This window comes from Chlamydotis macqueenii, chromosome 27 (genome assembly GCF_036417535.1).
Source record: "Chlamydotis macqueenii isolate bChlMac1 chromosome 27, bChlMac1.mat, whole genome shotgun sequence".
Classification (NCBI taxonomy): Eukaryota; Metazoa; Chordata; class Aves; order Otidiformes; family Otididae; genus Chlamydotis; species Chlamydotis macqueenii.
Window position 1 is genome coordinate 1,060,359 of NC_141582.1, and position 144,179 is coordinate 1,204,537.

The 144,179-nt window shown below is 44.7% G+C and overlaps 3 protein-coding genes across 6 annotated transcripts in view; 1 reads left to right on the forward strand and 2 right to left on the reverse strand.

Annotated features, from left to right (window-relative positions):
* Window positions 1–8,234: 8,234 nt before the first annotated feature.
* On the forward strand, window positions 8,235–24,230 carry ADRA1A (adrenoceptor alpha 1A). Its single transcript, XM_010124922.2, has 2 exons — window positions 8,235–9,117; window positions 23,276–24,230. The coding sequence occupies exons 1-2, from the start codon at window positions 8,235–8,237 to the stop codon at window positions 23,785–23,787; spliced, it is 1,395 nt and encodes a 464-aa protein (XP_010123224.1). The 3' UTR covers window positions 23,788–24,230.
* A 24,770-nt stretch (window positions 24,231–49,000) lies between these two features.
* On the reverse strand, window positions 49,001–118,525 carry DPYSL2 (dihydropyrimidinase like 2). 3 transcript variants are annotated; one of them, XM_086767745.1, is made up of 17 exons: window positions 118,463–118,525; window positions 117,620–117,822; window positions 103,401–103,560; window positions 102,411–102,780; window positions 88,860–88,948; window positions 87,344–87,528; window positions 69,525–69,689; window positions 68,409–68,470; window positions 67,167–67,247; window positions 66,205–66,273; window positions 61,524–61,644; window positions 57,967–58,123; window positions 57,658–57,799; window positions 57,266–57,436; window positions 54,228–54,407; window positions 52,502–52,667; window positions 49,001–51,831 (listed from the first exon to the last, which is right to left on the reverse strand). In XM_086767745.1, exons 4-17 carry the CDS (start codon window positions 102,759–102,761, stop codon window positions 51,740–51,742), a joined length of 2,031 nt encoding a protein of 676 aa, XP_086623871.1. In that variant the 5' UTR covers window positions 102,762–102,780; window positions 103,401–103,560; window positions 117,620–117,822; window positions 118,463–118,525; the 3' UTR covers window positions 49,001–51,739. The 3 variants fall into 3 exon arrangements, with proteins under 3 accessions (XP_086623871.1, XP_086623872.1, XP_086623873.1); XM_086767746.1 differs by lacking the exons at window positions 117,620–117,822; window positions 118,463–118,525 and adding an exon at window positions 103,649–103,725; XM_086767747.1 differs by lacking the exons at window positions 102,411–102,780; window positions 103,401–103,560; window positions 117,620–117,822; window positions 118,463–118,525 and adding an exon at window positions 91,972–92,328.
* Window positions 118,526–134,548: 16,023 nt separating this feature from the next.
* The window catches only part of BNIP3L (BCL2 interacting protein 3 like), a 13,186-nt gene continuing 3,555 nt past the window's right edge, over window positions 134,549–144,179 (reverse strand). Inside the window, exons 2-7 of one of the 2 annotated variants that reach the window (XM_086767826.1) lie at window positions 142,797–142,983; window positions 141,026–141,098; window positions 139,539–139,642; window positions 138,603–138,752; window positions 137,239–137,329; window positions 134,549–135,526 (exon numbers count right to left, since the gene is read on the reverse strand). In XM_086767826.1, coding sequence (XP_086623952.1) covers window positions 137,281–137,329; window positions 138,603–138,752; window positions 139,539–139,642; window positions 141,026–141,098; window positions 142,797–142,983 — 563 coding nt within the window. In that variant the 3' untranslated portion in view covers window positions 134,549–135,526; window positions 137,239–137,280. Of the gene's footprint in view, window positions 137,330–138,602; window positions 138,753–139,538; window positions 139,643–141,025; window positions 141,099–142,796; window positions 142,984–144,179 lie in introns of both variants that reach the window. The other variant, XM_086767825.1, reaches the window with a different exon arrangement.

Here is a 144,179-nt window from a genome sequence, read left to right on the forward strand (position 1 = left end):
CAAGCCTTCCAGGGATGCAAACTGAGTGTAAATAAATGTACAGTACTGTTGAATTTAAGTCCTTAACACATAAAAACATTTTGCTTTGCAAATTTAGTTACCATTTTTGCTGTTACTGCTTTAAGTAGAGTTTTAAATGCCAGGCAGTTGGGAGGGTTTGTTTGGGTTTTTTGGCTTTGTGTCACTTCTTTGTTTTTCATGAGATGTTAATTTGCAGTAATTGCATGATGCAGTTGTAAGAGCCTGGCTTGGAGGAAGGGAATTATTCGAGTGTGTATTTTAGTAACAACAATTAGAGAGACAGGGGGAAAAAAATGAGACAGGAGAAAACATATTACTAAAATGCTCACGTATTTCGGAAGAAGGCTACAGCTTGTTGCTTTAAGGGAGTAAAAATCTGTCTCATCTCTTGAGTACCTGTGTCTACTGGCACGTCATCAAGATATAAACTGTATACATTTCTACAGACAGTGTTAATTTGAGGCAATTAATGGAAATAAAAGAAGAAACAGGCAGTGATTTTTGTTGTAGTACTGCACATATGGAAGCTGTTAACTCCTTTTGTGATTTGGGGTTCTTAAGAAAAAGACCCATCAGGAGAGAGAAAATAAAGCCCAGCTTTTTGTTCTTGGTGTTACAGCAATATCTTGATATCTTAATTAGGAACAGAACATGCTCTATTCTGTTCTGGCTGGATTAAAAGGCAGCTCCAAGCCCATGTTGCTTAAGACATATGACAGCAGATGGGCAGAGGAGCACACAGGTGCCTTAGGAGAAGGGAGTGAGTTGAGTCCAGGGAAAAGGCAACAGGGCTTACATCTGTCTGGCCAAAACCTTCAGCCAAGGAGGTGGGCTGGCAGGGCAACAGGTTGACTTGGGAAAGGTTAAAGTCATGGCTGCAGTGATCTTGCATAGGTATGACGTCAATTGTCTGATCCTCTGTCAATCTGGGGACTGACGATACAAACATCTCTTCCTCTGGAACACCCTGGGCTGACCACTCTATGACAGGCTCCTAAATTAGATGGAGCCCTAATTTATTTCGGCATGGCGGTTCCTGTCCCTAAGAGCAAGGGCCCAGTAACCTTAGCAGAGAAGTTTCTGGAGCTCCAGACTTTGACTTCAGGGGACTTTGGATCTCACCTCTGCCTGTACCAGTGCTGCCATCCCAAAACTGCTCCCAGAAGTTCTTGCTTTTGCCACATTTTTTTTAAAGCTGCAGACTTCTGCTGTCGTCAGCTCGAGCCCCTTCATTTTCAAGGATATCTCGGACAAGATGCAGCGATAGCAAATACATGCCTACGGAAAGACTGATACATCACGACCACAGCACATCCTCTCCCTAGGCAATTTCCTCTAATGGTGCTAGCACGCAGCCGCTGCCTGGAGATGGCAGCGGATGACACAAGCTTGGCATTTACAGTCCCAAAGTACCACAGGCTCCTTCTAGATGAGAGGCTCCATACATCAAACATAACTTATCGTTACGCTTCAAGCTGCTTGGAAGATTGCTTGGACAAAAGCTACTGTTTGAGCACAGCGGGGAGGCGGAGGCTTGGCAGAGATGACAGAACTGTATACAAAGTAAACATCAAGAGAAATCGAGCATGGCCAAACAAGAGATGGACAATCAGCCACCACTTGCATCAAGACCAGGGGACACAAAGCTCACCGTGACTTCCACCCCCCCTGGAATAAGAGAACGTTTCTGAATAAAGACAGAATTTCTTCCCCAGGATTTTTCAGAGCCACGCTTCTCTAAAGTAGTCAAAGAATTTGCCACACTGTGTGCTTCGGATGGAAGAGAAAGCTCGCAAGCCTGCAGCGAATGCTAAGGCATAAGGCCAGACCTAAATTCAGCTCAGATCTGGGAAAGATAAAGCAGCGCGTTGGTTTTATTTCTGTCGCAGTGATGTTAGACGGATTGCAGTTGTACCAAGAGCTGTCTGTGTCACACCGGAACCACAGTCAGAGCCCTGGGCCTAAGGAGAGTCCTGCCTTGCAAGACAAAATTTGGAAGGAGAAAAGGAGATGCTTTGGGGAGAAAAATCAAGACAGCAGCATGAAGCTGGGTGTTCCATCGCGTTGGATCTCGTTGCTTATCACATGCAGGCAAGCAGCAGATAAAAACCTGAATGAAGTATTTAAACAAGACTCCAAGATAGGTACGACTTAAACACACCTTCAATTCCCCCAAACTATTTTACATATTAAATATTAACGTCAAGCTAAAGCAGAGAAAGGTGGCATAAACTCTCACAAGAGAAAAATACCAATCATGGGAAATATCAATATCATGGGAAAGGACCAGCTAGACACAGGAGGTAAACAAGAAAGAGGCAGGAGGGATGAAAACTGAAGCAGGCACTCATCTCTGGATAGATTTGTTTCTGCAGTAGGTAAAAATCAATCTTCCTGGGGCTACAAAAGAACATTGTCCTCTGTATGTGGTTAGACTTTATCAGATCATCCAGGTAATAAATCAAACTGGGAAATCCTTCGTGAGTTACATGGAAATAAATGTTTAGCAGCATCTCTGTGTGATGAGGCAGCCTTCAGACCTGCAGCTGTACACAAAATCCAACCCAAATCTTCCTCTGTTGTGAATTAAGAAAGTACCCTTAGCTTTAACAAAGCTGTCTTCATCTATGGAAAGGCACAAATCTTGGTTACCCAGCTTTCGCCTATGCTTTAGTGATTTAGGAACATGGTGAAAAAGTCCCTATGAATCCCAAGATGGAAAATTTTAGGCACCTTATACTTGGATGTCTCACAATTAAAGGGAGTATGAAATCAACGGGCAAGTCTATCTTGTTGGAAAATTTCAGCCCCTTTTGCCCAAGACTTTTTCTTAACCCATGGTTTAAATGCTTACTTTGAGTGCTCCAAATGACTCGGATAATTTTAGTCTTTACTTCATCTATCTCATACAAGTAGATATTTCTATGCCACCCCTAGATCTAAATGTCATTTTACTCGCAAATCAGGCTGTTGAGGAACAGTAAATCACCAGTACACACTGCTGCCTTCGAAATAGCAGTGGCCTCCATGGTTCCTCTTCTCAATGCAAACTGATTTTCTTTAGTGTACGAGCAGCTGCAGCCCAAGAGCAACGATGCTGGGTTGATTTTGTTTTTCTTTTTTTTTATTTTTAAATACTCAGAAGTTTGCAATTTGTCTTCAACTCAGCTGTGCTATAAGCTTTGGGCTGTCCAAATCTTAAAAGACAGAGGAATGAGTCTACTTCCATCTTCAAGTTTAATGGACAACGTTTAATATCACTTCCCTTTGGGTGAGTTTTCTTTCTTATCCAAGCAGAAGCCAAGCCCTTACTAAGCTCTGAGGGATGATTTCTTAAAGCAATATGTTTCACTGCTTTCTGAAGAGGTGAATAACTCATCGTATCAAAGCCTACAGCACCTCAGAGAAGGTATTCCACTCCTTGTCCCAGACACAGGTTGCCTACGTGGTCTGGCTCTGAGCTTAGCAGATTAATAACAGTGCTTAATTAAATGACATCGGACACACAAGCATGGGGTTGCTGGGCCCTTGTGTGACATACTCGTAATGAAAAGACAACACTGGCCAAAAGCTGAGATTTAAGGCTCTGATTTTAACAAAACCAGCAGATAGGAAAGGGCCAGAGGCTCAGAAAGGGCTGAGGAGCTGCACATTGCCTGGAACCTACCCTTGGGAACTCTCTGGTGCTAATGAGTATGATTTACAAGTGGAAAGCATGAGATCTTATTTGGGTTGAGCACTATGTAGACAGAGTAGATACAACCTCTACTCCAGAAGGATTACAGTCCAAGTGAATAAAAGAAGGAAGGAAAAAAAAGCATTATTTCCTCTACTTCACAGATAGGGAAGATACAGTTAGAAATGGACTTGTCAAAGATCACCAAAGAAGGTTGCAGTAGAAATGCGACTAGATCCAGGACTCTCATTCCTTCCACTTCCTGAACTCAGAGACCTGCCTTCTGCTGCAGATCTTAACTGTAAAAAACCATGTTGGGTGGGACCCTACAGGACATTTAATCCTCTCTCAGTAGAGAATGAAAGCCAAGTTAAACACTGTGACAGATCTTTGCCTAATTTGTTCTGAAAAACTTCCAGTTATAGACATTCATAACCTCTACAGGCAGTCTTTCACCTGTCTTCAGATATTCAAAGTTTGAGATTAAACAGCTCCCAGCTCCAGCTTTCCCAGCTTCACAGGTCATGTTTTTCAGACTTGGATCATTCTCATTGCTTTCTTCTGAACTTTCTGATTAGCGCAAGACTTTTAAATTAGACACATACAACCCCAGCATATGTATTGCCAGAGCTAAGTGCAAAGATTGCTTCATAAAACATAGATGTGACAGTCATCCTGCCCTGTCCATCTTTACCTGATATCATACAGTACTTTGTTTGGTGACCCTGCTGACCTTGGGCTGCTAGTGATCTCCGGGTGTAGGAGCTCTTCACAGCGATGCATTACCCTTTCTCTGAGGATTTTAGGAAAAAAAACCTACTGTCCGGCACTTCCTTCTGTTCCCTCCACTCCAGAAAGATGTCCTCTAGCAAGGGTGTTACTCATAAGTGAGCTGATACTTTAAGTACAGTGTTAACAACTGAATATAAATTTATTTCCATTTTGCATTTAAGAGCTTGGAACAAACCACCAGTACGGAAAGGTCATACCTATCAGTAGAAACAAAACCCTGGGTGAGGTTCATCTCCCTTCCCTCCCCTGAGTCATTTAGACTCATTTTCCAATTGATCCAGTGAAATAGAGTTGCCTCCTCCTAAGAAAGGCATCTAAAATATGTCTGCTGAATCATGGTCTTTAGGGTCTTTAGTAACCCAAGCTTTCCTTTATTCATTTAGGCTTTGCTCTCTCCCAACATCCTCTGTTACTCAGGAAAGGACCAGTTACAGCCTGACAGTCCAGTCCATGCAGGGACTCAGTGTTGGCCCAAGACCTCTCAGCAGCCTTCAAAAACAAGCAGTGCATCTACAGAGCAAGTAGCACAGGTCTCCAGAAAACTGTAGAGAAATAGAAGCTAAGGATTCTAAAATCACCTCTCATTTTTGCAGTTTGCAAGGTTCTCAGAATTAGCATGATTTTTTTTTTCCCCTTGTAAAGTTGATGGAACAGTGACCAGGGCTGCTGGTAAGCCCAGCTCTGCATTCAGTGCTCTCCTGGGGCAATCTGAGCATCACTTAAATTTGCCTCGGTTCAGGAAACAAGTTAATCCAACAAATTTTCCCTCTCAACGCTACTGCCTGGGAGGGGGTGGAGAGTCTGTCCTACACGGACAGGCACATGGTTCCCTCTGGCTATAAAATCCCAACTTGTGTTCTGCTCCCCACCTTCCACTTCAGGACACCATTTTTATATCCATCTGTTCATCATCAGTGCTTTGGGGCACTTTAAAAAAAAAAAAAGCATTTAAGAGCCATGTGAAAAAGCCATCTCACCTTGAGCACATACTGCCCATTTCATACCTCAACCCCATCTCCAGTTAGCTGTGCTGCCTACCCCAGCACTTTGTCCCAGCATGCAGGTTACGTGGTCAGAGCATCTTTTTCCTCCTTGTTATTTTCTTCATGCTCAGTTTGCCTGGCAGGCAATTCTCTTTTTACATCATGAGAATTACTTGTTAGCTTATAAACAGGAGCTTGTTAGCTGGCTTCCACTTTCTGATCTCTGCAGGAGCTGGTAGTTTATGTGGAGAAATGGAAAATATTTCAAACATCGGTTGTCACGAGATGAGGTGCTCTTCATTTCTGAGCAATACGGGAACGGCAGGGAATTACGGTAATGGCAAAGCTATTGTCTGCTACATCAGCAGAGCAGCAAAGTTCCTGCTGCTCCTTGATAGCGTGGAGCTGAGCCCTGCAGCTGGGCTGGGAGCCTTGAGGGATGCTGGGGGCAAGCCCCTCACAAGCGCTGGGATACAGGCAACCACTGCAACCGGGAGCCACCGACATACTAATGGGGAAATAAAGGGAGAAAAGCAATGGATTTTTAGGCAGAGTCCCATCTCTGCATGAAGAGAGGAGCTTGCGCTGCTGCCCTGTGCCAGCTCCTTTCCAGATGCTCAGAGGAGCTGCGCTGCCTTCCCGGGACTGAGGTGAGTGTGGGTTGGGGCAGGCGCCGGGTTCTGCGGGGCACACTTCCCCAAACCACCTCTCTCCACAGGCTGAGCATCCTCCGGTTGGTCTGGAGCATGAATATCTGTCAGTCCTTTCTGTGGCACCTCCTTCACTCACTGGGAAGTTTTGCTTCATGTGCTTAAAAATCAAGTTGGATCATTTCTTAATATTCTGCTCCACCATCAACCCCATCATGCCCGCAGTTACAATGCTCAGAGATGCTACAAGCTACAGCCACTTTTCATTGAAGTGCTTACTAAAATCTGTCCTTTTCTTCCTTGGGAGTATTCTTCAACTTGTTCCCTCTTGCAGGAAAGAAAATAAAGATCCGGTTTGGTTTCAGTACACAGAAGGCAGATTCCCACAGTGCAATACCTTTTCATCTCCCCTCCTCCATCCTCCCTGCTTGTAAACTGGGAATTTTGGGGGGGTTCAGAGTTTCAGATGCCTTTGCCTGCAGCAGAACTCGGTTTTGAGATTCAGCTATGTGACAGTTGTTGCTGCTCTGCATTCACGTAAAGGACGATCTGAGGGACTTATCCAAGACACCTAGTATTGGCACACAGATAATCTTAGCCCCCCCCAAATCAGATCAGATTTAGCAGTAGTTTAGTGGTGGTTTTTCATGTCTGATCAATATTTTGGACAGGAACGTATTTCTACATGTAGGTGTTGTGCAAGCCTTACAGCCCACACTTGTAGCTTTCCCCTTCGCATCTCCCATGTCCCAGTTCCCAGGCTTCTCCTCACTTTTCCAGCTGATGTACCTTTTCTCCATATTTAGTCAGCTAAGGCTGAGCTTGGCTTCCAGATGCTCTGAAACGTTGTGTCACTCAGTAGGAAACTTGTTCCTTGCAACATCTCCTGCTTGGCAGGAATTGCTTTTCCCTATAGATTTCTAAAATGAACAGTTTAGCTGGACTAATGAGAAGTTCAGTGGGTGAAGGAGTCACTTAATAAGGAGATCTTAGACTAAATTCTGAGCTTATAAATCTGCTTCACAGTTTGTAGTCCTGAATGGTGTCCCGCAGGTTTCTGTCTCCCCTAGAAATGGTCTCTGCAGGTGAACGGGTAATTGGGATTGATTGCTGTCCCTAAAGGGGAACCAACTGCTGCTGGGAACATGGTGAGAAAATTCAGGCAACAAAATCCACATTTGTCTCTCAGTTGTTGCTAAACAATACTGGGCTGAAAAAGGTTGGTTTGACTGGCTGAGGCCAGCCTGAGAAAGGCTCCCTAAAATAGCCTGGTGCTCTATTCTTATATGGGAACCATCGCAGTGAGCGAACGTTGCTTCTGGGAATCACATTGTTTGTGTCTCTGTCTCCTTCAGGGAGGTGGTGAGCTGCAGAGAGCACAACAGGGCACATCGTTGAGACGGCAAGCTTCACTCTCCTGTTCAGAGCAAGCCAAAAGCTGTATAAACCAGAGTTCACAGTCCAGGAGCTCAGGTGACAACCGCTCCACAGCATGGAGAAGCTTTGACTGACCCTTCAAACCCTGAAGTTGGTACCAGCCGGTATCGCAAATGACATTGCTGAGCAGACACAGCAGCTTCCACCTCATCAGGTTTCTAAGCTGACTGGATGGCAGAACCAGGACTAACACGAGGAAATTAAAAACATCAGTGATTTCCTCTCGGGAGAAACTTAAATTTGAGATGCTTTGGAATATTTATGTTACTTAAATATCAAATCTTCCCCAAAAGACAGAAATTATTTCAACCTGCAATTCCAATGTTTCTCATCACATAATTCCCAAAAGTAGGATAATTAGCCTCTGTTTTGTGTAGCCTCACTTCTGCACCCCAAGAAAAATGCAAAAGGAATTAATTTTGACTTGGAAATGGTGGCTATTAACTGTGCTATAATGGTAAAAACAGTCAGAAAGGTAGATTTTTCTAATATGCTTCTGGATCCTTCTCATTGTTCCTGGTGCTGCACTTCCAAGACATTCTTAAAAAAAATATTCCCAGCAAAGCCAAGCAAATGATGCCTGTAGGACCTTCCGAGAACTGATCTCATCATTCTTTCTAGCTGAAAACGGAGTGAAGCGCAACAGCCTCGCATGAACATTATCAGCCACCCGCCATGGCTTTCCTCCCCAGCAACTCCTCTGACTGCTCCAACTGCACCCACTCCATGGGGCCTGTGAACATTTCAAAGGCCATCTTACTAGGTGTTATTCTAGGGGGGCTGATAGTTTTTGGGGTTTTAGGTAATATTTTGGTTATCCTCTCTGTAGCCTGCCACAGGCATCTCCAGAGCGTTACCCACTACTATATAATTAACCTGGCTGTAGCTGACCTCCTCTTGACTTCCACTGTCCTGCCCTTCTCAGCTACTATGGAGATTTTGGGCTACTGGGCCTTTGGGAGAATCTTCTGCAACATCTGGGCAGCTGTTGACGTCCTCTGCTGCACTGCTTCCATTATGAGCCTCTGTATCATCTCGATAGACAGATACATTGGGGTGAGTTACCCGCTGAGATACCCAAGCATAATGACGGAGAAGAGAGGCCTCCTGGCACTACTGTGCGTTTGGGCCTTGTCTCTGGTGATATCGATTGGACCTCTTTTTGGCTGGAAGGAACCGGCACCAGAAGATGAGACCATCTGTCAAATCACCGAGGAGCCTGGCTACGTGTTGTTCTCTGCTCTAGGCTCCTTCTACCTCCCCCTGACTATTATCCTGGTGATGTATTGCCGAGTGTACATAGTGGCCAAAAGGGAAAACAAAGGTCTGACTTCTGGGCTGAAGACTGAGAGATCCCGCTCCGAAGAAGTGACTCTGCGCATCCATCGGAAAAATGCTCCTGAGGCAAGCGGATCAGCATCCAACCCCAAGAGCAAGCATCATTTCTCAGTGCGTCTTCTCAAGTTCTCCAGGGAAAAGAAAGCTGCCAAGACCCTGGGAATAGTTGTGGGATGCTTCGTTCTCTGCTGGCTTCCATTTTTTGTAGTAATGCCTCTTGGTAAGTAAAGAAAAACCGTCTGCCTTTTACTGCACCTTCCATGGAGGGCGGGATGTGTTTGCGCCTGCGCGCAGTAACGCTGATCAGAAAGTGCTCTGGGGGAACAATTTTCTATTGGAAAGCTGTCAGAACCAAAACATTCACCGTCACAAAGCAGTGAATGTAAAAAATCAAAGTCTCAAATGGAACAAAACATCTCTGATTCTAAGAGAAGCATAGCATTCTGAAAATAGAAAGGATTGTGGGTTTTTTTTTCCAAGCAGAAAATATTCTTTCAGAACTAGAAATTTTATTTCTGACCAGCTCTGCTATAGGAACAGTATCTTTAGGGGGCTGTGCCTTTATTTCTGAGTTTCCAGCCAGTTCTTCAGGTGATATAAATAAGTAAAAGGACAAGATATAAATGTATTCGAGGTCAAAGTAGCTGTTTAGAGACCTGGTGCCAGATCCTCTGGAATCCTAAGCACCTAATAATTCCTACTAGAAGGGGAAAAAAAAAGTCAGCTTCCTGTCAGGAAGTTCACGCTATGAGATACCATACTCCAAACAAAATGAATGTATTTTTTAATTTATCATACTATCAGTCAGAAGGCAGCAGTGAGGATCCTTCAAGCTAGTTTTATCCTTCTGTGGCTTGAATCTCTTGTGGAACTCACCGAGCCCGCTGGCCAAACACTGGCTTCCACCATCCTGCTGAATGTGAATATTTATTCAGCAGGTTTAATTCTAAAGGGGAGGAAAGTCATGGATTTGTTCTGCTTTGCTATCACCGAAATCTAAAGTAGTAACTAGAATTTTAATTAAACCTTTCTCAGTCACCTTTGACACGATTTCAGGATTTAAAAGCAGAACGTTAATTCCATACCAATATTCCAGTGCGATCTCTGTGGCACATCACACTGAGGTTTGCTCCGCAACAGCTGTACTAAATATTCATTTTTTGAAACATGGAAACTTAAATCTGACTTGCTCAATTTCAGTAGCTTTTCTTATGGAAACGGCTTATGCTGTACAGGAAAAATAAAGTAATATTGTGTGGAAGGGTTAGCTAGTAACAGAACAACGTGTACAGTTAAGAAAAAGAAACATCAGCCTTACTTAAGCGGGAAAAGAAAGATTTGGGATTTTTTAAGAAAAAAACTTTATAAAAAGCTGTTATTTTTCAGTTAACCTCTACTGGATTTACCAAGATTACCAGATTGTTTCATGAAAACCTGTTGCTAACGTTGCCACGCAAAAAAAAAAAAAACAACCAGAACCTTTTCTCCTGGTCGATACTGGGAAGTGCTGGAATAAGAGATGTAGATGGTTTGTAAGGAGGAGTCCTGGAAGGCCTGGCTCGTGCTGTCCAGGATGTCAGCATGTTGGAATGCTGGTTGCCAAGATGCCTGAAACATACCCAAAAAGGGCTGGCGAGAACGCGCTAAATGCTTTTCTTTTTTATCTGCAAATGCAGTTGCCGACACAGAGCTGTTGTTAATTAACTTGCTTTGCATTTAAGAAATTTTCTGGATTATAGACTGGCTTTGCATCTTTCTTTGGTCCCTTATAAGGAAACTTTGGTGAGGTTAGTTTCTCTATCTTCATGGGGTTACTCTGTTTTTAAAGCATATAAGTCTTTCAAAACCTATTTGCCACTTGTGTATAAAGACAAAAAAAAAACTATTAAACAGACAAGTGGCACAAAAAATAGGTCTTCAAAAAAAAAAACCAAGGAAAAACTCTTGAGGCAGAGAGTTACCCAGAAACTATTGCAAATGGCACTCTACACCTGTACCACCCAGAACACTTTCCAAAAGACAACAACCACTTTCAGATCTATTCTACAGACAGGTGAAGGCAGCACAGGCAGGAGAAATGATCTGACCAGGATAACGCAGGAGGTTAGTGGCACAGGTCAGACTTTTCACCTCTACAGAGCGCCACTGCTGAAACCCACAGCAGATGTGGAGCTCACAACACAGCTGGCTGGACAACAAGAACTTTGCTGTGCAGGAGAGCAGCTCCACAGCTTTGTGGCCGTGGGACAGACCTATAAACAGTCCCGTCAGCCACTGGTTGCTGCAGATCATGACAGTAATTCATGGGAGTTGTAGCCTTTTAGAAGCAGACCCTCGATGAGTGTTGCCCATGACACACAAGCTACTTCAGACAACTGGCAGGTGCTTGCCACTCTATGCAGCAGAAGTTCCCAAATATCAGTTTATTTTGCTGTGGTCTACAGCATCATCAAGACCCCCACATCATTTAACATCAACACTACCAGCCAAGAACCAACATAAAACAAAGAACACCAGGCTTGTTAAAGTGTATAACAAACAGGGGTAGAAAGTTTTGGGGTGTAGGTATGGGAAGGGCAAGAGTGACAGAAGGATATCAAGAAGGGGTTAAAGGCATGGTTTCCATATCAGCAGACATTGCTGCAAATAACTGGAGAAACAGTTTGAGAATCCCTGTCATAAGACAATCTCTTAATTGAAACCAATCTGTCAAGTTGCCAGTTGCAATTTGTGTAAGTAATGTCTGTCTTACCTTCTCAGATTCATTAGTTTCATTCCAGGCAAAAGGTCTGTGCAAAGGCTTTCAAGTCCAGTAGTCCAAGACACCTTCTTCTCACTTGGCTTTGATGTTTGTGGAGTAAGCCAGAGAACGATAATCCTGTTGCATAAGAAGAACTGAGGTTAAGATTTGGGGTTTTTTTTCTCTGCATGCAGAAGTGCAAACCCACACTTCACAAAACTTCTGTGAATTGTGTCAAAACAGCTCATTTCTCCTAGAAGTCAGGTTTTCATTTCTGCGTGCACTTCCTCTCCCTCTTTATCGGTGACCAGTGGATCCACTCCTAGTCTGAGAGCTTTCCTGTAAAAATTTCTTTAAACTCAACATATGTCTTCACAACTTATGTAACAAAATTTCCAAGTCAAATCATCTCATGTGTCCCAGCTAGACCTGGGGTCTCTGTGTTCCTCTGATTAAATCTCAGTTCCTTTCTAGACACATGGCTTTCCTACGGCAATGAGGGGTCCTTTTCTACAACAGTTTAGGAAAGGTTTAGACTGACCAAAATGCAGAATAAGAAGTGGCAATTGGCACCTAAACAGGAACTTAATCCAAGAGCCAGCAAGAACTGAGAGGTTCTTTGTCCATCAGCCTCTGTACAAGACACCTATTCCTCACGTGCTCAAGTTCTGTCTGTGCTCTGCAGCAGTGCAAGTCTGACAGCATGAAGTGCTTTGCACTCTGCAAACCTTCCTTTGAGTCATTACCCAAAAAAGCTGTAAACCCATTGCTGAATTAACTTTATTGGGGGAATTCTGCACAGACTCTTTCTATAAACATGATTGCCTAGGCACAATCATGCCCAACACTTCAGCCCTAGGATTGGGCTGTAAGGGAAGACTGATGCCTGTGTACACCTACAGCTCTCTGCAATTGCTTCCCAAGCCAAAGATTTTCAGATATGTCCACCAAGCTCTCCTCATTCTACACTAGGCATCCATTTTTCCGTAAGGATAAGTATACAAGGGATGTATTCAACAGCAGGAGATGTTAAATTCTCAATAGACTACTGGCCTGTTTAGGATCTCTGTATCTTTTCACTGGCTGCCACATGTTTACTCCAGGCAGACCAGTTAGTACCAAGCGGACTGCCCCATCCAGGCGGTCTGTTATTCAGCTTCACAGAGAAGGCAGCTGGAAAGGATGTTTCCCTATCCACTTTAGGGCTACTGCTCTCACAGATTATCTTCTACACCTGGTGCATCATTTCCTTACTCTCTTATTTCCCTTCTGCAACACTTCATCACCATATTGCCAACAGCTAGCCACTTACCAGCGACCTGAGCTTCCCCATTTCACATCCCCTTAGGTTAATTTGCATGGCAAAAATAGCTTTAAAAGCTTTTTAGTGCTGACCTTCACACTTTGATTACCCTGTGCTTGGCTTTTTTCTCAAAACACAACTGCACTAAAGCACACCATTAAAATAGCTAGTAGGAGGTCAAGCCAGGTGTCAGAGACAGGGGATTATAGAATGTTTTGAGTTGGAAGGGACCTTGGGAGGCCACCTAGTCCAACTCCTCTGCAAGGTACAGAGACATCTGCAACCAGATCAGGTTGCTCAGAGCCCAGTCCAACCTGGTCCTGAATGTTTCCAGGGATGGGGCCTCCACCACCTCACTGGGCAACCTGGGCCAGGGTCCCAGCATCCTCAGCGTAAAAAATTATGCCCCAGGCACTCCTTTACATGAATAATAACACACTGCTTTAGTGATGGGAATGAAGATCTATGATCTAGCTAGGAGGACTAGCAGCTGATAGAGTTGTGTTTTTGTTTTCTACATTAACCAAAGCCTTCTTATCACCAAGTAAGCTATAAAAAGAAACCTCACTTCCCTTCCAAAAGTTCTCCAAGACCTTCTTTGACACACTGCCGACATTCTTTAAGATCTTGGGGGGAAAAAAAGTTCATTAGGATCTTCTATGACACGTTGCTGAAGTTCTTTAAGACCTTGGGGCAAAGCAAATGCCCCAAAGTAAGCAATATTGCTTTTCAAATTGAAGAAACCACATTCTCCTAGGCCCCAGCAAACAGGGGCTGCTTGAAGCTGAACTACAAACCTGAGGACAGGCTTCTAGAGAAACTGGAATGTCAAGGAGCAGCAAGAACAGGGCCACTCCGTGAGGCAGGACAACCCAGAAACAGAGGATGACAACAGCACAGGCAGGAGCCATGCCCTCCCAAAGGAATGCACTCACCGTACCTGAGCAGAAGCAGGCAGAGGTGGCATCCATGAGTGATTTGCCAGGCAGTCCAGCAACTATCAAACACAAAACAAAAACAAACAAGTAAAGAATAAGCCTGAGCTTGCCTCCACCACTCAAAGAGGCTCAGGGAGAAGAGCCTGAGCTTATATACAGGTCCTGGACCAACGGGCAGAGGGTCTGTGAGTAGGGGCCACAGATGAGGCTCATCTGGGCAATCAAGGCTTGTTGGGCCTTACCTCTGCAGTAAAGCATGCTGCTTCCATTTCTGTTCTTTGTTTTCCTCTTGCAATTGCGAGAAAGTGATACAGACAGGTATAGGAAGAAATACTGAGAGCTAGAAGAGTTTGGGAATTCAGTGCATGCATCCCTAACATCACCTTGGAAACTGGTGCCAACTGGCAGAGCAGACCTTTTCCTGTAGCTGGGAGACACTTATGGGTTGCTCTGGGAATTTTTCGGAAGGCTTCTTTTCAACAACATAGGTGACAGTGCTTTGAGGTTGTTTTGAGGTGAAACATGCACAGAACCGATGGAAAAAAAAAGAAGGATTGGAGTATTATAAAAAAAAAAATGGCCCTAAGTTGGGATTGATGGTTTATCTTAACCATGAACCCTCTGAAGGAAACAAACTGACAGAGCTTTGTTTGCTGTCCACTTCATGTGGTGAGCTAGCTTAGATCTATCTGGTTGTAGATGTGTTCAGAAGTAGAAAGAAGAAAAAAGAGGAAGTCTGAGCCAGGATGTCACAGAGGGAAAAATAACCCAGACTACTAAACTGGGCAAGGGAGAGGAAGACTTCTAGCATTTGTCAGTCATTCTCGTGATGAAGACAGCAGAAAATAGGAAGCGCTGGAGGGTGTTTATATTTGTGGTAGAGTAGTAAATTAGTCTTGTGAACTGACACAAACACTGCCAGGGGAACCCTCTAATCCCGTCTATATGCCCATCTGCAGCTGGTTTCTAATTACTATTCTGTGTTAGTTTTTTAACTGGAGTCAGAAAGAATTACTCTACTTTCACTAGAGGTAAACCAGAAAAAGCAAATGCATTTTTCTATCTCTGCCATTGGTGCGATATCTCAGGAGGTCACCAGGTGAGGAGCAGGAACGTGCACCAGCATCTGGGTTTATCCCTGTGTTTTCCTGTAAGGTGTGCATTTGCTGAACGTGCTATCACTTGTCATACATTTTAATGAGGTGGCTGATTCAACTACAGCACCTTGCTTGGGCTCCAGAGGCGTGCGTTCCTACCCAGCCCACTCTTCTCTAAATGGGAAACTTACTTTTGAAAGTCAAAGGCGGCCAGACAAGACAGAAATGCTGCCACTGTCTGTATGCTGTCAGATACAGAAATTAATTTACCTTAATCACGCTGCTAAGGCAAGATCGACCTGCTGGGACAACACAAAGCTTCCAGTTTGTCTGTCAGGGTCTAGTGTTTCCCACAGGCTGTGCATCAAGGACCCATCTAATTTTTGGTCCCAGTGAAAAACACACCAGGTACAGCTCTGTGGCCTCTTGCTCTTTTGAAGATCATCTGAGTCTCGATTCGATGCGTCCGCCTGCCAGAATGTGTTCAGATCGACTCCCACGGTTTCTGGATAAGTCATCCTGCGTCCTGCCCACCTACTGTCAAAGGAACTGGGCTTCGAACCGCGTTCCTTTGTCATCGTCAACCAGAATATGAGAGAGTCGGGCTGGGGAAGTAGAGGCAGAGTCTCCGCTTCACCCATATCTTATCACAGCAGGAGCTCAAATCCTGCTGCTGTTTTGAAGTTTAGACTCTGCCATTCACGCTGCTCCCTACCTGCCAGCTCTGGCAGGCAGCAGTGTTTTAGCGAGCAAGATCTGGGAACACGGTTTCGGAGAAACACACAGGATCCCCTGGCGTGAGACGCTGCAAGGGGTTTTTCGGGGCACACAAACGTGGTGTTTGTGACCCATCCCTCCCCCCATAGTTTAAGCAGGATGATGGGAACTGGCACGGCCTGAGATCCAGCAGCCAGCTGGGACCCCCAGCAACAAGGTAACTGTAGGTGCTGAGCAGAAAATCACCAACTTCCTGCAGAATCAAGACAATTTTGATTGATGACACTGAAACAATGGGCAGTATTGTCTTACCCTGCGAAGGCGGTGTTCAGGAAAAGGTGTTTCCATGGTGGGAGGGTAAATAAGTTTGCTGATGAGGAAAATAAGGAAGAGAAAGCAAAATTTTCCTGAGAAAAACTGTGTAGGATTGCACCAGCCTTCCAGGGAACCACTGACCTGGCATTTCCCCATGCAGAAGGTATTCTTTTAATGAATCACCTCTTTTCTTCTTTAGAACTGGATAGATGGTCTCATCGTGGTAAATACAAGCACGGGAGCCTCCTGTCCCTCCAACCGCTTTACTTGGAGGGCAGGGAGTAAGGCAAGCAGCCCGTGCGCTCCCACAACATCTTCGTGGCTATTCAGAGATGCAAAGATCAGAATCCCCTTTCGTTTTGTTGTTAAAATGATAATACATATAATAATATAATAAAATAAAATAATAAAATTGAAGTAATAAAAGCTGTGACAACCTAGCCCTAGTAGTTTTCACATTAGAAAATGCTGAACTCCAGCCATGGAGGAAATATTCAGCACTAGATTCCCTGCAGTAGCATTTCAGTGACAAAAAGGGAAAAAAAAGAAATAAAGGGAAAAAACACAGAGCCCCAGCTCATTCTCTGGAGTGGTTGTAGGCACAGGTCAGGGAGAAAAGGAGTGTTTACATCACTTGAGTCATGGAGCACAAGTGTGTGTGTTAAGCCATTGAATGGGGAGAAAATAAGACACAAAAATAAACAGCCAAGCTATTTTCTTGCCAAGGTGGTTTTTTTTCTTACTAATCACAAGGGGCATTTTTCACTGGAAAGGCCGTCTTGGTCTAGGTTGATAACTCAGCTACGCTGAAGCCAATGGCAAAGATCCCACTGACATCCCCATGGCCAACATTTCTCCGCCGTTACCGCGTCCTAAAACGTTGTGTCTCACTGACTCATAAGACAGCAGAGGAATTGGCGATATTAATAGCCGTTTAAACCAAAAACAAGAGAGAGAAAGCGAAGTCACTGCACTGTGTTTCATGATTCACATCGATGGCTCTCCTGCATGCAGTACCTGTCAGAGAAGCCTTGTCCCTGTCTTCAAAATGTCCCTGCTATGTGTAGTCACCACTTTCGAGTTCCTGCAGTAAATGAACCAAGAATGTAATTTTTCACTCACTTTCAAATGTCATGGCGCAATTTAGGGTTTGTTAGTGAGTGAAAGGCGATGAGTGATTCTCCCACCCCACCCAGCAAATGTCAGGATTTGTCTTCCTTTTGGATACACAAGGGATAGACACTCATCTTTTGCTGGAGAAGATAATTCCTGCATTGCTAACCCCAAGGCTTCCAAAATCACTACCGACAACTGCGTGGTGACAAACTCGTGAGACAGGCTGAGGCACACTCATCTTTTCAAACTGTTCTCTGAACCACCCGTTTTTGTTTTTTTTAAATTTTTAAAGGGAAACTAAGATTGTGTTGTAAGTGCATGACTTTGAGAGCAAGGACTTTGGGACGAATTTCAAATACCTTAAAAATGCGAGCAACGAGATCCAGAATCATTCCACTGTAGTAACAGCATGGGAGCTGGAATTTCGGCGACAATGAAATTGGTTTGCAAAATATTGTGATTATTTGAGTTTACTTGGGTAACAAAACCTCAGTTTACCTTCCCATGGGTTTTTTTCGGCTTTCTAAATCTGCAGCTGCCCACAGTCAATCTGGAAATAGTTGCTTGCTGAGACGTTTGCTCTTTGCCAGAAATACCATCTATCATAAGTGGGTATAATATGAAACAGAGCATAAATTAGGTCTGAAAAAAATACAAATAACCAGAGCACTGTTCCCAGACTGACCCACTCCCGTTGCCTGTCCTTTGCATCTCTCGCCTGTGCCCAAACGCCTGCACCCTCCTGATGCCCCAGAGATCTGGATTCAGGCCCTTGTGAAGAGAAACGAACTCTTGATCCTCCTTCAACATCTGTTTGTTCGGAGTTAGGGATATCGAGGCACAAAGTCACTCCTGAATCAGCCACAACGTTCCAGGCCCTGGGACAGGCCCAGCTGTAAATACGCAAGATGCAGGCTTTACCCTTCTTCGCATCTTCGCTCTGCGGCATTTGTTGCATTGATGTGATCGCGTAAGACCCAGGAGCCTCTCCTACTGTTCGAGGGTTCTTTGGCCCCATTTTTTGGTTCCCACAGAAAATACTTCCCGTAAGGGTGAGTCGTGCTGGGAGAGCACATATGTACAGCGCAGCTGTCACATGTCCGCAGCAATGCACATATATAAAAATATACTTTCCAGGGGCTGGTCTGTGTTTGACCCGAGATGTGGTATAGAATGCCAGCCGTATGGAACAAAGTTCAGTGCTAGCACGGAGCTTGGGAACCCAAGATGTAACATGTTTCTCAACGTCCGTACTCGCGAGAGACCGAGGCTCCCCTGGGTACGGGGTTAATCTGCGTGGGGGCATCCCTGCCCCTCTGTGCTGCATCCTCGGGGTCTTCAGGGCAATGGCTCTGGGATAGCTGACCCCTCTAGGGCAGATCCCAGGACCTGAGTATCAAGCTTGGCCTCGCTGTAAACCAGACCAGCACTCCTGTTTCCAGTTTAATGCGATTCTGGAGGCGTATTGCCTATAAGTCAGAGGCAAGAGATGCTGGGATTTCTGTTTGACTTCTGTGCAAGGTCTAAAATGGGTATTTCTGATTCCCTAGGACACTTTAATCCCTGATAACCTAACACAAACAAAAACTGTTTGGGTCTCTGCTCAGCAGCTACGCAGGCACTGCTGTCATCTCCTGAGCGGAGTCTGTAACATACAACAAAAAAGGGGGAAAAAGGTAGAGAACCTGAACAGAGCTGCAAGGCTTAGTCACAGAGATGGATTTTAACACCATTATGGGTCCATGGGTCACAAAAATGTATGGGATCTTATTCCATCTGCTGACAGAGACGGCACAGATGAAACTAATACCACAAGTTTCCGTAGTCTGGCAGCTCCTAAATCCCTCTCTGCTGCCCGTCAGTGAAAGGACGCACATCTGTTCCGGTTTTTAAACACCCTATAATCAAGCAGCTCTGCAGCTTCTGACAAATGACAAAGTCAAATTACATCTTTGCGACTGAATTGGCACTTACTCACCAGGAGGTGCATGGCATCCGAGGTCCCTCGGATCTGAAGAAACTTTGAGATGACAAACAGGAAAATAAGTGCGGAGGAAAGGGAGTGCAATCCTGACGTTTTCAGGGGTGAGCGATGAAATACTTAATCGCAAAGGATCTCAGGAGGCTAATAGTACATTTTATTTTATTTTATTTTCATATAACAAGCGATTGAATTGTGCAACTGCCACTTGAGAGTCCTCAGCCTTTTGAAAACAAAGGAGTAATTCAAGCATCCTTTAGTCAATCGACAATTCAGCAACATTAAAAGATGAGTTTAAGTGCTCTTTATGGTTCTTCCAGCACAGACTGCAGGGAGATAGTGGAAGACAAAGCCTCTAAACTGTAATCAGTTTTCCCTATGTTTTATTTCTACTGTGACCTCACTTGGTTTGAGTTGCCAGCCACTGCCTGGTTCGAAGTCTCAGCTCACGGAACAGAACCCTTTGTCACCAGGCTTAGCAGCACCAGTTGAAAACGGCTCCCGCTTGCTACCAGATACATCAACCCCTGATATGAATCATGGCAGCAACATCATTGACTATTAAAGGCCTGGAAGAAGAGAACGCGTTCTTAGTATTCTGTGAGGAGGGACAGTCCTTGGTTCCCCAAGGACTTGGACAGTATCATATTTTTCCCTTTTTGCCAGACGCTCAGGCAGCCTACAGAAAATATTAGGGGAAGTTTCTGAGCTACAGAGGTAACCTGGTGTCTGCAATAGAAGGGCACTGCTTGCTGTGGGCCTTTACATGGGACATCGCACTTCTACTAAGTAAAGTAGGCGCTAAGCAAATGCTAACACATCAATAGTTCTTCAGAGCAGTCCTTCATACAGAAGGATTTTGCTCATCAGACAGAAAAGATGCAGGAGGTGAAATATTTGTTTGCACCCTGCACAATAAGTCTGTGGCTCAAGGTTTAGACAGGCTGATGATAGAATCACAGAATGGTTTGGGTGGGAAGGGACCTTAGAGGTCATCTTGTTCCAAACCCCCTGCCCCGGGCAGGGACACCTTCCACCAGACCAGGATTCTCAAAGCCCCGTCCAACCTGGCCTTGATGTCTATTGCTCTGGGAGTTCAATAAGTCGGTACAAGTAACAAGAGGGTCCAAATTATTTCTACCTTGATTTTACATCTAGCTCTGTTACCTGTTGAGACCATTGACTATCGACGGCTGCCTCAGTCCTTTCAAGACACAGCTGACCATATTTCATCCTAATAATTTCATCCTAAGCAGAGTCGTAACGAAGCCTGCAGCCAGGGCTTTAGCTGGTCTCGGCTTAGGAAACGTCGCTGGCTAGCACAGCCCAGTGCAGAGCAGAGCAAAGCCCAAGTCATGTCCCCCACTGGAAACAAAGGGTTAAAGACAACGTGTGATGGACAGCACAGTTCGTATGCTGCTAAAGCCACTTTTCTTTTCACTGTGTGTTGCTCCAAGGCAACAAGTCCCTATGCTGATGAACCAAAAAAGGCTACGTGAATAAATTAGCATGCAGATCCCCACCCCAAAAAAGAGCAGGAGACAGACTCTGACACGGGCTATTTTCTATTTTTAACAGACATTGGCAAGGACTAGCATTCCATGTAGAACGAGCCAGAAGTTGCAGCAAACAGGAATTGTTATTGTTTACCTGTTTCTACACTCAGCCTCACACAGCTGATTCCCTCAACCGAGATTTGTTTCACCTTTTGTCTTACCACAAAAATGGGAAAGTGGTAGATACGCTGCAATTAAATGAGGAGATAAAGAAAAATTGAGCGTGATTTGGGCATTTATAAACCCTTTGTTATTTTTCATCTGCCAATGACTTCAGGCAGAAAGTTCTTTGAGAACATTATTTAGTGGTTTCTCACTAAAGGAAGGCAGCATTAATTTGCTGAGAATTCTAAGTGGAGGATATGCCTGCTCACTCGCGCTGAACTGCAGAACAGCACTTGCTTTCTTTAGCACATTTTTGATCTTAAAAACCGGTAAATATTGAAACTGGTGGTGGAACTGCTCTACCTAGCCAGCCCGGAGCAAGGCAGGAGCGGTCACAGAGGCAACGGGGCCGGTGCTTGACGGATGGGTTGTAACTGGGGTTGAACTCCAAGGTTCGGCCGCTCCGACAGGAAGAGCAAGCTCCCGTGAAGAACAAGTCATTAATCACTCCGCACTGCTTGTGTCTCTGGTTCAGGCAATATTTTGATGCATTCTCACACAGGCGAAAAACACCCTGAGCATTCCTCTTCGGCTTCTGCCTCTTGAAAGCATTTGCTGTGCTTGCTGTGTCTTTGTTCAACAAAGATGGGAAGAAAAAAGATTCCAAGCGAAGTTTGGCAGCTCTCGGGATTGGATTAGAGCACCCTCTGATTGCGTTACTGGTTTTTCCTACGGCAGGGGAGGTCCAACGAGATCGATCCCCGTAAAGCGTGGGAGCTGCTTGCAAACGCAGTTGAACTGCAGAGGATGACAAACGTAATGATGCCCCAATCGTCCACAGGGTTTCTTTCAACATGCACGTGGTTATGATTTTTCTGAGGGGAAGCAGGAAGACAAACATTTGTCAGTGCTAAAAGTTCTGTTTGTTATAATCTGGTCCATAAAGTCCAAAACAAGCCAATTATGTTTTCTGGGAAATTATTTTTCTTCCTGTCCCCAAACTAATTACTGATACGATAGAACCACTTTTTTTCTTTTTTTTTTTCCCTTTCTTTCAAAGCAGGCAAGAAGCAGCCTTTCCCCTTGACAACATATGACAAATATTTTTCTCTTTCTCTAATTCTAGATTAGTTTTGCAAAATTAGTCATGGAAGTGCTGTTATCACTTTTTCCCAACCCAGCATCACCCTGAGTTTAGTTTTCTGGTTCATTCACACTCAGAAAACGTTGGTTTTATTTCTAAGCAAAAAGAAGTACCAAGTAAGAGAGTTGCAGGATCTTGTTACAATGGCCACTTTCCAGCGTCGTTCAAGAAAAGCAACAAATTTCTAAACAATTCTCCCTAAGCAGCAGTGTTGACTCTTTGAGATCTTAAATATGTTTCTGTGGCTTTATAATAACATCTTCCCATGAGCAAATCTCTTATGCACTTACTGACATCTTGTTCAAATCATTTAAAGTTAAAAACTTGCTTATACAAGCAGTAAGGAGCTCGAGTAGTTAAACAAAAAACCAAAGGTTTGGCATTGGGAAAAATGTTCTCAAGATTTCAAATCAGCAGATAACGCATAATTAAATCCTACATTATCATCTATCACAATCTATTTTTTTAATGGATATTAGTAATGCTATTTAATTTTCAATTCGCATAGTCACTTGCAGTTGGCTGGTTTTGTGCCAAGACAGTGAGGACTACTGAATGCATAATTGGTGGCTCTGTCAGTGATATGCTGAATAAGCTTCATCAGAAGATTTCAATTATTTTTAACATTATCCTGCCTTCTATAAAATAAAAATTCCCATAGTACTTTCCTTACTAAGGAGTCATCTATGTTCTTGCTCTTCGAAGCATCTCTGGGAGGCACCCTTGCGAGTATTTATCAGTAGAGATGTTGGCTGCCCATGAGACCCTCTCCAGTGTTCATTGACATAAGAAGGAACCTTTCCTTCAACTTCTCTGAATTTTAGATGCACTCTATGAGACAGAAAAATGTGGATAGTAAGATTTTCTAAAGGTTTCAAAGGAAAATGAGTACCAAATAGTTTTTAATTTTTAAGACTTTTAGCTGGAATGCAGTCAACTCAGTAATCCTACTTTTCTCTTGCTCTGTCTTTTGAAATGCTGTGATTTTCTTGCCATTTGAAACCCCTTTTGATGATCACCTAGATATGACTGTTACTTGGCTAACTAATCTTGAATTAGAAGACCTGGAGGAAGCAGTTTTCCTCTGTCACTTGATATCTGTCCTCTTGCTTGCCTGTCTGGCTGTAAATAGGAATACAATTTATAATAAAGTAGGTGTCTTGAATTGATTACTGATAGAACATCCATGTAATTGTATGGCACCATATATTCTGAAAGACTTGTTCCTGCAGGAATCGGGCTCTGAGTCACAAATTTTCCAAGATAGAATAGAATCTTATTCATATTTTCCAGTGTTTAAGTTTCTTTGGTTACCTGCAATTTCTCACTGCCTCTGCCTTAACACTCTGTGTATTTTCCATTTTAGGTTCTTTCTTTCCTGCAATCAAACCCCCGGACACACTTTTTAAAATAACATTTTGGCTTGGATATTTAAACAGCTGCATCAACCCCATAATCTATCCCTGCTCAAGTCAAGAGTTTAAGAAAGCGTTCCAAAATGTCCTGAGAGCTCAGTGCCTCCCAAGGAAGCAAGTAGCGAAGAAGCAATCTCCAAGTTTCAACCTCAACCATCCCACCAGCCAAAGCATGGAGAGCAGCAAAGGCGTGGTCCGTATCCCCGTCGGCTCAGGAGAAACCTTCTATAAGATTTCCAAGTCGGATGGGGTCTGCGAATGGAAACTATTCTCTGCTGTGCAAAGCGTGCCTACAAAAACCACCGTTTCTAAAGACTGTACTGCTGCCAAAGTGAAAAGTAAGGGTTTCCTCCAGGAATGCTGTTGCGCAGGCACTTCAGGGAACCTCCTCCATGAAAATTGTCGAGTGCCGACCATTAAAATACACACCATCTCCCTCAGTGAAAGCGGGGAGGACGTCTAAAGGACTGAACGTGCCTAGCAGCACAGGCTGGCAGACTCGCGGCTCAGCTAATGGGATGTTGCTCTTGTATTGGGAAGTAGAAGTAGATGCTACAACAGGTGAAAGGATCCAGGTAACAAACGGCGTACTGTAAACCAGGGCCAAAGCTTATGTGGTGTGACATCTGAGCACTGGCAGCCTAACGAAGCCCCTTAGAAGGACAGTTAATGCCTTCAGTGGATGGTGAGCACCCTACGGTCTTCTGAGAGACTGGCCTCTGCAAGTCGTTTGCCTGATGTTTAAAAGCTTTGATTTTTCACTGTATTCCCCTGTTTCAAAGTTCCTACTGCTCTGATTTAGGTGCAACAAGGGAGAAAGAGCAAACTACAAAGACCCCATGCTGATTTCAGCATTTAGAGCCATTTTGTGATTCCATCCCAAAAAAAAAAAGCTAAAACTTGATTTGACAGCCAGGAGAGCTGAGGTTGGGAGGCTCAGGTCTTGGGACAGTGTTTACAGATCTCTGCTTACTTTTCATTACAGGATTGTGGACAAGAATATTCTCCTACCACGCCTTGCCTCTTTTGTTCATATCCAGGTCCTGGCTTGGCAAGGTCCTGCTGAAGAGACCAGGCAGCTCTTTGGATTCTATCTGGAGCTGGGCAGCCTCATCGATTCTCATTTCTGGGCTGCACCAGGTGGGGGTTTGGTCTTCTGTGATGCCTGCAAGGCTCCTTGTCATCAACCCGTCTGGACAGAGTCACTTCAGCTCACAGGGCACAGCAAAACCACTCTCTTGGCTCATGCCCTGCTTGGAGTCGCTCTGAGTTTCCCTTTGTGCTCTGGATGTCAGTGAACTCCATTGCCAAGGGAAACTGGATGCAAGTGGCTTGCGCTCCATCTCGCCTCAAAGACCAGCCAGAGCTTGTCTTTTTTGTACAGCCAACCACCCAAATCTCTAAACCAAACCAAATGAAAATGTGCATGCATCCTAGGTTTGTTTGGAAGGTCTCTGTGCTTTGATGCGGGTCTCATAAAATTCAAAACTAGGTAAGTTGTCATCAAACAAGGCTCAACGAGGTCACTTTCACTCATCCTTTTTTTTTTTTTTTTTAAATGTTCCAAGTCTGGCAGGAACCTCCTTAAATACTCCATAACTCATTGCTCAGGTGCTTGCCAGTCAGACCAGTGCCAGCCACTGGAAAAGCTGCAGACATTTTGCTGTCTCCCTGCCCAGTGTTATGCTGCATTCCTCTCCTGACTCCTTCAATACCAAGCGCTCTCAGCTCTCTGCGAGAGCCTGGGTACCCCAGAGTCAGGAACTTTACCCTCGTTCCGAGCAGTGGGAGTTTAGCATGTTAGACAACTTAAGGAAATACGTCCCCATGAGAAAGGGCCATCCTTTGGGAATTTGGGAGAGAAGCATTTGGAAGCATGTTATATTTTAATACAGCTAATCCAAATAAATAAATAAATGAGCTGTTCGGCATCTGGAAGAAATAGTGGGAGGAATTCTCTGTACAATATTAGAAATAAGCAGCTCTCAACATAACTCCTCCTGAGCCTGCCAAGTAAGAACGCGGCTTCTTGAAACAACACATAAGCCCTTACTCATGTCTCAGTGTCAGCTCCTGTGCTGAACATCCACTGGCTTGGAAAGGGTAATGGCTGAAGATAAGGTTAGGTTTTACAGGATAGGGCCTTGATTTTTTGATGAGGAATCATTGATCATTCATCTCTCATTCAGTATCAAGTCCCCAAAGCCAAGAGAATTTCAGTCTTCTGTGTGTTTTATTTATGCATAAATGAGATTTCTTTCCTCCTGCAAACATACGTTTGCAGATAGAACGTTATCAGACAGTTTGCAAAAGTAAAATCTGGTCCTTGGGGTTTTTTTTTCAGACCTGTTGCTTTGCACAGTCCTGGAAGCAGAAAGCAAACTCAGGGTGTGAATGTGCTTCGCGTCCGTGCGCAGCCAGGATGCGAATCAGCACTGCCGCTCTAAATAAGTGTGGAGCTTAGAGTGAAAGAAGAGAGTAGATGGACTAAGCCTGCGTTTTTTTGTAGACAACTCACAGTGGTAGAACAAGGCAGCAAATTTCCCCCTGCATTTGGCCCTGTTCTCAGTGCATTTAATTATGGCATAACATCAGCACAGCCAGGAAACCCATGACAAAGTGCCAATTCTTGCTAGTCTCGCGAGATCAAAAACAAAATCTGTAAAAGAATCATATCTTTGGGCAGATTCACTAGTAGTGACTCAGACAACACCAACCTGATGGAGCTAATGGCACTGTCTGCCTCCTGTACTTGGAAAATCAGCTCAGCTGGTTAGCTGAGGCAAACAGTTATTTGTTCTCCCACATGGATGCTGCTTAAGAAAGAAACAGAATGTCCCAAGCAGGTTAAAATTAGAGGAAAATTCAAATCAAATCCCTGGACCCAAACCCTTATTTCTTTCCAAAAATATGCATTCATGGACAGCAAATCTGCAGCATTATCTCATTTTTAATTTAAATAAGAAACCCACCCCACTCCTTAAAGCTTTTCTTAGGGTTTTTTAATAAAGTCTAGAATTTGAAAGCAGAAGTGTTGAAATGCCATGAAAAAAATATTCTCATGGTACTTAAGCCAAGACCAGAAGCAGAAAACCTGGAAATCTCATAAGAAAGTCACATGAGACTCATGGCCGAGGTTTGCAGTCTCACGGGGTTCAAACACATGGGACATTTATTTGAGCAAAACCTGAACTCTGCAACATTTTGAAAAACACTTGTTAAATCGAGCAAGACTAGCAAGATTTAAAATCTTCACTGTGCACGCTTTCCCCCCAAACCCTATCTGTACACTTATTTTCTAACTTGAACCAGTAAGTTCATTTGTGCCATCTCTCTTTTGGACCTGGGAGATTACACCGGTAATTTTACATTTGTTGATATTTCATGGTGTCAGGCAAGGGGTTGTTGCGGAACACATAGCCTGGTGTGAAGGGATTAAATATTAAATTCCAGAGCAATTCTGACGTAGCAATATAATCTCAATCTGTAAGGTGAAGATAAGTCAGCGTGCTGGTGGGAATGTCTGGACGGACACGGATGTTCAGCTTTGTAGCACGGTACTCCGGCCTCTGACAGACACAGGTTAGAACAATGACGTCTTGGTGTCATTTTCACCCTTTTTTTTCTGTCATCAAACAGATAATAAAGGACCTCTCTCAGTGCAGTGACTCTGAAAAGCACTCAGACCTCAGCATCAGGCATGCTTGGTCCCAGCCACACCTCTGCTGCTGTTGCATTTGCCAGCAAAAACAAGCACACTGTTTGTTTGGCTCACTCAGAGAATTTCTGCATGAAAACCGCCCCGTTCCCTTGCTGTGAGCAGGGTCATAGGCACTTGTCATCTTGACGGACATTTGGACTGACAAGTCTCAAAAACCATAGAAGGAGCTCTAGGAAGAAAAAAAAAAAATTAAAAGAAGAGTGCAGATTTAGGCAGCCCGTATTTTTCTGTTATTTAAAGGGAACTTGGCGCTGGTGAAAGAGCTGCAGCCACAGAGACTGAAAGTATCCTTCTGTCTGAAAAGCACCAGCAGTACAGGAGATTTCCCAGTGGCTTGCCGTCATCATGTGTAAAATCCTTCTACTGTCGTGTGAAATACTGTAGGAGCAGAGAGCAGAAGGTGGTCGGATGGGAAGTGGGAACACAGGGGAGTGCCAAGATTTCCCCCTCAAAGCCACAGCTGCTGGACCACACTGACCCACCAGTGATGGGAATCTGTGGGATGCGTACGGCGTCCCACCATTCAGTATTGTCTGTTGAAAGCAACAGCCCAGATTTCCATCTTGAGCGGAGCAGATAGTCTGTGCTGCAAAGAGCTGAGAGCTGCCAGCATTGTAGAGATTACTTTTAATGTACACAGGCTGAGGCTAAGCAGATCACCGATGCCTTCCTCCTAGGGCAGGGAAAGTTCAGTATCCCAGTTTCCACAGTTAATGTTCATTCAGGTTTACTGTCTTATGTTTTTGAGGCTTTGTATACTCCATAAGATTATTCAAATCCCAGATACTTAAGATCTGCCCACTATCCAAATAAATGTCTCGTCTTTTTTTTTTTTTTTTTTAATTTTACCCTGCCAAGTCCAAGGATAAATTACACATTGTGTAAAAAACTATTTTCCTTTGCCAGGCTTTAATGTCTTGAAAATACATGGCGTTGAAAAGAGGAAAGATTAAACTAGGAATATTTCTTCCTTTTCTACTCATCAGACTCAGCAAGTGGATTTCACAAAGCTGCTTCAGTCTTACTTGCAGAATTTCCCTGCCTGACTTTTTCAGTTTTCTGAAAGGTAACAACGACAGATGGGAGCAATTGAAGTCAGTTTAAAAAGATCTTATTGCTTTACTGAAGTGGAAGTTGCTTAGTCCTAGGTATGCTTATTGGCCTCATGTTAACTAGGGAATGAGATTTAATTAGGAACTCTGTTTTAAGATAAAGATACTGAGGCACAGAGCTACTCGGTGATTTACCCAAGGAAGATTCCAGCTATCCCATGTTGAATCCACGCTCGGTGATTAACCTTGTACCTTACTCAGAGATACCTTGCTCCTCTTTCCTCTCTTAATATTGTTTGGATAAGGAAGGCAATGCTGAAAACCCACTCAGCAGGACAGGCTGTTAACACCAATGGTTTCTGGATGATTCCTTCTGACAACAAAGTCAAAGAGAAAAGATAGTTGGTCTTTAAGATGCTGCGCTCCGCTCATGGCGTATCTGGGACCCGCACCATGCAGCTCGTCCTTTGCCAGGAGGAAAAGGTCTCTCATAGCTCTTGAGAGAACCGTTGCAGTGAGGCAGCTTTGTGTATCTGCTCTCCATCTGCTTGCGGCAGTCCTTGTACCTGCTTCCAGCCACCTGTTTGCCCAGACTTTTTCCCGAAAGTCCACTAGCACTTTCTAAGAATTAAGCCATCCAAAATTCATTGTTTCTTGCCTGATTGTAATGAGACTCGGAAGGTGAGACTGTCTGGCCAGACTGATCCCACCTTTTCCTATCAGCACTCATTAGTGGACTGAACCTTCTCCATCTGTACGAGGGAGCATAACCAACTACCTTTTGAAGGTGCTCCCAAGCAGATTGTTTAATATATTATGAAAATCCAAGGCACTGTGGAGATAGTTTGTGGTGCATTAAAATAAAGATCTTCCACCCAGCTTGATGGATGTCATTGAATCACTTGTTTCCCAGGAGGAGATGAAGTAAAACGTCACACCTTCTACGCAGAGCATGCGGCGTATTTCTCATACAGAGAGAGAAGGAGAAAAATAGCAAGCGTGAGTTAAGGGGAAATGAATTGCTAGAGAGGAGAGCTCTATATTACTGCAAGCAACTCTCACGTAAGAAATAACGCATCTTTTTGTCCTACAACACTTGCAAAGATCTGGTCGATGCAGGTTGCTGTCTATTCTACTGAGCTCAAACCCAGAGTGAGAAATAGCCTCTCCGTTATCATCACAATAACACAAGATCTTTTTCAGAGTCAAAAATGCCTAAGTGTTAATACTGAAAAGCAAAAATTATTTTTGCAGTACTCATTTTCTCGGAGAGAATTACAAAACCTTCTTGCATTGATCCAGATTTCTTATGATGTGCAAAAACTCAGTCCTTGTAAACCATTTTCTGAAGTAAGAAGACACAAATCTAGCCAGCATTCTGGAAGTTTTCCACTTAAAAAGCAATTCCACTCAGCTAATGATCGCAGCATCATTGTTTTGAGATACAAAACCTTTGCTGAGCATCGCTGCATACTCAGTCCCACTTTCTGACGTTCTGACTGCAGGAATTGAATGCCTGGTTTGGGCCTTTTTTGCTTTGCCATTCTTTGGTTGCAAAAATGTTTTCTTTTTCTTCTCTCTGCTGCGGCATTTTGTCTGCGTGTTGTACAAGTTTGGCTGCCAGTGGTTTTTAAAGACGTTTGTTGAAATGAGCACTGCATTTTCTGAACGTGGTATTCCGATGTCATTGACTTTTCTCCATGCTGGTTTTAAAGGCCCGTTGTTTCTCATGCGCCATGTTTGAACGGTCATGCTGGTCATTTTCTTGAACAAAACTGAATGTGTATGAAATATTGCTAGGTGAACAAATAAATTATTGGGGGAAATGTGCACTTTGTGACATGTGAGCTACAAGTCTCCTTCCTTGGTGTTTTTTTTCCCAAAAAATATTTATACAAATGTGAATTCTCCCTTTCACAAACATTTCAGGCAGAGGATCAGGTAGGGATTCCTACCAACAGTGCTGATATCACTGGGTTTTAGTGGGAGTAAGGCATAAGGAGAATAGAGGAATCAAACTTGTACTTCTACTGTAAAAAGTTAAAGTCCTAAAAAAAAATTTGAAAGGAGATTGAAAAGTTCATTTGGGACACAGATCCTTGCCATGCTTGTCCAGTTTGCTTACAGTAAAACATCACGTCCCAGATGAAATCCAGCCCATTTCACTGTATTCCTTATAAACAAACACCACGAGAACAATCCCTGTCAACCCAAGAATGTAAATCCTCCTTGGGAAAGATGGTGCTGAATTACTATTTTCCGTGATTTATAAAGGGAGCACTGAGACACGGGGAAGGAAAGATGGATTTCCAAAGCAGCTGACACAGGAGGAACCTAGAAAGCCCCGGCTGCAGCTCTCAGTGGTGAAACCCTTGAAAATTTCATCCTAGGTCTCAGGGAAAATCTGGAGAAATACTGTAATTAGGAGGGGGAAAAAAAAGTTGCCCTCCTGCTGCTTTCGTTTGTTCTTCTTCTGGCTTACAGTGTGCATTTACCCTCTATTACCGTGTACTGCAGCAGAGCCTGGGAGCTTCAGTGATGGGCGGAGATTTGATCCTTAGCTGATGCAGACCTCTCTCCAAACACACCTTTCTGAACTTACAGTTGGAGATGAAAGGTGTTGCACTTACATGTAATAACTTAAAGCGTCAGAATGCCTTTCTGATCACTAGATTTACTGGCAGATGAAAGAAACAGAGTTATTTTTAATCAATGGTAGGAAATGTGCATTTTTCCTTGGCTCTATAGTATAAACCCAGTTCAGCTACGATTACGAGGGACTACGTCAATCTCGGTACTGCAGCTGTCGGCCCCCCTCTGTCACAGGACACACTCCTGGCTGTGAACCTGCCAGATGAGGTGAGGAAGGAGTTATGTTTTCTGACAGATTGGATGAGGATTTTTATTTTCCTAACCAGGTCACGATTTTCTGACCTCGGGCGAGTCAATGCATTTCCACCGTGTCTAAACTCCCCTCCGCGTGATGCGTGTGATATATCCCAACTGGCCCAGGAATGCTGAGCCAGGTTTTCTTTTTGGGATGAACTTCCTACCGCTTTCCGGTTTCCCAGATGTCATTGCGAGTTTCTCAGCAGCTTCTGTTCACCCAGTCCCATCAATAAACTCTCACATGCTTTTTTTTGTAACGGCTGAAGTAGGACCAAGTTCCTCCCACTCTGCAGATGGCACAGTGAGGAAGAGCCACCGGGCCGCTGCCTCTGCTACTGTGGAGTATTTCTCTGTTTTGAGCCATCAAGGTGATCTGACACATGCCAGAGGCTTCAGGATGTCCTTGATTTCCTCCTAAAATTGCATTATCAAGAGAAAAAGGAATATTTCCACTTTCCCCAGTTCTGTTCTACACATTAATTCCTATGCAGGAATAATGTCTGTGATCTGTATTACAAATAGGGTTTAAACAAATAACGTAAAACAATTCTCAGTTTTATATGTGATTCACCAAAAAAAAACCCCAGACTTGCTCTGGATTTTTCTTACCACTAAAAGATGCAGCGTTACAGATACTACAGTACTTAAAATACCCTAAATACAGTTCATGCAGTGCACGTCAGTCAATTATCTCCAAGTGCTTTTAGAAAAATTTCTCAATCAAGGCTTTCTATTACAGAAACTGCATTATACATATGCCCTTAAAGGTTCCCAAGCTGTTTAACTTTGCTAAGGTAACTTTAAATAACTATATGAAAAGGTAAAGTCATCCTCCACTCTGGTGTGAAAGGAGGCATCTGGTTTGGTATCTACATTAACATCACACTACAGCATCGATGAGGAAACAGCGATTTCCTTCACCCGTGAGACCTTCAAGAGGCAGATTATTACTGCCCAGATATGACTTTGGCCACAGTAACCCAGTCAACACAACCGCATTTTCCCATCCGAATGCGGTATTTCATAGCCCACGGATGAGTGATGCTAACAGGACTTCATCTCTCAGAGAAATTCTGCTAATGCTCTCAAGAACTGTTGAGGGTTTTTTTTTCATAAAGATTCAGGCTCTGTGAGAAATCTTATGACAGTTTTAATCATGGTTCCCTGCAGGATAAATATCTTCACACCGCGGCTTTTGTTTTGTTAATCTAACTGTAGGCAAAGGTCAAAGCAGTCCAGACCTTTATTGAGGTTCAAACACTTTTACAGCGATAACAACGCTGCGCCGGCAATTACAGGAGAAGCACAAGCCAGAAAACATCCCTTTTTTTCTTTCAGCTTTTTATTGGCCTAATGCTTCAAAGTTCTTACAGTAAGCCTCTGCTGCTCGTTGAAGTGCTGAGTGAGCCAAACAGGTCTGTGTTTAAATCCAGCAGCTCACATAATGCAATTACCAGCCACCAATCTTTATCAGAAAGCTGCAGAATTGCCTGAAAGACTTTGGGGAAATAGCTGTTTTCTCCCTGATACCAAGCCTAACCAGCGATATGTGCTGCTGGCTTGGTTTGTCGCTGTAACCATCAGGACCAAATTCCCAGAAATAATTAGGAGTGGTCCTGTCAATGTAATAGCCCGTATCCCAAAGCAAGGAGAACCTGCACAAAATGCATCGGAGAGCTGGGTAAGAAATGCTGCATAAACATTTCTGAGAGTTTAACTGAAATCACAGCTTTGGCTTGTAGACAACAGAAGAGATGTGACAAACAAGGAGTGGGATTGAATTACAGCTGAGGATCCTACCCAAACACACTTCCACCCCAGAGCACATCTTTTAGCTTTTACAGTTTGTTGTAATTGAAGTACTCTGTTTTGTTTTCAAGAAAAAACAGTGCATGATGGATAGAAGCTTTCTGGGTATGGTTTGGTTTTTTTTTGGTTTTTTTTTTTTTGCATTTTCTTCCTGACATAATTTGGCAGAAAAAAAAAAAAAAAAAAAAAAACCCACACACGGAAAAAAAGAAAAATGCCTTCTATATCCAAAAAAAAAATGAAGGGCTGATCCTGTTTCCCCTCAGCCCAATTAAAAATATATATTGGAGCAGCATTCCTTACTCATATTGAGCAGTCGGTCACCAAGGAGCTGAGCTCACTAGAGGGTCACCTTTGGCTCCTTCAGCTACCACAGAAATATGCCCACTTAATGCAAACCAAATCTCGCAAAAGCCATGACCAGTACATCAGTGTCGCAGGCTGAAAGTTCTTCATCCACCCTCACACACAGTCCCTGGGGGTAAAGCACTAGTGATAGCAGTTTTCAGAGGGATGAGCAAGAAATGCTTGCAGATCTGAGAGTACTGAGAGAGTCAAAACAAAGATCTTCACATGTTATACTGCTGTCCTGCCAACAACATGAGAGAAAAAGCCTGTTTATATATGATCACAGAATGGTTAGATTTGGAAGGGACCATTAAATCCCACCCGGTCCAACCCCCCTGCAAGGAGCAGGGACATCTCCAACCAGATCAGGTTGCTCAGAGCCCCGGCCAATCTGGCCTGGAATGTTTCCAGGGATGGGGCATCCACCGCCTCTCTGGGCAACCTGGGCCAGTGCCCCACCACCCTCAGCGTAAAAATTTTTTTCCTGATATCTAATCTGAGTCTACACTATCTAATCTGAATCTACATGTAATACTGGGAGGAGGATCTTCTGCTACTCATCAGCATAAACACACCCCTTTTTTCCTACGGGTTGTAACATCACCTTCTAGACAAAGCCCTGGGACCTTGGCAACAGTCAACTTCACCGGGACTCCACTGGATGTAAAGCTCAGCACAAGTTGGGCTAACAAGTAATGAGATGAGCCCAAGCAAATGATTGTCCAGACCTTGGTGTCTTATTCTCCTCTTGGCTTATGTGCAACACAGAAATAAGGCCTGTGATGCAAGACAGAGTGTAAGCTCCCTTTGCATGGCAATGTGTTGGGATACCAGTTAAGTTCCCATCTGTAGATCTGCCGGTTAATGGGAGCACACCTCCTTTTCAGCCAGGCTATCCAGACTATGGTGGCCACTTTCCACCTCCAGAGAGAGGAAAACTGGCTCATTTAATCGGTGTAGTGAACAGGCTGAAATCAACTCAGTATCACTTTATTATATGTGTGCATGCATTTATTTGTATGTATATGCATAGATGTGTACGTGTACACCTGCAGATCCTGCCCAACCTTAGCGCAGAGCACCCTGTTCAACATCTGAAAGTGTTTTCCCAGTAGAACCTGATTGGAAAAACTAGGGGAAGAAATATAGACTGCAAGGAATAGAAATCTATCAGTTCATCTGAAGATTTAGTTTAGAAACTTGAGTTCTATATGAGATTTCTTTTGAACTAGAAAGACCTGCCCTGAACCTGCTGACCAAGAATAAGAACACATACCTGATTTTGCAGCTTCCAAACTCGTTTCTTCACTGTACCTATTGCAAAGCAAAGGGAAGAAATGGTCAGACGGCTTCGTTAAAAAGCTCATTTGCTGCTTATGCCCTCACTGTGGGCAGCCATTCACACAGGGCTCTGCATTTTTCTCTCCTCCCGGGAGCACCCACCTGATTTTCATCCCAGCAGCTGATCCCGACTGATGGAGCTGGCCAAGGCTGTGGAAAATGGGCTCTTTGCAGCTACATACTGCTTCCTCGCTGCACGACAGGCCCTCTACTAATGCTGAGGAGACAGCAGTTACACATTTCATTTTTCTTCATCAGTTACACATATACAAGGCTCTGTTACGCTAGTTTTTTGCCAATAAATAGTCTTTTTTAATAAAATTCACAATTGCGTTGCTGGGTATTGACATAAAGCTGAAGAGCTCCTGCCTGTTCCTTCACTGGTCTTTTATTTCCCGTTACAGCTGCTGAGATGGAGGCAGCTGGCAGCACGTGAAGCCTTCATGACAAGTTTTTTGCTAACACTACTTGCCCTCCTCAGTTGTGATGCTTCTTCACCATCAAGTGGCTGCTGGAAATCACACTGTGCCCCTTTGAGAGGAAACATTTCCTATTTAATAGCAGATCAAGTAACAGCATTGATGTTTATTGGCCCTGTGCCTCTTAAACCAGATATCCCGTGTCGGCAGCTCCCATGATTTATGCCTGAGAGAGACCGTGCTATCCGAGCTCCAGCTCAGGGACTCCAAAATGCTACTTCAGCTTCAGGAATGTTCGGCGTTTCCCTTGAGGGTCATAAAAACCTCAAACTCACGGCGCTGTGTCTGGAGATGTAGTGGAGGAGGGTGCACGCAGGAAGGGGATTACCAGGGAGTCACAGGTTTTAAAAGCATTTCTTTCCTTGAGTGCTTGTAAAGGGAGGACAAACCAAATCTGTTGGTTACAGGCAGTATGGTTAAACTCAGGGGCACTAATTGCCCCCCCCAAAGTAAAAGGCACCAAACCCCCTCCTAACATTTTATTTATTTATTTTTAATCCTAAGAATTAGAGAAAATCAACTGTTTTGGAAAAGGGAAGAACCTCGTTCAGTGGCTTTTACAGTCAGAGGATGCCTGGAGCAAGAGTATCCCAGACCTGGACTCCGAAGGGATAACGTAGAGGTGATGGCACGGAGAGCTGCTTCCCCCTCTGAAAACTGGCATTTCTGAAAGAGATGTTCTGGCACACAGGGAAAAACAGCCAACACTATAAAAAGCAGCCTTTTTTCCTAAAACACACATAAAACCTGCAGCTTTTTGTATTCAAGTTTTTAAGTCCTCACACCCATTGTGGATTTTTAACACATTGTGCATTTTTTATAGAAAACAGACTTTTCATCACATATTATGTTAAACAGTGTGTCAACCAACCTCAAAAAAAAAAATAATACATTCTCAAAAATCCTGAAAGAGATCCATTTCAGAGATGGACAGGATTTAGGTTTGGTGATTGTTGTTACTATTTCTGTTCCATTGGCTGTACATTTATCTAGACCCTTACAAAACTGATTCTCTTTTCCAGTTTCAATATTCCTCATTCAGAATCCCATCACAGCATGATCACAGGGAAAAAGATCTCTTCAGTCTGAATTTTTTTAGTACTTAATCCAGGCACTTATGGTAGAGTGGCCTGTGCTGAGACGCTTGCATTTCATCACCAGGCTTGAGGTGTTTCCGCCATTCTGCCCATCTTTCCTCCGCTCCAGACCCGATGCCGTTACTTCCCTACTTCAAGAAAAGCATTTCGCTGCTACCAAATATCAACAAACTGAAGCTGCTAGTTGCTTTAACTCGGTTGCTGCCACTGCCGTCAAAGAAAATCACATTCAGAAGAGGTTTGGTAAAACGAACTGCTTCTCTGGTCTCAGGACGTTAAAGCAGAATAGTCTTTGCAGGAAAACTCTGAACAACCAGCCCGGGAGGAATTTCTTCACAAGGTTAAGGGAGAACTTGTGTCAGAGAGTTCAAACGGGATAACTTCATGTCCCCCAAAAAAGCCTCTGCATTCCCGTCTACTGTCCAAATAGTTACATGAGAATTTATAAAGTGTGTGACAAATCCAAAAAGCAAAAACATGCTAATGCAAACAAAAAAGAACAGGGACTTATTTATGGGCGCTGAGCCCAGACCCATATATTACCTCTTCCTTTTGCCAAAAGAATAGGGTCCATGTGGCTGTTAGCAGGCTATTTTAAGGCACTTTTATGCCTTTCATTGTGTTGTTACATCCAAAGAACATTTGATTAGGAATTCAGTTGTCTAATCCTGAATGCATGACACATACTCAAAAAGAGGCAGTTAAATTAAATTACAAGGTTTGGTGCTTGGGTTGCTGTTTTATTTGTGACGCGCCTGGAGCGTCTGCTGCCTTCACAGGGAAATATCTGAATATAAATCTCATCTCGAGCTATATTTACATATGGATCTGGGTGCATTGAAATGCTCCAGAGGACTCAGGAGAATCCTACGCCCCTTCCTGGTGCCACGAAGGGATCGTGCCTAAATACTCCAGACCCCAGTATTCACGTCACTGGGGACAGTTGTTCTGCTGGAAACTGCATATAAAAATACAATTCAGCATCTATTGAAGCAGCTGGCAAATGGCAAATGGGCCAATAAATACCTCATGCGTCCACAGCAGCTATGCTGGGCATGTTCTGTACAGCCTTGACATCTTCTGGTCTACGTGGATCTGCAAGTTTGAAAGGAAAATTGGGGCAAAAAGAGGATTCGGCAGTGCAGTTGCCGAAAGCATTGCTTTCTCTGCCCAAAGATGGAGCAATGGAGATGGCAAAAAGTCAGGGGAGAGAGGGAATTGCCCCCACTCTGTCTGCCCTCCCATTTCACACCAGAGAGCTCTGCACTGGGACAACCGATTTACGCCGGCAGTTCAGAGCCATGAACTTCCCTGCCAGATTTTCTTTCTCATCCCACTCATAGCAATGGCAACACACAGGGAGGAAAATCTGCCTTCCAGCTGCTTGGGGCACGGATAGTCCAACATAGGCGTCATCCTGAGCTAGCACGTGCGCTGGGTGACTCCATGACTGGTTGGGAGAGCTCCAGCCTCCGAAACATCAGCAGGAAAAGCTTGGAAACAAGGCCAAGGAAATGTTAAGACAGGCCAAGGAAGTATTCAACCACTGGCTTTGTGTTGAAGGCCAAGGAAATGTTAAGACTGATCTTGGAAAATCAACCCTTCACGTGAAACTCTTTGATCACTGCACTGAGCAGTGTGGTGGTCTTACCTTTATCTTATGCAGCCAAGGTTCTCCAGATCCTCTTGGATAAATTTTGCTTACCCCAACAGAGCAAACGCTGCTCCTACGGGTTTTTTGGGGAAGCGAAGGTCATCAGCAACTTGTCAGTGGGGCACAGGTCCAGCTGCTGCAAATGGTTGGTGCTGGAGCTGGCAATACCGAGCTGAGCTATGAGTTCTGCTGCTCTGCAGTTGCGAATCTTCTGCCTTCTTCTCCCATGAACTCTGGGAGCTTTAGAAATGCGTTAGCCTAATTGGTGTCATTAATCTAATAAGAATCATATTATCTTAATTTGTATTGAGGTTAGGTTTTTTTAGAAAAAAAAAGGCTAGACTTTTGTTTAAGGTAGCTATGCATGCCTTTTAAACCAGTTATTTTGCTCTAAATGATGTATTAGAGGTATAATTTCCTTTCAGGTTTTAAAAATTAACGTCTAATTATTCCTAACCTAAGCAATATTACCACTTCTTATGAAAGCAAATAGCTCTCTCATCTAAGTATAGAAGAAACAACTTCTCAGTAAATGGCAAGGCTGGAATTATTCAACGATAAAAGAATGAAGTGACAGAAAAAAAACCCTAACAGGACCCGGGCAACTACAGGCCGGTCAGCCTCACCTCTGTGCCTGGCAAGGTCGTGGAGCAGATTCTCCTGGAAACCATGCTAAGGCACATGGAGAGCAAGGAGGTGGTTGGTGACAGCCAACATGGCTTCACCAAGGGCAGATCGTGCCTGACCAACTTCGTGGCCTTCTATGACGGGGTGTCAGCATTGGTGGACAAGGGACGAGCAACAGATATCATCTACCTGGACTTGTGCAAAGCTTTTGACACTGTCCCGCACGACATCCTTCTCTCTAAACTGGAGAGACATGGGTTTGATGGACGGACCACTGGGTGGATAAGGAGTTGGCTGGATGGCCGCACTCAGAGAGTGGTGGTCAACGGCTCAATGTCCATGTGGAGACCGGTCACAAGTGGCATCCCTCAAGGGTCCGCGTTAGGCCCGGCCCTGTTCAACATCTTTGTCGGCGGCATGGACAGTGGGATAGAATGCACCCTCAGCAAGTTCGCCGATGACACCAAGCTGTGTGGTGCCGTTGACATGCTGCAAGGGAGGGATGCCATCCAGAGGGACCTTGACAGGCTGGAGAGGTGGGTCTGTGCCAACCTCATGAAGTTCAACCAGGCCAAGTGCAAGGTCCTGCACCTGGGTCATGGCAATCCCAGGCACAAATCCAGGCTGGGCGGGGATTGGATTGAGAGCAGCCCTGAAGAGAAGGACTTGGGAGTGCTGGTGGATGAGAAGCTCAACATGAGCAGGCAATGCGCCCTTGCGGCCCAGAAGGCCAACCGCATCCTGGGCTGCATCAAGAGGAGCGTGGCCAGCAGGTCGAGGGAGGTGATTCTCCCCCTCTACTCTAACCTGGTGAGACCCCACCTGGAGTACTGTGTCCAGTTCTGTGGCCTTCCAGTGTCTAAAGGGAGCTGCAGGAAAGACGGGGAGAGGCTGTTCAGTAGGGCCTGTTGTGATAAGATGAGGGGTAATAGTTTTAAAATAGAGGGGGGTAGATTTAGATTGGATATTAGGAAAAATTTTTTTACAATGAGGGTTGTAGAACACTGGAACAGGTTGCCCAGAGAGGCGGTGGATGCCCCATCCCTGGAAACGTTCAAGACCAGGCTGGATGAGGCTCTGAGCACCCTGATCTGGTTGGGGATGTCCCTGCTCCTTGCAGGGGGGTTGGACTAGATGACCTTTGAAGGCCCCTTCCAACTCTAACCATTCTATGATTCTATGATTTAAAAAAAATCAGAATTGTCATTATTTAGGACAACCAAAAAAAAAAGGAATCTGCCCCTTTCAGATCTGTATTGGTACGGCATGATACCGCAACGGGATTTCCGTTCTCTTTGAGACCACTAAGATCTCTTTGAAGAAACTGAGGCTATTTTCCTCTTTTTGCTTCAGTTAGAAAAGACGGTGTCTGGGAGAAAAAAATAGAATTTGGTTGCATTTTTTTTAATTGGTGAAAGCAAAATACTGTCAAGACATTACTAAGCAACATGACTAATTCTGCAGTTCCGGAAGACTTTTAATAAGTCTAAATGGGCATCTAAAGAAAGTTACAGCTCAGTCTCAAATTCTTTTGCCTGATCTTGGAACAAATCAGGGAATTAACCATAATTAACCAATTTTAAAACCATAGTTTAAAAAAAAAGAGTTAACATTTTGGAATCTAAGCACCTTTGACAGCTACAAAACTGCAAAAGCCTGTCTTCTTTCTAAGCGTACAAAGGCACAGATCTGGCAGGTATTTCATTATTTCAGATTTTCTCTTCTAATTAGAAAAAGCATTTTATTTTTCTTTTTATTCTTAAACCACAGATTGTTACAGAGAGAACTGCAGCAGCCAGAAACAGGACTGGATGTGGCCCAACAACTCATTACTTATACCTAATAAATTAAATCTCTTTGGAGAACCAAGGCACCACAAGAAGAGCATTTTCTGGTAGGATCTCCTTCTGCTTTCAGACCGACATTTCTGTCCTCACTGTCTCTATTGGAGGTTCCCCAGGGAAATCTCCTTGGTCTGTATCTTTTTAGCTCGTTAACTCTCGTGGTCAAGCCAGAAAAGAAGCACTTGCCTTCCTTTCTCTGGGATCTGGGTGATTTTCTCTTCCCTTTGGATGTCAGGCTGAAGTCTTTCTTGCATCCCTCCATCAAGAGTGCTTGTCACTGGGAACGCTTTCACACGACAGGAAGCTGGTGGGTGAATACTTTGTGGCCCAGACCCCATGCAGGACTATGGCGATAGCATCTGCAGTTTGGCTTCTTCCTAAATCTACCGTGTAGATTTAGGCCTGATGCGAAGAGGTTTTTCCTCAGAATAGGAGTTTCCACTCTCCCCTGACATTGGGTAGCAAACTACACTTCCAGACTGGGAGACGGGTTACTATTGGCTTCTCAGATGTTCCTGAGCTTTGTCCTAGGCTCTGTTGGTGCTCAAAGGAAGTGGTTTTACTGCTAGTGTAACTTTTGGCAGCCCTGGAGACTGGAATAATCTCAACCCAAAACAGACGGTGGCCACAGAACAGTGTGTTCCCAGCCCTTTCCCTTTGGTGACCACCATACATATGCTGGCCCGGGGCATCAGGCAGCAAGGAGGCTGTCCGGGCTCTCAAGAGAACCTCCTGAAAGCAATGGCTTCAACACAGATCTTTGTGTTAGAGTTTGGGCACATTCCTCATTCCTGCTTTCCTGGTAAACTGGCAGCGATTCCTCCTCCAGCCCCAGACTCTTCCTCACCTCAGCTATGGCTTGGAGATGATGACTTTCCCTGTGGAAATTAGGTGGGTGGTCCGCAGGGCTTTTTGAACTGTTTTTGCACCCTGCTGCAGCATTCTCAAGAACCAGGGCATGAGGAAAGATGTTTTAAAGTCAGTCTAATCTTCCCACACCCGCTTCAGGTCCAATTTTTCTGTGAGCAGTAATGCTGAAGGAAGCAGTTGGTCTTTCAGGTGCAGCCACGCTAAGGGAAGGGATAATTACAGGAGTTTATCTTTTCACTCCACACCGTATTATTCAAAAGGGCAAGGTATTTGCCTAGAAACACTGCATTAGGTGGGAAGGAAAACTTCCAGCAAACTCTGTGCCCTTCAATAGCATCTTTCATCCGAGAACGTGAAAGGGCTTTATAAACATTGAGGAGGTTTTTTTTTTTTCCTCTCCCCTGAGCATTTTGCATTGGCCAAAGCTTTTCTCCCACTGAAGGTGATATACAATTCCTGCTGCCCTTCCCTGGGGCAGCCCGAGGAGCAAGGCAGCATCTGAGATGCTCCGTAAGCCTTATTAAAGTTTTTTTTTTATGTCCAGTTCTTCAGCTGTAAAATTAGAAAATGTGGCTTTGCCCTGTATCATACAACAGGTCAACCAAGGACTTAGTGTGTTGAACCCAGGAGCTCTTTATATTGACACTTCTGGAGAATACAGGGTCAGATGTACCAAGAAAGAAATGAGAAAATCCAGTTCTCCTCATGCTCCTCTCCAGCTGTAAACTGTGTGGCTGGGGTTACGTCCATCGCTCCCTTCTGCGAGTTGTTGTGACCAGTTACAGGAGCTCTGGGGTCCACGTCAGGGCTGGGTGCTGGGATCAGGACTGGGGACTTTCCTCTGGGAGGCAAAGTAGGATTTCAAACTCTGGGCTTTATCAATTCCCACAGCAGTCAATGAGCTGGTACTGTGCCCAAAGCCAAGCAGGTGCCAACATCCACGGCTAAATTACAGCCTAAAACTGTCCGAAAGGCCCTCACCTCTGAGCGTCAGCATCAAAGAGCACTGCTAGCCAGGCAGACACGGCTCTTCAAAGCAGATTTCAAACAAAAGTTGCGGAGTTTTGGATTGCATCCCCTCTGTTGCTGCGGCTGGTTCATAACATGGGTATTTTTAAAAAGTAAACTTGTTATAAATAAAAAGGACCATTTGACATCCAAGTGACGAGCTGCAAGCGAAACCCAAAGTGTATAAATGCCAGAGGCTTTTTTCAGTTTATAAAACCTTGTTTCTAAGTTTATATCAAACATCTTGCTGGTTTTGTTGGGGTTTTTTTTAATACTACAAGAACTCTAGGACCCAGTCCAAAGACCACTGAAGTGGATGGAAACACTCCCATTGATTTAAGTGAGTCTGGGCCGGCCTGGTTTTACCACGGGCCGGCTGGGGAGAGGTGTCTCCAGCCCAGAATGGGGGACTTTTGCCCTCTGGTGGCTGTTGCTCCCTTTTTAGAAATAAATTATCAGGGAAAGAAACTGCTTTGGAGCTGGATTAAAACAAAATCCACCAGCCAGCATCACGGTGCTGGGAAGGGTGAAGCCTACAGCAACAGAAGATGAATGTCTGTTAACACCAGAGGACACCCACAGGAGCAAAAAGGGCAAAACATGTTTTCTATTATTTTCCCCTCCAGTGTTTCCAGATTTTGATCTGCTCAGCTGCATGAAGCAGGGTTGGAAGAGGATTTTTTATTTTATTTTTTTTTTATTTTAGAGCTGTGCTGACGAGCTCTCCATTGTTCAGCAGATTAGGCGGCGGTGCCCAGTAAAACCCAGCAGCATCCAGACCCACGCATTTAATAAAGACTGCTCGCCAGTAAACCACAAAGATTTTTCCCCCCAAAAAAAGATGACAGGGCCCCTGTTGCAGCCAGGTTCCTCTCCCTGCAGCCCTGGGGTCGGCTCAGAGGTGCTCTGAGGGTTTGCCAGGCCTCGTCAGGGTTAAGGGAAACCGTAATTTTTAAACGGTGGTGAAAGGCAGAGCACTTTGGTTGTGAAGGACACAGTCTTTGTTGTTGGAATCAACACTGGGCTGTCAGAAGAGAGAAGAAAATGGATCTGAGCTGAAAAACGTTGAGACCAAGGGGGTTTTTTGCTTCTGAGAATCTGATTTATCGCTCTGGCATAAGAATAGGCCTAAGCACATTTAGTTTAAGAATATCGTTTCTGTGTGACAGTGTTCATTGGGAGAACTCCAAGCTGCTTACAAAGGTGGTCAGGATTGTATTTCCATTTTAGAGAGGTGAACTGAGGCACGAAACCAGACCCAAAACCAGACGCAGACATGGCACCAATTTCAAGCACCTTCAGTGCAGGCATCCCCAGCTGAGTTGGATGAGAAGAGACTCTTGCTGCTCAGTGCAGTGAAAGAAGCCCACGCAGGCTAAGAGAGAAGACTTTCCCCTTGCCTGGTCTGAGGGGGAAAAGCTTTAAATGGGAGTTGAACCTGCAGAGTCACAATCTGAGCCCTAAGTAACACCTTGGACTGTTTCCCTTGTTCTTTCTATTGAGGCCACAAGATGCTGGCTAAGTTGTTCATGAGTGCCAAAATATATTCCTTCCACTCCTACAAACAGAACCTGATGTGCTCCTACAGGCACGTTAAAATCGGAGCACATAGAGCACTGCACAAGAAAGGGATGGTCCAAAGCCAGGTGTGTGGCTGCACTGTGGGATGAACTGAAAAGCATCTCCTGCAAGAGCTACCAGAGGCCCATCAGCCACAGTACCTTGCTTCCCCTCTTGCTTTTGTAGTCCCAGCTTGGCATGTTTCTAAAAGCACCCACACTGATGCTAAAAAAAAGCTCAACTTCCATCCAGATCCGGGCCTCAGGAAGGCACAACATTCCCTCTGCACCAACCGCTGCTTCTTCTTCATCCCGCGGGGCTGAATCACCGCTGTTCACCACTGCAGGTGACGTCCTTGGCGCTAACGTGGAGATGAGTGAAGTCTGGAGAAGGGAAAGTGAGGATGTTAGCAGGGAAAAGGTCCATAATTACTCACAGGGATGTCTCTCTCTGTCTGCACCGTCAAACTGAAAAAAACCAACCTGTTCAGATTTTTAGCTGATTTGTTTCAGCTGAATTTCCCAGCACAATTGTTTAGCCAGAGCTGGAGAGAGGTGATGCCATAAGCCAGAATCTGATCTCAATTACCAGCCTGGAAGCTTGTCCTAACTTATTCCATACCAAGGATGATCCTTATAACCTCAGATCAAAATCCAGCATGGACTTGCAGGAACATCGTTAAAACAGTAAAACTGGGATCAAAATCTGATATGACTCCAGAGCAGATCTGCTAAAACAAAATAGAAAGATTTATTCAGATGAAATAGATCTGAACATACGCCTTCTGGGCCAAAGCTTTTCACAATACAAAACCTTTCACATCTAAGCAGGCTGAACCCTGAGCACGGGGTCAACATTCACAAGCCACAAGTGCCAGCGCAGCGCGCTGGCAAGGTGCAGATCACAACAAAGTCTGTGCTTATAATCAGTTTTAAAGGACAGTTTCCTTCACAGGTGCTTTCACAGTCCCAGTGTGCACCCTTGCTGGGCTGTCCCCTAGAAAACACCGATGCTCTGTCATCTCTACCTCCTACCTTCACCCGAGAGTAAAGCCATTCTGCTGTATCACCCATGCTAACCCGAGTGAGCACGCTGGGAGCCACGGCTGCCCTGTAGCGGTTGAGCCACGGCCTATCCCATTATTTGCAAATTCAAAGGGTCAGACCTTTAATTTGTGTGGTGATCCTGGTGTCTCTGATCTCAAATCCCGCTCCAGACCTGTGCCTGAGGAAGAAGGAAGAAGAAGGAAGCCAGCAGGGACGGCGCACGTGACGATGGGAGGAGGGAAACCATAGCGCAGCACTGGCAGCATGTGCTGCTTTCAAACACAGGGAATCGAGTTGTGCTGGGACTAGGCAGCTAATTCAATATTTACACAGGATTTCAACAGTAAAAGAATGTTGTTATGCCTTAAAAGCTTTTGGAGGATGAGATCCAAGATGGCACAGCAGGGCCATGGAAGAGCTCCAAGTTCTATTTCTTCAGAGTGAATCTGTCAAAAGGACGTGTTGAGTCTGTAAATCACCCCGCAGGCAGATGTTGCCCCATTCACAGCGCCAACTCTCCCAGTGGCCCTCCGACTTCGTGCTGCCGGGCATGCCTTTGACCTTGTGGCTCAGTGGGGCTCCAGGATCCCAGGCTGAGGAGCCAGCCCGACGCGGCACAGCAGCCAGCTGACCTGCGTTCTGCCGCTCTGTGCTGGTCTGGGGTCGGGTTGACTCATCTCCGGGTTCTGCCACAGGACTCCTGCACAACCCAGGATGGATGACTCACCTCATCCCTCCGGGGTCCTCCAGCTTTCAAATGGAGAGCATCATGGGCAAGAACATACATAGAATCATAGACTCAAAGAACGGTTTGGGTTGGAAGGGACCTTCAAAGCCCACCCAGTCCAACCCCCCTGCCAGGAGCAGGGACATCTCCAACCAGATCAGGCTGCTCAGAGCCCCATCCAACCTGGCCCTGAACATTTCCCCAGGGATGGGACATCCACCAACTCTCTTGGCAGCCTATTCCAGTGTTCTACCACCTTCATCGTAAACAATTTTTTCCTAATATCTAATCTAAATCTACTTCCTTCATCCACCATTCTCTTTAATGCTCTGCACAGTCATGTTTGCATCAGACAACGCAGGGCTTCAAACTTATCTGGGTACTCCTCTGCTGCCACTGTGTCATGGTCAAAATAACACGGATTTGTAATAACCAAGTTGTTGTTTTTTCCTACACATCCTGCAGGAGCCTCTTTCTTTTCTCCAATTTCTGAAGCCAGAGGCTGTTACACCAAATCTGCTTTAGAATATGACGCATGACAGACCTTTGAAATCTGCCATTAAGCTGCTATTGTTCTTGCAAATGTGTTTACAGACTCAAAGAGACAAAAATGCACTGAAGAGTTTTAATTAGCAGCCAAAACCACAATGCAGCAGCCAGGAAACTCCATGTCTATACCTGGCTCTGAAAAAGACAGGGTCTGTGATGTCTGGAGCAAAGCACCTCGCCTTTGCGTTTTTCATTCCTACGGGAGCTCCAAGTGCGGATTCCTTACGGCAAGGACTCTTTCTTACTCTAGACTTCATGCTGGGATGTGTGGCTCTCCTCCTAAATTGCTGCCACCCGAGTGCCTAAGCCCAGCACCCTATCTCCCTGAGAAGCTGAACAGGTAACAAGCAGCCTCCCTCCTCTCCGTGCTGCCCGGATCATCAGCCGTGTTTTTCCCCTGGCTTCTCTTCCCTCATCCCTCTCCACTCGCATTTCAAACAGAAGCAGCAGCTGAACAGAAGGTGCCATTTCCATAGCTACGGAGGAGACATCGAGACATCGACAGGGAGAGGTGATGGAGAGGCTTTCCCCCAGACCAGGTGTCATTAACATTCACCACAACAACGCTGCCCGCCAGCGCAGCCCCACTACGGCAATAAGATGGCCGGACTCGTCTTTCGTAGCAGAGAACAATACCTTTTGGGTTCGCATTTATAACCTGCCAATTAATCATTTTTATAAGTGGCAGCGTTTATGTGTAAGCAGCGACCACTTCAAACCACGTACGGCTACGCCAGCGGTTACCTTGGCTCGGGCACGGCCGGGCGATGGTTGCCCTTTCTGAGGTATTATGCGCACACAGACGTACGCAGCATCTACCATCTGCATCACGCTCCTCCCGCTGGGCCGGTTTGTGCCGATAAAACAACGCTGCTTGACAAAGACAGTCTCTCTGTATTTCTGGCTGTCCCACTGAGTTATTTTGGGATACCGGGTAGGACCTTCCCCCTCCATTGTCATTGTTCCGCTTGTGTTTTACTTGTCTTAAACCCTCTGTCTGTCCTTCTCAAAAGCCTAGACCAGAAATATTCCCTCCCTCTAGGATCTTCACAAAACCAATACATTGTTTAGGAGAAAAATAAAAACTTGTCGTGCCACAGGTCCATGGAGCATGACTCGGGCGCTTTAGGGTTTGTGTTTCATTTCAGGTACAAAACCTGGTCAGTGGGCGAACCGAGAGGCTGTGCGGCATGGTTGGCATACATGTGGCAAAGGGACCGACTCTGGCGTTCGGTTGGGAGTCTCTCTCTGCAGCGCTGGTTTGTGCCTGCAACAGCAGAAATCTCACCTCCCGAGCTCCAGCCTTGGACACTTAGAGATTTCTACCCACACGGCAGCGCAGGGTGAGGAACCAGATGAATAAAATTGAATTTGAAAGTGAGGAGGGGAATGGGGGAACGAGGAGGGAAACGTTCAAGAGGGCTTTTTATTTTTCCTGTAATTAAATTGATAGCTAAAGTTTATGGCTTCCTCTGTATTTCATTATAGGCTTAAACTGTACCAGAATACACTCAGGTGACACAGATCTTCTTAGCATTGAAATACTTTCTGATATAGTCATATAATAGGGAGGAGATACGTATCCGTCTTCTCTGTGTCACAGTAATCACAAGCCCCGTGCATGTCCTACATTTATTACATCCCACACCATTCTCGGGATGATCCCTGTGCCCCAGGGGAGTTTTTATTTCCCATTTTTGCATCTCCTGCTGCCACCTAATGGCAGTGAGCTCAACCGTCACCTCTTGTGCCAGAAAGGTGAGAAAAACCGGTTCTGAAGCTTCCGTCCATGTGGAGCAAGTACCTGAAAGTATGACATGCTTTAATTTTTAGAGTCATAACAATCTTGGGAAATTTAAGTTAATTAAACTTGGTACTAATTAATAGGATTTTTGTCCTGCACTAGCTATCTCGAGTCACACATATTTAGAGCAGGGCATACATACGCTTCTATATATAGAGAGAGAATATACTTACAGCTGTAGGTACAAATGAGTCCTAGGTCACATAATCCTTGGCTTTGACAATCCTGTGCTTGCCTTGGCCCAGGCTGAAGCAGGACAGCCGAGATGCAAGGACTCGTGATGATCATTGCTCCCAACATTGTGCCACTGAGGAATAAACCAAGCCACCTTGTCCTCGGCTCTGACAGCCCACCTCTCCTCACGAGCTGACAGCTACTGTTCCAGGTCACTGAGCCAAACTCATCGTCTTCTTTCTTCTCTCAGCCACCAATTCTGGGTCAACTCTTACCACTTCCCACTGGACAGGGGTGTCAGTGTTGAAAGCTGTGTGGAGAACACTAATTGCATTTCAGGATATGCTTTAGCATTTGGTTTTGTTCAGATGAGGAACAAGAGCTAAACATCACTGCAAAGTCAGTTGCAAACTCCAGCTGTGCTCAGATTTGGGGGAGGACCAGCAAGAGGGGGGATCTGGTGGATGCAGCAACAAACCATCTGAGCAGCTGGCAGTGATGCTCCTTCCCAGCCCTTCCCTCCATCCAGTGCGATCTCACCCACAGCAGCTCTGCGATGCAGTAAAATCCACCACCCAAGTGTCACTGGCATTTTTCCAGCCAGCTCCAGCACTCCCCACTCAGTTATCTGGGTGTGTGCCTTCTGTTTGTGGCTATGCTTTCTCTCCCCTCCTCCATCACTGTTAGGAGTGTCCCAGCAGGAACACACCAGAGGGGTGAGGGCTATGCCAACAGCTTCAGCTTCTTCTGCTCACATTTCACCAGTGAGCTCTGCAGTGCAGAGCCAGGATTTTTCACGTGTCTGCTTTGCCGACTACTGTTTTAAACAGACCACTGCCCTGAGAAGAGGCTTGCTTGTGTCTAAAGGAAATTACGCTGTGGGCCACCACTCGATTCCTTTTTACCATCCCCATCATCCAAGGAACCACGGGACCTTATCCTCAGCTCTGCTACCACACACCCCGGTCCTACACAGGACGACCACAGCCAGCGTTCGCACCGACGTCAGAGCTCAGTTTTTACCTGCTGAATGCAGCAGCCACAGTACGCGGTTACACAGAACACAGATGCACCTAGTGAAACAACAACATTTTGTCTTTATTAGGAGTTCCCATAGTAATATAACACAGAGTTCTTCAGGAATAAACACAAGACTTGGGTTTGGGGCGGGGTTTTTGCCGTTGAGACAATGGGCAGATATCAGTACTTCTTTTTGTCTACACACATGATCAGCTTTAGCACTTACAGCTCCTCCACTCATGGTCCACAATTACAAATCCAAGGGTTAAATCCAGCTAGTATTAAATCCTACTCTTTTTAATTATTTTTAGAGCTTCAAGTCACTGCGGTTAATTAATTAAGTCATCGTCTTATTTTTTCTTTAAGCATTTACATATGACATTCATTAAACACACACAAAGCGGACGAGCTCTCACAGGAAAAAACATGCTTACATAGCCTGCAATAATCTTTTTTTGTGATTTTTTTTTCCTTTTGAAGAACAAATTAAAACTAAAAAGTCATAGTGAGTCAGTGAAGGAAAAAAAAAGGAAGACTTAAGTGAATACTGAAGAGCCGCAAGTGTTTCGTAGAATTGAAACGGATCTGCTATTCTTTTTTTTTCTCCCCAACTCGTTCAAATTTATTTTAACCATACAGGTGGAAAAAAAAAATGAAAATAGCTGCAATATATATTAAGTTCACAGATTACTTAACAAAGTGCAAACTCCTCTATGCAAAACTAAAAGACCCAAGAGTTAAATCTAAATGCAAAACGCATGGATGAATATGGCAAGGTTGTTCTTAACGTCTGTTCAAAGGGGCTTGAAGGAATTAGGTGCTGAAGCTGGGAGGGTTTAGGTACCTACATGGCTTCCAGATCCTCTGCAAATTCTAGCGTTGACACTTCATAACAACAAATTTGGTACTTGTTTCCTAAAAGCCTTTATATAGAGTTTTTTTCCCTAAAAGAACCTGTAAACACAATTTAAGAAAATACTCACGAAGTCCATGTATGTGGCAAAGTACAAACAGCAGAGAAAGCAGAAGATGAAGCCAAGCGCCAGGGCACATGGACAGTGGAGGTAACGCTGCGGTAACTGCGGGTGGAAAAGCACTGTGTGCTAAGAGACAGGCAAATCCTCAGGACTGCCGAGCCCTCAGGCTACGTTTAAGTGAGAATCGAACGGTGCACATTCGTTCTCCATGTCCTTGAAAGAATGAACCTCCACTATCAGAGCTAACAGACCTTCAGTTCCAGAAGGCAGTTGAACGCCCGCTGTCACAGAAGCTGGGGCTCCTAAAATCCTGTAAGGACCGCTCACAGCCTCTAGTTTCTCAAATCTGAGGGAGGGTGCAAAACCCCCAGGCCTTCTCATGCAAAGGCAAATTCATGAAGGAATGAGTGACTGAAATTCACACCATGTATGAGAGATTCTCAGCTGCTGTTGACCCACTGAGCTTCTCTGAGGCTCCCAGTTACCAGAGCTGGGCATCTGGACTCGAATTAGAATTGCTACAGATGCTTGGGCATGCACTCAACTGGCCGGCCTTTCAACGAGAGCTAAAGATAAGCCCTCACAAAGTTTTAAATAACCACTCATCGATGGCCAGGAAGGTGGAACATGGCTGCTACAGAGATCTTTCAAACAACATGTTGCTCTTTGCCTGTGGCCCCCTACTTACCCATTTCCCCCTCCAAGAACAGAAGACAAACTAACTCCTAAAAACTTCTCAAGAGATGCCGTCCCAGCTCCTCAGCTGGTATCCAGCCTCTTGGTTTGCACCAGCTCAAGACCTAGTACACTGAAGTGAAGACCATAGCTCATGAACCTGCTCCACGACCTCCTATTGCAGCTAAGTGGCAAGCATTGGCTGGAATGATGCAACCTAGGAATACCTGAAGTACCGGGGTGGCAGTGGCAGTGACACCGGCGGGAGTCTGTAACTTGAATGAGGTTTGGGAAGGACTGGGAAGAACAGGGAGATCCCCAGTTCTGAGATAAGGCTTCGTAAACACAATGATACAAACATATTAAAAACACACACACAAACATAAAAAAAAAAAGTTTCCTCAAGGACCTAATTTGCAGCAAAATCCAGAAGGAAAAAAAAAAAAAAAACCAAATGAAAAACCAAGCCAACAGAACCAAAGTCCCCACGATTCTAGCTCACCCGACGGCCGGGTGCGACGCGCTTTGCCAATTCCTAGTGCTGGGTCCTGTTTCTCTTGGCAGCAGACAGCTACTCAGTGACCTCAGAGGCGGTGGTGGGGAATGGGTACAGACCGGTGGGATTCGTGTCCCTCTGTGCTTGCCTAGCTATTCTGCTGGAACACAGAACCCTACAGAATCTCCAGTTTAAAACCCTTGAACTAATCTTCTGCTTGATGTTAAAAAAAATAAAATAAAATTAAAAAAAAAAAAGCTATTTTTTACATTAACTATTTATTCATTCCTTTTTTTGTGTGTGTCTTAAAGGCAGCTCCTGGGAAATTCACTTTATTCTTCCTTTATTAAAAGAAAGATGCTGAACGGGACAGAGGCCACATATCTCAAACATCCTCTTTACATTTACTTTTGCATGTCAGAGGTGTTAAAACAGGGTTTATTTCTTTAAATGTGTAGGGGCTGAAGAGGGAAGTGAGAGAGGTTGGTGAAGATGAGGAGGGAATCTGAGGGGACTGAAAGAGGCGCCTTACTTCAGCCCCCCTCACTGTTGCCCGCAGTAACTGTCACAGGCTCTAAAAGGATCACAAAGGGTCTCCAGGTGCCCCTGTCCCCCGGTCCGCTATGCGGGCGCAAAAGGGGTCGGTCCTTAGCCCAAGCTGGTGATGTTGGCACGTCCCCCAGGCGGTGCCACGATGCGCTGAGTGGTGCGGCGTGGGATGTTGTCATCGATCTGTGCCCCTGCAGGAGAGAGAAGCAAGGTCGGGTCACCCTGGTGCCAGAGAGCTTGAGATGAGGGAGTTGCAGGACAAGGGAGGTGGGAGAGCATGGCTGCACTGAAACCCATCGAGTCCCGTCAGGCCAGGCTCTAATGTGTGCACCAAGATGCATCTTTTTTGGAGAAAAAGCCCTTACTGGCCTCCCCAGTGCCTTAATTCTGCTGAAACCTGCTCTGCATTAATATCTCCGCACTGAACACCTCAGCCATCCAGACCTGCACAGGTAAGAGCTGGCTAAACAGTTTTTCCTTAGCGAACCTTTTTAGTCCTTTTTAGAGTTTTCTCTCATTGCACTGCAGCACGCTGAGAAATCCAATCTGCCACACACCAGACCCACAGCTGGTCTCAGCTGGCAAAGCTCCGCTGAAGTTGGTGCCATCTGCCTTCTTCAGGCTGAGGACCGAGCCCAGAACGCAGCGGGGTACTCAGCATTCACACCACGGCATGAAGATAAGCAGGGCTTTATGATAGCTTCTATACAGCTGTTCTTCCTTTCTAAAGGGATAACCTCCAAGCTAAAAACACATCACAGCTTCTCTCACTGCCTTCCAATTTCAGCAGAAGTAATTCAAGGTATGAGAGTATAAACAGGCTATGATTTCAAAGCCATTTGGCCCCACAGAAGCACGTACCAGACAAGCTGAATCCAGACTGGTGCAGGTTCCTCACAGGCGGGGCCTGCTGTTTGGCAGGAGACGTCTTAGCTGAAGACGCCGGTGTGACGGTCTTCGGTGTCACCGACACTTCGCAGACGGGTCCATCGTAGAGGCCTCGAGGCACGCCCCGCAGTTCAGCCAGCTGCAAAACACAGAAGCAGGCAGCCTTCAGTGTGAAAACAGCCTCCAAAACAGAACTACACAGCTGCCAGATGCTGCTAAGGCAAAGACACACATCTCAAGATTTGTCTTTGTAAGAGGATTTGAAAGCGTGCATCACCTCTGCACTGATCCTGGGGTGGTAGCTGCTCTCTGAAGCAGCGGGGGTAAAAGGAAACACGCTCTGCACTGCTGTGGCTCTAGTTGCTAGCTGGTGAGAGCAGCCTACAGAAGACAGCCAGTCTGTCCCCTGCACCACATGTTCTGTCCTTTAATCATCTCAACCTACCTGCTGCTGGATTAAAGGCTCTCCTGACGGCTCTCAAATGGCACTTATTACTCATCCCCAAAAAGGAAAACAATGCTGAGACAGAGGCAGGTCTGCATAAAGAGGAGCCAGGCTGGCTTCACACCGCCAGCATGGAGCTTGAGATGGGGTTAAATGCAGCTGAGATGCTGCCCAATTGGATTTAGAGGTCAGACACATGTATTTCATAGAATCATAGAATCACAGAATGGTTAGGGTTGGAAGGGACCTTCAAAGGTCATCTAGTCCAACCCCCCTGCAAGGAGCAGGGACATCCCCAACCAGATCAGGTTGCTCAGAGCCTCACCCAGCCTGGCCTTGAACATTTCTGTGGGAGACCAGAGCACAAGAGAAATCACAGATCTGTCCTCAGTGGTGCTAAATTCTGAGGTTGTAATTCTTGATAACTTGCAATTTCTTCAAAAGGACAATTAAAAAGATCATTTGCAAGGAATGTGAAGACTACCTACGGTCAGCAGCTCTGGTTTTGTCCAGGAGAGGGCAACACTTCAAATACCAAAATACTTTTCTCCTCAGAAATCTGACTTCATCTAAAAATAAATCTCTTAAATTCTCAGCACCTAAGCTGCAGCTGAGTTCAGTGTCATCTTCTCTGTCAATTTTTACTAAGGCATATCAAAAGACAGTTTCTGATTTGAATGGGTGTATTTTACAAAAATACTTTCCCAACAATTTTAGCCTCTTAAAAATAGAAAATTCTCACTTTTACACAGCCAGTAGGCTGTGCCTGTGACTCACCAGTCACCAGACAAGAGCATCTGATCGTATCTGACAGAAGGGAAAGCAGCATAATGTATCTACACAATACATCAGAATTCTATCTTGTTGCTGAGAGATTTGATATATAAATGCTATCAATAACTTCTCTGGGTGCTTCTGTGACAGGAGACGCCTGCCGGGTTATTTGCAGATTGACTGATGTCCAGACTTGACAGCTCCTGGACACATGTTCTGTCTAGGTGTCCCAAGACAGAGAAGAGCAGAAAAATAAAATTTGCAGAAAATCCAAGCTCAAGCCAAAGCATATTCCTGTAATGACTCAAGTGAATAGCAAAAATGAAAGAGGAATGAGATAAATATGGCTGCTATCCAGGGAACATTTGCTGTTGCAGCAGCGTGTGTCTGCGAGCCAGGGGACAGCATCTGCTTTTCCACCCGCTTTAACTCAGGGGTTTCAGTGAGAGAACAAATGTGCGTCCAACCGTTGCCACTCACCCTGCTCCTCGCTTTGATGCGCTTGTAAACGAAGTCAGGGAACGGTTTCCTGGGGATATACCGTCCGGAGCCCTCGGTGACGTGGAGATTCCCATCCTCCAGCACAATCTTCCCCTGGCTGATAACCACCAGCGGAGACCCGCGGCACTCCATGCCCTCGAAGATATTGTACTCCAGAGACTGCAACAAACAAAAAGACAACATGAGGTGAACACATTCATCCCAGCAAAGCCTGCTGCGCTTTAATTAGCAATCACTAGGCAGGCTAATTGCCAACATTCTAAGGACAGATGGAAACGAACTCAACAGCATTTACCTGAGTGGTATATGTTGTGGTTTAATAAAAAGGTTGGTCTTTATTATCAATCTAAATTTATTGAAGATTTACTAATGAAAAATTTCCATTGCAACAAGAGGAAATACAGTTTCATAGAATCATAGAATGGTTTGGGTTGGAAGGGACCTTCAAAGGTCATCTAGTCCAACCCCCTGCCAGAAGCAGGGACATCTTCAACCAGATCAGGTTGCTCAGAGCCTTATCCTCAAAGCCTCATGAGAATTCCTCAAAGCCTCCCTGTTTAAATACATTTAGGCACCTATCTCTTCTGAATTGCAGTAGATTTAGGAGCCAAATAAAGTTTTATCTAATAAAAATAATGATCATTTTGAAAAGCTGTATTTCAAACCAGTGTTTGGGTTGATGGGTCAGGGACCAGGACAATCTTGTTTTACTCTAATGGGGTTGCTCATCCTCAATTAACTGGATTGGAAACACCACACCATGGAAAAAAAAACAAGTTTTAAAGGAATCACTGGTGAACGTCCCATCCATGAAGCATCCTGCAATGAGATGCACTACAACCATGTTATTTGGGGACTGTTACTCTAGTGACCATCTCCGAGACAAATCCAGGCTTTTTTTACTGAGTTAATAACGGAGTTTGCTCTTGAAGTGTGTTATAAGTACGGGTAGGCTCAACTGTAGATTGACAATTAGCTAGAATGGCGGTTAAACCAACGCTGAACCAGGTCCAGCCTGAAAAAAAGCTGTGGTGGCAAAGGAGGAGGCTTGGTCAGAAACTGATGAACTAGGCTGGTTCCAAGAACAATACCATCTCCAACTCTAGTTCCTCAGGTTTCCCTGCCAGACAGCAGCAAGAGCAGTGTGAATTCTTGGGAAATATCTCTATGTTGCTCTAGCATTTAAAAAAAGTAACAATCATCTGATACCACATAATCACTACGTCTCCCTGTGTCGCAGCAACGGCTCTGCCTGACTTTCAAAGGGGCTTTTGTTTTATACTTGACCAAACTAGTATGGCAACGCTCTATTAATTTCTCCTCTAACACGAGGCACACATGCAGTGAGAGACACAAAAAATTCCACAGGTATTACGCCAGATATAACCGGGGATGTAACAAGAGGCAAGGAGCTGGATGCGTAAGAAAAAAGCTGCTATTTCTTAGACAGCCCTTCAAGCTCTAAACAAACCACTTGCAAACGAGAGCCCTTCATCCTCCATGGTCCTGGCACAACATAAAGATGCAGCCTTTAGCTGGTCACTGAGTGCTGAGGTCTCTTAGAGACAGATTTTCAGGGAGATCTGCAGTTCCTAGCACATAAAGCATTTCTGAATGGTCACTCCACGGTGGATCTGGTTCTCCCTCAGCCTAGCCCAGATCACGGAATTAAATCATGGAGTCACTCCTAATTGTACTGGAGCATATCCACAAAAGATAAAGTTTCTGAGTTTTGTGTTAGGAAATTTAAAGAGTCCAATTCGTTTCCTAAAAAACAGCCATTAAATGGCAACATCTTTCAAATATTCCAGCCAGCCAGCTACTTCCAGCTCTCTGAGCCATTCCTAAGCACAAACCCAGTTTCAGACCACTGAATTTGGCACCTAATAGCGGTAAGTCCCTGGGCTCCCTCCTCTAAGTCATTCCTCTCCAGACTGGAGGTGTACTGAGTCTGGAAGCACCTCTAAGGTGACTGAGGTGACCAGACTTCTGAGTCTGGATGCCTCTGCTAGAAGTCCAAGCACAGGCAGGATGAATCCAGGCCATCTGTGACCACTTCTGACACAGAGTTAAGTTGCAGGGAAGTGAACCAAACCTTTAAAAAAAGTTTATTTGTGAATGTGCCCAGGGAAGAAAGTGTGGAAGAAAATCTTGCTCCTTCAGCCCCAGAGTAAATGAAAGCATTCGTGGAAAAAAGAACAAGTTTTTTTTCCAGGGAAACATTCCATAGGTTCGTTGCCAGCAGTGAAACAAGTCATCAACAAATGCAAACAGTGGTTGCTTTCTCTGAGACAGTGCTCAAATGTCACAGGGAGACTCCAGCCAGCCCTCTGCACTGGGACCATTCTGCAGTTTCCCACAGGGTGGGACAGCTTTTTCACTGTAGCAGCCAGGTATAAGATACGGGACACGGCTGTGGGCCACAAGGAAACAGTGCCACCACAAAACCGCAAAAGAAACAATGTGAATGTCTGGTTACTCTGGGTGCTGCCTTGTGCCTTCCTGTGCCAACTAACCTTGGGATGATCACCCATAAAATCACGTGCCAGACCAGTATGTGGTGTAAATCCACTCGGGCTCATTGATCTGGATCAGATCTCCAGCAAAGGTGTCCACAAGCTGACAAGCCTCACTGACCCCAACTCCCATTCCCACTGCTAGCTAGCCAGAAGGTCGGATACGACACATTGTGATAAGAGGCCTTTTGATATTTTAGAAGATTTAAGAGCTTTCTGTCTGCTCAGATCCAAGCATCAGACACTCAGAAAGAGCAGACAGTCTCTTTGCTCCGAGGGAAACCTCTGGGTATTCATGTGACTTCAGATTTGGACTCAATCATCTTCCCTTCTGCTCACACAACTGAACTGTACTGGCTGTAACACCAGAGAGGGCTCGGGGCATGGTGAAAACAAAGCCCTGAGTGTCATGAGCTCTAGTTCTTGGCAGCACAGTCTGGCATTCAAAGAAGAGAACAGGAAAATAAGCAGCACAGCTTACATCATAGAAAATATCCTTACTATGTTATGAGTCTTGGCAGAGATTGTCTTGACATTGTCAGGATCCCAGATGACCAGATCAGCATCTGAGCCCACTGCAATGCGGCCCTTCCGTGGGTACAGGTTGAAGATTTTGGCTGCGTTTGTGCTGGTCACAGCGACAAACTGGTTCTCATCCATCTTGCCAGTCACCTAGGGAAAGACAAAAGGAGTCACTGCATTAGCCAGGTGAGAACCACTACAAAAAGCAAACAGCTGGCAGCACAGCAGATTCCCAGCAATCTCTACAGGGGCAAAAACCTCAAGCAGAAGGACCACAACAAGCGTCTGGGGAGAGATAACAACACACTGCTGCAGCTCTTTCAGCTCCGAATATCTACTTGCAGTCTAAACCTACGACACATGCAATGTACCACAGCCTTATCCCAGATGATGGACATCCTCTCTTCAGTCCCGTTGGTTCCCTCAGGGATCAGGGTAAAGTTGTCCTTCCCAACAGCTTTCTGCGCAGTGTTGAAGGTGCAGTGGGCGCTGCCAGTAACTTGAAGGTCTCCACTGGAAAAGACAATGAGAGGTATGTTATTGTCACGGGTTTACTCCTAAAGGTAAAAGAGCCTTTTTCTCTCTGGTAACAGCAGCTATTATATTTATTTTATTATTTTTCTAACCCACTTGTCTCATGATGAAGCACATGCTGGATGAACACAAAGAGCTCTACTCACCAGGACAGTAGCGAGTTGAGAAAATCAGGAGTGGTTGGGTCAGGACTCAGTGGCGGGGACGTAACAAAAGCTGCCGCCTTCGCCCAGTTCTTGCTCCAGTAATGAGATCCATCGGTACCCAAGCTGGCTGTGATGGGCTCTCCATACACCACAGTGCCTATGGGACAGGAATACAGACAAATCCACTGTGAGCAGCAAGCAACATGCATCTTTGGTCTGGCTTCCAGGCATAAAGCATCCTTCTAAAAAAGGATAAGTTGGGTAAGTTGTAAGTTTCTCAGTACTTCCTCTTAAGTATGTGATCAGAGAGACAGAACACAGGATTGAACTCACTGTGTAACCAGACGACCAGACATCATTAAACTCCTGGCCTGTTCAGTGCTCCTCAGAAATTGTGTTGTGTTCCTAGGAGCATGTTTTCACAAGCAAACTCTGAATTTTACATGCCTATCTTGAGATCTCTAAAGAAACACTAAGTATTTTCCAAAATTCAGTCCCTCAGATTAGGTATCCAAACAACTACATACCTGAGTTAGTAATAAAGAAATCGTTACTGAAAAGAGCTTGGAGCAACAAAACGTGCACAATGCCTTTACACAATTGCTGAGGCTGGCACTGATTAATTGTGCTCGCAAGGGTTACTGTAAAGACGAAACTTACAGGGGAACTGTAAGAGCATGAGGAGATCCAGTCTGAGCTAGAAGAGATGTGGAAGACAAAGAATGAAAACACAGCGCCTGCAGTATTTTTACAAATGCGTACGTATTAAAGATCTAACAAGACCGAGTTTCTTGGAGCAGGCTCTGTGTACAGGTCAGGTAAGAGAAAACTTGTACCGGTAAAGTTTCCTGCCAACACAGAAAGCCCATCACAGAGGACATATCGGTATTTCTGGTTCACAAATGCAGCCCAGGGAAACTGAGCTATTCTCCCAAGGGAACACGGTAAACCTGTGGCAGAACTAGGAAATGAAATCGGATCTTCTCTGTCCAGGGCGCTAACCACCAGTGCAGCCTTCCTCTTCATTAGCATTTCTGGAACCACATGAAGGAACAGCAGCTCCGTAAGGCTGTGATACTCTGCAAGCTGGAATGCACCAGCAACATCTGCACACCAAGCAGACGCAAGATGCTGCAACTTCAAAAGCAGGTAGCTAGTAGCCCCATGGATCTGCTCACCAAATGAAACCTTCCTGAGATCTCTGCCAAGTGCCTAGCCATCTGGCTTCTGAGCCCAGACACTTCATATATTTCTGTCTGTCTGCAAAAACCCTAAGTACTTCAGTCAGAAAAGACTGGCAAAGGTAACTCCAGAATTGGTCAGCAGGGTCTCACACAACTCACCATGCAGAGCAAAAAAAATATGATCCTTCTTTTCATGTTGTCTGAGCTACTGTTATGTCTAGAGGCTCGCAAGCTAGCTGGGAAAGAGCATACTAGCTGAGGCAGAAGGACGGTTTAACTGGCTTCATGCTGCTTCCAGGACCACACTGGAACAGGAGGTGCAGGAACAGCCTGTGTCAGAGGGGATCCACCAGCAGAGGCTGTCTGACATCACTTGCCACAAACAGGGTTATGAAATCAGATCACGGCAAAACACATGCTGGCTATTAACGGGAGGCCTGTTGTGGGCCAGTACACTGGGGGGATTGTTCTGCAGGGAGAGATGTTTTCAGCTCCCAGATCTGCCAACGACCAAGTCTGCAGGGAATCTCCTCCATGCAAACGCCACTAGGAACATCTGGCTTCAAATAACGTTCATTCTTTTCCATTCAGCAAATCAATTCTGTTTTCTTTTTGCCTTGGATAGTCTTCAGTTATGTTTCCTCTGTTGCTTGGGAGGGCAAGGGTAGTGTGTGTGGCCCTCCTGGGCTACCCAGTTGGGTAAGTGCACAGCATTTAAATTGAGTTACTTAAATAAAGGAACAGAGAATGGCACGCCGTTTACACCGCAAATTCTCCTTATAAGGAGAAAATGCAATCTGAATGAAAACTGCGTATGCCAGTTTGCTCAGGAGGCTAAGTAAAGAGAGTTCTGAAGATCACTCATCCAGGACAATCCCAGGACCTTTCACAGGCAGGGTAACACCCAGCCAAGTCAGGTTGTGTTTTACGGCTTCTGCAGTGCAAATGTATGCTCCTTCATCCCAAGGCTCCCATCTATTTCCCAGCTAGTGGTCGCAGGGCACAGCGAGCATCACAAGAGGGGGCGTTTCTTGATGCTGCATTTCTGTGGTGCACATGTCTCCAGTACTTGACCTAGAAAAAGGAAGGGATGCTTCCCTAGCTTAGAGGATTGAGTTGCACAGCCACATCAAGTTGTTTTCCGGCATAACGCAACACGTAGCCACTTTTGCATGTCAACACACCTTCTCGTTTCAGCATGATCTCCACTCATGGAGCTACGAGAGGAAGGTTTATCCCAAACAGCCTGAGCTGCTTCCACGCCACAAACAGAAAGAGATGCCTTGGAAATCAGCGCTCCTCACCAACTCTGAACTCATTTAACAGCAATCATGGGACCAAAATACTTCTGCGCCAGTACACAAACACAAATATGTTTGCTGCGGTAGGAAATTAGCTCTTCTTGCACCAAACACCCAGATGGAAAGTGATGTCATTTGTATATCCATTCCGGCTTCTTTAGACTACATAAAACTCAATCCAACCCTTCTGATGAAAGAAGGGGGAAAATCATCCCTCCTGCTTACTCACCCACCCGGAGCCGCTTTAAATAGAAATGAAGGGTTTAGTCACAGAATAAAGCAGGGAGACAGGCACTCACTGTGCTTTGTAACCCTCACTCCTTGGGGCCAAGGGGACTCAGGAGAAGCTACTGCATCACTCAGAGCAGCACAGCTCCCTCACAAACCTTGGTTAGAGAGAAGACACACAAGGCAGCAGCATCCATGGCAAGTCTGAATCTGGCTTCTGGCAGCACCCTCAGGCAGTTACCCAGAGGCGATTGCAATTCCCAGCCTAACCTAGACTAATCCCAATTCCTGTTCAGACACCAGCCTGTGAGTTACAGCACACGAGGATTATCTGTTTCACAAGCAAGGAGCACAGTGGACAGCTGGAATCAGTAACCTCTTTGGCTACTCCAACTCAATCCAACACGGCTTACGAGTCAAGACCTCCATCAGGACTCCTGGAATCTCTTCGGACCCCAGGAAGCAGCTCAGCAGAAAGCACCAAGGAAAAATCACTGCAGCTGGAAGGAGGACACAGCTTGCAATCTCCAGGGAGATTCATTAAATGGAGACAGCATGGGAATTACTCTGCGATAACATGAAGGCGCATGGCTCAATGTGGCACAATGAGTGTGAAGAGAGAGGGTCTAGCCTGAACAGAAGAAAGCTCCTGGCACTGATATGGCCACTGAACACTTGTCTGTGGGAGATGAGACAGAAGCAGTTGCTTGGGACCTTTTAAAAAAGAGCCTGGATGAGAACACTGGAAAAAAGAAACCTTTCCTGTAGGGATGAAGCTTACGTTGGCAAGGAGCTTGAACTGCATGAGCTAACAGGGTGCTTCCATCCGAGGGAAATAACTTACCCTTTTTCCTGGCCTGAGCAATGACATCAGCGGCACTTTTGCTCATCACCTTGGTGATATAAAGGGGGCAGTTGGTTTGGTTGGCGATGGTTATTGCCCGGTTCACAGCCTCTGCCTCCACCTGAGAAACAAAATCGGCAGCAAGTTAGCAACATCCCACATTAGCACATCCCGTTCGCCTTCAGAGGGTCACGGCCTCCGCTTTCATGGGAAAAGAGGGTGCGCAGGGCCAAGACGAGAGACTTTCCATCTCTCTGATTCCGAGCCAGAAAAATGAACAGTGTAATCATGATAATTAACATGGCATCAAGATGTTGTCCCCTCTCATTGCTACCTTTTCCTCAGCTGCTTCCAAGTTTCTCTGCAAGCAGACCAAGTCCTAAAACAACACTCCAGGTGCTCAGGGTCAGAATGATTAAGCCCCTTCGTTAACCTAGGCAAAAATAAGCAACTAAATGTTGACTCAACAAACTATTCATGTTCCAGCCCACGCAGAAGAGAGATGGCGTAGCCACATACTCTGGTAAGCCACGTTTGCAAACAAGCCTCCTAAATTGTACCCTCCACTACAATATCTGGCTTAGGATCTGACGGAGTGTAAACCACTCCATAAATCAATGGCTTTTTCTTGCATGTGTAGAGAGAACCTCAGCAAAACTGAGGGTCACTTTAGAACTACAGCCTTAGCATGAACACAATCGCTCCACAGGCTTTTAAAGATCACACATCCTCATCAAAGCAGTCTAGATGCCAGATTTAACAACACGGTAATGCTCACAGTGCCCTCTACCACGGAGAACTGAGTCTGGGATACCACAGACATTTTCCAAGCGAACACCAGAGGAAACTGGAACCCAGAGCAATCAGCCACCTGATTCCCAAATGCAAGAGGCTACCATTGCCTCCCGTGGACTCCAGTGGGACTGGCACATGCTCAGCACTTTTGAAAATCTCCTCTACAGCGACGTAGCGCAGGCCAAGCACTGTAAACCATCCTCGGTCCCAGAATCCGAATGCATGGACTGCTGCCTCCTAGCACTGTGCTTCATCCACCGAAAGAAGTACCTGAGATGAGGGAGCCATCAGCTTGGGAAGCGGTGTATTCACCAGACTGATGTCCAAGTGCCCAGAACAGCTCAAAGCCACCGCTTGTGACACTGCCTTGTTTGCAGCCGGACTGCTCAAGAACACCACCACAACAAATGCTGGGAGTTTTCAAAAGAAAACCAGCCCCCAGGGCCAGCAGGTTGGTCTCTAGTGCCCAAAGAGTTAAAGGCCAGGCCTGTCACCGCGCCAGGGCTTGTGACGAACCCTCCCCAGGCAGGGCAATGTACAGAAAGGGACGTTTTCTGGCCCAGCTGCCCCACGCAAATGGAAAAGGCTGCAAGGAAGGGTGTTTACTCCAAGAGATTTACTCGAGTGTGTCACGGCCAGCAGCACTTGCAGGGAAGACAGAGGCTGAGAAGAAGAGCCAAGAAAAGCAGACTTGTCCCTCTTGAGAGACAAGGAGAGGACACAGACGGGTCAGTGCTGCCAGGCAATGGCATCGGTTTGCAAACTACCCGTTTAAAGCAGGCCCAGGCTCAGCTCAGTCGCTCCAGCACTTCCAAGTTACGTTTCCATGTTGCGCCTTCCTTTCCCCACTTGCAAAGCAGGGATAAAACAACACGCATCTCTGGACTTGTGACCAAAAGGCATTTGAGCCACTGCTAAGCAAGAGGAGAAAATTTTCTGCAGAGAAGGGAACTAGGCTGCTGAATTCATGCCTTGTGTCCAGATGCTATGGTGACAGGCACACAACAATAACCCAATGACTGGTCCAAAGGGGAATGTTTGCAATTACCAGTATGCATTAGAAGCCCTAGCACAGCAGTTCTCTTGGAAAAACAGACAGACATTTCCTGCAGCAGTTGGACTGCTTGTGTTTTCAGCGTTTTTGTGGCTAATGTAAAAACAAAAACTGATGGATTGCTCCAAAAAGTCATCACAGAATGATCTGAGCTATGAGGGGGAGAGTTTTCCAGAAACTGATGGGTGATGCTGACTTGGGACAGTGGTGTCTTAATCAAGGCTCCCTTTGCTGGCTGGAACAACGTGCTGAAAACCATCACCTTGGCTCAACCCAGGTTACTGAGGTGAGCAAGCTAAACCCATGAGTCAGCAGGGAAACTTAAGCCTTAATTCATGCTTTCTGCTCAACGTGGGAATTCAGAAGATGTGCATACTCCAAGATGTGTACAAACGTGCATGGCCAGACCCTGAGTGCTTCGCTGACGTATCACTGAATTGAGTGGGAGTTTTGATTTAATAAATATTTCAGACTTGTTCAACAACTCCTGCTAGTTTGCTGTAGATGGAGGTCTGAATTAAGCAGCTCTTCAGGAAGATGACAACCATCATAAAGTCCTTAGGACAGGCTTTACGCTCTGTAAGAGGCAGCGTGAAAAGCCAATTCTAGTGCTAACAGCACCCAAGATGGACACCAAGAAGCATCCACTCCGACCAAAGTCAACAGGAATTACGGATCTGCTGCCACTCTCCGAATCTGGCCTTGATATCATCAGCCAGCTTAAAGGGAGTTGTGTGTTTTTAAAAACACAAAGTCACTCCTGCATCGGAGAAAAGGAAGGGAGGGAACCAGATGACATCGCTTCCTGCTCTGTTTCCTATGACTTTCAAGGAGGAGAATTTCGGACCAAATGTTTCCACTCTGGGTAGACAGCACAGCTGAGCTCAGCTGCACAGAGGCTTCCCAGTGACACTGGGAAGAGGCTTTGCTGATCCTCATTTCAGGCAGCCACGTGTCCTCCCCAGCCTTCCTTGCCATACTGAGAAAAAACACATTTCTGGACAGATGTAACAAACCAACCAAGCCAGGGAACCACACAGTTCACACTTGAAAGCTCCTGCTGCACTAAGGACGAGCTTTGAAGTAGCCAGACAAGACTTGGCGGGTCTGATGGTGAGATTCTTTCAGGTGAGGAGCAGCCTTCCTTTGAAGTCAACAAAAGTTTAGGGGTGCTCCACAGATGAGCCCCAAGGGTCATGTCAGCATCTGTTCCCACTCTCCTGATGCAAACCAAAAAATATGTTAAAAAAAAAAAAAAAAAAGGAAAAAGAAAAGAGGTGGGTGGGTAGAAAGCTCAGTGCAAGTGTCTGCTCATGACTTTCAGGAAGCAAAAAAAAATCCCAGCTCCTGGAGCCAAACACAAATTCTGTGAAGATTCACATACTGCCCAAGTTGAGCACTTTTTTTCCCCTTCTGCATGAAGCAACTGAATGATTTATATTCCTACTGAAATGTCTCTGGATGCTGCTTGTCTGAACCAAGGGGAGGAAATAGAGAGGGAGCATGAGGGGCACGTGCGGATGATCTCACAAATCCAGCTTCCAGCTGCCACATCTGGCAGCCAGCAAAGCCCCTATATTTTGGGGGAACAAAAAGAACTGCTTGTACATAACAGATGGACTTCACAAACCCAGCGTGCCTGAGTGAGATGTTCAGCCTAGAGATACTGAAAGACTGGAAATGAAGAATGCAATGATAACCAAACTGAAAAGCAAAGTTTTACAGTTTGTTCTTACTCTTGGGATTTATTTTAAAGACTTAGAAAGAGTGAAAGGGATTGGGATGCTTGACCATAGAGAAATAAATGGGGAAGAATGGAGGTTAATAATATTAAAGTGATCGGCTAACATCTGAGCATTAGCTCCCCTTTCTGGCACATACCTTCTGTGCCTTCAGCAAACCACTCAGTCCCTTGGTGTAAAAAATCCACCATCAGTAAAATGTTCATCAAATGATCAAATATTCCGACAATGGAAGCTATACAAGTGCCCAAGACAGAATGTCAGGATTTGGGCACATATTACAAATTGCTGCTGACTCAGAGGAAGTCTTGATACAAGGACCAAGAGAGAAGCCCAAAAGATGGGATCTAGAGAAGTCAGTGGCAGAATCCTGCCTACATAAACCAAATTCTGAAGTCTTTACTCATGCAAAACCTGACTGAAAGCAAGGGGAAACTACAGGAACTTTAGGGTCTAGCTTCGTAAACACCAGCATCATCAATCAGATTCTTCAGGGACTCCATCTTAAAGGGCTCCTGTGCAGCAGCTGAATCAAGGAATTGATGAAGTAGACTGTGCTCTACCTGTGCTTCACGTTCAACATTTTCTACATCTCCCAATGTCGGATTCCAGTTTGTTCTATCACAGGGCTGAACTGAACATGTGCTAAGTACCAACAGCTCTCTGTGTCTTGAGCGTTCATCATGGGCTCTGTCGTTTAAGTATATCTCATCTCATTTTAGATACCTGATGTGTGAGTAGAGCCTTTATCGGCTATCTCTGACAATTAACAGAAAGAAATGAGCTTTTCCAGAGGGTGAATCAACTCTTAGGCTGGACGAATTACTCCCTGGAGATGTCCCCTTAATTCCACATAAGTCCTTAATTCCACATAAGTACCCACAGCAGTTAGTCTCTAGAAGGGACCAGTTACCAGTTAGTCCCTAGAAGTGTCTTAGCTTCTTCCCTTACTCCTTGCAGCAATAACACTTACAGCCAGGATGAAATTGTGTTTCCAGTCACATCCACCCCACTATGAAGTACTTGATGGCAATGCAAAAATGTTATAAGCTGCGGGAGAAAATGCAAAAGCAGTAAAGTCCTCACTCACCTCTTCAGGTCTGCTCAACACATGCCCTTCAGGGCCTGTGATCCCCAGCTCCAGGATCCTTTGCTGCTCCTAAGGAAGAAAAAAGAGCAGGAAAAAAATATATAAAACAACATGAGTTCTTTCTTGCAGCAAACAGCTGTTTGAAAGAGGTACAAGTGAGCTCCTAGGCATTCGTGCTAGCTAATAATCACATGGGGCTTTACATAAGACATCCAGAGCCCTGTCCAACTTCCCCTGTTGAGAATAACCAGAGCTCACAAAATCCTTGCCAATTTGTTCACAGGAGGTCAGGGAAACCTTTTATTTTGATTTGCTTCACACTGGGTTCATAGCCCCTCAACTCTCACTACTCACTTGCGTCTATAAAATAATCTGTAAGATGTGGCAAAACGGTATCTTACGAAAAAATCATCCTGCAACCGCAGGTGACTGGACTCAAAGACTCAGGTGGGCTCTTCCCCAGTCAGACAACGCAGAAATCCCCTGCAAGACCAAGCTTTGCGTGCTCAAGACATAACTTACAAAATGAGCTGGAGATCAGATTAAATACAAATATATTATTAACAGTTCTCCCTTCTTGATACTTAAAGGATGAACAGATACCAAACATCAGCATGCCAGGTATTGTACAAAGCTATTTCAGTTCCCACTCTCCCTGGTCTTTGTGCAGAACATTTTGCTGTACACAGTGACAGTCACACCCAGACACAGTCTTTCACTTAGGGGGAGAAAGGCAGAGATGTCCAATATCCCCCACAAACTAAAAGCTGCCACGAAAACCTGCTTTTTCAGTGACAATAAAGGGGAAAAGATTTGATGTACAGCTCTGCTTGCGTCCTTGATACAGCTATCCCATACTGTTAAGTGTCTTGGTGATTTTCTGTTTGCAAAGAAGGAATTAAAGAGTTTAAATATCTCCCAGCATTTTGAAATTAATAATCCACAGAATAAACACAACATACCTCAGCAATGATGTCACCGTTCTCAGCATGCACTTGAGCCGTCGCACCAATATCCCGGATTACGCTCAGGACCTCGTATATCTGGAAGAGAGAAAACACACATGACAACGTGTACCCTGAGTGTACACTCAGGAACACACCTATCATAAAGTACACGCTCCAGACTCCTTCAGCACACAGGATTTTGCAGAATGGAAAAGAGAAAGAGAAGCATTAAGGATCTAAGATGTGGTTTGCTGGATAGATATGATCCATGTTCCTGCCTAAAACCAAATTTTCCAATCTGTACAGTCAGGTGCTACCGATAAGGCAAAGACGCCCAACTCCAAAGCCAAGTTTGGTATATTTACCACACTGAAGGAAAGAACAGCAACTGCACAGGCCTACATCTGGAGTGATTTTAAAGAACTCACAGAGCTGTTCTTGTTTCATGCCTTCATTTATTGGTTGTCTGGCATGAAAAAAAAACCCTTAGATTTGATTTTGAGGGAGAACCTGCACCCAGCCCTCTCACTGCCTGGGATAGGAGCAGTGTGAATTCCCACTCCAGCAAGCAGTTTGAGAAGGCTCGTGTGTTGAGCAACCCACAGCTGACGCCAGTTCCGTCGATGGTAGCACATTAAAATGCTTACCAGGGTCATTAGAGATAACTGTCATAAGCCACTGCCTCCTACACTCCTCCAAATGACTCCCAGGCATTCCTCCCCTCCCACCACATTCAGAAATATAAACTGCCCATCTCAACAAATAAATGTACCCAAACGGATCCACCAGAAGAGCAAACGGGAGGGCAATTCCTTTTTAAGGTCCCAGTGATTCTAACGCTAAAGCCAGAAACCCACTTCTGGACCAGGATGAGGTTCAGCTGATAAACATGCAGAGTAGTTACGCCGGAGATATCACTGTCCTGCCCTGTACCTAAGCATAAAGCGGCAATTTATACAACTGCCGCTGCTTCCACACCAAAGGAGCCAGAATAAAACCCTAGATCTCTCAAAATGAGGGTTTTGCCATTGCTTTCCCCAGCCAAGCCTTTCAGGGTTTGTTGTTGTTCGGGGTTTTTTAATTAAAAAAATATAAATGTTCAAATCAGAGCTCTGTGTACTGCTGCAAATCTTAGGTACTGTGATGCATACAAAGACTGAAACCAGAAGAGAATGTCAGATCCTGAATTTAAACCCTTAGATGTGACAAAAGCACAGCTGGCAGTGATAGGAGCATGCAAACACAAAGCCTTCCCACCTGAGAATCAGTTAGCTGAAAGCGGTCTTTGAAAGCCATGTAAACCAAGAAGGAGTTCACACCTGGTAGAAAGACAGAAAAGGAATTATCTCTGATGTACAAATTGCAGGCACAAGTAAAGCCACAAAACACACCATTTCTCGTAGAGAGAAGACATCTCCCTCACTCAGCCCCCCAGCAAGCAGTAATGATGGACAGATAAATAAATTACTTGAATCTGCTGTGAAATGCACACACACACACACACACACACACACACACGTGCGTGCACACAGACACACGCACTCTCACCGGATCACAGCACAAAGCCAGATCTCCTCAGCCATGTGGCATTTATTAACAGAACTGATGAGAACGGAGGAGCCTTCACTCCAGGCAGGGGGACAGCTAAGCCCCTGGGCTCCTGCTTAATGTTAAAGTCAGAATAATTCTGTGGGTTCAGCACTGTAGGAGGCTGAGTAAAAAAAAAAAATAAGCAAAATGCAGCACACACAAAAGCAGAGACCGGGCCTGCCTGCCTGATCCCGGGCTCACTCCTGCGAGACCAATGGGAAATCTGTGTCTGTAAGCCAGCCTTCTTCCCCGTGTTCATACCGACCACGACACAGGGAGTGCTCCTGAGCTGGCTTTCCCTCCCCTGCCCTCTGAACCAGCAAAAGCTCTTACCCAGCACATGAGGGGAAGCACTCATTAGGATGGAAAAGGCTGGGTTTTTAAACTACAAACAGGATGGAAAATAACTCTAGCCTAAGGATGAAACGTCAAGGAAATTAAAGAGGGGAAAAACCTATGAAGTCATTTTATTCGGCTCTTCTCCATTTTTATCAACTAGTGATGGACTGTTCCTTCTGGGCCTGATTCCTCTCTTGTTTACAACAGTTTAATGGCCAAACTTAGCACCTACCTGCAAAAATCAAAGGTGACACCAGTGCGCACCATCCCCCTGAGCCCTCTACAACACTGACTGTCCAAAAACCTCCACAAGTTAATGTCAGGGCCCAGAACAGCTTTACTGAGTAAAATATTTCACAAGAGCCAGTCCTAAAAGATAGAGGAACTACTCCTAAAAAATAAAGAGGGGAAAGGCTTCCCTCTGTTTTCAGTAACTGAACTTACCATGATCTTTCACCAGAGCTTCCATCTCCTCCTGGACACCTTTATGCCACTCGGTGATATCCACATGCAGGGAGTAGTCGCAGCAGGATTTGCTGTCTGCCCATTCTCGCCACTGGTCAAATGCAGTCAGCAAACTGGTCCCTGGCTCAGGAACCACGTGGTCAACTGGGAAAGACAACCAAAGCATCGGTTAACGGCTGGTGCAGTAGCTTTCCTGGATGTCCAAGACAGAAAGTGCGCTTTGCAGAGGCTGTTGCAAAAACAAGACATCTCCTCCCCTTTAAAACCTGGAGTTTGAAAGAGCTGGTTTCTAAGCCCCACATCGGAGAATGCAGCCAGGAGGCTGACTACAGAGCCAAAGCCGAAGGAAACAGTTCAACAACTACAGCCTGTTTACTGCAATTGTTTGTGAACGGAGCAAACAAAACTCCTAGGACAGCACACAAACCACTGCAGAGAGCTCCGTAAACACCGCTCCCCTGTTTGGTGACAAACAAGCAATGACACAGGCAAAGCCTCCTGTGAGCATCACTGAGCAGCTTTCAGTACTCAGCACCTCATGTTCAAGCAGCACCTTTGTCTGTGCCTCTGAAGGTGCTAGAAAAGATGTCCAATGAGTGCAAAGATGGATTACTGGTGGCACGTACGCAGTAACAACGTGGATCAGAGCTGCTTTGTGCTACACATCCCAGCTGAGAGCACCCTCCAGAAACAATGTACAGGTGAGAACTGGAAGAAGCAGGATCAACAGTCTGCCGTGGCTGGAAACACCTCCTGACAAGAAGACAGTCCTGCTTGCCCCTGGTATCCACCCAGTCTGACCTTCGTTCCAGCCTAACACATTAGGTCCAGCAGCAACTGGGTTCACAGGCAGCTACAGGATACTGCACCAGTGCTACAGATGCAGAACAGCCTCAAAGGGTAAGAAAAGAGATTTGGATCTGAAGGTTTAGTGTTTGAACAGCATTAGGATTTTTATTTGAATGCACAGGATCTCTAAGATCTTCACTAGACACAGTGAAACAAAAGAAGCAAGACAGCATCTCAGAAACTGAACTGAGAGTAGGAAAAGCCTGGGGGACTTCAGGGGTCACAGACTAGGCAGGCACTGCTGGGGAGGAGGAGAGTGCCCTGGCTTGATTTTACATCAAATCACACAAAAAATAAAAAGTTGCTTCAATTATCAGCAGAGAAACTCAAGCAGTTTATTTTTAACTTTACGGGTGAGTATCTGGGCTGCCATCAGCTCAGCAGTTAGCTCTAAATCACAACTTGGATAAGAGACAGAGTCCTTGGGCCTGCTTGCTCTCAGCGAAGTACAAAGCTTTTCCCTCAGCCCCACGCAGACATATCAGCCTGGATTTACTGGTTTTGCACTGCCTTAAGATCTGGATTTACACCAGGAGCTCTAGACCCACTGCAAAAGCAGTGCTGCTCTCCCGAAAGACCCGCGAGCTTCAGCCGCCCCAGTCGGCGCTGACGTCTCCAAGGCCTGAGACGTGCCAATGCCGCAGAAAGCCGAGAGGATCACCCAAAACAACCATCCTTCAGCAACGCTCTGTCCCACCCCCGCCTCCTTTCGCAAAGGTGCCTATGTGACAGACGGCAGAACAGCAGTTAAAATATCTTGTGCTTTTCCACAGGGCTTGTGTTTGCCCCCCCGAAGTACCATGCTAGCCTGCAGAGGGAAGGATACGCTATACAGCTCTTTGCAGACAGAGCAGCAGCTTTGATCCGCAGCAACTTAGGGGCTCAGAAGTGACTGGTGGCCCCTTCCCTGCTCAGACAGCAGTGTCCTGCCCATCAGAGCAACCTATGCTACGAGTGAAAGCTCTGAAATCTGCCTGGTGATCGGCATTAGATCAAGGATGTGCTTTTCACCACCCTTGGGAAAAGCAACCCAAATTTAACCAGACAATAAACTGTTCTGTTTTAAAACAAGGAAAAAAAATCATCCAATTTCTGTTGCATGAGCTGCTCTTCCCCAGTGGTCAGAAACCTTCCACTAATTTCCAGATTGAATTGTTTCTTGGCCAGTACATAGCCCCTAGTTACTCTGCCAAAGTTAATCTTTAGCTTAAGTGGTATGAACAACAAGGAGAAAAATAACATTCTCTCAGCGTTACCAACAGGACACAGGGAAAACCTGGGTTTTCACAAACAGCCAGTGCCTTAACACCAGAGCTGTCTTCCTCAGCCCACTGACGAATGAAAAAGCCAAAAAAGCCCATTTAATCTCTAACCCATCACAGTAATAAATCCATCCCTACTTAGATGAAAGGTGCTCTAAGAGCTCCATCAATTCCAAGGTGATACACAGCTATGGGCAGCAGGAAATCCTGCCTGGAAGCACCAAGGGGTTAACACGGAGGAGTCTCCTCAGCCCAGCGCGGAGCCCCTAGGAATGACTCTGGTGTCTGGGATCAGAGCTTTATCACCATCTTACTCTGTGCGCTGCCCAAGTATGACTAATGGGAGTTTGTGGAGGGAGTGGGAGAGGGGCAGGGGAGCTCTGTCAGGTCTCTGACACAGTCAGACCACAGCTGGTTGCAATAAGGATAAGGGATGGAGGTAGTGGTGCATGTGTGTGTGAAAGTCAGTTCTGGGGATTAGGGATATCTCATATCATGTGCTGCCGACACATCTCAGAGCAGCTCCCTTGAGCTTGTCGACAGCCAAATCACCCATCATCCCCATCAAAACAGAACATGGTTTGTTTCCATAGCAGCTCTCTGCCAGGCAAGCATTACTGATCAACCACTCGTTATATTCATGTGGAAGGAGTCAGCAAGAAGGTGGCCTGAACACGCAAAGAAAGCCAACAGCCTTCAAAAGCCTGGGATTTAACCAGTCCAAAGAGACCCAGCAAAGGAGCAACATGGTAGAGCATCCCGTGGGATGCCTGACACACGGCATCCTGGAGCAGGAAGGAAGCTGTGCTGCTGCAGGTGAGGTGGTAGATGCTGCACATAAGACATGAGGAAGGTGGATGCAACCCTAAGTGCTAGTCCAGAGGTAATTCAGACACAAATGCAAGTGTTTCCTCAATTTTACCATCCCTTGTTACAGTGGAAGGGGCCAACTACATTGCATGAGCATGGCCTACATCCCTACATGCTGGGGATCACGAAAGGGTTGGAGCTTTGGGGAAGGGAGGTGTTGTTACTGGGGTTTTTAAAGTAAAAAGATAACAGCTAGAGCCCCAATAAGCAAGCAAGAACCTAGATCCTTTAAAAGAGAAGAGTTAAAATTGTTTCTTTGCCTGCTGTTAAAAGAACAAAGCATTGCAACTGCTTCTGCCTATTGGTACAGATAGGAATCTACACACAGCTCAGAGGAAGTTCTCCTTCCAGCCCTGAGGCACAGCTCAAGAACTGGAGTAAAACAAAAACCTTTTTCTTTAAGGTCCCTGAGCTTCAGAGCAGTACGAAGCAGCTGATGAAAGCTCCATCCTGCTGTGTTCCCACAGCCCCAGGTTCCCAAGACGACCCTTGGGTATGATCTGCCACAGGACCAGGGACACAAGGTCTTCTGACCCACCGGAGCACGCAGCAAACTCAGCTGTGGAGATCCCCCCGGAGGCTTTCCATGCGAAAAGCCGTGTGCTGTCCTGACCTCACTGAACCACTCCTCTCAAGGGAACCCGACAGTTTACTGCCCCATCTTTCATTCCTTCTTCTTGGAAAGCAGGAATGTTAATTCCTGCAGCCGCCGGAGTGGCCTCATGTCTGCAGGATGCACTCAAGACAAACCGTTGCAACACAGGCTGTTGTCACCCCTTTATTCTCTAGACCACTACAGCCTTGATCTCTTCATGCTTCCAAGGCCAGATGTTTTCTTCCTGTTGTTGATTATTGCTGTACAAATGATGTCAGCTGCTGAGGTCTGAAAAGGAAGTTGCCAGCTCAATTCAAGCCCAAAGCTTGCTCCAAAAACAGAAACAAAAGGAAGAAAAAAAAAGAGAAAAGGAAAAGAGCGTTTAAGTATCACTTCATCAGTGCCGAGATCTTCAAAGGAGGAATTAAATAGCTTGTGGTCCTTGCAGCAGCTCCCCGAATAGAAGTGAATTTCAGGCCTACCCCTAATGTTTCTCTTTATTTAACATACACTCTCACCAAGTTACATAGCAAAGTCAAGGTCAGGATTACAGTTATTTCTCAGCTGTGAACAGAAAACATTCTGAAGATTTATCTTTTAACCTTCTGAGATGCAGAATCTAAAATGCAACGGCCTGTGGCTTCAAAGCAAGTGAGCTGGTTCACATCAGCAAAGTAATTGCTTTAAAAAAAAAATTTAAAAGGATTTTGCAATTTACAAATAATCTATTTTTTCCCTTGGTAAAATACTGATGAGATTCCAAAATGGATTAGCCTGTTTATCTTTTTCCCAGACAAACCAAGCATTCCCCTCCGTTTGGAACGCAGTGGGATTTGAGCACCTGCATACCCACATGCCACGATGGTTCCAGCCACCATCACCAGGACCCTTAATTTACCTCTGCAATGCGCCTGGCTTCGCTCTCCCGTCATTACATCCAATTCCACACTGCTTACGAGGTGCGTCTGCTCTTTCTTCCCATTATTTCAGTTCCCACCCAGCCATCAGCCAGGGCTGTTCTTCTGCCTCTCTCGCTCACGATCCTTCGCTCCTCCTTGGACAGATTAATCGGCTCAAGATTAAAGGCAGACAATAAGCTGAAGTGAGACAACACCACTAACCACTGTTAGCTTATCTGTGCAGTTTTAATATACCAGAGCTGGTGGTGGGCCACGCTGAAATGTCACGCGTCCAACGAGCCCAAATGGTTGGATGCTGCAGGGGAGAGGTAACAACCAGCAGCGCACCAGGCGCTCGGTGCTGCGTGAAAGGGGAAGGCAAAAACTTAAAGGAACTGATTTAAAAAGAACTTTCAAAGTACAGAGAAAACAAAGCAGTATTGTTTTAACATTCCAGGCCAGGTTGGATGGGGCTCTGAGCAACCTGATTTGGTTGGAGATGTCCCTGCTCCTGGCAGGGGGGCTGGACTGGGTGGGCTTTAAAGGTCCCTTCTAACCCAAATCATTCTATGATTCTGAGATTCTTACGAACATAAGCATGAAAAATCTAAGTAGGGGAGGAGAAGTGACAGCATCGATTTATAAAGCACTAGCATTTACTGATCACATCACTGGTCAGTGCGTGTATTACGGGCTGGCTTTAAAGATTTCTTTGTTCTTCATTCGTCTGCTGCATCTTCTCCCTTACTTTAAAACCACACCAACCCGCGAGCTGTGAAGCACACTTCAAATGGTGCTGATCTCAGCTTTAAGCAGTGGCTTTAGAAAGTGTTGCATCACATCTTGGCTTCTTGTTACAAACTCGGATACACGGTGGCTTTCTGGTCCTCAAGAGCTTTTCTGCAGCAGGGGGATATCCGCGGCTATTGCTCGGGCCCTGGACAAGTGCCCAGCTTGCGAATGGAGGCAGCTATTCCGCATGGGCACGGGGGATCACACACAGAAGACTGGGGAATTTAACCAACAGCCCGCAGGATGCTTTGAGACTGAAGCCATAAAAAAATCCCATATAATCTCTCTCTGGCACTTTGAAGCTCTCAGAAAAAATGCAGTTTAAGAGCTGTGCCTTTACATTTTTGACCCTCACTAAGCTCAAGAGAAATGATTGCTTCAGTGGGAGAGCTGAACTCAGCTATTAGCCCTGCCTTGAAAATAAAACTTTACTTTTTGGATTGATGTCCTCATGGGTGGGGATTAATGGGTTTTATAGCTTCCTGGTATTGTGGCATGTTCAATTTCTTTCTTTTTTTTTTGCATCCTGCCTCATTTGAGCAGGCCTTGGCTAGCTAACAACCCCTTCCTGGAGTTTCTATTAATAGCCAGCTCTCCTCTGTACAGGTTTTTTTCAGCTGGTTTAATTACATGTCATCTAAAGCATGTATGACATTTTTCTTGGTCTTCAGCTAATGAACACCGCTACCAGGAAACAGAAAAACTATTTGATATGGACAATATAAATGTGAATTAGGGTCAGATGTTACAAAAATTGTGTATGTAATAAAACCATGCGTGCAGGGTTCCAGTTGCTATTATAAATGGCAGTTTTACACATTATTTCCTGCTCCTACTAGCATTAAGTGTGCCTATTGTTTAAGAGGAGTTTATAAGGCGAAAAGCCTTCACATTCAAGCTTAACTGTTAGCAGGCAGATTTCCCCTACCCAAAACTTTACATAGCAGCCTGATCACTATAAACACATCTGCCTCTTTAATACCACTTAATCTTCACAGCTGCATGTGCTGAAATCTGGTGAATTTATTGAGTTGTACATTCTGTCACAAGCCATTTTATTGAGAAGTCGTAATTAAATTCAGCCCTGGTAATTGCACAGCTCCCTGCTTAGAAGTCTGGAGCTGTTGCTAGTCTATGGCTGCAGTAGTATTCTTCTGGCACTGGTATGAACTGGGAGTAATGCTACGAAAATGAAAGGAATCAAATCCATACACGTGAACTGAAAGTCAGACCCTCGACTGACCCAGGCAGCTCCACAGAAGATTATCCATATTTCATCCAGAGACTTCAAACTCTCAGCTAGCAAAATACCACAATCTCTTTACTACGAGCTATGTATCACTATGACCCTTTCCTGTGTCAAGAAACTGAGCTACCAAAAGCTGCCTTGTCCGGTAACAAAGCTGTTCAAAAGTTAAGCCTCCCAGCAACAAGATTTCTGCCTGAAGTACTGAAACACAAGCGCCTGCTCACCAGCTCTGCATCAGCACTTCTCCTAAGCTCAAAAATCCCAGATCAAGTAACTTAAAAGAGCCTCACATCTCCTACATTCTGATTTCATACCCAGTTCTTCCTCTCAACCACACTCTGGGTCATGTTTTCAATCTAGGACAAGAAAGAACAGTGACAAGATCACTTTTAAGGTTACCGTTTCACGTATCTGACATAGCTACGCTGATATTCTTGAAGGTAATGAGAAGTCAAATGAAGAATTTTCGTAAGATCCTGGAAATAGCAACCAGATTTTAGCTTTGCATATTTGTGGGGGTTGATTCCCACATTATTTTATTGTTGTTTTGGCTTTTTTCCCCAGAACATATACTGAAATAAAAATATTATTCTGAAGAGTAACAGCACTCTGCACAGAATAGCACTGACCATGTTAACACAACTACACAGGGACTGTTTGCTCATATGTGCCTGCCAAACTAAGAGGAAAAGGCAGGCTAAATGACATCACATGTTGTTTTCTGTCAGTTTAGATCCACTTTATTAGCCTCCACGCAGAGAAATCAGAAGCTGGACCAGACTCATAAGAATTAGACATATCCGTGCTCCACTGATTACATTTTTCAGACTGCCATGTTCTGTTATTCTTTCACTGATGTCATACAGATACATATAATCTCTTTTGCCGATTAGATCCAAAATATGATTAATAATTTAATGCCAGCTGGACACGAAAGTAAAGAATAGGGGTCTGTACATCCAAACAGTAATTAATAACCCTCCTCAACAGCCGGAATGACTACATACTAGGATGAGATCAAAAAAGGCTCCATTTCTTTACAGCACAGTTTTATTGTACATCCAAGCTCTGCTTGTACCTCAGGAGGTCACAGCAACAGAGAAGGAGGGGAGCCAAGTTCAAAAGAGATATTCCAAGTTTTATTCTTTCTTTTAGGCATACTCCACACTCGAAACCCATGAAAAAAAGCACAGATGACCTCAAAGACTGCCATATAAACTGGCCTGTAAACCTTGAGGGAATGGGATTGAGTGAACCGCTGTCCATAGCCATGGATTTCAAGGCAAAAGACCACTGTATCAATACATCCAAGGGGCAAAAGTTTGATTCGAAACACGAGGACAAAAGATGAAGTGCCGTAAGCCAGTTCTGTCCCTCTCAGGTCAGCAGAGCTATACACTGCCCGTCAGGCTTTTTCCACCAGCCAGGAAGCTGGAACAGTTCTGGGTTTGCATCATTGTCACCAAGACCAGATTTTGGCTTCTCAGCTTCATTTCATTGCCCATGGTTGTCTCAGGGGGGCGTTGGAGATGAAGAAGAATACAACTGCAGGACGGGAGGTTTTACAATGGAAAATCGTGATGGTTCTGAAAGGGTTTTATGTTTTCAGGATTAGATAGATAATTTTTTTCCCCAATAAAATCAACTAGATGCAGGGAGTTCTGATTCTACAATTATTTTTTTTAAACAGCTTGTGAGGGAAATGGGAGGAAAAAAAAATACCTGCTTGCTGAACCTGTCCTTTCCCATTGTGTATTTGCCATATAAACACCTTCCCTCACTGGACATGGACCACTCACTTCCTCTTCTCATGGCTCTGATGAAGAGACACCACGTTTTGAGGAAGAGGTTTTCATCAATCACCATCACACCACTTCTGCTGAGACACCAAGAGTCCCCCTCCTGTTCTCAGTTAAACCACTGACTTTAGACAAGGAAGCGAGGACTGAATCAGACCCAAATGTCCACATGTCCACAGAGAGTCCACTGTGGATTCTCTGATCTTAGATCTGATCTGGTCTGATTGGCTCTTCCAATCCAGAAGCCCTACAGCAAACTGGTTAGGAAAGCTCATAAACAGAAGACGTTGCCTTTTGTTTTTCCCATGAACCAAGCTTTTATAGGCACCTCTTACATTCTAGACTTCAGTTTCATTTCCTGTCTTGAAGACGAGGGCCAGCCTGATCAATAGCCTGAAGTGCCCCTGCATCCATGCTGTGGGACAGGTCAGGGCGAGCCATTTCCATACAGCTGCCATTTTCCCCTTTTATGGCGTGTTTGCACAGCAAAAGGACTAATTGCCCCACAAAACAGCAGGAGCAAACACTGGTCTTGGTACCACGGCCTAATTCTACTTCACATAAGAACATCCCGCACGTCTACATTTTCCTCCAGCTACCGTTGTACTACAAAGGCTTTAGAAAACTTTTTCACTTGATGGTGGTTAAAGAGTCTCTGCACTTCAGTCTGAAAACTGTCGCTGAGCTCCATCAGTAGCTGAACTCACTTCTTTGGACACTGATACAAATCCTGAGAACTAGGGGTAATGGTTTCAAAATAGAGGGAGGTAGATTTAGATTAGATATTAGGAAAAATTTTTTACACTGAGGGTGGTGGAGCACTGGCCCAGGTTGCCCAGAGACGTGGTGGATGCCCCATCCCTGGAAATGTTCAAGGCCAGGTCAGACGGGGCTGTGAGCGACCTGATCTGGTTGGAGATGTCCCTGCTCCTTGCAGGGGGGTTGGACTAGATGACCTTTGAAGGTCCCTTCCAACCCTAACCATTCTATGATTCTATAACTCGTATCTGAACTAAAAGAAAACGCTTGTTGAAAAGTATCATTACCTGACACACATTTCTGGTATGGGATTTTGAAGCAATACTGGGTTACACTATCTCTTGCTGGAAATGCTTTGGGAACTTTCCCCCTTCTCTTCGCAGAAAAGCAGAGTTGTGTAATAACATGGGATCGATCTCAAGGAGCTCCTTCACCAGCTCATGTTGCCTGTAGACCGCGCCAGGGAATTTCATTCAGATGTAAAACACCACAGAGTCTCTCAGATTCCAAAAATATACACACTGCACATACGTAACTGCCTCCAGGAACAAAGCAATCTGCTGAAAATACGCCCTAGAAGTGGTCAGGAAGGGGAACTTCCAAAAGCATGGCCCTTTTTTGACAGGCTTTAAGAATTCACTGAGACATTTCCCACGTAACATTTGCGTTAAAGTCTAACAGTTTCTCCTATTAATTAAAATAAAATAAGCTTGCAGGATCCAGGAAGCCAAAAGCACTCTACACACGCGGGGCTCACCTCGTCTCTCCCTCACATGGGTTTTTTCCTTTTATTCCCCTTCTGACAGTAACCAGAGCATCACAAGCTGCAGGGACTGGATGCCTGCATCTGCAGGGATCCTAGCTGGGAGGGACAGGGAGCTTACAATCCCTCTGCAACAAAGCCACCTCCCCTTATGGACAGCCAGCAACTATCATGGAGAAAGTAAATGGCATACCCATCGTCACAGAGGTAGCCCTAACACTGACTGGGAAGAAAAGAGTTTTCCCAGAAGCCATAACCCTGAAGTGCCAATCACTGCATTCCTTCTAAATGCACACGGCTTCCATGGAAGTTTGGGTTGTGCAAAGATGCAGGCACAGCCTCAAGTTAGTAACAACCGGCAATTTATAAGCATTACTAAAGCATGCTAGACAGGAGGAGCTAATTTGTGTTCCTTAAACATTTCTCCCTCTCACCAGAAAGATTTTTTTAAAAATCCAGTTTCTAAGAAACAGATGGGATGTACGAACTGAAGACATAGTGGCTGAAGGAACAATTGAAAAAGACTCTGCTGAGCCAAGCCGTTAAATTCCACTCTACAGACAGCGCTCACCCGAATCCACCCCAAGTGAGAAATACCGCATTTTGCCATCACATCTTTCAGGCATCACTTGCTTCCTTCCCTTGACACGCAAAGCTAATTCCCAACGAGGAAAGTTAAAAGTTCCTGTCTGACAAGGATGGTTTCTGCTGAGTCAAGCTCACAGGAAGGTTAAAGAATCCAAGGGACCGAACGCTGGTAAGAAGGCAAAAATCCGTGCCCAGAAAAACACGCCAAGAAAAGAGCTGGAGGCACTGTTTCCTGCTGTTTCTTTTGAGACCTTGTCTCAACTTGAAGGTGATCAAGACAGCTTATCTAGCAAGACATAACACCCATGCCCTGAAAACCTACCACAGACAGCTAATGATGTTACATTAATGGAGGAGGATAATTGTATTTTATTTTTTTAAGAGTGCTTTTCCATCTGCAGTAGACAGCCTTTAGCTGGAGGACCCAACTTTTACACCTGCACCCATCAAAGCATTACACGCGTTTTCCATTGACGTAAGGGGCTACGTAAGACACACCACACTGCTGAGATCGCTTCGCTCTTCACTTCTCCGTGTCATCTGTAAGGCATGGGACTTAGGGATGAAAGCACTGGACACATGAAAGCAAGAAAAGCGTTTAAAAGCAGCTCTTCAAACAAAAGAATATGAACTTTTCTCCATGCAGTGGGAAAGCAGCACTACTGATCCCAAGCATTATAGGGAATGAGATGGATTAAGTGCTATTGCATAAACACGCAACATTGTTTTTTCTCCTGACTGAGTGCCAAATCCCTCTTTTTGGATGCACGGAAAAAACTAGGTTAGTTACATCTGCAGGAAGACGGCTGCACTGTCAGTGGCGCTGCCCTTTCTACAATCATTTGTTGATAAATAAATCAGTCTCCCAGCTCCAGCACGTGTGGGACAGCCTCCGTCCACTCCTTCCTCCACAGTGGCAGGGGTGGAGTGGGTCCGGAGCAGAAAAGGGCAAAACAGAAATGGAGCGAGGGCCCCACTCACCTGCTCTTCAAAAAAAGCCAGCATTGCCAAAGAGGCAGAAGGCCAGGAGAAGAGCAAGGGCCAAGATCCAGAGCAGGTCTGGGGAAGGCAGAAGATGGGAAAATAGAGAAAAAAAAATATCTACTGATTGACTATAAACAAGCCACGCTGGACCGCAGTGGTTTCACAGGTGCCCAGCCCAAAACCAGACACCTCTGATTTCACCTTCGAGCACTAAAGAGGAAAGATGTCCCAGTTGGTAGGCAGTCATCACCACGAACATCTTAGCCAGGGCTAAGGGCACCGTCACACCACGGGCCTCCTGCACAACCTCGGGCAAAGCTACGCAGCTCCTCACGCCCTCATCTGCTCCTCACAGGAGCCCATTCTCTCAGCCGCAAAGAAATGACAAACAATATTTGCAGCCCAAAGGGGAAAAAGAAAACCAATAAAATAATTAAATGCACACAATAACACACAGCGTAGGCCGAGGGCTGAACAGCTGTTTCCTTCTGCGCTAACTGGCCAGAGACATCAAGGGCTTGGCAGATTCGTTCTACTCGCTCCGAGTGAGACCCCTTTGGAAAGCCCACCAGAACAACAGCGGCGATCCCACCCCACGTCGCAGGGCCGGCCGCAGCCCCGGCAAGGCAGGCTGCTGTCCCTGCACACCACGCAGGTGGAGATGCCTAATGGACTTAGAGGGGCTTAAAAGCTTGAGAAGAGTAGCTCACAACAGGGGAGTGCCGGTCTCTGTTTATGGACCGACTTTCTCGTTAATGACTTTAAGCCCGCTCTGAAAGAAAGCAACAAACACACCAGCAGGAAGCTGGGAGGTAGTGAAGCGAACAAGACTGAGCGTGAATCAGTGCGCAGGCCAAAGAGTGTGGGGTATGAAAAGTACCAAGGGGAGCTGGGCAGAGAAGAGAAAAGGCTGGAGGGACTCTGAGCTCCTGTGTGGTAACGTCATTATCTTCATAACAGAGGCCAAGGAAGCCTCTACCCGTATAAAGCACCAATAATCTTTTATACAAGCAAGTGGACATTTTCAAAACATTTATTTGCTGCAGAAAAACCATCGCCAGCTGCTAGAAAGTGAAACAAGCCATATGCCCCAACGCAGCCTGTCTGAAGCACCAGTCCCCAGCTGCACTGTTTCTCTTTTATCTCTGCCACTGGGTGCAAAAAGAAAGAAAATTCAGGCTGGTGGCTGCAGAACAATGCAGTGCTGTGTGCACACAGCCACAGGGACTCGGTGAGACACGGCAGCTCTGCGGTCGCTGCCCTTGGACTCAGAACGCTTGGTTTTATCCTTCCAGCCTGGCCACAAGTTACTGCACAACCACTGCCGGGCCACCTCCTTCTGTGGCTGTTTCCTTCCTCTGCCTCTGCCCACCATTTAGACTCTCGCTCTCTTCCAGGGTAGGGCTAACCCCAATAATATAAAATTGCAGCGCCCAGTAGGGCAGAATATAACCTATTCTTCACTGGTGCATCTAAATACTACCCCATGCCAAGGTGCCCTTTCTGCAGAACAGTGCCTAGCGCTTCTCAAAACCCTGCTCTAAGCTCACGTTGCGGTTTAGTCTCTGATCTCCCTTGGAGCGGCTCCATTCTCTCAAGTCTTGCTCAGTTTAAAAACTGAGAGGTGATGAACCATACTGGACTGGAAACATTCCTTTCTGGCAAGGTGGTGATCTTCAGGATGACCTAGGAGACCTGGTGTCAACTCACCATGAATTCCTTGGAGCTAAGCAGCTAACACTGCTGAAAATCCCTGCCATCCTGCACACAAGCTCCTTCTTTAAGAGCAGGGTAAAGCATTAGGACACAGACTGCAGCCCATTTGACGTTCCCCTTCATTTCCTGACCCTCCCAAAATACAAAGGCTCATATCCCTAGCGTACGTTCTCCATGTTATTAGGATAACTGCTAGTCAAGTTCAAAAGGCAGTTGGCTTTCAAGTCACCCAGCCAACAAGAGCTATAATTTCTCTCACTGTAATTTCTCTCCATGATTGTAACAGTGGTTGACTGAGTCAACACAGGCGATGTCAGCAGGCCATTTCACTCAAGGACAGCAGATACTCAGGAAGAAGCACAGTCTGGGGCAGGGGGGGTGAAACGCGTGTGGGAGCCGGCCTGGACAGATGCAGTTCTCGCTAGGACACTAAACAGGCTAGAGGATCAGACAGCCAGGAAACACACACAGCTTACCTTCACCCCTTGGGAAGGGTCAGGAGCAGAGAAAAGCAGTCCTGCCTCTACTGAAATCAGGGGGAGTTTTACCATGGACTGTGATGGTGATTTCATCCATCACAGTCAATAAGCAACCAAATCATCATAAGGCTTGGAGAGACCCTGTTCTTAGCAGTGGTATCCTCCTCCTCCACTCGCCCCAGGGACTGCTTTACATCCCAGGGCATCAGCCTATCTCAGGGTGGGACAATAGGGGCTCCAAAATGCCATCTTCATCTCAACAAAACTGTGGTTCCATGGATGAGAAAGAGCCTCTCGTAAAGGGCAACTTCAGGCAGAGTCCTTTTCCAGAACCCCAGAAAGACTGCTGGCTTTCCACGGAATACTGAACAAACTGGAGCCTATCTAATACTCCTCTCTCCTCCAAAGTCTTCTGCGGATCATCCTGGAATCCTCCCTTCACCTTCACACCCAAACACTGCATTCTGACATTTTAGAAGGGCGATAATACAAGTTTTTTTCCAGAGTACTGTTATCCTAAAACACACAGTGCTGTTTGCCCTCGGCTGACATACCCACGCTAATATTGTTTTAAGGTAGGGACAGAGAAAGGATCACACAAATTGCCGTGTCAGAAAAACAAACAATCATATCACAACACGTCACTTCACCTCTCAGTAGGTCTGCACAGCAAAACCAGCTCTGTTTTTTCATACATTAGCAAAGCCAGCTGGAGTCTTGCCCTTGCACTGAGGAGGGTAGAGACAGAAGGATCATAGCTGGAATTCCTGTTCAGATGGCCTCTGTGGAACAAGTAGCTAGAAAAATAAGTCAGCCCTAACTCTTGAGTGAAGCAACCTAGGGAAGGGCTGAGCAGAGCAAGGACTGGACAGCCCTGCGGGAACAGGGGTGAGGCAGAGCAAAACAGGGATAATTCAGATCTTCACTGCCAGCCATTCTCCCTCCTTCCAGCGGACCAGGAGATGAGCTGGGAACCACTGGACTGAAGCCAGATGCTTCCCACCAGCATAAATCTCCACTGGTCCCACGCGATAAAGGGACTGCTCCGTTTGGTACCAGCTGAGAGTTAGATTCTCCCATCTCTGATGCTGTATAATGAATTTACTTTGAAGAGGGACAGAAGTAAAAGAGAACAGGGCTTGGAAACAATAGGTTACATTCTTGAACTCCTGTGTGCTTCCCTTGGACAAGTTTGCCATGAGAATTAAAGAAACAACACTGAATCTGAGCTGAGCCGAAAACGAAGTTCACTGAAACCAAACCAGACATCCAGGGTGGATTCCTGGCACTGTTGAGGTCAGTGATAAAATTCTCTAATACTCTGCCAAAGCCAGGATTTCACCCACATTTTTTATAAAACTAGCAATCAACAGAAACCTATCCAAGATTCCCGTTTTAATTTCACTGAAAAATGTACTTAAAACAAGTATTTCCCTACAACGATTGTAAAGTAAGCAGCCTTAAAGTGCCCTCCTGTATGAAAACGTGAAACAATTTGAAGCATGAAGCCAACGAACCTGGTTTTTTGCCCAAAATGAGGGCTGTGTATAAAAGAGAAAAAAGAAAAGAGTAAAGGCATTTGTAAATAAATAATACAAGCTTTGCTCCAAGCACAAATGAAAAAACATGAGTGTTTTTCTCCACAAAGCTCACATCCACGAGGCCAGCTTCTCCAAAAAAGCCGAAGAATGGAGGCACACAGCTAGACACATTTCTATGAGAGGAGCATATTCTCTTCTGAAAAGTCCCAGGCACGGTATTTAAAATATACAATGACATAAACACTAGTGTGTCATTTTCATGCTGCAATTTGTTTGTGATATTATGAATTCAGTTCGCTAAATGTTCTCCTATTTATCATAAAAGAAAAAATGGTGCAATCAACCACAGGTCCCACCTGCTCTGGGAGAAACCAAAGCCCACCCACCAAGAGCACGTTCACAAGGGCAGTTCTGCACGCTTCCTTGTGGAAAAACACTTTTGCAAATGGTATAATTTCTCTAAGAAGAGCACAGCTGAGCCAACACAGAGCAGAGTCTCCAGAGCTTTGAAGTCCAGTTGGATTATTTATCCTGCTTTCCACTGTTCAGCTCCAGTTGCTGATACCCGCTCATCAGAAATGTCTCTCCACCATCCTCAGCAGTCCAACTACTGTCTTTGCTTCTACATTTTAGGAAAATGTTTTTTGTTCAGAGATTATTGTGTATTTTGGTATCCTAATCAGAAGCACTCAGGAAGGCAGTGAGGTCAAGTTTAGCCACCAGCCTCCTCTACATGGTTTGCCCACTGTCATAATCCACATCATGCTAATTTTTCACAGCTCTAAAATGAGAAGTTATAAAATGAAGAGCTTTTCTCCAACTTCCCTAATTCAGAGATGCGTTATGGACACCATTAGTGATCTATTTAGATACTACAGACATACATCTACACATACACGGAAAGGTCCAAGCGTTTCTGTAGTGTGAGGCTCTGCACAGGTAAAAATCGGGCAACCAAAGTGAAGGTCTACTTTAGAAAATTCTGCCTAAGCAATTTCTGCTTAAAAAGTTTTTAGAAGTGCCACTGGGAGGAATAATGCTGTTGCAGACAGAGAATGTTATTTTGATCTAATTCAACTTAACAAGAAAGAACAAAACGATAATTCAAGTGTGAACCAGGTGTACTAATAACAAAGGAACAACTAATGAAACAAAGTCAATGAAATGAAGCTGAAAAGAAAATACCATTTCAGTGTTACTGATTTAAAGTGACAGATTGAAAGAAAAACTGGATATTAGTATGCACAATGAGACCATACACAGCTACACTCCCACTAAACGTTCTCTGTATGCCTGAGGTTGTCTTCATACATGAACGTCATACTCTAAAGGGATAACATTACGAAAAACCATTTCCTGGGTTATTTATTTCAAGCATTAGATCAAATTCATAGGCCAGACACAACCTCTTTGCAAGGCCCAGACCCAGAAAAAGGTTTGTTTCTGAAACACAGACAGCCAAGCTGTGTTTGGACCACTGGCTCCTACTCCCAACCTCCGGACTCCCAAGTCCGCCCACCAGGCCAGGGATCAAAGACGGCTCATGACCATCCCCCCAGAGATGAGGCTGTTCTAGTTCACCAGCAGCTAGGTTTGAACTGCGGAGGGCTAGGCTGATTCCTGGCTGTGCCTAAGATCTCTTTCTATCCATGGACTGGACAATAGACATGAATACCTGTTCTGAACCATGCTCTTATTTCTCTGAACCTTAACTCCCCTCCTGTGAAACGGCAGCACCTCACAGTACGTGAAAGAATGCAGGATGCTCAGATATTGTACCACTTTACACCTTTACCCTTGATTCCCATATGCGGCAACAGACTCCAGGACGCTGTGTTACACTTTACACATGATCAGCTGCACTGCAACAGCGGTTTTTATTTTTTTCTTTAGCTCAAACAAGGTTAACAATGACTCAGAGTTTTAACAACCTGGCTCCTACAAGCCAAGCATCTGTAGCCATCACAGGCAGGGACAGATAGCCTGGAAGTCATTCAGGAGGCATTTTAGAGCCAGAGGAAAACATCATGAGTGTCTAATCCCGGTGTCTGCAGAATAGCCAGCCTGTCTGTCTTATTATTTTGAGATATTTTCACTTCCCAATTTCTCTCTCCCTCCAAAAGAGGATATGAGCACAAAGGGAACAACGCTAACAAAAATCCTGGTGCTAAAGCTGCGTATTTAAGTGGGCATGTGCAAATAAGTGGCCCAAAGACACATAGTACACTGGGATCAAGCTTCTGAGTGCGAACCACACGATGGACATCATGGAGAAAGGAACTGAGGCACAGAAACATGGATGATCCGCTACTCGTACTGGAGCCAAAGGCCAAAGTGGCATTGGTTTCAGTATGAATAGACTCAAGAATCTGGGAAAGTCACACAAGTAGCAGAGTAAACGCTGCCAGCAGAGAAGACAAAGAGTGAAATGACTGACGGCTGCAAGATGTGGAAAACCTGAAGTCTTGCTTTTCCACCTCTTTTCCCACCCCTACACAAGCTTTTCTCAGGAACCTGGACAGACATCAGAAATACCCCACTGCTGGTACCTGGTCCAAACAGTCACATGACTTAATACAGCCCACAGTTTCTGTTCTTATCTGAGAAAGAGAAAAGTCAAGCTTTATTTGAAGAGAAGAAACAGCCAGCTTACTGATCATGGTGGTGCCCCCAGCCAGTGCAGCCTTGGTCCCTTGGAAGAAGTCATCAGCAGATGTCATCCCCTGTTCTGGCATCTGGAAGCGGGTGTGAACATCAATCCCTCCAGGAATCACCATCCTGCCATGGGCTTCAATCGTTTTCACTCCTCCTGGCACAATCAGATTCTCTCCTATTTGCCTGAGTAAAAAGGTTTCAAACAGCTGGTCAGACACAAAGAAGGCAAACAGCCTGTAAACATCCACCCTTGTGCTACTTAACCTGGCTAGCATTTTCTTTTTCCATATAAAGCAACGTACAGAACCAGCATACATAGCTGATATTGTTTTATTCTTCCTCTTGAAGGAGTTGCATAATTGAGAGCAAAGCATGCAATTACTCCAGGACCTCAGGGCAATATTAGATTTACCAGGAAGGAAAAGAAGTAGTCATACCGGCAGGCAGCTGGAGAAGGGACCACGCAGATAATCAGATGATCACTGCACCAAATGCAGCAAGAGCCTTGCTAGCAGCTTCACTGGGACTGGACTGGGGTTGCCAAGTGGCAGTTCAACACTTTACTCTAGCTAGCTAACAGCAATTTAGACGTTAGTACTGTTCTGGGAGCACTGAGAGAATTTTTGCCTCTATTTTGTCTACTTTTCTTTCACACATAAATATTATGTGGTCCCTGGACAAACATAAACTCACAAGGATACCGGTTACCAAATTCCTGATGAGATTCTCAAAGCTCTCCAGTCTAGCTCTTCACAGTTTTATTTTAAAAAATGCAATAGTGGATGACACATTGCAATTAATTAGCTGTCTTTGGCCGGCTCCTTTAACTTTTAACCTTGATTAAAAAAGCACATGTGCTGACCACTTCACCAGAACAGGAAAATTCCTTGTTTGTAACCTCTGGCTTGTCCATTTTTTTCCCTACGAGTACTTTTCCAAAGAAATCTGTAATATATCAAATGTGCCAGAAACGCATGTTTCAGGACTGAAAACACAAAAGCGTGTTGGGAAGAGGTCTAAACCTCAATCCTCAAACTACAGGATCATTATTAACTTTAAGGGGGTTCAGATTGATCTTTGTGTCATAGAATCATAAAAGACAGCACTGTAAGAGACCCCAAGAGGCCACCTAAGTCCAGCCTCCTACCTTAGGACAGAATTAATTGTATCAGGGGCCTGAACTCTGGATTCAAAATACCTTAAGTCATAACTCAGGAAAAACGGTACAACACAGGTAACTTCAAACACGTGTCATCTCAGCACGGGGCTGTTCACACGGCTGAAATCAAGCACATGTAAGTAGCTCCTTTGCCCACGCTCTAATAACAGTGGGGTTTTGGCCCATTTGTTTATTTAATTCAAGACCTTGTTTTTAAAGCTGCTCTTATCAAACACCAGGATGTAAGTAAAATATCCATTTTTCATTGCAATTTCATACGGCTCACCGAGACTAATTTATTCTGCAGTACATTTCTGCACATTCCAAACACAACACGGCATCAGGCTTCACTTACTTTATCAACCCATCTTCCATGTAAATGTCTGCATAGAAAGACTGGTCGTCATTAACTATTTTACCACCTTTGATCAAAAGACGATCACTCTGCAACAAAGAAGCACACAACAGTACATAATTATTGTGTGAGAAAGCTGACAGTCTGCACCGTCGCTTCAGAGATAAAAGCATCGAGAGGGAAACAACCTCTGCATTATTCAAAAGTGCATGTCAAAACACTAGTCAATTGCTGCACTTTCAACTGGAGAGATAAAATATTTTATTTCATCTGCAAGTCCTTTCATCACACTAATGATCCGAAAAAAAATTAGACCAGAAAAGGAGCTGGGTTCCAGCAAGCTTGTCTACTTGGAAGCGTCACTCTTACCTGCAGTCTGCTACCATCACCTACAGCAAAAGCATTAAATAATACTTTGAGGGACGCGTAACAGCCACATCTTTATTTTTTTTCTGCCTTGGTCGTATCCAAAATTTCCTATACGCACCCACATGCTGGAGTCACTGCTTGGCTAACTGTGAGTCAACTGCTGTCAGGGAAATAGACCAAAAGTCTGTTGCCACAGGTAACACAACACAAACAAACTCATTTTGTCCAACTTAGCGATGTTTCAATGCAGTGGATACTTTTACTGCCTTTCCAGAGCACTACTACATAATCAGATGGAAATAAGCACGTATTAGCAAATTAAAAAATGGTTATTAAAATTCCCTCCAGTTAGAAGACAGCTTGGCAGCAACAGAAAGGTAATTATAACAGGGCAGCTATCAAGCGATGTGCTTTCATCACAGCCCAAGTTACATCTCGCTTCTGTGAGATTTTAGGTCAAAAACAAATTTCTCTTTTTTTTTTTTTTTGCAGTAGTCATAAACAAGAGCGAAACAAGGAGGAAAGTTAAAAGTGACTGCTATGTTCCTCTGGTTGCTTCATTCCCTGCGTTACAGATGCAGATACTTAAAGCAAAGCAGATACACGCTATGCAGCGTTCAGTTCAAACTACACCTTGGCCCTTCTACTTACTCTGACTCTCTTTCTTCCCCCCAAACATGTCTTTGGAAGAGAACAAAGCTACGCCAACAGCACAGCCAGGCTGGTCAAGCCAAATGCTGAATCCAAGAAGGGGCAGAAAGCAGGGCCTTCGCTTGGTGGTGCTTTGAACTTACAGCAAACACATACAGGACAGCGACAGTGCTGCTCGGGGCCCTTATTTCAAGTTCCGCTTGTCAAACAGAAGAATCAGACATTTTCTCAAAGAACTTACAATAAAACTGAAGAGTTGGAGCACCCAGTTCTCAACTGACACAAGCTGATATCGCTCTTAATGCCAAAAGTGCTACGTGAATTGCATCAGCTACTGATTTATACCATTATATCCATCTTTTTTATAACTGCTAACCATCAATGAGACGTTAAGCGCCTCTCCTTCCCCCTCCTTTTTTTTCCTTCTTCCTCCTACGGCTGCAACAGAGAGTTTCCCTGAATAACGCCACGAATTTAAAAAACAAAGAAAGAAAACACAAAGATTTAAATTTAGGATCTGCTGTGAATGCCAATAAGCCTGAATGAATTAACTCAGGGCGTGAAAAACCCACTTGTCTTTCAATGCCAGCCTCTACAGCAAACTGTCCTACATGTTTACCATTTCCAGAAACACTGCAGTATTTATGCCCACCTCTAGTGCAGACTCCCTGTGCTATTAAAAAGGCCAGCTACTACTGAAACCAGTCAGTGTGGCCATCGACACCACTGACAGCCCAAGTCTTAACGCACTGGGATGCGAAGGAAAGAAAAAAAAATAAATAAATTACATATAGTGACCGACAAAAACGCAGCCTGGCCCATTTTAATGATGCCCTGAACACTTCTGCTAGCAAACAGGTTTCCCGCTGCGGCTGCACGGCAGGCTCAGAAATCAGTGCGAATCCTTCTGCTCGTTTCAACCACCTTGGAGACAAAAGCGCACGCAGTCTGCAGCCGTGTGAGGGCCTGCCACTAAATCTGTACGTACTTACCCTACCACTGCAGCCAAAACAGGACAGCTAGACATTGATTATCGTTCATTTTCAAGCATCAGTCTCTGCAGATCAATAATGGGTTTATACAAGAGCAACAAGGGCAGAATCTGATTTTTTTCTACCCCTTACCTTCACAAGAGAATTGCATCAGGCACATACAACACAAATCAGAGCATTCAGTCGTAAGAAAAATGCGTCATACTACTTTTGGCCCGTGACAGCGATCCAACAGTAACCTTCATTGTTATTTAAACCTTGGCATCTTTTAAAACTCTAAAATTGGACTCTTGGAGGGAAACTACTCCCCCCTCACCCATCCAAAAGAAAAGAGGATGCTCCATTTATCGCACAGCGATTTTGTGCATCCCCTGCATCTCCTAAACACCATTTAAAAGGTACCCGTGCAGCCCAGCACTAATGTCACCCTGCAAAGCTCCATTACAGAGCCGACTTTTCTGCCTCGGAGGCTGAGGAAGGAGGATGAGCATGGGTGTGTCCGTGGGGCTGAGGGAAGGAGCCGCTGCCAAGAATGAAAAACTCTTGTGTCAAAATAAAAAATCATAACCAGCTGTAACAGCCCGTTAGATGCGAAATACCGTGCCTTACGTAACGAGGAGTCGGTATCCTGGGATCTGCAATACCTGCCCTAAATCGGCTCCCACAATAGGGAGACCGAGGGAGGGGTTTATGGACGGCTCCTTCCCTTTTCCCCCAGGATCGCGCCGAGGAGGGGACCGAAACGCCCGCCTTGCGAGAAGCTTCTGGGGGGAAAAAAAAAAAAAAAAACGGGAATCCCGCTCCATCCCTCCCCAGCCGCAGCCCACCGGCCAGCGCGCTCCGGCCGACCCCCTCCCCAAATGAGAACCTTTGGCGGGCTGGCGCGGTGTTGAGCGGGGCGGAGGGGCGGGGGGTGTGCGTGTGTGTCCATCCCCACCCAGAGGCACCGCTGTGCCCCCCCGGCCCCCCAACCCGCGGCTGCAGCACAGGAGGCGCCGCAGCGGCCCCGGCTCCCTGCCCCGCACCCGCCATCGCCCTCCCACCACACAAAGGGCTCCGTCCCCCCGCACCCTCCCCCTGTTACCGGGCACTCCACTCACCGTGATCCGTGGGATATTTTTCTTCCCCTGATAAGACATCTTGGGAAATCACTCCCCGATTTATGTATTTAGGGGTTTTTGGGTTGGGTTTGGTTTTTTTTTTTTTTTGGAGGGGGGGGAAGGAGAAGCAGGGCGGTTGCTGTATCGCTATTGTCTCCCGTGCAGCAACTGCTCCTCGATCTCCCCTCCACCGGAGAAAAAATTAAAAAAAAAAAAAAAAAGAATAAAAATAAAAATAAATCCCTCAACTCAACGCGATCACAAGCAGGAGGGGAGCGGAGAGGGTGCGGCGGGGAGGCGAGCCCTGCTCTCCGCAACGGCAGGAAGGGGAGAAGCAGCCACCCCTGCGCGTCTCCCTTTCTTCCCTGTGCCCGCAGCCCAGCCCAGCCGCGGAACCCAGCCCAGCCCGGCCCAGCCCAGCCCAACCCGGCCTAAGCCAAGCCCAGCCCAGGCCGCACGGCGGGGGGGCGACAGCCGCCAGCAACAGCGGCAGCGCATGCGCCCCCGGCCGCTCCCTTCCCTCTCTCCGGCGGAGTGGGGAGGGCTCCCGCAACAGCTCGGGGCGCCATTGGCTGAGCGCCCGGCGGGGATGCAAATGACAGGCGGCTGCCGTCCAATGGGGAGAGGAGAAAGGGGCCCGAGATGCGAAGTGGCGCAATGGCGACGCCAGTGCGGCGTGGGGTGCTGCTCCCGCTCGCTCTCCCCCCGCCGCGACCGAACCCCCGCCCTGCGGCGGGGCCCGGCGGCTGCGAAACCACACCCCCTCGGGGGCTGCGGACCCCCGGCGGGAGGGGAGGCGGCCGCCCGCCGAGCCGGTGTGCTGGAGGACGCGCTGCCCTCCATTTTCTTTGTCCCACCCCGCCCTGCGCGGCGCTGGCGGAGCAGAAAGCGGTTGGGGTGCGTTTGCGAATTGGGTGGGGGGAAGGTGGAAGCCACTCCCGGCCCTTGGGGTTCGCAGCGTGGATCTCTAAACGCCCTCTCCTCCCGCAGAAACGAGAGCCCAGGCCCGCGGCCCCCCTCCCGTGCTCACTGACCTGAAGGTTTGGTGCTGCGCGCCCAGGCATGGCGGCCTGCACCAGCCACTGGCCATCTCCCGCCAGTCCGGTGCTGCAAACGCCACGTTCAGTGGTTCTGTCACGCCTGGAGTCTTAAATTTCTCAGTCCCTGAACTCCATAAGCTGGTACTTCAAGGAAAAAAAATGCATTAAATGGCATAAATATTTCCTCATTGTCCAAAGTGCCCTTACCCCAGTGCAAGGAAGAGATGGAATTCATAGCCAGGGTGGGATAATCGTTCAAAATCCATCTGTTTACACCAGTTCCTCTTACATCAGTTGCTCTAGGGAAGGTACAAGACACCTTTTCAAGAACTCCTAAATAGCACAGAGCCACTTCTGCTTGAAGGTTGTAACAGACCATTAATGACTGACAAAGACTTCTTCCCTCAGCCATGGGCCAGTTCCACGTCACGCAAAGCAGACTGCAAGCTTCCCCTGTCACAAAATGTAGTGATCTTTAGATACCCAACTAATTCCATTAAACACACCATAAGAAATCAAAACCTTTGGTATATTACTGCAGTAAATCGTTATAAAGGCAACATCTGTCCAAACAGATGACTATCAGGACGTTTTATGTACATTAGTTTACTGGCACCTATAAGGAAAAGAGTAAAAGAGCTTTTCCTGGGTATAGGTAGGGCATCAGGCAACATTTGCGTAGCTAATATGCCAATCAGTTAATATCCAATTAGTAGCAAATGAAAAAGTGGCTCATTATGACAGTAGCAAAATGATTAATTTGTTAGCCTGTAGGGTTTTATTTTGATTTAATGACTAGAATAGACAATACTAAATTAGTTATCCTGTCTCTCTCTGATCTGTGCTGGAAGAAGTTTTGAAACCTCAGCATATTTTTTCTCAGAACATGGAAGAAAGCATCTACATCAGATTTCTAAACTTGGTGCAGCTGTTCCTTTTTTTCTCTTTAATGCTAGCTTTCCTCCTCAATTTTATATCTGAATGGTTTCTCGCCTTTGCTTGCCAGGTATAAGACTGTCTTCAGCTATCAAAGGAAGCAAACACTGCCTACGGGTTTGGGAGAGAGCATCAAGGCCCTTGGGCAGCTGATCTGAGATGTGCTAAGTCCAGCTACTGTTTCAAGATCCAGCCCTGGCAGCAGCAACGTGACTACAGAGGAAGGACCATGAACATGGGTGCAGAAAACCGTTCCTCTCCAACACTGACTGGCCTCCTGGACCTTGGGCAGATCGTTTCTCCACGCCATGCTAGAAGTTGTGGAACAGCTGTACTGGTAGAAGAAACAGGAGCACCTTTAAGGGGATGAAGTCATCAGCACGCTAGTATTTCAAAAGCTTTTCTCATCTGCTCAAAGACAGCTATTTAAAATACTTTTTTAAAAAGGCAATCGTTACTGCACATGGGCCTAATTCAGAACAGCAGTTCTTGAACTTTGAACACATTCCATAACTTGAATCCAGTAGTGACTAGGTTCAGAAAGTGATAACCAGTCTTCAGACGACACTTAGCATTTCCTTCCCATCACCATGTTGCAAGAACCTAAGTAGTACAGAATAAAATAAATGAAGATATTAAAGGGCTGAAAAAATACAGTTGTTCGATATTCAACATCTACATAGCACCAGATTTTAAAAATGTCTGTATGATTTAGCGTGTACCCAGAGGAGCAGAACTGAGCTCCCAGGTGTATCTTCTAACTCCATTTACCAATTGCCGATACAGATTGATTTTCTTTCCTTTTAGGAGTGAGTTAAAAGGTTGTCAAAACAAATTGTTTTAAAATTATTAAGGTAGCTGCAAACTGGCTTATTTAGCCTTGCTAAACAAAGGTAGGGAATGGTTATTAGCTGTTGTATAAACACACGTGAGAGGACGAAAGTAGAAGAGCTACTGCAGCTAAAGGACAAGATGAGAACAAGTGGGGAACACAGTGAGAAAATACAGAGATGCAGACCTGCATTTTTTTTTTCAAAGCTGCTTCATTCCCCTGGTAAAGCTATAGTTTACGTATAAATCCTCCCTACCTCCTTATGAAATGTCAGCTGCAGAGTCAGGTGCTAGGTTAAAAGGAGAGAGTTGAACTCATTTCTTAAATCCTTGCAGGTTTGTATCCAGTCCAGGTGTCGGAGTGGTGCTATTACCTGCCAAGGTATTGCAGGAAGTGATGGTATTTCTAGGTAATGGGGACGCACTTTGTCTTCTGTATGTCTATTAAACACACATGGCAGGCTGAGCAGCCTAAAATTAGAAGGTGCTACAGAGAACAAGCACTGCCAAATCTTCCTTTCCAAACATTAATGAAGGAGAGCGATGAAGGATGGCTGGCCAGTCCGACCCAGCTTCCTGACTGCAGCCGCTACGACAGGACCAGCAAGGCTGCTGCAGCCAAGTCACATCAGCGCGGTAGAAGAACAGCAAAAGAACATAACTATCTTTAAATTACACTACATCAGCACTTCTGAGGGCCCTGACAACATTCCCCAAATGGCAGAAGAGGGGAGCAAATGCACAAACCAGAGCATTATGCCCAAACTCGCGCTGCCAGCCCCTACCCCAGCCACGTACAGAGGTGTGCTCCACACCGGCTGCGCGTCCCTGGCCTGTCCTTTGGCCCAGGGTAGTTGTGGGGTATACTGGCCAGTGGATACACGAGGTTGCCGTCAGCCATTTCTGCACAGATATCAGCTGGTGTAGGACATCTTGTGCAGGCTTTTTGCAGCAGAAACACATTTCATGGTAAAGGAACATCTATGTCTAAATTTGTCTTCTGGAAAGGTCTAGAGGGAAAATGGCACAGGAATATGAGAATCTCTGTACAGGGATAATCTATGCTAAAATAAATCATCACAGGCACCAGTGGAAGAAAATTTACATCAGCTCTGAATCTTAACTTTACAGATTCTGCGGACTACTGTAATGCACTTAGCAGGGAATTTTATTCCCACTGTGGCGTTACTGGATGGATGGGAAAAAAACTACTGAAAGAGTCTCTTTCTCTGTGGAATTTTAGAATAATTGCAACAAACCCCACAGAATTTCTGCAACACCCAATTGTTTTTACTCCCACTAAATTCTTGAAGGTTTATCTACCAGGACATTTTACCATGAAATTTTAAAACCTGCAAATGGAAATACACATTTAAAAATGAAATTAAAAGAGGGATGAGAGATGGATTTAAAGCATTCCTGGAAGTATCAGAAATTCTAGCACTACAGTGTCAACAAGCTCTAGATTTCCCTTTAGGCTTGTTAGATGCTAATAATCCCCACTCCCTTTTGGGGAATCACCCCCTGCCAAAGGGAGCAAGGCTCTTGGTACTGCTATCAGAGGCAGCAGGTCTGGGCCAAAAGAGCTTTCATGAGTTCCCCCTAATTTTCTGTCATCATGCTGCCTGTGCCAATGGCTGCATCAGTTCCGAGTCTCAGTGACTTGGAGTTTTCCAAGGATCCAGCAACTCCCTGCGTCTTCTGCAGCATTGGGAGGATTAAATACAGGCTGATACCTGGCAGAAGGAGTACCTCCATCCTTCCCAAAAGGTGATAAAGGAAGTGTCCATTATTAATCACTATAAGCTAAATTACAGAAGGCAATTATATTTGCCAAAGGGCATCTTTCATTTGTTTTATTATCTTACAGGAGAAAATTAAAATTGCATGTCATGATATGGAAATGGCCATAGAGTCAAATGGGCTCCTGTGAGGAGGTAAAAATCATACAACTTCTCAGAGAAACAGCCTGATCTTTTTGGAATACAGACTCTCTTAGATTATGAGGGGAAGAGTCACTGTCCAGCCGCACAAACAGGTCGATAAAAATGTACATTTGATCTGCAAATTAAAATTAACTTTCCAATTGATTTTGTTTCCTTTAAAATCCTTGAGAAGGTTCAGAAATAACCTTCTAAGATGACTGTTACTGTTTTAGTGTGCTGCTTAGAGGAAATGTCCCAAGCATTTCAGGTGCACTACAATCTTAACTGTCCTTAAACAAGCCCGAGCCGCTGCTCCACACTTAATTTACTATCACGTCATGTTTTCGGCAAAAAGACACCCTCCTCAGAGTCCCAGAGAGGGATCGCTCCGTTATGAGCAGTACAGTACACAGCGAACATGTGCCCTCCCCTCTAAACAGCTTAGAGCCTACGCTCATGCCGTGACCTTCCCTAAGGTGAAATACAGCATTTCTGGGACAAAGGCGTGGGACATTTGGGTGTCCTTGTCACTGCCTCTCCCTTCCATCCAGTAGAGAGAGTTTAGCATCTCCAGGCTCATGGGAACCATGGGTAGGGTCTAAGAAATGGCTATTTCACAGTGATCTGCATTGTTTCTTAGCATTATAATCTCTTCTCCTTCCCCCAAAACCTATAGGGCAAAGTGCCAGGCTCTCAGCAATTGTTGTCATTGCAGCCAGCTTTACCTACCTCTGATGTACAGTCGTTACTCCAGACAATGAGAAAGTGAAATTCTGACCTCCAGTCTCCCACCCTGGGATTCATTCCAGATCTCTGGGACGCGGCCAAAGAACAGGACATTGCGCTTCTCTCTGAACCTTACAGTAAAGGGGTTTGATTTTGGGTAGATTTCCATCAGCTCTGTTCCCAGATGCCGTCCCTTTTTAAGGTAAGAGAGTTCATGCAGATCACACAGATCAACTTCACGTGACCTTTGCTGCCTGCATCGTTTCCCAACTTTATAACAGCATCACAGAAGACAGACTCAGATTTAACCACAAGACAGACAAGCGATATAGGGAGTTAGACATGGTCCTGCAGGTAAAAAATTCCAGACAGACCCGAAAACTGCTCAGCACCTGCTAAAAGCAGATGGCTTATGTCAAATGATGTCCTCAGCACTGGCATAAAGGTGGCACGCAAAGCTGCCAGTCTCCTTCTGCCAGGTATTGTGTGTATCCCCCCAAGACAAAGCCTGCATTGCAAGGTGCTGCTGAAAGACCACACCTCTGAATCGGCTCAGCTCCAAACTGGCTGGGCAGATCTGGCCCCAGGTGTTTACATTTTCCCTCCAGTCTTCAGCCCAGCTAATAAGCTGGCCCTGTATCGAAGCCCCTTGCTCATTTCTGCATAAGAGAGAGTGTGGTATTGATAGTATAATAATAATAAAATATTAAATATAATAACAGTTTTCGCTTATATTTTATAAATATAAAAATATAATGTGTTATTAAAATATGTCTTAATAATAATATAAATATTATGATAACAAAAATCCTGACATAACACTAACAGACCACTCCACAAGATACTCATTGGATGTAGGGCACCTTCCAGCTATGAAAATTGATCGCTTTGAGAGGGATCTGAAAAATTAAGAGGATTTTGGCATTTGTGCTTTTTAGTCTTAGTTTCTCTATGTTTTTTTTTCAGTAGTGAGACAAACTACTATGATCCATTGGAAGAACATGCAAGTCATCCTCCTGTTTGACTATTGTGCAAGCAGCGACTGTTGAAACAAGGCTAGAAAAATTACAAGTATTGTAACAAATTAAACTCAGAACTTAATTTCCAGCTGTCTGGAACAGCTTCTTCGTTTTACACAACAGGTCCATTAACGTTCCAGAGTCTGTGATTATTTGAGCTCTCAACAACGTCCTGTTTTTCATTATTTCTCTGCAGGAATGAATAACCATGATCCTGAGAGCTCTGAGGTTTTACCAGGAAGTCCAAGCATGTCAAAAACTTCATGACACTGTGTTTTCCAAGTGATTCCTCTCTTGTCAGTTCTAAAATAAAAACATTTTCCTAGTCTCTGTTTATTCCTTATTGTTACTTATCATATTACATTAGGACGTATATTTGTTGGTTTAGATCAGTAGTTTACACCTAGTGCTCTGCACTTCCCAAAGGTCCACAAACTGTTTCTATGGGATGCAAAAAAGGTATAAAAGGGTGAGTGTTGCACAGGAGAACCTCCTGAATCACTGGAGTGACGACAAAATGGCAATGGGAACTTAAGCTAGCAACTTCAGAAGAGATGTGGGATGCCAGGGCCTGTACTTGTGTTGAAGTGTCTCAGCACCTATTCAGGCTCTCTGTGCAAACTAGACTAAAGCAAGCCCCAGGATTGCTGATCCCTCTTGCAATCAAGCCTTGCTTTTCCCTATAGATGTTCCCTAAAAGACCATCTCTGTCCCAAAGAATCTCAACAGATGAGCGAGACAGAAGGAATACCGGTTATACACATGGGAAATACACACAGATAAATGACCCACATTGAGCAAGCAATGACCAAGGTTTTTCAAAACCCAGGTGAATGCATGTGTCTCAAGACCGTTCGCCTAAGGAACAGAGGCCTAATGCCCTCAAAGTAGTGCTCAAACATTGAACCAGTAGTTGCAGGACCAGGCATCAACAGTCCAAACGGGGGAGATGACGAAGTTTAAGACGGGAAATAGAAGCACAGTTAGTTCTCCACACCCTGAGAGCTGGGAAGTAGCAGAGCTTCCCTCAGATCTGCTGAGTTGCAGACCTGTTGAATCGGTCACGCTGCCTTCAGAGGCCTGACTGTAAAGAGCTGCTTAAACCAAGACAGAGCGCCTTTCTGGAGCCTCTAGAGATGACCTTAACCCTGAATTATGAGCAGCATGGCCCAGAGGCAATAAAGCAAGGCCATGATAGATGCCTATAGAATACCCCAGACAGGACAGACACAAAGAGATTCAATTACTCTTATCTTTGTCTGCAGAACAATATATTGCAATTTAATGTGGAATAATTACATTCCCATTTTTATCCTCTGGACACTTAAGACCTCAGAAAAATAAAAATTTGCTTGTCCATCTTGCTTGGTTAATTATTTCAGAGGAGATTAATACAAGATCTTTCTATACAGTGACAGAATGGATGATTGTATTTTAAACCCACTTTGGATCCAGGCAATGGGTAACATACTTCCACCTATCTCCATTGCCTCCAGTTGATCAGCACCCATTCCCATCGGCTCACAATATGGTCCTTTGGTTACTGAAACAGAGCATGGACCATCCAGTATGTTGATTGTTACATGAATTCATAAAAATTGCAACTACTGTCAGCCTCAAGCTAAAGAAAAAGAAGCAGTAACATTTCAGGCCTATTGTGAAATCATGTATGCAAGTCATAAATTCAAGATCCTATTAATTAGCATAATTTTCCTTTCCACTGTAATTTAGATTCCTATCACATGGAAATAGTGTACAGTCCGTCCAAGGAGAGGCATTTAATAACACATCGGAAATGGGCTAAGACAGAGGTTTGAAAATAATGGGCCAAATTCCGTGGCAAAACTTCAGAAGCCGTTTAACTTCTACCTCACATTATTTTAATGCACTATTGCCTTTAATACCACTTCCTGCAATGTTATTTTTCTTTATTTTTTTAAATACCTTGAGCTTTGACTATCATCATACCACATCTATTAACTACACTGAAGTAAAGCCAGGTTTACCTGCTGAGGACCTAACCATTGATTCAAGCTGTAGATGCAGTCAGCTGGAAAACCAAAGCTAAACCACTCCTGCAGTCAAGTGCCAATGCATAGCAAGACATTTCTAATAAAAGAAAAGACTTACCCAAATGCTCACAAACCCTCACAACACAATCCATTGGCATCAGTGGTACGTAAAGCTAATGAGAACTCAAATATTTTGCACTATCCCATTATTTCATACCCACAGTTAATGTTTACAAGATATCCTTTAAAAAGAGAATCAAATCCCACACTTTTAAAATAATATGAGTAATATTCTGTGTGGACTTCTGATTTTTCGCCATATTGTACTTCAAGGTTTTATTATACTGGTACGCTTCAATCACAAAGTAACTAATCTCTTCAGAATTAATATATCGCCTGTTTATACTTATGTCCTGCAGAGCATCACCACATCATATTATCCAAAATTTGTCCTGCAAGTGTCCTAAATTGCAAAACCTTTGACTCCCCAAAATGAAAAGGTGTCTGCCCTTTATTCTCGAGATGCACCATGGTTAGTCCAACAAGGCTAATTAATCATGGAGAGCTACTCAATTAGCAGGCACTTCAACATGGTCAAATCAAACCCCAGGCATTTGTAGTGGTAAGTTTTTGGTTGAGTTTGACGAATCAGGTTTGAAGCGGCATGGAGCATATCCTTGCATAGCACTTCGGAATGTCGAGGCCTACCTTTGTGATCTCACCGTAAACGGCAGTTGTTCACACACGTAAACCTGGCTGGATGCATGTTTAGGTTACTGCAGTAGGAAAAAGCAGACTAGGGTCTGATTTGGGGAGGATGGGCCCCCGTTAATACTCCTAGGAATATTTCCCATTTCTCAAAGCTGGAGAAAGTGGCGAACAATCCTATATTATAAATTCCAGGGAGACTTCTGTCATGTATATGCGACCCATACCCCTCGTAAAAACCAGGAGGCACTTCCCAGAAAGAGTTTCCAGAAGAAAGGACTAGAGTAAACTCACTGGAGGACTACTCGCAGAAACTCCTTGCCAGTATGCTAGAAGTTTATCAGTTTGCTGGTTGATGCTGCATTCATTTCCTCTCTTCCAGCCTATGCATAGGAGCCAGCATTGTCAGAGGGACGCAGAGAGTATTTCGTGGCTCAGATCTGAATAAAGCTTGCTTAAATCTATTTATCGAGGAAAGCAAACGAGCACAGTCGGCTGGACCTGTGGGTTGAATGGGTTTTGCCTCAGGAAGAGGACAGGTTTCATTACACCATGACACATGCAGGGAGTGAGAAAATAGCTTCAGGAATCTTGAAAGACTGGGAGGAGTTCAGTAGGTTTCTAAGAGAAACACCACATTCCTGTGAAAGTCCCAGACCTTCCTGAGGCAAAAATTCCCACTGTAGCCTTGATCAAAATTGGTATTGAAATACAGCTCCCTGGGGTCCCTCTGGTCTGTCCTCCCCTGGGAGGAGGGGGTAGGAGCTTCCCCTGGAAGAAGCCTGCAGGGATTTGATCCCTGTAGGTGGAGGCTCATTGATGCTCTTTTGCTAACAATCGCATTTCTGTTCCGTCAGCTGCATTCACTAGCTGGGTGGGGCATTTTGCTACCATTGTGCTGGGGGAAATCGCCTAAGAAACAAAAAAGTCAGTCTCTATCACCAAAAAGGAAGGCAGGGCGGGGAAAGGGAGGGTGTTTGTGGGTGCAGGGGCTCCTTTCTTCTTCTGCCCTCCTCCCTGTGCATATACACACACACCTGCAGAGAGCACATGGATAACATTAGAGGTCTGGCAAGAAGGCTCTCGTGGAGATGCTGCTGCTTGGAACAGACATTGACTAGCACAAACATGCAGGTAACATAAAAGCAAGAAACTGCAGGGTGGAAAGGAGAGATCCCTTCTGCAGTCCATTGCGTGTTCAGGTTGCATCTCTCATACACACACAGATATCTACGCACCCACCTTGTCATTCAGGTTCTGCAGCGCCTCCTTCCCAGTGGCACTCCTGATCTCCACCTTTCTCCCGAAATCAACAGATAGTTCCCCTCCCTTCCCGCTCTGCCTGGAATAGACGGACTGAGCATCCGGACCCAGGTGGGCAACATCCTTCTGCTTTGCCACCACTTTGTTAGATCCGCGGCCCACCGAGAGGGAGTCGAAGTCAATGGTCTTGTTCTCCAGGGAGCCTTCCACCGGGCAGAACATGCCACAGAATTTCTGCCGGGGCTTGGGACTGCCTGAGCCCAGGTTTTTGAAGAAGGCTGGCACTTCTTCCTCCTCGCCCTGCCGACCAGACTGCTTCCTTTCAGCCATGGCTTGCGTGGTCTTCCTGCTAAGGGAAAGTAATAACAGAGGTAACCAGCAGGATCCTTGACACAAACACACGAAAAGATGAAAGAAAAGGAAAAAAAAAAAAAAAAATCTCTCTGGGTCCTAGAGATACGGGAACATCAATAGCAAAGTGCTGCGCCTGGCAGATCCCCTGCCCCCATCGGTACAATACAGCCTGTGGCTCGCTCTGTTTTCTTTGATGCAGTGCAAAGTTGAGGGAAGGTTGGGGCAGATCCTGCTGCAATCAAGGGAGGAGGTTTCAAGTTCCCAGCATCCAGATGGGGAGGGAGGGAAAAAGAGGAAAAAAAAAAAAAAATAAAAATCCTCACTCTGCAGCAGAAACTGAGGACCAATCCGGAAGTGATGCGAGTGGTGAACTGGCAAATGGACTGGACCAGGTTGGAGCAGCAGCCCTCGTCACACACACCCCTTTCCCCCTCCCCTGCCGTCGCTACAAGTTGCTCGGAGGCTGATGGGGACTGAGCACCCTCCTCCCCTCTGGCTGCTCCCCAGGGAGGAGGGAAAGGACCCCTTCCTTCCTCCCACCACCCTCTCCTCTTCCTCCCCTGGCCCCGCAATGGAGGAGTCTGGGAGTGCTCCGGGAATCCTTTTGTTCCTCACTTTTCTCACAGGAGCCGAGCCGGAGGGCGGGGAGCAGACGAGATCGCGGTGGGGTCAGTGGGAGGCAGAACGCTGACTCATCTTTCTGGGTTTTGGGGCATCGCTGGTGCCGTGACTCGGAAGGACCCCTCTTCAGGCGGGGAAGGGTTGATTGATGGCACTGTAGAGAGAACGAGAGAGACAGACAGATGGGAGAGGAGTGTAGGAGCCGAGGGAGAGAGGAAAACAAGCCGTTAGCCGGGACTTACCTCCAGGAGCCGAAATTAGTGACCTTGCGAGTCAATTAAGCCTCTGCAATGCCAGGAGCCCCTAGTCCCTCCCCGCGGGGGGATCGGGGAGGCAGCCCAGGGCGGCTCCGGCCGAATGCAGCTTTTCTAGAGGAGGAGACGGAGCAGCAGCCCCCTCGCTCCCCGCTCTTGCCCACGCTGACAGTGTCGAGGCGGGGGGGGGGGGGGGGGGGGGGGGGACAGACACACAGAGGGGGCAGGGATGGAAGGGCAGGGGGACAGGGCCGGGGGGACCAGACAGAGGGGCCGGGGCCGGGCCGGCCCCCCCGCCAGCGCCGCGGGCGCTGTCCCTTCAGCACCACCCGGCAACCCGACCCGGGGCGGGGGGAGCGCAGGGCCGCGGGCAGGCACTCGCATCCCGCCCCGAGCCCCTTTTCCACCACCAGCACCTTGCATGGTCCCTGACATGGTCCCTAACACACCCTCCTGCTCCTCGTGGCCGGTAGAGCCGCATGTGTCTGGCATCCTCTTTTTTTTTTTTTTTTTTTCTTAAATTTTATTTTTTACTTATTCTCTCGGGTTTGTACCTAAATAAGGCAGCTGGCGATGCGGAGGAAGGGTTGCCTTAGTCATTTCAGAAGAGCTTGTTTCAGCAGAGTACACGGAATGGCTGGGGAGGTGGGAGGAGAGACATTTTTGTCGCCAAGGTAAGTGGTGCGGCAGACAATAGGTCTAGCGTGGCTGTCTCCACCCGATACACATTATTAACAGCCCTGATCGGGGTCGTTACAGCTAATCCATATGCAATATCGCTCTCAACCAAACCAAATCACCAAGCTGTTTATGACTATGCATTATTCATTGGTATGCATCTTTGCACATGCATACATTAAATGTTAATTTAGAGGCATCTGTGTCCACAGAGGTACCAAGCACCTTCATCAGATTCAGGCCAAAAGACCCCATCGAAACAAAAAAAAAAAAAATAAACAATACTAATAAAAATCTCAGAGCCCTTCCTCCCTGCAAACCACACCCAAATCAATGCATTTTCACTAAAAGGTGGAAAAATACCAAAACCAAGGTCACAACCAAGCAAAGCCCTATAATAAATGCACAGCGCAGTGATAAAAGGCTCCAGACTAAAAGGCAAGAACCAAGCCTGCAGCTTGGCCCTGAAGGATGAAGATGATGTGCTAATGAAGGAGGGAGAAATCTGAAGACAGAGGCCCTCCAGGGGAAAAGCTCCACCTTCTTCCCCTTCTGGGACCGTACCAACGGATCAGCCAGGGTTGTAGCCACACTGATCTCAGGTACTTTGTTGGGGATTGGAGGCCAGCATATGGTCTCTCAGGTACACCAAAGTCCTGTATTATTTAAGGTTTATAAATATTAATAGTCCTAGCATTGCTGATCAGGCAGTCCGCAGAAGCTGCAGAGAGTGCTGACAGAGGCTCCGGCAAGCTGAAAGCATGGAAGCGATTGTGTTGACACGTTCTGCAGTTTGCTGAAATGCGTGCAGTGGCTTTCAGGGACAGCCTTAACTAAAGCTCATTCATCTCTTGTCACATCCTTGGAAGATGTGCAGATGGCCACAGACGTGGGCCCCTGCGGAAGGATGGAAAGAGAATGATCTGCCAGAAAGCTGGCCTAGAGGCTGAGACCAGAATGAAATCCTGCAGACAAGACTGCAACTTCCAGATGTTTCAGACCTGATAAAGGTCACTCCCCAAAGCTGAGGTTTCCTGCCAGAGAGATCTGACTCTCTTTTCCAGTAAACCCTCAAAACATAGACAACGATCACATGCCAAACAGCCATCTCCCAAGTATTTCCCCTTTCCACACATGCTTGAGGACACACTCAGCAGTGTCTTCAGTTGTTTCGTACTTCCATTTCTGCTCACAGGAAGTCAATCAAAGACACCTTACCACTGGCTGATCTGTTGAGTCTCTTACTGGCCTCACATATCAGATCAAAGATTATTTCCATCACCTACTTGAAACCTCAGGCACTCCGAAAGAAGCACTGAACTATTAAAAGGCATCCTCCTTTGACTATATTCTCCTCTTTCAGTATTTCACAGGGTGTTTCTATAGTACTCTATGTCTTTACGGTCCTTTTACAGACACTGAAAAAAAAGGAGTAATTTCAAAAGTTGTTATTCCCACCAGTGAAACTCAAGTGTCAGACCTTGAGAAATGCCCAGCTGTAGCAAATTCTCCTCATTCTTTTTGTTATAGTTGAACTAAAACATTTTGATATGCTACATGACTCCACAGCTTTATTCCTAAGATATTATTTTTCCTACAGAAAGAGTGCTATCATGAGTAGAGCTCAACCACCCAGTGCACTGGGAACTTAGGCCCCCCAGATCGCTCTGAGTTTGGGACCAGCCATAGAAACTTACTGTCTACGCGAGTCCAGGTGAGCCCCTACAGTGTCTCACACACAAGTCTTGTTTAAGAACCCAGAATTCCCAGCCAGATATATCAGATTCCTTACCAAATCTGTTATCATAGGAAGCGCATAGGCTGATGCACCTTACATTTCTGTTTGAGTTTGTTTACAGCTGGTTAGCATGGCACAACTCCTGAGTGGTAAGATATTAAACCAGCAACGGGATATGCCCATGCTCTAAGCATGGAAATAACCAAATTTTGCTTAAAAATCACTCGGAGCTGATAATCTGTGTACTTAATAATCCCATAGGGTGTCTATTTTCACTTAGAACCACATAAATTACTGGGAAAATGACACTGACCCTCATCTGAATTTCATAAACCCAGCATCAGTAAGAAAAATTCCTCAGGTAACAGATCATACTCAGCAATATTGACAATAAAGGTGGAGAAACACTGAAGTTACATAAACACAACCCAAGAAACCAGTCAGGCCAGCTGGAGTTTCACTGGTAGCCTTTGGTCTTTTCATATTCTGATCCTGTAATGAGTGTTAATTGGTCCTTGCAATATCACAGTGATACAGGTATGCAGAGCAGAATAACTAACTGGAACACTTACTTGCAGATAAAATATTTAGCAATACATGAAAAAAATAGTTCATTTCATCAGTTAATATCATCCACACACTACATAATAAAAGGAACGAAAGAAGGAACCTAAGTGGAATTAAAACATCAGGTTTTTCTAACCTCATAACACTCTGGACACTTCTGGGCGCGTGACTTCCAGTAGTAATACCTCAACACTGCCAAAAAGGAAAGTGATGAATAGAGAGCTTGCACAGCCTGCCTGAACTGCAGGAGAGCAGCAGCAGAACTGGCTTAATTGAAGAGTCTTTTACGCTAACGCACAAAAGTCCTAAGTGACATCAGCGCTCACTACCTTAAGCACTGCAGTACATGACAACAGACAGTCCCTGCCTGGGGATGTGCCCTGGCAAAGAGGAGAACAAGGAGCATATGAATGGCATGAGGATTTATCAAGGATCCTTTTGCAAAAAAAAAAAATTGACATTGATATAGAGGGGGAAATGTGAGCACAAGGATATGATGTGGGCAGGCTCCTCATCAAACAAGTGGAAAATTAGGTCTCTACTTACAGTGGGTGCTACAGGGCTCTGGTATCTGTGCCCTGCCTGGGGCAGGGAGCACAGGACTCCTTCACTGGGTTGCATCAATGGCTCTAGTGACTTCTGATCTCCTATTTCGTCTGGCCGAGGCGTGCCAAGTTCCTTCTCATCCATAAAATGACAAATGCTGCTTTATTACATTACATCGCATTGCCATAGTTACTTACACGTACAGGGTAAGGCTGAACGTTCAAACCTGATTTGAATTAGAAACAAAGCGATTTTAGCTCTATGTTGCTTTATGTGCCTACCATCCTTAGGTGAGACTATTGCTGTAAATCCAGAATTTTCTTCATTATTTAAAGCTTCAGAACCCAACCAGAAATTACAGCAGTATATTCTGCCATTAAATTGCCATTATTAAAATAAATGACAGCAATGACTTCCAATCTGGGACTCTTCCTATTGCAAACACTTAATTATTCATACTTCCAGTGGGTGCAAAATGTATCACGCAAGGTAGGATCCCATTGAAATTTGGATATTTGCAAAAACAAAACTCCATAAAATCTACGTTCTCCAGTGAAAATGAGCGAAGAAAGAGGGCGGTATGAGCCACCACACCATCCTAAGGCATGGCCTACTGAACTTTAGCCTGGACCTCCGTAGGAGAGGGCTCCTAAGATCTAGCTAGGGCCGGGGTTTTCATGGCAACTAGATATTCATACAGGTAATCATGAAGATAACAATAGAGGCATTCTGCACAGGGTAGATGGACCTGTCCCTGGCTGCAGAGGTAATTGTGCTCAATGCCTCCACCATCTGAACAACAGCCCTAAGGAGCACAGCTCAAAACCTTACCAGAGAAAGCCGCAGCTCTCCATGAGGAAGGTGTGTGTACCAAAACATGGGTTGTAGCTGAGGCACAGCGGATGTTCTCGCTCAGGAGCAAACTCACTCAAGTGAAATACTAGACATTTTAAAGTCAATGACAATCCTTCAATTACATTTCACTGGGTCACAATTTAAGAATACAGTTTGCTCCTCAGAATTAAATCAAGTTGATGCCATGTTTTCAGCTGGGTCCACTGAGAGAAGACTCCGTGGTGAAGTCAGCTAATTGCTTTTACTGAACGTAGAGGAAAATCTTCATGATGCCTGGCAGCACGGGGCTAAAAGCAGGGATACAAAGACCACTCTTACATAGATTAGCAACTGGTTTTCAAAAAGAAGCTGAACAAACCTTGACTGTAAATCCACAACCAAATTTCAGGGATGCTTGGAGCAAGGGTTGGGATAACCTGTGCTGACCAGCACGGGTTCACGAAAGGCAGGTCGTGCTTGACCAACCTCATTTCCTTTTACGACTGGGTGACCAGACTGGTGAATGAGGGAAAGGCTGTTGATGTGGTCTACCTGGACTTCAGCAAAGCCTTTGACACGGTCTCTCACAGTATTCTCCTAGGGAAACTGGCTGCCCGTGGACTGGGTAGGTATACCCTTCTTTGGATAAAGAACTGGCTAGGGAGCCGTGCCCAGCGGGTGGTGGTTAATGGAGTCAAGTCCAGCTGGCAGCCTGTTACAAGTGGTGTCCCCCAGGGGTCGGTACTTGGGCCCATCTTGTTCAATATCTTTATAGATGACCTGGACGAGGGGATTGAGTGTACCCTCAGGAAGTTTGTAGATGACACCAAGTTGGGTGGTGGTGTTGATTTGCCTAAGGGTAGGGAGGCCCTTCAGAGGGATCTGGATAGGCTGGATCGCTGGGCTGAGCTGAATGGCATGAGGTTCAACAAGGCCAAGTGTCGGGTCCTGCACTTTGGCCACAATAACCCCATGCAGCGCTATAGGCTCGGAGCTGAGTGGCTGGAGGACTGTGAAGAGGAAAGGGACCTGGGGGTGTTGGTTGATGCTCAGCTGAACATGAGCCGACAGTGTGCCCAGGTGGCCAAGAGGGCCAACGGCATCCTGGCCTGCATTAGAAATAGTGTGGCCAGCAGGAGCAGGGAGGTAATCATCCCCCTGTATTCGGCACTGGTGAGGCCGCACCTTGAGTATTGTGTTCAGTTTTGGGCCCCTCACTACAAGAAAGACATTGAAGCCCTGGAATGTGTCCAGAGAAGGGTGACAAAGCTGGTGAGGGGTCTGGAGCACAAGTCTTATGAGGAGCGGCTGAGAGAGTTGGGATTGTTCAGTCTGGAGAAGAGGAGGCTCAGGGGAGACCTCATTGCACTCTATAGCTTCCTGAAGGCAGGTTGTGATGAACAGGGGTTTGGCCTCTTCTCCCAGGCAACAAGCAGGACCCGAGGAAATGGCCACAAGTTGTACCAGAGGAGGTTCAGATTGGACTTGAGGAAAAACTTTTTCTCCCAAAGAGTGGTCAGGCACTGGAACGGCCTGCCCAGGGAGGTAGTGGAGTCGCCGTCCCTGGCAGTGTTCAAGAGGTGGCTTGATGAGGAGCTACAGGATATGGTTTAGTAGCTGTGGCAGCAATGGTAGTGGGAAGACGGTTGGACTAGATGATCTTATAGGTCCCATCCAACCATGTGATTCTATGATTCTATGACCTCTGCAGCCATCACTGCTTACAGAATTATGCAGCCCTTAGAAATCCCAATTTGTTGCATGTGCCACTGCAACAGCCTGTGAATTCCGCCCCCCCGCCCCCGACCGCAAGCTGGGAAAGCCTTCTTCCCTCTCTCTCTGTTCCCTTACCTATTGCTGATCCCTGCTTCTGACCCTGTAATTTTCATTTTCTAAGGTGCAGGTTCAGTATCACAAGGTGGCAGTGAATAACTATTTCCAGAATATTCCTTCAGCATTAAGAATCAAACCAAATCCTAAAATGCTTCATTGGGTTGGAATTGTTCTGGCACAGCACAAAAACTGAAAGACCAAGTCGTCTACAAAGAAATCATTAACCAACTTCCCTTTGGGATATGATAATTGCTGGAGTGGTTGACAGCTTTCCTTGGCGTTGAGCACTCAAAGACGAGTCACATTATTTCAGAAACATTAAAGACCAGAAGATAGTCTTTTGATAAATGAGTAAAGTCCATTCAAATGCTGAAACAAAGCTCATTTATTTCCATGGTCCTTTTTATTTCTGCTTATCCTATGCTTTTCTTTTCCTTTATGCTTTTGTCCTCAGCAACCTCAACTAACGCAAACCAGCCCTGGTGAACTTCTGCCAATCAAGGTTTGTTGCCAGTGGGTTTTAGTCCATGAAAACAGATGGTTTGAAAGCCACATTGTGCCACCGTGCCCATAGCCAATAGTACAAATATTTAGTCAATTAGAAGGGGATTTTCCAAAGGCACAAATGGAAATTAAGCACACAACCCCGCTGACTTCCAGAGGAAATAGAGAGCCTCACTGCCTTCAAAATCTCTCCTTACTAATTCAGTCTTTATAAAATAAATGCATGTGAAAGGTACCAGCCTGCTCCAAAATCAGGCATTTTTCAGCTCTCCCCAGGATGATTATCTTGGATAGAAGCAATAGGAATCTCTCTGAAGTGTTTGGTATTATAGACAGAAGTTAGAGCAGAATTGCTGATTTTATTAAGGTCCGTAAATGTCCTGTGACATTTTGAAGCACGAGCGATAGCTTGTATGGATTGATTACAGATGAAGATTGAGGTATGCCTCTTCCAGACAGTGTCATTAAGAGAACTCGCCTGGCTAACCACAAAAAGGCATCATTAAATATTAACATTTCCTCTGAACACCTCTCTAAGAATATGACAGCTACTGGCTTGCCTCCATTAAAATCTGTATGGAACTGGGACTCAACAGGAAATCGCTATTGATTTATAAACAGAAATTATTGAAAACTTTGCCAGCGTTTTCCCAAAAGGACCCACAATGGACAACAGCAATCTTTACTATTGCAACATGGCTTAAAACATAGACCTTCCAAGTCAGGAAGCGCCGGTCAAAAAGCAAAGAATGGGTGACAATTACTGTTTATGTCCTGTCACTGGGATCTCTTCACTGCTCTCTATCTCTCTGGATAAGATCTTTCATTGAACAAATGCCAGAGCTGTGATCCACATGACTCCACACACCTTCTAAGCACTGTGTTAATAAATAATGATGACAACAATAACAGTAAGGGTCATAAAACATAGCATGCTCTATGAATGCTTCACTCATTTGACTTTGAGCGTTACAGCTCTCTGGTTTCCTTTAAGACATGACACAATAGCACCAAAAATAAAAGTCAGCAGTAAACTCGAGAAGTACAAATACTGCTTGGCTTCACATGCTGCTGTTGTATCGAAGATGCAGTCCAGCTTCACCTCCCTTTCAACTGCTCTAGAATTGCTCCCGTCCCTGCTATTTCATGGCAATTCCCATAGCACTTCCCACTAAAGGGAACTGCTTCCCCATTTATTGGAATGGAAATACTTAACTCTACAGAATAGCCTGGGAAATCACCTGCTATGTTGTACTTGTATGATAGGATGACGGGCCATAATATCGGATGATGGGCTCCGAGAAGACTTTCTTGGGCACTGAAACCAGTTTTCTGCACTCACAGGCAGCAACGTAATCAACATTTGGATCAGAACTGTGCTTAGAATATTCATCACACATGTGCACACACACACATCCCACAAGCACAGAAATGTTTCCCAGATCCCTTATGAGAGACTGGAGACTTTTCATTGCAGAGATCTGATCTACACAAGTTAGAAGAAAAGAGAAGGAGGGCACATCCAGGGCCCAGGTGAAGAAGGGATGCTGGATGAAGATGCCCAGGTTAGTTCAGAAGATGTTACTTATGCTGATGGTTCTGTTTATCAGCTCCACAGGGTGAAAGCCCTGCCAGCTCATAGCACAGAAGCATCTTACCCCTAAGCTGCATTAAGCAGCTTCACCTCATGGGCTCCGTGTCTGGTGATGGCTTTAGAGCCTATTTTAAAGATATCGCACCAGTCCGCACTGGTAGGCATTTAGAAAACAGCTCTGAATGCACTGCTAATCACGTTTACACACATGCAACGACTTACTTGGGGAACCCAAGGAAAAAGAAAGGGAAAGTATCTTGAGTCCATTGATAAAGGCAAATAGACTGCCATGCTTTATTCTGCAATAAAAATGCCAGCCACAGACAATAACACAGAAGAGAGAATCACTACCCTGGAAAGCTGAACGTTACGGCTAAGCTGGGCCATCACACCATTGCCAGCTGCCGAAACGGGGAATAACCCGACCAAAACAAACAGATTGCCAAGTAGTGCAGCACTTTCCAGTGAAACAGAACTAAAGCTTCCCAACGTGCTCCGTGTTACTACTGCAGCGTGTCACGTGCTATATAATAATATAAATGTGCACAAAAGAAGCAATCTTGTCCAAAGGTCTCAAGCAAAGGTTTTCTGAATGACCAGTGTTTCACGGGACATGCTCAACTGGGATTTGGTTCAACGGCAGAAAGAAGAATGTGAAGGACAAATAGTCCAACAAAAAATTCACACTGGAAATTTCAAAGCAAAAAATCAGACCAAGTCATAAACTCCCACAATTTGGAAAGCAAGAAAAATAAAGCACTTCACTTTTCCCCCTTGTTTTTACAAAGGTTTATCCTCTCTCCAAGTGTGATGTCTGGGAGAACCAATGCTAACCAGTAAGATGCATTGGTGTTGCTGAATTTAAACGTTAAGCTAAGAAGAAAGAGCCTCAAACAGAAACCTGCACTGGACTGTCTCTGTACTGCTCTGTTTCTTCATTTTGCTGACACAGCTTGAAAGCCTCACCAGGCCATGCTGCCCAGCAGGAGAGGGTTCAGTCACTTCTGAAGATGCTGTCAGCTAAGCACTCATACAAGGCGTTGAAAATCATTTGTCATTTTTGAAAATCTCATCTCATTACATTTTAAATAGACAAGACAGACAAAGGCAGCATTATTAGCCTCACTGTACACATGGGAAATGAGGCATAGAAATTTAAATGGCCCACCTAAATCCGCAGAAGCGGCCTGCGACACGCAGCAGTAGCAAGACACTGGTCCGGGCTCTTGTTCGTCTGCAGCCAGCCCTATTTGGAGATCCTCTGCCCTCACAGTTTTCAGCCCTTCTTTCTAGGCAGGGGCAGAAGCAGGCAAAAGCCAGGAATAACAGTAGTAGTAAGAACGAGAACTCAAAACAGTAGCAGCAATGCAAAAACCAGACCTCTTTGTGCTGCTCTGTAGAGCCCATTAAGTCTGGGGGCATTGCAGTTGCTGCTAACATGAACCAGCGTCCTCATGTCGCACTTATTAAATAAATTTAATCTTATTAAACTGCATTACAAGCTTTTATTTCATAAATCTGTGTGCCTTCCAGATCATCCAGAGAATTAACTCCTGAATGGACTACGCCTCTCCTCCCCATAGCCTTGCAGAAGGCACTCCTGACCAAACCACCATTCCTGCAGACAACGTCGCTCCTGAGGACCGGAGCAGGCTCAGAGCCCGTTCCGTGCATGACATGCCAAAGCCCTGGATGCAGCTCATGGCTTTGCAGCTGCAACTGGCAGAACAGGAAACCCCAGCAAGCAGCAATGGGTTGCCTTGAATCAGGGAGGGAGGTGACAGCACGGAGGGAGCTCCGGTGAGGGGATGGGGAGGCCCTTTGCATCTTGCTGCCATCTGTAGCGCACTCATCAGAGGGCTGCCAGCTGCTGCTTTTGAAAGGAACAGTCGTGACACCAGTACATGGAGACCCCTTATCCTCCTCTGCCAGGGTATCCCTGCACAGCCAGAGACATATGCCAGCGTCACACCCTGCTTTCCTTGGGCAGGACGAGGAGGGACACACAGGGCAGTTGTTTCCCCCATCAGTGAAATGCGTTCTCTCTCTTAAACAGTAAGGGAAGATGGGAGCATCCAAGATGCTGCTTTTGGTACTAGTGTTTCAAAAAGAGTACAAGTTGCATGCCCTCCAGTATGGCCTGTATGTGTGGAAATATTTGTTTAAAATCATTCAAAGCGCCTGTCATAATTTAGGAAAAATGCAGGGTACTACTACCTCTTCCAGAAGAGCGGTACCAAGAGGTCAGGTTCTGACACGCTGTGTACAACAGCCTTTCCTCCCCCTCCTACACTGGGATTTCATTTTAATGCTCTGAGGTCAGCATGAAACAACGTTAAACAAACTTCACTGAATCAAAATGTCAAATTTTAGACTGGCCTGCCTTCCGTCTCATATGAAACATCTCATCTGGGGGCTAAGCAGTGGGTTTTATGGTTGAGTTGTACTTTTCGTAGGATCAAAGGAAATGTTTGCATAGAAAGACACTCTGACTTCATTTTGAAGAACTGCAGTTTTTCAAGAGCGCGCATGAACATTTTAACCCTTTAAAAAGAAAAATTCTCTCTCAAACATTTTGACAAAGTGTTCAAATCCATTTTAAGCATTGCTCAATAGAAAGGTCTGATATTCCATTCACACATTTGGATAGAGTATTCACAAAGGTCTCTGTAACCAGTACCAACCTCTAGCACGGACAATGCCCAGATCCACCCCAGTTTAGCTGAGCTGACAACTGGAAGACACATGGAGTCAGGGAATGCCCCAGGGATCCCAGTATTGCTAACACTGCCCCACTGCAAGTGTAAGAACATTTCCAAACAACGCGCATGGCTTCAGTGTCCAAGAACAACGCTCTAAGGAAGGAACACGTTATTCTCCAGCAGCTTCAATACTGATATGCAAAAGAAAATGGATCACACCTACATCTCCTGCCTGATCTGTGCATCTCCCTGCAAACTGCCAGCCCAGATCAGACACATGCGATGGCCTCAGCAGTAGATTTAAGCTGCCATTCAGGTGCTTTGCAGGATTCAATGCTCCACACTTTGAAGTTTGAGCTTCAGAATACAGCAGAATTCTTCCCAGGTCCAATTAGTTTTTAATTTGGATTAGTTTTTCCAGTCTTACAGAGGAAAAGCAAACAAACAATCTCCTTTAAATTACTCACCATTTTCTTTCCCCAACAAATTAGCATTACAGTGGGAAGTGGCTGCTCCACAGTTTCCTGTTTGCTTTGCTAATGTGTGCAAATGTGAGAGTTAGGCTGAGGTCTGTAATCAAGGCTGCTTTGGCTGGGTACCACAGTGAGATCAATGTACATACCTGAGTGAGTCTTTACAAGCAAATCAGCCTGCTTCAGCGTGCTTACTTCTCTGTTCTGCACTGCATACCAAAACCTGTCAAGAGAAGCAGCTAATTAACCAGCATCTCAAATATGAGGTTTGAAAAATGTTAGTGTTAAGGTAAGCAGTTATTTTCTAGTAAGAAAGTGTGCACAACTTGGCACAAACATCAGCTGAAAATCCATGAAAGGCCAGCTAGTTCGGAGGAGCAGGATTTTAAAGCACATTGTTTTTCAAAGGATCCCTCTCAATTCAAGGCAGGACAGATTCTGTGAACCTAACATCTGCACGCCCTAGAACTCAAACAAGCAGCAGCAAAGTTCAAGTTAAGGCAAATCTTGAAAAAATGTTTCAACAGCACCTTGGGCAGCACAGGAGGATAAACTTTTCAGTCATGCAGAAAAGATGCTCTAACTGGGGATAAATTGCAGGGTGCTGGGAGGAAACGGTTACCATTATCTCTAGGAACAATAATTAAGTTGGAAAGCTGGGTTTGATTGCTATATGAGAACGCAAGGAAATCTGTCTCCTCATTGGAGTCACTCTCTCACCTCTATCTTCTTCATTATCTCCTTTTGGTAGGTACCTGTATATGCACAGCCTCTGGTACCAGGTCATTTTCAAGGTCACGCCATTTTGGTACTGTTCTAAACAAAAATGGTTAACGTGCCAGCAACACCAAATTCCTCAGCTCTCTCCCTAGTTCTGATGTTCATTCTTTTGACCGGAGCAAGCCACTTCCCTTCTGTGGGACCCATCCACACATTTGTTAAATGGCACTGATAATATTGACCTGCTGCTCACAACTGGTTAAAGAACAGATTCACCTGTGCTTTCTGCCATTTTCCATGGTAGCGGCAAGTCCCAGAGGGAGAGCGTGCTGGCAGAAGGAAAAGAGCTGCATTGTGTCTGGAGAGGGGACGCCTGGATCGTGAAAAAGGAGGACAAATTCAGCCTTCAGGTCCCAGCACTGGGAGCTGCTGAGCCCCACTGGCTCCCGTTCACCTCACCAAAACACCACTATGAAGTGCCACCTTCCAAAAAAGCCCAGCACTTCCTCCTCCGAAGATCCAGACCTTTGCCTGAATAAAGCTGCTTGCTTCAAATCTCTCCTCTTCATTTACAATGGACATACGGCGTGTTGTTGGATGCACAGAGACAAAAGGAAGCAAACACTGGCTCACAAAAGAAGCCCCAGCTAAAACACACCAGCCATTCACGGGTTAAAAATGAAAGCAAGCCTTGAGGATGTTTGAAACAGCAGGGTATCAGCTGGAGCTTGCATGGAGGCTTTTCCCATTGCCATTCATAACAAAATCAGGAGGCAGAAAGTTACTATAGCAATGGCAACAGAATGCAGAACGGATGCTCTTCAGAGGGCAGGATGAGCTCTTAAAGAAACGCTGGGGTCTGTTTCTCTTCGTCCTTCGGGGCTGCCACTCTCCCATCAGCTCCACTTTGCCAATCCGCCACCAGTTCTTATTGTAGATCAGTGAATTTTAGCTTCCACAGCTTAAACAACACTGAAATGAGGCCCAGCGGAAAACAAAAGGCAACCGTCCACCCTTTCACTCTGCGGGTGCTGAAGCAGCCAAAAAGTAACCCATGGCTGCACAATAAAAAGGCTGGGCTCACTTTATATCACAAAAAGCACTGGGCAGTAAAAACGGCTGTGGCTACAGACCCCCCCCACTAATACCTTTGTTCAGACAGTTTATCACACGTTCCGCTTTGGAACAGATTTGTCCGCTGCTGGCGGATGGATGTGATCACACCCGGCCCGCAGCGTGACAAGCGCATTGCAAGGGATTCTGCAGCACAGATGCTCAGAATCAGATTCAAACCTTGCCATAAGACTACCTGCAGAGCTGAACTCAGTGACTGACTTAACCCCCATAACGGGATTCGATACGACTAAGGCTTAGGCTGCACATGAGTCCTGGATGTGGCTCATCTGAGATGAATATGGTGTTGTTGGTTCAGCTCTAGGAGTAAAAGTTTCCGTACGTGCTGAGGCAAAACTAAGCTAGTCTCTTCACAGATCCAGTTGTCCAGACAGAAAGGTGGAAGAGCCGTGGGGAATACTGGATCAGACTGGGACAGAGACCAGTCCCCTGCAATTGCAAGCAACACCAAACAGAGGGCTGGTTCAGATCCATCCATACAAGATCCTCTTCTACACCATACGTCATTTTATAACAGACTAAAATAACAACTAAAATATTGACCAGGAGAGATATAGGGCATGGTGAAGTGAAAAGAGAGAGACTATCAGCCACAGAACATTATATTACGAACATAAATTAAAGCAGCCATAATACCTGTTAACCCCCGGATCTTTTAACAGATGACAGGAGCACAAAACTGGCTTAAAACAGTCACTTGTGTCTCCCTCCTGTTCATCCCCATGTCAAACTGAGCAATTAAAACCAGACCTGTAGGAATCTTCCCATTCAGTGAAGGCTTTGGGCTGGTTTTGCACCCTCTGTTAAAACCCTTCAGTCTGAGTTCTGCCACAGGTTTACTGTGTAAAAAGAGAGCAGACTGTAGTCAGTTCTACATAAAAACTTGCCCTTACAATCTCTATTTTCATTTCTTGATTAGCCATAACAGCCTCTTTCCCCATTCGCAAGGCAGTGATCAAATCAGCAGCAAACACTCGTCCCCATGTGGTGCCGGCTTTAATTTAGTCAGCGACATAGCAGGCACTTCTGATTGCCTGCCTGACGGCTTTGTTTGCCTAATAGATCTTACATTGTCTTCTCTAATTTTTAATGCTGACCAGTTCTCCACACAAAATGGGGGTCTGCAGCAAGCACTTATTTCAAAAGAGGCCTCGTTGCCTTGGTTACCAATCATCAGGCCTAGGCCTTTGCAAGCTTTGTCGAGATCTATGTTGGTCTTGGGTTTGTCCTGTTTTTTGTACTACTGAGAGATTCCTGCTCTCAGACAGCACAGAAAGCTGGACTTAAATGAATAAATAAATATATGGAGGGAAATGCCCTTGCATGTGCATCATTCATGAGGTCTTGCAATCACAAAGTGAGAAATAAGAAAAAGAGCAGCAGCAGACACACTGCAGTATTAGTTTAGCAACAAAGATTATGCAAGTAGGTTCCACAGCAAAATAGGCTCAGCCTACGTCCTGAGGAGCTGGCACTCACCTTGCTGTCAATTAGCAGTGGCGGCAAGACAGAACCAAAAGTGGGGCATCACTGGTGCTGCATGTGCCTCACGTCCTCGCCAGTCTCTGCTGCACAACGCCCAAATCCTCCTAGTCCAGTGAAGGCAAGGGAGGAGGGAAATCCCGTTATACCCATTTTACAGAGGGAGAATGGAAGCTCGGAGGGAGGATTTCTAAAGAGCACAGCAGATGGGTCTGCAAAGTTTGTGAAGTGAAGGACAAAGGCAGGAACGGCCACTTAGAGACCCTTAGGAGAGGCACACACCGGGTCAGTTCACACAGCCTGTACCCCTCCCTCAGCTGAGCCCGTTTTGAAACCGCATCTGCTCCGTCCTCAGCTGGCAGCGAACCCACAAGATCAGTCTCCTCCTCTGAGCAGCCTCCTCTTCCTCAACAGGTACCTGCTGACATGCAATTGCTGTTCTGTCAAGAGGAGCTGGCTTTAGGCCTATGCATTATTTCAAGCGACTCCAAAAAGCATGTAAGTCAGATCTGAGGGCTACACACGGGTCCTAGGCAAGGCGTGGGGGGTGTATTTGGCACAGGTACTGCAACCAGCTTGGGTTAAGAATGCACTCATCAACACAGCACAGAGCAAAATTTACATAAAGAGATTAATCAGTGGCTGCTTGCGATAAATAGATACGTTGAGAAAAACTTTGATGTGTCAGTGGATAAATCTGAAGACTGCAATGATGCCAAATCCAATGAAAACAATGCTTACTGTTTCTGTTAACTAGTCCCCTGTTCCTGAAAGCTAGCTATTTTCTGTATCCACTATTTCACAGTTAAAAATAACATCTGATTTTATTTTTTAGCACTGGCTGGGAGAATTGATTCAGAGCCCACTAAAAACGTTAATACATTCTGAGAAAGGTCTCTGCATTCTTCTGTGCAGAAAGCAGATTCGGTTAATCCCATTTTTGGAAAGTACAGGCCACATTCTTAGCACTGTAAATCAATGTGACTCCGCTAAACAATCATTCCTATCTGTGTTTATGGTATTTCAAATTGTCACATCAAGTGCAAATTATATAAAAACATGAAATAAATATGATATCACGCAGCTCTCATGCTCCACCTATATTGAATGAAAAAGGCCACCTCTAACTCTTTCATACCGCAAGCTTAATGAGATCTTCCAGACAGAAACAATCCACCCTACACACGGGAGTGCCAGAAAGGAAAAAGGACAAGGAATTTTAATTGCACTGTAATCCTTTCAGCTAGGTTTCTTGCAAACACTGCATTTCAGGGACCTAACAGACTAGAACCAAAAGCAAAATTCCCTATAAACCTTTAAAAAGAAAACATATTAAAATAAATGCGATCTGCAAGATCCATAGAGTGTATTAATCTTCAGGCAATTGGCCAGGCTGTAGTTTAATGTAAGGAAGTGATATAAATTAAACCATTTGTCACTCTTAACTGAAAGGAAAAAAAGGAAACGGCCAATTTGTCAGCTGACTTTGCCTTCATCGTAATTGCTGTATCCATCTTTCCTGCTTCTCTGTACCTCACCACCACAGGCTATAGTCCAAGCTGTCAGCAGTTCTCACGCGATTCCTCAGATTGTCGCTGAGAAAATGTTTCATTCTATAGTTCATATATCTCCATGAGAGGCCTATAAATAGACACTATTTTCCACCCTTGTTACTGTGCTGTATCCATCACCATAACAGCAAAATTACCTTTCAGCACTGCATTAAGTCAATGGCTCTCCAAATGCAAAGCACTAATGTCTATGAAGCCACGGTAAATGATCCGCTGAGCCGTACTGCATGCTGGAACAAACTGCGTTTTCATTAGGAGTTCCATTATGATAGCAAAAGTGGTCCCAATCTCCAGAAAATATTCAAGGTTGACAACAGACTGCCAAGCCAATTACTGACAACACGGCCAAGGATTTGCCAGGAGGACTTCAGATCCAGCTCGCACTTAGGTTTGCGGGCGCACCAGGCACCGCTCTGTTGTGCGCTAAAGAGCTGGGAGGACGTGCGTTGGAGTTATTTCCCTCTGATGTTACCCATTGCTCAGACTCTGTCAGAACACCCAACCCAAATTCAGTTCAGCAGCACTTTGTTCGAAGCTCGGCAGGGACTACGGATGCATGTCCACTTGCCACATCCATCCAAACAACTAACCTGCTCCTTCACATGGAGGGTGCAGGTGAAATCACTCCGCTGCTGAGAGGCCTCTGAACTCTTCCCACAGCTCTATGCACAGCTGCCTTCCTTTCACTACAGTTTTAAAGCGCAGTTTACAAGAAGCTTTTAGTTTTGATCATAGAGATGTCCAAGCAGGAGTCCAAATAACTTCCAAGGAGAGGGTCCTGACAGGCCTTCTGCAGTGCAGGCAGGCCTAGGTGGAGCAGTTTAGCTGCGCTGCTCTGTCAGGTTGCAAGGTGACTTGGGACTTCAAAGGGGTTTTGTGTATACGTGAGGGTGTTTTGCAACCCTTGTGTAAATCAGATTGCATGTGCTCATTGTGCTTGTCCTTGATTGCCCTAGTTAATGAGTTTTTAGTGCACTGAACCCTACTTAATACATTGCTTAATAAAATGAGAGTAATTAATCAATTATCCAAAAGGGCCCAGCTTATGATCGTTCTTACGCACTTATCACACTAGCCAGGGTTGTTTCTTGCTCTCCTCAGCATCACAAGTCAGCCCTTTGTGATGACCGGCCCCTGGACACAATGAGGGACCTCTCTTCTCCGGGGTAGCTGCAGGCTGGGTGCTGTAACGTGGCTGCTGGCCATGCTCTGTTCCTGTTGCATGGACAAACACTTGACCGTGCTGCCAGTTGTCCCTTGCCACGCTGCTCTCAAGCAGGCACTGCTGCTCAGAAGTCCCAGCCAGGACCATGCCGTAGAAAGCAGTTCTAGATCTATACTGTGATCAAGGCTAGATCATCTTCACCAGAACTGAACTCCGCTGAGCTGTCCGTGCTACAACCAGTTCGATATTAACATTCTCATTGCAATTGTTTGTATTCCGGTTGTGAAGTGCAAACCTGCTGCACTGGGTGCCACAGTTCCCGCTGTCTGACTGCACCTGCTCCAATCTCATCACCTAAAACAATCGTTTGCTTCAATATGTAAAAGTGCCAATGCTGACAGAGCTCCAGATGTTTTTGCTGTTTTTTTCCACTTTCTCTCCCATGACATCACATGAGTACAACACGTAGAAATCATCCTGAAAGAGGAACTATTGTAAATGGCCACTGCTATTTATTCCCCAGAGCTGAAAAAAAGAAATTTCTTCCTTTATCTCAGAGGTAACAAAATGAACTACTGCTCCTGCAGGAGTTTCTGCCTGGGAGGAAAAAGGAAATCTCCCACCTTAGTGGGAATATTGTTTCACTTCTAGTAGCGGGGGGAGGGGGACGGGGAGGGGAGGGGACGGACACCAAACAAAAAACCCCCAACAAAATCCTAAGGAACCCTTTGAAATCACCCAAGGCCTTTACACTCCTCACAACTTATTTCCAAAACACTGGGGGTTGCTCTCCTTTACTGAACTCCACAGTTAATAGCTCTGGGGTACATGGGATCTGCCTGGTATCTTTCTGGATGTAGCAAACACACAGGTTTGTTGGTTTTTTTTTTGTGGGAGGACAAGACAGCACCTGCATGGCCATCTAACCTTAAAACTTGGGAGGCAGAAGGGGAGTAAGCCTTGGGCAGAGTAAAGAGACAGAAGGGACTTAAATAACAGACTTCCACCAAAAAAACTCCACCCTAATTTAGGCAAAGATCATCACAAACTTCAGACCATTACATTTCATTCAGCTATGCCTGGATACACCTGAATACATCAGGGTCAGGCCCTGCCAGAACAATTCATCCACTTTATGACTCATTCTGTACTGACCTCCTTCCCTCTGCTCTCAGACACAGCGAAGGAGAGGCTCTCAGCCGGACAAGTCCTTCTGCGTGCTCATCCCTGTCACTGGAGATGGGGAGGCACTGAAACCTGCAGTTCTTAATAATTCCATGAGGTTCTGTTTAGAGCGGAACAAAAAAAAAATCCTTCCCCCCCGAATTAACACGTAAGTGCAAATAAACTCAACGAGAGCACGGCACCAGACTCAAGTCTGATCAAGGAGCACACAGCAGAACGAGCAAGCTGGTGCAAACAGCCCCACATACCAGAATGGGTGGATCTGCCATGACACTTGGGAAATATTGGGTCTGACAGCCAGGCTGCAGCGCTGGAGGGCAGCAACTTCCTGCCACTATGTTTATTTTTCTTAGGATTTCTGCATCAGGAAGGTCAGGCAGCTGATCGTAGAAATAACAGCTGGGAGAAGCTCAACACTCAACGCCATTGTCATGAACAAGTGTTCTGAAGATCCTGATGTTAAAGGAAGGGTGCAGAATGGAAACCCACTGGCCAGACGCCCATCCTGACAGGAAAAACCCTGAAGTGTTTACAGCAAGGATTTCAAAAGCACTTAGCAATTAAGAGTCCCAACTTGAGACGTCTCAGAAGCCTAGACTATTAGCATGCCGGCCTCTAGCAAACTGTGCATCCAATTTCCTGGCACACGGGAACAGAGGGATGTTCTCATCTCTGTTCCTGTATGGCAAGGAAATAAATAGAGAGAAGAATCAGAGAAGGAAGAAGGTATTGCTTTTTTATTTTTGTTTATTTATTTCCCCACCCCCTTCATTTGTGAGATAGAGACCCTGAAAGACATAGGAGGAGGCCACTAAACAGGGGCCTCAGCTGCAGGGAGCTTTAAAGCCCTGGAGACAACCTTAAATGGTGGGGAGAGTCTGTATTGCTTTGCTGATACAGAAAGCAGAGATGCATGTGTGCTAGCAACACACACGGCCTATTTTTGCAACAGTCTTCTGAAAGAGTTGAGCTTCTTCAGCCAGCCCACGATGCCCTAAAATTACTACCTCGGGCAGAAGAGGTTCTAATCTATAGGAATCTCTCTCTAGTTTTTCCTGTTAAGTTCTTGGAAAATTACCTTTCTGCATCAGACATCAGAGATCTTTTAGTAGTCAGCCAGCGAAAGAACAGCCTACAGCACGATCACGGCATTGACTGACACAGAAGAGTGAGAGATGCTCTTCAGGCTAGAGTTGTTTGCAAGCATCTGTGAAAGCCCATGAATGAAAAGCTGCTTATTGCTTAAGTCTAGGGAACGCCACATTCCTCCTGGAAGGGACGGAGCAATGCAGACGTTTTGAGCGACACGAGTGGGAGGATAAATACTCAGGGAAGACAACAGTAGTTTCTTTTGCAATGCAAACGCATTGCTTGACTGCTACCTGGCCAAGAAAAAAATAAACGGAGGGCAGTGGCAGGACATGTCACCCTATTTAAATGGTTACCAAGAAACTGGCTGAAGGGAAGAAAACAAAAGCTCCTCAGCGGACTGGCAGGACAGAAACTCGACTGCACGTGCACTGTGGTTTTACCAGCCATTACCTGCACCCCAGCACCAGCCGCTTGCTGGCTGCTAGCCCTCCCTCTGCAGAGCACTTCGTGAACCTGCTTGGATGGAACCATCTGACAATCCAGACAATTTCTAAAGAAAACCTGCCTTCACTTATGCCTGCAATTAGGGTGGCCATCGCTTTCGCATCAGATTAATCCAAAATTATGCATCTACCAGTACTCTACCAGAGCCTACAGCTCAGCACTGAGACAGCTGTTACAAGTTTTATACTCAACTTACGTATCAAGGGCGTTATAAAACTTTGTGTTATCCCACCCTGCTGTGTTTAGAGAGGAAATACACACACAGATAGAAAATAATACAACCTAAGAAGTGAAACATAAGGCTGTCCAGGCTGCTGTGATTAAATGCTTTACAGAAGCATCTTTAGGCTAAATCCTGTTCCTTATTTCCCTGTCTGATCCTAATGCTAGAAATGTGTATCACAGCACCTTCTTTGCTCATATGACCGTTCAAATAGATACAGATTTTTCTCATTTTATTCCCCTTCATCTTGGGAAAAATCTCCTTGTCCTCAAAGTGAAACACAATGTAATTTATGCATTGAGTGAAACTTTTTCTTTTATCTCAAGAAGTATCCCCCCACTCAAAAGGGAGCAGGGAGGGGCGGAAAAAGGCTGCAGACTTCCATTTAAACATCCAGAACAGCAAAATACCTCTACAGTTGTGAGAAAATAGCGTCAGTTTTAGCTAGGTTATAGGTGATTGGTTTTTTTAAACCCCTCAGAATTATAATCTGGTTTAGCCAAAAGCCAGATGTTGGGTTTCCTTCATATCTTACACAGGACCAAGACACACAAAGGTCACAGGATGAAGAATTAGTGCCCATTGATTTAATTTAAAAAAAAAAAAAAAAAAAAGTGTGGTTATCTAGGGAAGCTGTTGCTATACCGGGAAGGATAGGTTGCAGGAGTTCTTGGTTAATCAAGCTGCTGAAAGGTTAATTGTCTCTCTGAATATACATGGGGCGGGGAAGAAATCATTGCGAGGCAGCAAGTTGCTAGGGAGTCAAGGTTTCAGGAACAAAAGGCAAACGGGTGCTCAGGGCAAGGAATCTCCATCCCTCCCTTTGCAAAGCATCATGTGCATCTGCAGCACAGCATCAGGGACAGCTAATAACAAACGGCAGTGCTGGGCACCTGCTAGACTAATTGCAGCACAGCATGTTCGAGCGCTGCGTGGAGAGCGTCTGGAGACGGAATGGAACTCAACATAGCGTAAGAGCTCGGAGAAAGAAGCGTGTTAGCGTGCTGGCTCCTGAGCGCCAGACCACTCCTAAATCTCCACTTTGGGCTGGGGAACGCGGATCAGTAACAGGCAGGCAGAAGGAATAGCTGGCAGTTCAGACTCCTGCGCTCCCTCTCTCACTCTGAAGTCTGCAGAGCCTTGTGGGAAGACTCACCCTGGCTTTGAATCAGGCTCTCCGCCACTAATATGCTGCGTGGCCATGGCAACTCAGAGTCGCCTGGGAGGTCACGGCACTGGAGAAGAGCTTCGCATTTGCTTCACGAGAGGTCTAACCGAGGTTCACTTCTGAGCAGTGATCTGGCGTGAGGCCTGGGCAGCATTTATGTCCCATAAAAGAAGGCTTGTACTTGGGGAACTTGACCCATGTCTCTTATCAGTACAGCTGATGAATTAGAGCTGCTTTTATTTCATACAGTCATCCTTCAGAAAACAAGCCTTCGCTTGACCCTGCTGAAATCTACAACTCCCAGAGAGGAATGAGACGTAGCACTAACTTGGGTTACAGTAACTGTAGTGCCCAGCTTGCCCTGAAGCCTCAGCCTCTCAGATACTTTAGACCAGTGCTCTTTGGACAAATGCAAGGACACTGGAGAGGGTCCACTGCTCCTCCAGGACCCTGTAGGAACTTTCCCCACCCTGACCCTCTTTGCTACAGCTTTCCCCCAGCAGCTCAGGTGTAGGACCCAGCTCTAGCATATGCTATCTGTCACGCAGAGCCCTCTGACAGCACAAGGATGTCACAGACCCTAGAGAGCAGGACTCACAGCCAACACAGTCCTGCATGGGACAGTTCATCCATCTGAGAGCTGTTGTTTCAGGCTGCCAGCAAATTCAGGCAGATATGATAAAATTACATATATTTGGCGAGCTTTTAGAAGCTTGACCAAAAAGACATGGAAACTTACTTCAGGAAAAGGAAAAAGCAGCTGATGACTGAATATAATAACAGTTCTAAGGAAGAAAGCAGTGGTGCCAACATAGTATATTTGAGTATTAATCAAGCCCCATTTCTCTTGAAGTCAAAAGAAGAATTTATTTATTGGTGCATTGGAGAAAAGCTTTCAGATTTAAATTACTCTGTCCAACCTATATTGTAACTGCTCTGCCTAACCTCTGGAGATCATCATTCGGTGGGGCCTAACTGCCCCACTGCATGTGATAAAAGCATTTCAGGCTTACCAGTGAGGTTTTCTTCACTCTCCATAGGAGGTCTGGGGAGGCCACTGGATTCTGCCTGGAGAACAATGCAGATTTCCTTTCCAATAAAACCGGTGGGGAATAGATTATATAACAGGCTGTGTGCATGCACTGAAAGAGAAAGGATCCTAACATGACAGCATCAGTCATCGCACTTCATACCACCTGCATTCTAGTGCACAAGTATGTCTACAGCCCTCAGCTATACTGCACAACAGATTTGCCATAATCCTCCAGTTTGGTTCACACAAGTTGACACCAAACACAGACCCCCTGCTCTCCATGTGTATTAATTAATTGCAGAAACAAGGCAATAGATTTTCAGATCCTGACCCTCACGGTGCAGTTCATACGGCAACCACGTTGGATGATCACACCGAACAAGTACAGTGCTGTACTGTATATGAATGCGAAATATTCACTTTACACTTTTATCTATCAAAACCAGAGATTAAAAAGACACTTACTGACTCAGCATGCTAACATGCAACTAAAGTTCCGTAATTTAAGATTAAGGACCATCATCTCATTACTTCACCAAGATACGGCCCACAAAAACAGCTCACCAAAAACCATTGAGTTCCACACAAATTCAAGTCTCATAGGAATATTCTTCTAGAGGAATATAAATTCAGTAATTGCTTCATGGGTCATTAAATCTGGCCTTATAAGCAAAGATAGACATACCATATAATCTACTTCCAAAACTAATCAAACCACAACAGGTCGGAGAGCACAAATCAGCAAGCAATTTGCTGACACTAAAATTATCTACACTGGCTGAGTATCTGGAAAAAATATCACTGATGCTTGAGATCTTTAGACAAAAAGATTGTAGAAATCCTTTGCTTTTAAATGACATCATCAACATCTTTCTGCAGCAGGTTAATATTTTCACTTTACAGATAAAGATCGAGTCACAAAGGCTTTCCTAGAGCCAGTATTAAGTCAGTGGCATAAAGAAGGCTGCTCCTTTAAATACTCCTCCTGGAAAACAAAACCCCAATTCTTGTTTCTAGCCCAACTGAAAAAAAAAAAAAAAAAAAAAACCAAGAAAAAAAACCAACCCCACAACTTTGATGCTTGGAGAACAAATTCAAAGTAAACCACATATTAAAAAAAAAAAAAACCAATAAAATTTGGCAGAAGTGGTAAATAGTAAAATAAACTGGTAAGAAAATGGTGTAAATGGTGAAGTTGAATAGCTTGTAGTTTTGGCTTCCAGAGGGTGTGTCAATGATGCGTGCAAATTTGCATGCTCAACTAGGTGTGTACATCAAGAACAGACACACACTTTGGGACAAAAAAGGCACCTTCCCATGCTTGTAGAACTCAGTATCACAAAACCTGAGTCAGAGGGCTAAGAGAGACACAATCTCTCCTGTTGTGCCTTCCCTCCTCCTTTTTTGTTACACTCACCCAATTACTTATTCAGAAATGCTCACGACTACCATAACACTTTCAGTGCCACTGTATTTGTCTTCCTCATGTGTGCATCAGCCTAAGTATTTCCAGCAGCTCTTTGCCTCCTCTTTGAAAATCCATCACTGGTGCACAGAAGTACCGAAATCTAATTCCCCCACCCACTAATTTTACATTAACTTTGCTCTGACTGCACTCCTGAGCGGAACAGTAATGATTTATAAGCGACCCTCACTTCTGCAGAGGGAAATGGATCCTAGCACCCTTCAGCACCATTCTCTCTTTCTCTCACAGACATTTCTGCTGAGAAATAACAGCCTGAGCCTGCGAAGTGCCAAACCCCAGCCTTGTGAACAGGCCTGCTGGGGTGACATCACGTATCATACCACTGCGTTAGCAGCCAATTGAGGAGCCTTCCTGTGTAGCCGTTACCGCTCACCTAGCAGAGAAGCCTATAGGAAAATGTTACGGCACGGGGAAAGGACACATTCTTATTGTGGATTCTTATCTTGCCACACCTCCTCCTTCCCCTTCCCATCCCACTTACAGGCACATACACACACAGAACGCAACAGAGGCAAAACCACGCACAGCAAAAATCCGCTCCCAAGTATCAGGCTTTTGGCAGAGATTCACGTAAGAACTTCCTGCTGCTTCTGGAGATTCATATTTTTGTTTTAGCAATCTCAGTGGGAGGAAGAAGCTTCCTCTTCTAAGTCACTGATCATTTTAACTCATTGTTTTGACAACGTGCAGCAACAGTCTTTGTGTTTCTAGCCCAAATATATAAAAAGCAATTCATCTCCAGCCAGATAGCCCAGTCATGCCTGTAACCCCCTGAAAAGACAGTAGGGAATTTAAAGCTAGAACTATGATCTGATTTTCCCCGATATCTCTGTTAATTTAACTAGACAACACCTAATTCGTAGCACCCAGAAGCAAAGCCCAGCAGCACATCAGGGTTAGCTGCAATGCTGCAAACTGAGGCTTGCACACACATGTTGCCACTGAGGAGAAATTGGAAACGCGCACACTATATTGCCACGGGTGAAGCAAGCTATTCAAATAATTGGTAGGAACCCCAGAGATCTCTTCTATCTGTCAGACAGTACTCTTAAAGAAGCGGCTATAATTGTCAATTGCTTCTCGCTCTGAAATAAAGTTACAGTTGGTCCGTGAAGTAAGCAAGTCTGCATAGTCTTCTGGTTCTGGTAAAGTCCACGCCCTCTCTGAGAGAGTTCAGGAGACTGTAGGTTGTACTCTAGGCACACAGCTTCAAAGCAAACTAACTCAGCAGCACTGAAAAAGCCTACGAGTACAAGTAGATTTTAATATCACACTGACTGCAGAAATATTGGAGCACTGCTCCAGCTCCAGATAGCATGGTGTCGTAGTTCAGCCCCGATCGGGACCAGACTACGCAGTCTGTCTCTCGCTCCCCCCACCCTCCGAGAGAACAGGGGGAGATAATATAAGAAAAACGGCTCGAGGTTTGAGATAAGGACAGGGAGAAATCCTTAAAGTTACCATTACGGGCAAAACAGTGGGGAAAAACACTAATTTATTTCTAAAATTAGCAGGAGAATGAGGGAACAAGATAACCTCCCACCACCCCTCCCTCTTCCCGGGCTTAACTTTATCTCTACTACCTCCCCTCCTGAGCGGCACAGGGTGGGGGAAAAGGGAAGGGGGTCGCGGTCAGTTCATCATACGTTGTTTTACGCCGCTGTATCATCGTCGGGGGAAGAACTCCTCACATTCCTCCTCTGCTCCAGCGTGGGGTCCCTCCCACGGGCCACAGTCCTTTGTGAAACTGCTCCGGCGTGGGTCATCTCTTCCACGGGGTGCAGTCCCTCCAGAACGGCTGTCCCAGCGGGGCCTCCACGGGCCACAGCTGCCTTCAGGCATCCACCTGCTCTGGCGTGGGGTCCTCCACGGGCTGCAGGTGGATCTCTGCCCCTCCGTGGACCTCCATGGGCTGCAGGGGGACAACCTGCTCCACCATGGTCATCACCACAGGCTGCAGGGGAATCTTGGCGAGGAGCCGCATTACTCCTTCCCCTCCTTCTTCACTGACCTTGGCGTCTGCAGCCGTTCCTCACAACAGGCTGGCAGACGCCTCTCAGGATCCTTTTTACATCTTATTCACTTCTCATCTCCTCTCCACCTCTTGCAGCCAGGCCGGGCCGAGTTGGGCCCAGTCGGCTGCCCGGCGGGAGGCCAGAGGGTGAGGCCTGCAAGGCCCACAAGGCTCGCGCCTCCCCTTCTCTGCCCCCGCTCAGCTGCTTCACATCTTCTCCTTCCTTTTTTTTTTTCCTGTTTTCCCCTACTTAAATTTGTTATCGCAGAGGCGTTATCATGGGACATTCTGCTACCAATCGGCTCGGCCTTGGCCAGCAGCGGGTCCGCCCTGGGCCCAGCCGAGTCCACTGAACAAAGGGGAGCAACTTGAGCAGTTTCCTACAGAAGCTGCCACCTTAGGCCCCCCCTCACTAACAAAACCAGAACACATGGTCACACACGCTGCAAGGCTTTACTTCTGAATTTGCAAAGATGAAGCTGAAAAATGCAACTCTGGTATCCATCTTGCTCTTGTTGACTGATATGAACATTTGTTCCTACCTTACCAGTATTTACAAAAATATCTGTATTTTTAGAAAGCAGAATCCTGCAACCAGAGCTGCCTAGATAACCCCAGGAAAAGGAACACTCTGTTCTTTCCCAGGGCTGGGGCAGCACAGCCACGCCAAACCTTGCCACGCTGTCCCAGGAGACTGGTTTCCGCAGCTCGTTCAGGTCTCAGCTGTTCTACTACGCTGCTGCGTCCAGGTAGGGATTATTACACAGCTCTGCCCATCTGAACCGGCCTGCAGAGCACCAGGACTTCTGACAGTGCCTGCTTGATTCACTACCCTCTCACCAACAGCTAACTAGTCTTTCTGAAACTCAAACATTTGCAACTATAGCTTCTACATCTCATCTGCAATGACAAGCAAAACAGTGTCAGAAATAGCAACTTATTTCTGCAAGCTCCCGTCTTTAAGAAATTCAGAGCTGTAAGCAGTTATGTTTTATCCAGCACCACCGGAACAGGACAAGGGGTAATGGTTTTAAAACAGAAGGAGGTAGGTCCAGACTAAGGACCTTTTCTTCTTAAGGAAGAAATTTTTTACAATGAGGGTAGTGAAAACACTGGCATAGGTTGCCCAGAGAGGTGGAGAGGTGGTGGATGCCCCATCCCTGGAAACATTCAAGGCCAGGTTGGATGGGGCTCTGAGCAACCTGATCAGGGTTGGACTGGATGGCCTTTAAAGGTCCCTTCCAACCCAAACCGTTCTATGAGTTTATGGAAGTGAACACTTGTCAGAAAGCATCCTCCAGGCCTTCAAGAGGACTTCTCAGACAGATAGTCCAGAACATGATTCCAACTTTGGAGCTGAATCCCAGTTTGGCTTACTTATTAAGCCTGCATCACCCTCTTACCTAGAAACACGACAGACTACTTTCTTCATGACCTAAGTTGCTTTAAGGTAAAAGCAACCAGTGACTCTTGAACACACACCCTCCAGGGCTTTACCAGATCCAATTACACAGATCAACCACAGATTAAGAGAGAGCAAGATGTGAAGCTGTGTAAGCCACCACATACCCACCTGAAGAATTGCCCATCTTGAGGAAGCAGGAAATGCACAATAAAACAATGCGTATTTTGCCTCAGTAACAGAAACTCTTCGTGAGGCCAGTACTCAAACAGACTGCTCGCTCGTGTTACGCAAGCAGAAATGAGAAGCAGCATGAAAATACAAGCAAATGAAGGAAAAGGAAGGAGCACTCAACAGAGAAGACTGAGCAGGTCATAGGAAAGAGGAGTGCAGTGAAGCAAGATGAGAACAGAAACATCCAAGCAATGAACTTTATGGTGAAAAATGAACAGAAAATCAGAAGCAAGATGCTTTCAATCAATAGTAAGCTGCAGAGGAGGCAAGTTGTTCCAGCGGCAGATCTCTCAGAATGGTGCCACAAAAGTTCTTTACACTACCTGAAGGACAATCAGATTGCTTGCTCTTGTTCATAAAACAATCTGGAAGAACAATGAGCGTAGCTTCCGTTTGAAATGCCGCACACCCGCCTTTTATACTTTCTTTGGTCAGAAGCTCCCCTAACACTTTTGAAGTACATGAGAATTACTTTTATTTTTAGGAAAGGAGGGAGAAGTATCTTTCACTGAAGACTTTGCACAAATATTTTTTCTATTGGTCACAGATAAATGACTTTCTCCCAGCAGGTATTTAGATGCATGTTGTGAAAATTCCCAGAGAACGTTTGTCTTAAAATAGAGATTTTCATTAAAACACTAACTTAAGAGACACAGTCTATAAGGACTATGCTCCTGAGAGCCAAAGGCTCCTTCATCTACCACAGAAAGGCCATCTGGGATCCAGTGGCTGAAATGCAAACTCCAGTCCAAAGAAAGACGTAAGTGGAAGGCTGTAACAACTGATTCACGGGGGAGGTCCTGCACAACTCCATGCGCTGCAATCTTTGCAAGGACATACACACCCTTCTGTGACCTACAGAATGTGACCTTAACTGTAACAACCGAAACAGCTGTAAGGCTCGCTATTCTTCCCTTTTATTACATACATCAGAATAAGCACTTATGGCATTTTCTGGCCTTAAAATTCATTAATTTGCCTTTAGACAATAAACTCCCAGTTAAATAACCTGTACCAATGCACAACAAAAAAAAAACCCTCTCCCAAAACAAACTCCACAACCTTATCAGTAAAGTGTTCGGAAACGGTTTAAACAGAAAATGCTGGTTTCCATACTCTCAATAGTCTGGCAGCACCTCAAAAAAAGTTCAGTCATGTTTACTTTCCCTAATGGAAACCCATCACTCACTCTCCCCCTGATGTCAAGACTAATCATTCTTTAAGTGCTGCACGCAGAAGTTTGGCTAAGTCAGCTGCACGTAGCCAAGCTGACACACAGTGCCGGACACAGAGTGATTTCATGAAACAGAAATTAATTTAGCTCTCCCTTTTTCATGTGGATGCTGTATACAGCACAAGATTTTTCCAGGAGTACCTTAAGGTTTTAGTTTTGTTTTTCAAGTGGTGATTGAACTATACAGCATAGTTCAAGAGTGCTAGCATTTTATTTGGTTTTCAAGACCCAAAACACAAAGGAGCCTTCATATATAACCAAGCACAAGGCAAAGATCCTACAAACACTAGCATGGATTCAGTATTTCGCTTTTAGATAGAATTTTTACATGTATGCCCAGATACAAATGTATAAATAACATTTTTATGGCAAACTTTTTCATAAAGCACAGAATTCCAAGTAAATTCTAATCTTTATATATGTACACAGTTATAAAAACCGGAGTCTAAGAAGGACTCAAGATCCCCTCTGTGTCCCACGTGAATAGCTAACGTTGCTACATCTCAAGGTGCATTGTAGTTAAGTAGAGGCAGAAGGTAACTTACCCACAAGGAAACATATTTCTTGGTGCTGATTAGACGAAAGCGTGACACTACGCAGTCCTCTGGTCTAGCTACATTGCATTTAGTTGAACACGTAAGTAATATCACTATGTTGCTCCAAAGTAAGTATGCAAGTAAATCCCTTCTCTTCAGTCTTTACTCGAACACTCCTGTACTAGAATAAGAAACTCGAAGACAGTCCTCAAACTCCATCAAAATCTAATATATACCAGAATAATCTTAGTGCAAAAATATCCCCTGCTTTATGCAATATTATAATGTTTTTATATTTTTGCAAAACATTGCATTTTTGAAGCACACAATGATCTTTTTTTTTTCCAGCAACACCTACTAAATAAAATGTGTTTAGCTCAGTTGGCTGCAGAGAAACAATCTGCTCAAAACCCCCACAAAACCCTGCTCTCCAAAGCAGTAATAATTCAATACTTCAAGCTCAAGTTTCACTACATCCCCATCATCTAAACTTTCAGAAAGTAGGATTTATAATTTTATCTACCTTATTCCTCAGGGAAAAAAAAAAAAAAATCCCCTTTGCACAAAGTTCTGGATTTTTACATTAAAAAACACGGAAAAAAATCACCAGGTAACTAAAATGGTCAGTAATAGTGTCAGAATGATGACATTTCACACTTAGATGGAACAACTCTTCACACGATACTCCTAGAAATAACCACTGCTCTTGAACCACAAGTATGGAGGCAGATTAACATCGAGGGTTTATGACCCTTATCCTTTAATCTGCAAATTTAACAGAATTAGGAAATAGAAGAGAAATACAAGGTGTACAATAGAGTTTACCAATTATACAAAAATCTCATCAATTCTAATTTACATTTCGTATACCACCACATTATTTTGCTTCAAAAGTTTTCCTGGACAAGGTGCTGGAGGACTTGGCGCAGGTATACATTGCTGACAATGGAAATATTTTTATTAAACAGTGGAGGAAAAGAAGTGGATGACCCCAAGTCACTAAAAAAAAGGAAAAAAAACCAAAAACCACAAAACAAACAAACCCCAAACAATCTTTAAAAAAATTATTCCAGTCTATAAACAGCAGCTTCAATGTTCATATAACCCAGAACACAATAGTTCCGTAAAACATTCATAAACCAAAGCAATCCTGTAAAAAAAGAAGAGGGGAAAAAAAAAAAAAAAGAAAAAAAAAAGAAAAAAAAAAAGACGCAGCATGAAGTAATTTCAGACAACCAGTTTTGTGAGAGCTTTAATGGCACAAAATGTTTATAAGCTACAACTTATACATGTACTGTAAACTGTATATAATGTTACAAAGTGCTAACTAATTTATGAAGAATGCATAATCACTTTGGCTCAGTTAACTCCAATATTTCAACAAATGTCAATTAAAAAAATTGAATTTCTAACAATCTTCAGCTTTCACTTTTTAAAACAGTAAGTAAATATGTATTTGCTGCAGTTAAGTTACCCTGCTGCATTTTTAATGTGCGAGTTTATGCTTTTTTTTTTTCTTGATCCTATTTACAAGTATTCTAGGCCAGTTTTCATTGAATGTAAGAAAAATGAAGCCTGCATTTTTTTTTTCCAAAACTGTAAACAGGTATAAAGCTTTTTAAACAACATTTATCTTAAAACTATCAATAGTTGAAACCCCTTTTCAAATTATACAACAATCTGTCTCTGTTCATTGTAAAACTAGGAGTCGTAGACTTTCATTCAAAGCTTATAGTAGGGTATCAATAAATACTGCATTGTATCATAGAAAATGTTACAGTGATCACGTATCCATTCCTCATCTGTCCTTTTCACAATTTTTACTTCATGGCTCCTTCGAATTTTATAAGCTGTGCTGGTACTCTAGCCACAAGCTTACAATATTTTTTATCAGATATTCTGCAGAAGAATTACCTTTTAGTTTAGAAAGGGGTAACTTTTTTTTTTTTTAAAAGTACTCCCTACTTAGAAAAAAAATTCTGTTTTTCCACTATTCCAATTTCCATACAAAACAAGGTGCTGTAATTAGAACGGAAAGTGTTTCAGCCTTTCCCCTGTTCCCTCAGCTTTTAGGCCTGTAGAATGATGTACCTGGTACTATCTAAAACACCCTTCACCACTTCCACCTTCCCTCCCTCACCTTTGGGCGAAACCCAATATCCATGCTTGAAACAAATACGCCGTAGGCAACTCAAGTGCCTCTAGTATTCACATCTAAAAGAAAAAAAAAAAGCAGATGTTTGCAACAGAATTTTTTGTTAGACTGCCCTTTCACCCTGAAAGTGTTCTCTAACAGCATTCAGAAATAGAGAATAGAAATAAATACAGTTTAGCAGTGAATTTATACTTTTTTCCTTCCTGGGAGCTAAGTTCTTTTAAATCAAACCTCATTTGGGATTAGCTTCTATGCATCAACTGCTGCTATATCAAATAATCAACTTTATTAAGTCTGATGCAAGCAAACAATTATAGGTAGCTGTTCTCTCCAAACTGGCTGGATGTATTTTCTTACCATTTTCTACAAGTCAGCCTACTAAAGTTTTTATTTAAATGAGATTTTTGCAAGTCTTAAAATTAGCATTGGTTCCCTATATACTTAGTATTAAAGTCTCTATCATATTTTTTTATATATTCATATATATATATATATAAAAAGAGTATTCTGTCCTTCAGAGTCATGCTACATGTTCTGAAATCCAATAAAATCTATGTAAGGACATGACTGTCCCAATGTTTTGTAACAATTTGGTACTAAAGCTTCACATTTTCAAAAGAAGCGTCACTGAAGGAGGACAAGGCTTAATGTTCCCTAAGATAAAAGTTCAACAACATTAGTGAAAATTCTATCTAACATGAGACATCACAAGTGACTTTCAGATTCCATGTATTCCCCAAAGGAGATTGCACAGTAAACAGTGAGATAGGAATATTGAAAACTCATTTGCAGAAGACATTTCAGAGCTTTACAACTTCTGAATCTCTACGCACCTTCGAGATTGTCCCCTTTAAAGATAAGTCAAATGCTTTACCTTCTGAAACTGCCATATCATCGTAATTGTAAATGGTTCCACAACAAAAAGAATCATATCCTTTCATACAGAGTGTAACTACACCTACAGCTTTGGGTTTTTCCTTAATTTAAAACTACTTCTAAAAGGAAAATTTCACATTTCAGATTTTCCCTTAAGAAAAACAGGTAAGGAAAACAAAAGCTTTTTCACATGCAAACAATGCAATTTTTCTAATGTCTTCTAGGCATCAGACAGGTTTTCCTACAAGGAATAAGGAGCTGACTTCATATAAAAGACAAGATTACAACAATTACCTAATATTAAAATATGCTGATGGATTTAGTTATCCTACTTTAAAATTTACGCAGTCTTTGCCTCCTGCAAATCAAATGGTGTTAGCCAATACAAGGGGCCAAGTAAATTCCCCCAAAAGCTGATTTAAACTCTTGTTTTATTGCCAGTGATTTCTTAGTTTCTTTCACAACCAGCTTGTTTCTCAACAGAAAAATTCATTTGCACTCCAATCAATAATTTTCTTCCTGTTAATTTTATCACCGTAATACAGTCAACATTTATACCACGCACAACTGCAATTTAAGTCAGGTTGCACTAAGGAGGCAACAGCATCACTGATAAAATGAAAACTTGCTGGTGGCATTTTGCATTGAGAGAAGCCCTTGCAACATATAGACAGTTGTAAACTCCGTTCAGCAACTCTGATGTGTCTTGCAGGCCAAGAGGCAGGGGAATGGGAGGAGAGAGGGAAAGAATGTGGATAGCGAAACACCTCAACAGAGTTCCAACACAATACTGAATTCCAGAGTTAGTGAAAACCTGGATATGTAAGGAAAGGGTGAAGTCGCGGTCATGCTTAAAATGGTCTCAAGTCAAATGTACTAAATGAGACAGTAACACCTTCACAGGGCACGTGGATTTCCAGGTTTTGCACTCCATCTTTCAATAAGTGCTGGCTGAAGGTGTGGTCAGTCGTTTTCCAATGTAGATGCTGAAATAAAAAGTATAAGGCATATCGTATTTCACAGAAACACTCCCTTTATTTCCAAACAGTCCTCACGCACCCAGCTATTCTGATTTGTCTTTCAAGTAGGTCTGACGAGATTCTTCCAAGGACTTCACTTTTTTATTAAAATACTTAAAAAGTGAGATTTTAAGATGAGCCCAGAAAGACCAATGCTATCAACACTCAGTAAAAGTGGATTTCTTCCAGTCCCAAGCTCATCTGAAAACCTCAGTCCAGAAGCTTGTGTTGTTTGTAGAGTACCTGACACAGGGGCTCTTGAACAGCTGGACAACATTCCCAGATTATTACGATAAAACAGATAAAAGTACTGCCTATAAAGGGAGGGGGTGAGCTTTAAGACACTGAGCACTAAGAATCTACGCAAACGCTGACCTCTAACAAATAAATCCAGGCAAGATTTAATTTGGCACAGAAATACACAATGTTGCTATAGTACAAATATCTTACAATATATTCTCATATATATATCTTCCTAATTGATTTGATAGTTTACAGGAATTTAAAGAGACACTTGAACTACATCCCCAGAAGAAGATATGAAGCTAAATAAAGACGTGCTTTGCGTACATGTCTTTGCCCCCATCACAGAAGAACATAAGATGGATAAACATAACGTAAGGACTTAAGCAAGCTGAGAGATTATGCTGGATTATGTGAGCAATGAAAACATTGCTGAGCACAGTCATAGCTGATCTTGCAGAACACATCCAGTATTTCATGTATCTTTAAGTATTCAAACCTTGACTTTCAGTAATATCATACAAACGCAGAGTTAGACATCAAAAATTACAGAGTATGCATGACACACACAGAACTTCAGCATCATTATTTGTACTGTGGTTTTGTAAAGCTTAGTAAATTTACAGCAGTTTTCCACCTATTCTGTTCTTACTTTCCCTATGTTATAACCTGAAGCATTTAAGTAGAAGCCATGGACAATCAAATGGCATGTTAAAATTGCCAAGCTTATTTGGAAATTCATGAAGATCCATGCATTTTCAGTGTAACAAACTAGATCTGCTCTAGAAATAAAGCATACTAATAATGGCTGCAAAGTTTTAATTGCTGCAAAGTTTTCCTCCATTTTAAAAAGTGCACCAAGCCTATCTTGAGCAAGGTGCAACAATACTCTAGTTATTCTAGATAAAGTCCTTTTCAGCAGGCACCTAACATACAACTAAAGCAGAAAAGCAAAGCAAGACACAAAAGTTCAAGTGAGAATCAGGTTAATACTTACCCTAGTCCCAAAGCCAAAACATGAGATATGAACAGAGATGGAATGAAAACCTTAAGAAATTCTGCAGAGAAAATGCCACCTTTTTTCATTGCTCCACTTTTTCTCATACTTAAAGACACTGAACGTTTAGGATGTCTGAAATGGAATTCCCTGAAAGAAGAGGGGGGGGAGGTGGAATTTAACACAATTTTTTTTGTTCCTTTCCCTTTTTTTTTTTTTTGCACACAAACACACAGATCTCTGTAGGAACTTTTTTTTTTTTTTAAAGTAAAAAGAGCTAGAGATCAAAGCAAGAGATCTTTTACACAGAATAAGGAATCAAAGAGAATAATAGGAGGTATTGTGGAGAGACCACTTACACAGACAGTACAGAGACAAAGGGAGCAGTAGCTGAAGAGAGAGGTAGGTCCGAGAGAGGGAATTTCAGGATGTGATTTGTTAGCAAGAGTCTCATTTTTTGTTCCAGAGATACAGAAGTCTGCCAGATTTAGATAGCATCCTCTATTTTAACAAAAATGCTTTGCATTCAAGGATCTCAACGTTTCCCCTTCCGTGGATGAACATTACATATTTTACACAGAAAGAAAAAAAGGTACAGAGAATTCAGGAGACTTGCTCAACACTACTCCATTCAATAAACCAAAACTAAATCCCATGAATCCCAGCTCCAAGTACCCAGCTCTCCCAACAATTATAATTTTGTCAAGAAACTTTGTAATCAGCTTGCTGTGGATTTATATTACTTTCCATAAAAAGGCAATTCTGTTGCTATTAAGATTTTCATACTTCATTGTTTTGACTTTTTGTAGCCTCCTCAAAGAGAAATCTATCTTTTTCTAAGATTATCTTATTTGGAGAGCCAGAGTAATTTCACTCAATTGTGACTTCTCTCCTTCATATAAAAGAATATTCATTAAACAAAAAAGTTTAACTCACTTGGGAGGAATGTTTTCAGGCCTACTTGACCAGTCTGACACCCAGTCAGCACTCTTCTTCAAAACTTCCAACTCTTTCTCTCCTTCTACTGCTTCTTCTTCAGACTGAAAATAAACAGGGGACAAGCCTTGTAACACTCAGTTAGCTCCTCCTCATGGTGTTAAGTTGAGAGCAACAACAACAGTGCTAAGTGATAAGCACCAAATGGTGGCACTTGATAAACAGGTAAGTGTTCTTAGACTACTGACTATTTAGAAGGATCTGCAGAAGACAATATACCACAGTTTTTCTTATTATATCCAGGACTTCCACGTCATTGCAAGTTATTTGCTTGGGTTCTTTTTTCCTGAGTGACCTTCAGTAAAATAAGATAAAACACTTAGAATATTAAAGTAGGACCCATACCAAACCCAGAAGGAATGGAAGGCGACAGTCCCACCAGTGAGATGGCAGACCGAACCAACAACTTCACTCAGATCATTCTGGCTCCACAGGGCAGAACTGCCACAGTCCTACTGTTCAGCCAGGTCTTTGACAAAACTAAATGCAAGGTTTCATTCTTCCAGGAATGCTTTTTATTTATACTGCTGAAGACAGCAAATTCTATTAAATCATCAAACTAAGAGTTCAGCATTGGTCTCCTCTCAGTTTGAATTATGGAGATTACCCACTATCATGTGAGCGGAGTGTCTGTAGAGCAATAAACTGAACACCCTGAAATCTTGCACAGAAATACAAACCTTTCAACACCAAAACAGGTTTGACACACACAGTGCAAGCAGCGGTAGACAATAATAGGAGTGCTATTGAACAGCTGACCGCTGTTTCTCAGCTTTAGAGATGGAGCCTCATTTTTCCCCTCACTCTAAGGCTATTAATCTCTGTAAGTCAAATTTCAATTAATACAGAAAGTAAGCCTAAACAAAGTCTACTAACGCTGCCTCGTCGTTAAAAATAATTGTTCTGGAATCAGTTTTAATTTAATAAAACTTTATTCTGAAAACAACTTCTTAAAAGAAAAGCTAATTTAGTTAAACTGACCCAAGCTTGAGTGCAAAAAAAAAAAAAATATTTACTCTACTTGTTTGCAGGGAGGTACTATATAAAGATATAATAAAAAAGACTGAGTAAAAACCTGCAAACACAAAAGTACAAGACAAGTAAACAGCCTTATCCAAATGACTAAGGGACACATCCAGATTTTGAATAAGTGAGGTTTATATAATTCCTTTCCTTGTACTGCAGCTAACAGACAAGTTTAGGGTCTCAGAATAAAAAAAAAATTGCTAGCAAGCAGTAGTTTAATGCATTTTTTGACACATGAAATACGTAACATTTTGGACCTTTTGACATGACAGAGAGCTTGCTCTACCCCTCAAGTACTCCCAATACTGATCTATATAAATAGATGATCTATATACAACATCCACACCTTTTAAAATATTTTTTACAAGTTAAGGTATTTTAAAGATTAATGAAGAAAATACCTGAGAACTACTGTCTTTACTTGTGTGCATTTCCACATCGAAAGTTATCTGTCCATCTTCCTGAGGTGAAGGGCTAAAGAAAAATTAATTTCATTATGTCATTTTGTCATATTACACTCCGTCACCTAAAGAATCATTACTGTAAACAGCATCTCAGCTCAATCATTTCCACATGGCACTTCTGCACATTATTCAGATGAGTTACAGACTACACTACTCTTCAGATCACAAATATCAGTATTAAAAACTCTTCCAAAACCCCTCATCTTTCTTTTTTTTCCATTTATAATCCTACCTTTCTCCACAGGGTTGACCATCCTTCCACTGAAGCAAAGAAAGCATTGCCCAGAACTTCAGCTGTACGGAAAAAATGTAGATCCCTTCCTTCTTTTAGATAACACTGCCAGTATTGTGAATTATACCTCTTTTTGTATCATTACAACCAGAAACATCACACATCAAAACACCTCTTAATGCTTGGAAAGAACACATATTCCTTCCCTTTGTTAGCCTCACTTGGAATATTAAAAATTCAGTAATCTACTGGAGAAATTAATCAACTATCACATCTCAACCAAGGAAACCCTAGAGCATTTAAGTCAGGAACAAAACAAAATACCGCATGATGCACCAATGCAGGTCTCTCATTAAAACACTACGGGCATCTTTTTAACCTGACTTAGGCTTTCATCAGAAAGGTGTATTTAGGAATCTCCAAAAAGAACCCAAACCACCACATTTAAGAGCAACTAACTTTTCAGAAATTTTAGATAACAATGCAAAATAACAAAGTATCTCCCTTTTCAAAAAAAAACAAACAAAAAATTATGAATTTGTCTTCATCCACTTAAAAAGTGGGTAGTAACTGAAAAAAATCCTATGCTAGTAAAAGAAAAAAAACCAAAAAACTATATAACTCTCACGGAGCAAATGTTCTTGGTTGGATTGGCAAGTAATAAACTACTTACAGCTAGTTTCTTAGCAACACAGATGTAACAAACTTTATTTTCTATAAACCTAACCACTCTATTCAAAATACTCCTATGGATTATTTTCAGTCTACTACATTTAGTAATCAAACCAGGCCTAACTAATTTTAAATAGCTTTTATATCTGATCAACCCCTTATATAAACTACACAGTAGACATCACAGGCAGACAGCATTCATGCAGCAAAATCAAAGGAGGCACAAGCAGAAGGACAGCTAAAATTACATATAGAAACCGCTCAAGGATTTCCAAAACTGCCCCAAAACTTCCTAGGAAAAGGTATAGTGAACACAGAAGAATATCATAATGCTCACATGTGCCTCGAAGAATTGTTAGGTAAGAAATATTTTGCCTACAAAGGAAAAGGAGTAGAGTACTGAAAGCAAGGAGTACAGGGTCTGAGAATCTTTTTTTTTTCCTGTGAAGTCCAGTGATATGTTTTATTGTGCTTGATTCATATAAAGCACATGGAGATAACATTATTATTAATGAGACGGTAAAATTAGATTTTTTTTAAATACCATATGTCATTTATGACAATGCGAAATTTAACTGTGGTGTTGATGTGACTTTCGCGCTCCTGGATTCCTTAGCTTTCTGTAGCAGCAGTGTAGTTTGCAATCAGATATCTTATTTAATGGCCAGTGATCATAAGCCAGCAAGTATTCCAAATACTGGAGTGTGACAAACTTCAGCCTGAGAAAAAGCTTTACCCCTCCATTAACATCTACAGGATAAAAACTGCAACAAATTGCGTGCAGGACAGCAAACATTTCTTTACCTGTCACAGTGGGAGCTACCTCTTGAGCTGCTCTGTCCTGATTCATGCTGGGCATCCAGAAGGATTTTTTCCATGTCTCCATTGTGGATGGAGGATGACGAGGGGACATGTTCCAGACCTCCATTCTTCCCATTGCCATTATCGTTGCTATTGCCGTTGCCGTTCATCTGTAACTCCACCCAGGAACCTGTTGGGCCAGCCAGACGTCATTTCATTAAAAGCAGCGGAACGAAAACCCATCTTAAGTTTATCAATTACACCCAGAAAAAAACATGAATGTGGTAAATTCAGATAACATACACTGCTGCCAGGAGAAAGCTCATAAACGCGTACTGAACACAAGAGCGACATGCTTCTTCCTCTTCCATCAACAAAAATACCCCTAAGAAGTTATGTTTTGTTGCTACCTATCTCTCAGAGCTAGCCAAATAAAATATCCCCTCTCTCCTCAACTATTAATACTTTAATAGGCCACATTTCTCTCTGCAGTTTGAAGCTTCAATTACTTACGTATCTCTCAGTTACACCAGTTACCCCACTTCCCTGCTCTACTTCTATGCTCCTCTTTGAAACAAAACTTTCACCCCCTAGCCCCCTACTATATACCACTCCCCAACTGCAATTTTATATTCTCCTCCTTCCCTTGACTTCCAAAGGCCCTGAATCAAACCCTGATTTTTACATCCATCAAGCAGGTTGCCATTCTCAGGCCTCACCCAGCTTTCTCTGCCCTGGCCCTCTAACAAACATCTCCCACTCAATGCTCTCTGCCAGCCCTCCCATCCTACCAAAACCCTCATACATAGGCGACACCACAATTCCACCATCGGAAGCTGGAAGTAGGCATTATGTTTCCTTACACAGCTGAAGAACCATGCTAACATACATTTCATTGCAGTTAGATTAAAGGATTTCACTGCTAATAAGCCAAAATAAGGGACTGAGTAGCATGAGAAACCCAGAGTTCACACATGTAGTAACAGTTAATAATTGCAATGCCATCACCTCAGCCTCCCTTCTCCCACTTTTTTCCCTTCCTCAGCCAGGGACAGCTGTATAGCCTACAAGTTGAGATTTTTGGGGTTTTTTTTTCCTCCTTTTTTTCTGTAGTTGTACCTATGGGATACCCAAGATTTGACACAAGAGCAAGAGTGTATCATGAACGATAAAAGCATCTGCTAAGATGTTAATATACTCTGTAGTTAGGTTGAAGATTTTTTTTTAAAGTCTTCATTTGTATTTTATGTGCAGATTAACTAAATGCAAAACAATATTTACTGGTATGTTCATTAGTGACACGTTTCAGTTAATAGATTTTGGCAATATTCTTAATTCATAAATATTCCATTTAATATCCTGAGGGGTGAAGATAGAATAGACTTC

Coding starts and splice junctions, on each gene's coding strand:
- ADRA1A (XM_010124922.2), top strand. CDS start 8,235: ATGGCTTTCCTCCCCAGCAACTCCTCTGACTGCTCCAACTGCACCCAC. Junction 9,118..23,275: donor TTTTGTAGTAATGCCTCTTG/GTAAGTAAAGAA, acceptor TTTCCATTTTAG/GTTCTTTCTTTCCTGCAATC.
- DPYSL2 (XM_086767745.1), bottom strand. CDS start 102,761: ATGGCTGAAAGGAAGCAGTCTGGTCGGCAGGGCGAGGAGGAAGAAGTG. Junction 61,645..66,204: donor TGTTGAGCAGACCTGAAGAG/GTGAGTGAGGAC, acceptor TTTGTTTCTCAG/GTGGAGGCAGAGGCTGTGAA. Junction 52,668..54,227: donor GCATCAAAGCGAGGAGCAGG/GTGAGTGGCAAC, acceptor TGTGTTTTGCAG/CTGGCTGAACTGCGGGGCGT.